This window comes from Aplidium turbinatum, chromosome 14 (genome assembly GCF_918807975.1).
Source record: "Aplidium turbinatum chromosome 14, kaAplTurb1.1, whole genome shotgun sequence".
Taxonomy (NCBI): Eukaryota; Metazoa; Chordata; class Ascidiacea; order Aplousobranchia; family Polyclinidae; genus Aplidium; species Aplidium turbinatum.
In genome coordinates, this window is record NC_137485.1 from 7,910,194 (window position 1) to 8,033,584 (window position 123,391).

Here is a 123,391-nt window from a genome sequence, read left to right on the forward strand (position 1 = left end):
TTTGGTTTTGAATCATTTATCCTCGCACTTTTATCCTCGGGACATAGAATACGCCATCCAATAAACTCAGATATAATGAAACTCTACTATAACGGTATCAAAACTGATCAAAGGCAAACAAAATCAAGGAAGACCAGCAGAAACATTCATGCGAAGGGTTTGATCTCTTACAAAACACAGCCAGGAAGAACTGCGACAGTTAGCTATATTAAATTTCTTATTGTTTTAGATTTAGCTCAATGTTCTGGTGGAGTTGTGGTTGGAAGAATTTGCTACATGTTGCCTTTCAGAGTTGGCTCCAGATTTGACTTTGCACAAGCAGGAGCATTATGTTCTTTCCAGGGAGGTTTATTGGCCGAAATTCCAACACGAAAAGTGTACGATGCTGTTTTTAACTACGTCAAAACAACGTGGAGTCTCGAATTTGAAGCGCCGACAGCCCTTCATATTGGAATATGGTTGGGAATGCGATATCAGGTTAGCATTACGTTGATTTAATTGAAGGATTGTAGACACTTTTATTTTCGAACTGAGAAAGCTTTGCAAGCTTCCTGGTAGTTTTGCATACTTGTAAAGGCTTTGAACCACTGACGCATGTCCGGTCATCGAGATTGACAGAGTGAAGCTTCTGCTTGTTGTTGAGCAAAAATTCCCGCTTGTTGTCTTTGAATTAGTCCATCCACTAGATGCCGCTAAATGGAGACCTAAACCAACTGAACTACATGGCGCCTTGACAGCTTAGATATATAACAAAGTTTGGACTTACTGTAACTTTGTAAACGAAGAAACGGCAAGATCAAGCAAAAATAATCTAAACCCTTGGAGCTTTCTTCGTCTGATCATAACGATTCTTCGGATCAACCAATACCAAACAAAGTTTTAATTCGGTAGCTAGCCTACCTTCAATCTACTAAATCTCTTACTTATTACAAAAGTTTGGGATCCTCAGTTGCAAAAATTTAACTTGTTTAAAATTTAGGGCGGAAGAGCTATTTTACGGAATGGATCAACAGCTTTTACGTCATGGCATCCTTCTTATCCATTATCAGAGTCACGTTTTACGAAAATGGGAATCCAAGTGCCAATTCGTCCAAATTTTCCAACTAAAGGAATGTGGAATAGCGGTTCTGCCGCGACTGCTATTCCTCTCTGCGAATTTGAGCTTGCATAAATAGTAGCCTACAAACGACCAGGCTAATGCGACAATTGAGCAAATGAGCATTGCCTGTGGTGAATTTTAACTGAAATGAGTTGTTAAAATGAAAAGAACCCAATAAAATAAAATTTTGCCATTGAAACATTTGATTGAATTGACTTGTGGTATAGAACTTGAATATGGCAAAGAGAAAGTTTTTCATTGAACGAAACTGCAGTGGCCTACTTTTAACCTGACTGTTTTAGAGTGGGGCCTACTGCAGTTTGGAGTATGTGACGGACGTTGGGAGGACAGTCGGGCTCCCAAAGATATCTTTCCCCCAGCCAATAAAAATATATTTTAAAACCATTACAACATTTTAGTACTATTATAATTCATGTTGAATGATGTTTGCCTCGCCAAAAGTCGCTTTTGCACCCCTAAAATTTTCTTTGTAGCTAGGCTACGTCACTGGTGTCGGGCATTGAAAAACTTTCTCTCTATCATAAACATTCATTGCAAATCAAAAGAAGATTGTGATTTGAAAACTGAATTTTTGTTTTTGTCGAAATCACTTTATACCAGCAGCTGTGTAACGTAATTAATTGCATCAGCAAAACATGTTGCCTACCATTGTAAATTTTCTGTGCGTGATTGTAAGTGTAATTTAGTTCATTGTGCTTTTGTGTCTGATCATCACAGTGAAATCAATAGTAGGGCTCGAAACAAAAATATTTTGAAATCTTCCGCTTCGAGACAAATTTCTTGCCCTGTTTTTGTTTCAAAATAGGTTTGGTTTGGCTTTGAATCTTTATCCTCTGACTGACAAAGGCTTGATAGGTTATTCCTGATAGTGTCGCATAATTGTAGAGGCTCTTGACGCAAGGCCGGTTACCGAGATTGACAGAGTGAAGTTTTCCGATTGTTGAAGTGTTGTTGCTGGAGAATTATTCCATCCATTAGGTGCTGCTGAATGGAGACCGGTAATTAGAATGCGTTGCTCAAGCGCACGGCCGCACACCCCGAGAGTCGAACCAGCGCCGCTTGATGTTGAAGCTTCTTCGTTCACGAAGTCACGCGCTAACCAACTGAGCTATCGGGGCGATCGAAATAATTTTCTTAGTGAAGAATTTCGATTAGTTCCGTTTCGAATGTCAAGAGGTTTCGTTCTGTTATGCATTCGAAACCAGAGAAATAACAATGTCAGAATGCAGAAATCACCAAAAGTTCAAACATCGAAGTGATCTTGCTTCTTGTTCTTTAACTCCGTTTAGCGCCCAAGAAAAAACTCAAACATTCACAATTTTTCTTCAAAAAGGTGTGGTACGACCAACACAGAATATTTAGCTATACAATTTGTTGCAAATTTGCAACATTGGGCTATAGAGGGTCAATTAAAAGTAGGCTATATTTTGTTTCATTTTCTTCACAAATATTCAATCTACTTTCCAAACTTTTTTGTTTTATGTATGCCACATAGGGCGCTACGGGATTAAAACCATGTCCAGCATCTTAAAATGAGAGTATACAAAATATGCCTATTCGGTGTGCACCAGCAGCGTTGACAGAGGAGTTCAGGGTGTACGTTTGGACCCGGGCCCAGGATGATTTTACGAGCCCGTTATAACCTTTCCAATGGGATCGGGAACTTGAAGCACCACCGTATGTTCTTTGAATAAAATGCGTTTTTCTCAAAAGTGTCTATTAATTTGGGGTTTCATTTGTACTGGGCCCAAATTATCCTCTCAACGGCCCTGGGTATGACGGTCCAGAATTTGTCGCATCCCGAAATAACTGGAGTTGACACAACGTTGACTGGTCAATTTCATGTAGGCTACTTTAAGGGTGCCGAAACGCGCAATGAAAAAGTGAATTTAGTTGACAATTTTGAATAAAAAATATGCAGTCTAGGCCTACCAAAAAAATGTTTTATTGAGTAACCAGATGCAATGCAAACCTTTGTACAAACGCACAAAATAACGTCAGTTTGACACCGCTTAAAAGCATGCAGCTGTGTCTTTAGACACGTTTTATGGCATGCCTGAAGGCAGACACGAAGATTGGCTTCCTTGTCTTCTCGTCCACTTATCATAGCTTCTCAAATAATTAGGCCTACCTAAGATTAAGCTTGTTTACGACAAAAAATTCGAGTAAGCTAGGGTGAAGTGTGATGGTAGCCCACCCAGCCAGCAAGCTGAGGCCAGGTAAAATTCAAGTGGGCACTTGGGCTTATGGGCACACCATGTGAGGTATTTATTGGTTACAAATAGGTTAACACAAGCCCATTTTTTCATGTTTGTTTAATTAATTGCCCCAAACCGAGCCCCATCTCCTTATTTCAACTTTTTTATTATTCTTTTAGTTTGAAAGTAGAAAATATGAGCACTAATGTGGCTTGATTTTGGGCAGTCCAGTTGTGAAATCACGCAAACATGGGTGGCAAGTGGGTTGCCCAATATTTAAAAAAAAATGTTTTTAGAAAACAAAAATATTTTCATTGGCTGTATAAAAACAACTTTGTCAGTGTTGGTTTTGGTTTGGTTAGTTTTGAATCTTTATCCTCGGACTGACAAAGCCTTGATAGGTTATTGCTAGTAGTTTCGCATACTTGTACAGGCTCTTGACGCAGGGCCGGTTACCTAGATTGGCAGAGTGAAGTTTTCGATTGTTGAAGTGTTGTTGCCGGGATAGGCCTATTATTCCATTCACTAGGTGCCGCTGTTGTTGTTATAGCCTACTGCCAATAATATTGCAAGGGTTAATGCGAGATCTCATGTGAGTTCAGTATGGGCAGCCCATTTGCACCAAAAAAATTTAGTTTGAGTTAAATTTCCCACATTAGTTCAGATATGTTTAACATAGATAAATATAGATAACATAAACATAGACATTTTTACACATTTTCTTCTTTCACCTTTCCTTCAACTACGAAGAAAAGCTACTTTCATTACCTCATTATCCGATCCTTGACATTTGTCACATTAAGAACAGGGAAGCAGCTGACTCGATGACTGATATAGTCGTTTGCTGCTTCCTGTCTGTTGTGGTACCTAGATGGCTATGGTGCTATTCTATTCATGTTGTGTATAGGCTAATTGTACCGTGCTGTTGTTGCAACAGACAAAATAAAAGTTTTCTCTCTCTCTCTGAACCCGAACTGTTTTGGCGTGACGTTCTGTGGCGCATGGTATCAGTCTGAGATCGAGATACCAAAGACATCAGTTCAACATCGCTTAGAAGCTTTTTTTTCAAACATTTTCAAACTGGGCTGCCCAATTTGATGGAAACTTGAGTCCGCGGACAAATATAACTTGTAGCCAATCGGACAGCCCAGATGGGACCCAATATATTGCCCCTTGGGTACCCAGAAGGGCCCCAGTTGTCATTGCTGGCTGGGTACGCAGCGGCAGTGATGGGCATTATCGGCGATATATTTTTATCGCTTATCGTTATCGCTTAATTATTTTTTCAGTTATCGTTTATCGTTATCGCCAAAGGCAATATTTGATTATCGTCGATAATTAATCGCCGATAAATTTTAAGTGGAAAGACCATGAAAAGTAATATTTTTACTAGCCACCTATAGTTCATGAAACTAAATTAAAACCAGTTCTTCTTCAGTGCCTGAAGTGTGTGTGCACAGGTCGTTGTCATGGGAGGAGCACGCCCCCTGCAGCGACGGCTCTGACAACACAATAATTTTTAGAGTTGCAAATCGCAATGCAATGAAATGCATGCAACAAGTCTCTTGTTGTTTTGCTGCAATCGGCAATCGCGAGTGAGTTTTACAAGTAAATGTAAGCGCACAGGCGGCACAGATTCCTTTAAAGCGAAGCGAAAGAAATTGGCAAGTGGTTTATGAAAGTGTCGCAATACGAGGCCGCTTTTACATCGGAAACATGGTCTTTCGCGCCACCATCACTGAAACAAGTCATTGCAGAATATGATATTGCTTGAAGCATTTGACATGCAGACCGACATCACACTTTTTGCATCTTGTAGTAGTTTTTGCATAACAATAGGCGCATCGAGTTGCGTGGTAAATTTATGCTAAATACAGTATAACCTTTCTCATTTACCTATGCTGCATAGCCGAGTGGTGAGAGCGCTGGAACGGCAATCGAAAGGGCAAGACACTTAAAGGCATGCCTGAAGGTAGACATAAAGATTGGCTTCCTTGCCTTCCCGTCCACTTAATCTAAATCTTCAACCACCGGGCGTAAGCCTGGATACGACGACGATTTACCTATGCGACATAGCCAACGCTCAATCAAATATTTTTATTCCCACTAATAATACAGTGCTTATATTGTAATTCTTATCTCAACAACTCAACGTTCTGCCATTGCTTTAATGATGGTGTTCACAAAGAAAACAGAAAAATTTATCTGAAATTATCAGTAAATTACGATAATTATGTTATTAAACAAACACGACTAATTTAACAAGCTTGATGGATTTCACAGTATGCACATTTTTACCACCAATAACGCTTAAGATTACTGATAAATTTTCAAGCATTTTGCGTTTTTTGGAATTTTTTCAATTATTGCCGACTTTGCTGTAAACAGCCCTTTAAGCAGAGAGCAAAATACAAAGTTTGGAATTTTTTATGGTATTTTCATTTGATTTAATTATTTTGCCTACTGCACGTAAGCGGCAGTGTAACTCAATTGATAAACGCATCCAACTGGTATCTGTAGGTATAATTATAAGCACGGCGGTTACCTCAGTGGTTTGATTCTGGAACAAGAGGTTGAAGATTCGATACCCACTGCCGCTGTTGCGATTCTATTCATGCATAACTTACAAAAAGTTTTGTCCCTTTACAGTAGGCTATATTATGTTCGATTTTTCGTCATGTTGATAAAAACAGTTCGTGCTGCATGGGATGGGGCAGCGCTAATCAAGAAAAAAAAAATTATTGTTATCGGACATTATCGGCGATAATTTTTCGTTTATTGTTATCGCTTAACTTTTTTTTGAGTTATCGTTTATCGTTATCGCTTTAGGCATTTTTCGTTTATCGATTATCGTTATCGCTTAACTGAAAAATGAGTCATCGCGCCCAACACTGCGCAGCGGTGCTTCATATAACTATTGAGAGGTGCTCTATTGGAAATACGTTGAGAACCTTTAGTCAGGAAGAAAAGGTCACATAAGATGCAACACAACTAAATGTGAGAGCTATTCAAATCCAGAATAAATTATTTATTTATTATTGTAATGATAGGGCTAACAAGATATCGTTTACCGAAATCGATTTAATTATTCATTAAAATCTTGTATTTTTCACTGAGGGTGAATACGATAACTGAAAATTAAAAACATCAAGAAAAAGAAACAAAACCGAAATGATTTTAAAAACTTGACTTCATAACAGAGATAAACAGTCATAAGGTGCGAGGAGTGGTTGAATAGCGAATCGAGAGATAAATCTTTTGAAGCACCATAATTTTGACAAATCAAAAATTCCCAGAGAGAATAAAAAATATAACAATGAGTTTTACATAATGTGAATTATTTGCATATGATAAAGAAAGATTTACTTTCCAGAAAATGGTGACAAAGTTTGACTGCTTTTTACATAATTTATGGTTCAGTAAAACTTTTTGTTGACTCACGTTTTGTGTTTGACAAGTTATCGTAGGCCCAATTACCAAATTCAAGCTGCATTTTTGTAAAAGTTGGGGTTAAACGGTTTTAGACCTAAAAAATTCAGTTTAGTTTAAAACTGTTTTTAAAGATGACAGAAGGGTGCAAGAGTTTTATTTTTAAGGATGTGTTTAGTTTTTTGCCAATAAATAGAATAAACTATATTCACAATTTCATGATTTTGCCTCTCCTCTGCCTTGCCGTTTCATTCTTATGCATTTCTTTTTTCAATTTTTGTATATGCACCGGTACCGTACTGTAGATCAGATCTATTATTTCAATTTATGAAGAACATCAGTCAGTAGGTTACTTGAAAAGGGCTAACATGAGTATGGTGGAAAACGTTCGCAATTTTTAGTTTATTTTCATGTTATTATGTTAAATGCCGTCTGGTTGTTAGGTTATATATTCATAATTTCCACCAGTTTTATTGACGTATGCTACGTAGTGCTGGTTTGAGTTACCGGTAATCACCCTCTACCTATTTTTCCTATTTAGCCTCATTTTCAATTTCAAAGCCATTTAAATTGAATTTTGAATTTCATAAATATGAAGTATCAATTTTATTTTAAAATGTTAACAAGGAACATTGGGACAAAAAGCACCATAATTGTTTATCTAATAAAAATCATCAGTGTCGTGCAGAGTTGGATCAATTACATTAATTTAGTTCAATTACAATTACTCCCTTGAATGTTTCAATTACATTACAATTACTCAGTGCTAAAAATGTCAAATTACAATTACAATTTCAATAAAGGGATGCCTTTCGGCATGGCATAGACTACACATACACACTACAGCCATAGTGCAGGCCCTTAGGGGCAAAAATGAGCATCTTTAGGCTAAACGTGTTACACGTTGTTTTTTTGCATTTTTTTGTAGTTGATGAATCTAACTTCAATTTTAGTGGGTGCCGCAACTTTTTGGGTCACGTAATCACCCCCAAATCGGGGATTTCCCCCAAATCAATTTTGAGCTCTTTTCACGCATTTTTATGCAATTAGATACGTTATTTTTTTACATTTGGACTGACTGCCTCTAAAAAATGCACGAGATAAAAATGACACAAAATTATGTTATTAATGACGTCATTGTGACGTCATGTATTAATTTTTTGCTTGTTTTTTTCTTATTGTAGTCGCTTGTTTGTTGTTGGTGTTACTTTTTTGGTTACAATAGTTACCAATGGTTTTTCAACTGATTTGATTAGTGTTGAGTGTCAGTACTAACATATTCAAAATCTTAAGGAATCCAACTTCCGGAAAGTGGTTATTTTCAAGATAGCTTCCAAGATGGCCGCCAAACCATTGAACAAAACAGTAAATTGACCATAACTCGGTCATCATATGTCCAAAACATGTAGTTTTGGTGTCTATATCTAAGTTTTTATACCCTGTGAAGTCAATGAGACTATTGTCAGAATTGTTGAATTATCTGATAGCCTATAAAATCAATATGGCCATCCAAGATGGCCGCCAAACCATTAAAATAACATAGTAAATTGACCATAACTAGGTCATCATATGACCAAAACATGTAGTTTTGGTGTCTATATCTAGGTTTTTATACCCTGTGAAGTCAATGAGACTATTTTCAGAATTGTTGAATTATCTGATAGCCTATAAATTCAATATGGCAAACCAAGATGGCCGCCAAACCATTAAAATAACAGTAAATTGACCATAACTAGGTTATCATATGACCAAAACGTGTAGTTTTGGTGTCTATACAGTAGAATTCGCCTATAACGGCACCTCTAGGGGATTTGCAAAAACTGACGTTATAGCCGAATTGACGTTATAGACGAACTACCGCAAACTATTCCACAACTGTCTTTTGATTAAAGAAAGAGGTGTATAATCCAATCAGGGTTACTGTGTAGCCTACCGGTACCACCAAACTGACAAAAGGCACGCAGAAAATACAGTAAACAAAGAAATTGTTTAAAAAAATAACCTACAGCGAAAGGTACAGGAAATTTGCGCAATAGGCTACAGCTCGTTACATACAGTAGTAGAGAAGTTCATTGTTTATTAGCGAAAAAGGCATTGATCTTGAGCTGTTTCGGCTTTGACACGGATTTGACACACCTGTAGACTAGAGTGTAGAGCTGCTTTTTACACGTAATAGTTTTTCACGCGGGAAAAAAAAAGTTAATTAGTTTATACAGTACTGCACGTACAACTGTTGCTTTGAGTTGTTTAAAGGTCAGCTGTAGAGCTGCTTTTTACACGTGATAGTTTTTCACGCGGGAAAAAGGTTAATCAGTTAAAGTCCCTGCTGAGAACGACGTAGCAAAATAAATGGAAGACATTTTGCAAGCAGCAGCGCTAATTGGATTAAAAGACTGACCGTTCGTGGTGAAGGTGATGGCTTAAAGCAGGGGCGTGCAACTGTTTATCGCAATGGGCCACAACGTACAATTATAATGATGCTGAGGGCCAGTCTATCGAAAAACACATGAATTTAAACGAACAATTTATTTAATGGAAAAGTACACACAATCAAGTTACACATTGAGTGAGTGATTAATGAGATGTCTGATATCTTCTCTGTCCAGATATCTTGCCAATGTCAGCTTTGACGGAAGAAGTGGCAACTCGAAGTTGACTTGACAAGTGCTCATTTGTCAGCTGATTCCTGCATTTTGTCTTGAACAGCTTTATTTTTGAAAAGAACTGCTCACAGCAGTATGTGCTTCCGAAAAGAGAGATCATTTTTCTCGCGTGATTTTCTAGATTTGTGTAATTTCCGTACACGTAGCTTCTGTAAAAAGTAAGCAAATCATTTTCATTGTAGGCTCGTTTGAGATCGACGTTTGCTTGCAATTCTAGTATTTCTAATTGAAAGCTAGATGGAATATTCTCCACAATCAGGTCAAATGGATGAGCAAAAAGTTGAAAGTCGACATTGTGTTTTCGAAAATTTTCAAAGCGAGTTTCAAATGCCGAAGTTAACTTTTCAACCATTCCAACATATTTTTCACAGTCTTGAATTTGAACGCTTCTACTTTCCAGAAAAGGAAAGTGAGTCAGGGATGCTTTGCTCAACTGAGATCGAAAGAGTTGTAGTTTTGCTTGAAATGAGGAAATATGTTAACAAATAACAACATCCTCCGATCTAACAGTGAAAAGTATTTAAAAATAATGGGCTACTTGATGAAGAATGTGAGGGCCACGTAAATGGATACCGCGGGCCGTGCTCTGGCCCGCGGGCCGTATGTTGCACGCCTCTGGCTTAAAGTGACGTTATAAACGAACAAAAGACGTCTGGGGACTAATAAAGGGCGCTGTTACACGCAAATTGACGTTATAGGCGATGCTGTTGTAGCCGAACTACAATGTATGTAAAAGATAGGAATTCTGCCGGGACCGAGCGAAATGTGACGTTATAGGCGAATTGACGTTATAAACGAAGCCGTTATAGGCGAATTCTACTGTATCTAGGTTTTTATACCTTGTGAAGTCAATGAGACCATTCTTAAAATTGTTAAATTATCTGATAGACTATAAATTCAATATGGCAATCCAAGATGGCTGCCAAAACAATTAAAAATGTACAATAACAATGTATTGTTTATTAAAAAACCCGGTAAATTTCTATCACAGGGATTTCTATATATATTTGGGTCATAGCATCTTTTCACAAATTGGGACTAGGTGGGCAAATTTTCAAAAAAGGGCACTTTTAGTGCGAGAGTTGTGTTAAAAAGGGCATTTTTCGCGCGTAAATGGTGGGAAAAGGGCATTTTTTCCCGAGCGTAAAACATGTAAGCTTAAAAATGTAGATTTTTCAGAAAAGTCGTGGGTAAAAAGGCATATTATACCTAGACTAAACTTTTGAGACCCATAATTGATTCTTTTGAGACCCATAATCAGATATTCATCCCCGTCCACAATATTTTGTAAATAATAACCCAGCAAACATTGTACCTCGGCCCAACATAATGTGATAGTTGATAAATTAGTGCTCCTCTGTTGACCCAACGTATCTTGCACCATTCGTCGCAGTTGGGCCAACTTATTTTAAAATCTTTGGGCCAACGTAAAAAAACTGAGGGGTTACCGTAGTCATCATCATTAAGTTCCTTCCTCTCGTCGAGGGTTGGAGGCAATGAGACGCCAAGTTTCTCTGTTGTAAGATTTTTCTACTGCAGTTTTGTAGTTAAGTCCTGACCAGTCTTCAATATCATTAGTCCAAGTTCTTGGTGGTCTGCCCCTATTTCGTTTGCCTTTCATTTTTCCTTCTAGTAGTTGTCTTTGAATAGAATTATTGCGAATCATGTGGCCAAAATATTTCATTTTCTTGATTTAATTGTTTGTAGAACTTCCATGTTGGTTTGTATTCTGGATAGTACATCTTTGTTTGTGATTTTATCCTTCCATGAAATTTTAAGCATTCTTCTATAAATCCACATTTCAAATGCCTCAAGTCGTTTAACCATCTGTGATGACAGTGTCCATGTTTCTGCATTGTAGAGTAACGTAGTCCATATATAGCATATAGTCCATATTACCGTAGTACGCCCGCAAATAATGACGTTGGCCCAACGTTCTGTACAACTGCACACCAACATTGGCAAGAACGACTTCCTAATTGTAAGTTTTTTTGCGTTTTCCTTGTCCCATTATAACTGTAAAAGGAATACCATGAAGCAAACTTAAACAATTCTTCGAAGGTATCTTCAATTAAAATATTTCAAAAGTTGGCAAAACTACACTACCTTCAGCCAACCCGAACAACCGTCAGCCAACGTTGGGCCAAGGAAATATGTTTACTGGGAATGTAATAAAATTTAACCTAGCAACATTTAGTTCCAGAGGTCTCTTGTACTAAAGTAAACAGAAACAACTATGATAATAGCCAATGAAACACAACTGCTAAAATATTATAATGAGTTGAATCTTTGCAGAATTAGATGATTCTAAAGAGCTGGTATTTTATTTTGATGAAAATCAGGAAACAAACTTCAGTAATTCAGACATTTAGAATCTCATACAAAGTTTGAGGTACTCACAACACAAATTGATAATTAATCTGCTTGAATGGAACATTAAGGATATTATAAGTAAGGTCAAAGGTAGGCTCATAAGTTCTAAATGTATGCTCAAGCTTTCCATTTAGCTCAGTGGTTCCCAACCTGGGGGTAATTAACCCCGGGGGTAATTTGCTTATTTTTGGTGGGTAACAAGACCCGATTTGGAAACAGTGAATCAAGTGAAGGTTGTGAACTTTATAAAAGCGAAAGAATTGAACAGGCGTCTTCAAGGAACTGTACAAGAAGATGGGAGAAAGATACGAAGCATTACTGTACCCAGGACCGGATTTAGCTGATGGGGGGCCCGGGGCAATTTTAGATCGGGGGGCCCCCATGCAAAAAAAATTTTCGCGCCGCCGCCGCAGCACTGCACAGCATTTTGCAGGGACGTCAAAGGCTGAAAGAAAACAAATAACACAAAATCACATTTTTTCCACGTAGGGGGCTCTTTAAAAGTCGGGGGGCCCGGGGCACCTGCACCCTCTGCCCCTCCCCCTAAATCCGGGCCTGACTGTACCACACAGAAGTAGGCTACAATGGCTGTCTCGTTGCAAAGTAATAACCCGCCTGGTCGAACTTCGTAAGGCTGTCCATGTTTTTCTGATAGAAAAGAAGTCCGACTTGGCTGAATATTTCCCTAACCAACAGTGGATTTCCCAGCTGTGCTACCTGGCTGATATTTTTGGTGAATTCAACAAAGGCAATCTTTTAATTCAAGGCAAGAATGTAACAGTGATCGACACCAAAGTAGCCGTAGCTGCATTTATCGCGAAGGTTAAATTGTGGAACAAGCAAGTTGGAAGAGGCACAGTGGTGCAGTTTCAGACGCTTGACATCTACTTCGAAGGCAATGCTGGACTTGAGTTGACAGCGGCGTTGAAGGAGAACATAGCTGACCACTTAGGCCAGCAAGCCAAGAAGATGGACATTGGCCAACTACTTTCCGAATTTGGACACGCCTAGTCTCCAATGTTGCACTGAGTCCTTCACATGTGATAACAGCCAGGTGGATGATGACGACTTTCCTGCCAAAGAAGAATTTAACACTCTTCGAATGAACGAAGCGTTGAAACTTGATTTCAAGGGGAAAGGCTTGGATTGGAACCCTTCTGGTTTGGCAGACTTCAGGACGCACCAACATTAGTGACACTGCATTAAATATCCTGACATCTTTTTCAACAACATATCGCTGTGAACAAAGGTTTTCAACTGTCTTGGAAATGAAGACAAAGAAGCGCAATCGCCTGGATGTCAAAAGCGACACAAGAATCGCCCTCAGTAGCCTACCACAAAGCCAAGGATCACAAAGCTGGCGGCTGAAGTCCAGGTCCAACCTTCGCATTGAATGTTTACCACGCATCGTTATGTTTTATTCAGCATTGTATTGTATTTTGATTGTCATAGTTAGCCCTTTGAAATACATAGCAATAAACACTTTTGTTTTTGAAAATTGATCGTGGAGGTAATTGGCTCACTTCAGGGTGGAGATTAGGGTAACAGCCAAAAAAAGGTTGAGAACCACTGATTTAGCTGTTCATTCTTCAACTTGGATCTAACTTAAACAAAAATTAGGTCTTAAAAATTGCCCATCTAGTTTCAAACTAGGGGGGCAAAGAAAGGGCTAGGGGGGCAAGCAAAGGGACTAGGTGGGCAATTGCCCACCTAGTTTATATGTGAAAAAATGCTATGATTTGGGTTAACTGAGCAGGCATAAAGAGCTCATACGATGTGGTCATGTAGACTCTTGACATAATCAGCGTAAAGAAAGCAAATGGATCAAGTATTACTAATGCTCATCGCTGTCACTCTCGATGTCATCGTCTGTAATTATGTGATTGCTGTATGGACACATGAACCAGTTTGGCATGGTCCACATCCAGCATGGTATGGTAGCACATATCTCCGGCAACTACAGTGAGGTGAACACGATTTGCAATTGCAGTGATTATTTTCAGTAGGTTGTCCGGGGCAGCTTTCATGTCCGTCATGATTGGAACCATCTGATTATTGTCTACTTTTCATCCCCAGTCTAGAGCATCCATACCATCGTCAGTAGCCTACTCATCCTGACCATAATCTGGTAGTAAACTCTGAGGCAGTGGAATTTGGTAAAGGATGATGTAGGTGGCAAACGTTCAGGGTGAACAAAGGATTTGGCTGTTTTAATTTTCTTGACCAATGTATTGTATCGCTGTCACGCTGTGTTTCTAGGTTACTACTGCCATCGTTGCCAAACATAACGGTCATAGCTTTGTTTCCAAGATCCTTAATGATGTGGTCTGTCTGATTTGGGAGAATAAAGAAATTTGCACATTCTTTGATTATTGGTTGACATTTCACTAGTTTCTTGAAAGCGTCTTCTTCCCGATACCAAATATCCTTGACGTTGAATCACAACCGGTGAATGCATGAATGAAGAGGAGCTGTAAGCATAATTATGTCTAGTCCGATGATTGCTTTGAGTTTGTTGATGTCGTGTATCTTGGTTGCGTAAGCCTTTTCGGAGCGGAAGTAGAGGTCTTTAATGTCTGGGTCAGTGTAAGCATAGCGTAGTATCAATATTAAAACGTCCGTGTCTTCACCAATTAAAGTCGTACTATGTCGATGAGGGCTGTCCATCTGCCGTCTTAACGATGTCAACATGTTCATCACCTGGAGCGTTCATCACATTGCAGCTTCTATTCCTCAGTTGAGCAGAAATTAATCCTTCCTTGTTGGAAGCTCGAGGCAAGAACTGCTCCTTCTTTCCAATGAACTTGGTGTCTACAGTAAAGTGAACAACCGGGTGGACGTTCATGCCGCGTCTTTGATGGGTATTGTCTTTGATAGACGGACCACCATATCCATCAAAGACCACCGTTGCTAAGCGATAATGACGAATGGTAAAATCTGCATACGACTGTGCAATAGACCCATAACTGTCTCCAGTTTCAATGGCACTCGATGCAACAAGAACCCTCCATCAAGGACGTAGTGATCGGTTTTCGAGGCAGATTCTTTCACTACTTCATAATCGGCTGATATCACACTGCTGGCATGTTCTGTGATAGCAGTAGCTATTTGAGGCTTATCTTCTGCAAGAAACAGGGTCTGGATGTTACGTGGCTGTCACAAGTAATACTCGTCTTCCTCTCAACTGGTCTGAGTTTTTGGGAAATGATTGCAACAAAACTGCGTTATATCAACTGGTTCAACAAGCTGTGATAACTTCAGTCGATCCAAACTTGTTTACGATTGTTGTAACATCGTTAGATACAGCTGTCAACAATCAAACATTGGACATGTCTGAGGTTTCCCCATGTGATCACGAAGAGGCAGACACCCGTATGTATCTCCATGTGAAATATGGAAAATCCGATGCCATAGTCAAAACAGTAGATACTGATGTAGTAATTATTGCAATTTCGTGTTTTGACAAGTTAGAAATCTGTAAACTATGGGTTGAATTTGGAGTTGGAGAAAAAACTCGCTTCATTCCAATCCATGATATTGTTTCATCTTCACCTCAATCTCCGATGATTTTACCTTTGTTTTATGCTATCACAATCTGTGATACTGTTTCGTCTTTGGAAAAAAAGGCTTGGGATTGTTGGATGCTTAATCTTACCGCAATGTGTGGCTTATTTAACTCTCTGAATTTCTCAAGCTCACCTAGTTCTATAAATGACATACAAAAGTATGTCATAGCTCTTTATGGCAATGGTCCTACTATCACGAATGTAGACGAATGCCGTTATATGATGTTTGCCAATGGTTGCACTATTGAAAAGCTGCCACCAACGTCAGCTGCTCTGATGCAACATACACGCAGAGCGATACATCAAGCTGAAATACGGAAATCAAGCCTCGTAAATGTTCAGCAACTACCTTCTCCTTTAGCTTGGGGTTGGAAACATAATGATGCAAATCAGCTTGTTCCGTTTTGTCAGTGTACTTGTGGCTCTCGATGTTCCTGTAAGAAAAAATCCATAAAATGCACAAGTCTTTGTTCATGCGAGTACGAAACATGCAATTCGACCACAAAATATCCAATCCTCTCTGATGTTTCATCTTCAATCCACGTTGACGTTTCATCTCCAATCCACACTGATCATTCAAGAAATGCTTTTGACTTTCTAAACTCTATCTTGTAACTTGAAAAAACTTGTCGTACACGAATTTTTTTAACATCAAATTACGTATGGTAGAAATTTAACATCGAAAACCGCTAGTTTTTTCATCTTGAATTAACAGTGTTAAGACTCTGACATTGCATCATCTGGGGTCGTGTATTAATTTGATTTGTAGATCATAATTAGGCCTACATATTATTTTAAATTTTAAAGTGGCATGACCAAAAGGGAAATTCACCCCTGGTAGCTCTCCCGTGATTTTGGTAGACCTAATATCCGCCATTTTGTCGAAAATGACTTTTTTGCATTTTTCGACGTTTAAAGACTTCATGCATCTCCTGACAAAAATTTGTGCCCCAATGTAGTATGGTTTTCGAGATAATTGGTGGGTAAAACCTAACATATTCTAATCTGTGCAAGAATAATTTTCTGAAACCTAACATATTCATCTACTCCAATCACGTAACAGGATATCGTCACGTGACAGCCATAATTTCAGAAGCAATTGCAGCAGGCTATTTCACAACATCTTACATCTCTTGAGTTGCATGAAGCGGATTTAAAAGCGTTTGATAAAGTAGATTGGGCGAAAATGTTGTCAAGCACTAAGTAAGCTTAATTATGTAGGCTAGCCTAAAAATGTCCATCCGAACACACTAGCTTTCCTTTTCATTAAATGCCGTATCATTTACGTCTCGCCGATCAGTTTCATTTTTCGTAGCCTACTGGTGTACTGATGGCTTAGTTGACTTTACGGTACGCTAAATAACTTAGCTTGCATATGATTATTAAGATTTTAAAGCAGAGGCCCGGGAGTGCGCTGCTCAGTGTGTTTGGTCATTTTTAATCAACCGTCCCAGATGCTGTGTAGCTAATGAGCCAATGTAGTACGGTAGCCTTAAATCAGGGGTGACAAACCTTTTTGCGGTCGCGGGCCAACTTAGCGCTTATCAAAATTTTATGATGTCATAGATTGGAATCGACCAAAAATACAAGGTAAAGTTGGTAAATAATGTTTTCACAACTTTGCCTATTATAGCTTTCCTATTTTCCAATTTTAAAGTTTGATAGTTAGTGTTTAGGGCAAGAAAATAGCAAAGGAAAGGTGTACCAGTGAATGCATCAAACAGCTTTGAGATGTCTTTTATCTTTAATGAATGAGCGATTGTCAAATCGTTTTCCGAGCCTCATAAAACTCTTTGACGGGCCGCATGCGGCCCGGGGGCGGCAGGTTCGTCACCTCTGCCTTAAATGAAGGCATGGTCATTAAGTAGGCTACCAGCAACTAATTTTGAGTCGGCGATAGCCTTTAACCTAGCAGGCTTCTGTGATACAGTAGAATTCGCCTATAACGGCTTCGTTTATGACGTCAATTCGCCTATTACGTCACATTTCGCTCGGTCCCGGCAGAATTCCTATCTTTTACGTACATTGTAGTTCGGCTACAACAGCATCGCCTATAACGTCAATTCGCATGTAACAGCACTCTTTATTGGTCCCCAGACGTCTTTTGTTCGTTTATAACGTCACTTTAAGCCATCACCTTCACCACGAACGGTCAGTCTTTTAATCCAGTTAGCGCTGCTGCTTTTAAAATGTCTTTCCTTTATTTTGCTACGTCGTTCGCAGCAGGGACTTTAATTAACTGAATTACCTTTTTTCCCGCGTGAAAAACTATCACGAGTCAAAAGCAGCTCTACAGCTGACCTTTAAACAACTCAAAGCAACAGTTGTACGTACAGTACTGTATAAACTAATTAACTTTTTTTTCCCGCGTGAAAAACTATCACGTGGCATAATTTTTCACAATCTTACGCAATAAAGAAAAGATAATGTCTGAGTTTGAAGCAGGATGCAATCCAAAACTAAAAAAAAGCGAAAGCACAACTTTGAAAATGTCGATGATTAATCAAAAGACAGTTTTGGAATAGTTTGCGGTAGTTCGTCTATAACGTCAATTCGGCTATAACGTCAGTTTTTGCAAATCCCCTAGAGGTGCCGTTGTAGGCGAATTCTACTGTATCAGCAAAGTCATCTAGATATTACAGTGACGAAATGATACACAGTTCTGGGAGAAATCCAGAGGCTTACCGGTACTTTAGGTTTGATCTAGGCTTACAAAGCAAACATAATGTGGTCAAAGCCAACATTTATCTTATATGAGGCTTTATCATACAAAAACATAGCACTAAATAAGCCAATAAAGCGGTTAAAATCAACATCGAGAGTATTTATTAGGTTTTATCATACAAACCTAATACTTTTTTTATAATTAGTTATCTGGCAAAACCAAATATACGCCATGTTTTAATAAACAAACAAAAACTTGGCTCAAATTTAATTCTTAAAAATTTTGTTTGGTTGTCCACTCCAGCCTTCCAAAAGTCAACTTCGAGTGTTTTATCTTTGTAATTTTACAGCCATAAACACAAAAAGTTGTTTATCTCGAAAACTTGAAAATGGCGGATATTAGGTTATGACAAATCACGGGAGAGCTGCTCTTCTGGTTATTCCCTTGATGACGTCGTTATTACGTCATACTGTACTGGAATTATTGTTATTGCTTGCAATTGTAAAATTTTAAGCTTTTGCAAAACTTATAATGAGAGTATTTGATCGCTTTTTTCGGAATAAACTTACCTTTGGTTCCTGAATTTGAAGTTGTCTAGTTTTAATAATGTAATGATGACGTCATAAAAGATGCAATCATGACGAAACTACTTTTAGGAATTGTAAAATGGTTTTAGTAACCGGTACTCCAACTAAAACCAACAGCAAACGACCAAAATAGGTTAAAAAAGCAAAAAAAATATGTGATGACGACACAATGACGTCATCAATCAAATTATTTTGTGTTTATTTTGTCTCACTTATTTGTATGTGCTTTTTAAGTTAAAATATACAAAAATCAAATAAATCAAATGTAGTTATTACTATCTGAAGCCTTTACAAATTGTTTCACCTAACGGATCATCAGAAGGTCTTATTCAAATAGAATCTATTTGAATAAGACCTTCTGATGATCCGTTAGGTGAAACAATTTGTAAAGGCTTCAGATAGTAATAACTACATTTGATTTAATTCGCTCTGCTTTGCCTTTTTGCTTGGCATTGAGCACTTTTTGTAGTATTAATAGTTTTCATTGTTTCAAAAATCAAATATGTAATTGCACAAAAATGACGTAAAAAGAGCTGAAACGTGATTTCTAAAGAAATCCCCGATTTGGGGGTGATCACGTGACCCAAAAAGTTGTGGCACCCACTAAAACCAAAGTTGGGTTGATCAACTGCAAAAATATGCAAAAAAACAACGTGTAACACGTTTAGCCTAAAGATTCCCCTAAGGGCCTGCACTACCAAGCCAACATTAATTTCCTTAAACTACAATATTCACAACGAGGTCCTTAGCAACCGGTTTCCACACACGAAAGGCATTGTGGGTAGAAAAATCAATAAATGAAAAAGGGGCGCCTTTCACCAGGCAAAATAATGCACAATAAACTAATTGGCGTTTCTTACAATAGAAGGGGTTTTGGAAAAAAAGGACTGGATAAGGTGGTAGCTGAGGCGGAACACTACTAAATGTAATTGAAAGTGTAATTGAGCCAAAATTTTAGCAAATTACAATTACCCAGAATGAAAATGCCTCAATTACATTACAATTACATGAAAAACTGTAATTAATTACATCAATTACAATTGATCCAACTCTGGACTGTCGTGTGAGAACCGTCTTGCCTCTCCATCCCCGAGATCCTAGAATGTTGCAAGAGGGTGTTCCTCAAATCAGGGTCTGTTCAAAAGTGGGACGTAGAAGCATAAGGTTTTGGGCGTCGTTAACCACCCATGAAAATCATGAATTTATTGAAAAAAAAAGTTAAGTTGTTATAAACTTCAGCTTTTTCTTTCTGCACATAATGAAAGGAAACATTTAAAACTTGGAAAAATTCGGAGCGGAAAGTTTCACCTTTAACGTTTCACCTTTAAAAGTTTCAAAGTTTTAAAGTTTCACCTTTAAAGTTATTAAAATGTGTCTTGTGCATTGAACATCGCGGTGATTTTCGATTGACTTACTTTTCGAACAAAAATCAATAGTTGACATTTACTTTCATAATAAAAGTTCTCACAAAAGACTCTTGCTTGAGAGTTGAAAGTGTGAATAAGATATTGTGAACAATCCCAATTCGCTACCCGAAACTGCTTTCCCAACAAAAAACTCAAAATTCAATTTCCAACAACTTTACAAAGTTTATTGTAGTCAGCGTAGCTTGTAAATTAAATTCAATCTTTTTTTTCGGTTTTTCAGCTAGAAGAAGAAAGTGCTCAGGCTACTTTAAAATTTCTGTTTTTGAAAACAGAAGTTTTGGTCATAGCGGAATCCATTCGTACACCAAAAGAGGTATAGTTGTTTGGGAAATTTTAACCTTTTAACGACGATTTTACTTATTATTGTAAATATAACAAGCAATGGGTTTTACTCCAATAGAAAATATCGTGTTGAAATGTCACATAGCATTGGCGAGTGAGTAACCGACTAACTTTTTGCAAATTACACATTTAGAAATTTAGCATTATATTTTGTGTGACCTGGAGTAAATATAAACTGAACTCAATCAATCACTATTAATTTTCAGAACAACGTCTACGATTGATGCTCTCAGTGTCTGAAGGTCATGCAAAATGCAACACAGACATATGAATCGGAAGCTCACCTTTCAGGAGAATGGATCGCAATTGAGACTGCTTCAGTTTGTTTTTCACTAATTTCACTTTTCTTCTTCATTTCGTCTGTCATTTATGAGGTTAAACGAAACCGCAAGTGTTTTTGTGGACATTCAAACAACATCTCTGGATATTGGACCAAACGGCTGCTTTCGATTTCAATACCCGTAGGACATACGTTTGTTTTTATTGGACTTTTCACGATTCAGCTTCCCATGCTTGCTAATCTTGAAAACATAATGAACGTTTGTAATATTTATGGCATCATTGAGACTTGGTGTCACAATCTTGGTTTGGCTGTCGGATTTTTAATGCTGTGGCTCAGAATAAGACTTTTCTACTCAAGTGATATAATGAAAACTCTGCTTACAAAATGTGACCGAACTGTTTCAGCTGTGATTTTGGCGATCTGCTTAGTGGGAGCACTACAACTTGGAATTGCATTTAGCTTTGGGAACAGAGTTGGGTCTGCAAGAAACGGAATTTGCGTGTATTATCGCATTGGAAAGGCAACTCTCCCAAGCACTATATTGATGGCGACATCAAGTTCTTTTTGTGTGATTACATTAGCCTTTCTTCTTATTTATCCTTTGAAAAGAAATTACCGTCGTTTAAGTTTGCAAACAATAGGACAAATCCAAATAGTGTCGCGACGAATCGTCATTTCTACTGTGCTCTGTGTTGTAATTTATGTGATCACGCCAGTAATTGCAAAGCTGCTGTACACGCAAAACATCATCGTACCAAATTTGGTTTACAACATCATGCTCTTTATGAATGTGCTTCTTGTGACGGTTTCTTTTGTTGATTGGAAAATCCGATTTTTTCCTTTCTTGAAAAAACCTATTAGCAGAAGAATACAAACTTCATCTGCAAGTACAAGACAGACATTAACCCGGTCTTGTGTTTGCACGATATCTGAAGGAACACATAAACGAGAAATGTCACGCGTATAAGTTCAAGTTTTCAATAATTTATCTGTTATTGTGTTTTTTCAATACGTGTCGTAGCCTATAGGCCTATATGTTTTTCATATCACCACAATGACTTTTTGTAAGTAAGCTACGCCATTTTTACGTTATAAAATTTCTAACATGCTACACATTATATGACAGTGGTTTTCAATCGGGGTCCGTGGACCCCAAAGGGTCTGCAAAGCGATTTCAGGGGGTCCATAAAATTAATTTAGTTGGGAATTTAAAAATTGGTTGTGCTTTATTTGTGTATTACCGTGATTCTCAAACTGTACGTAGCAGCGCACTGGTGCGTCGTTTGAAATTTTAAAGAACATCACACAAAGCTTTGGTTTTCTGACTAAAAGTATTAATCAAATACTGTAAATGAGCTAATTTTTTAATAAGGCTATGTTGGCTATGTTAAACTTATTCTTTTGAGACAGTGGATTGTTGATCAATGCTTAACTTAGGCTGATGAATAACGTTTGTATTTCTGCTTCGAGACTTGTGAAACATTTGATTCTATTAGGGGTCAGCGACCGCTTCGAGGCACCAAAAGGGGTCCGCTAAGACAAAAATCTTCAGAATAACTGCTATATGATGTAATGAAATATTTTGTTTGTGCAATGTATTTTTTTTAGTGTTTGATTGTCCAACCTTTGTGGCACTTGGCAAGTCAATATGTTTCACTTATCATCGATGGTCAACAAAAAATAAAAAAAATTTCTTGCATGGGCTTTGAGAACTGATTTAGGGTAATTTTGGGGTGCTGAATCCGAATCTGAGCTCAGATTTCCTCCATCACATCACGCTTGTTTTTTTGCAATCTACAATTCTACATGTTGTATATTAATGAATTACATAAAAGTTGCTCATTCCGGCAATTGCCGAAGTAAATGTCGAAGTAATCAAACAAAGTGTGAATTACATCGGCAAAACAGTGCCGACGTAAATTTTGAACACGTGCGACTGCGGACTACCGAAACCCACTTAGCAAATCAGTCTGTAGACATTGAATCAATGTACAAAAATGACTAATTGCTGTCTGAGTCTTCACTCCATTGATATTTGAAACTTTTTTCTCCACTCGCATTGGTTCGTTTTCTACATCTACTTGGGAACCAGTGCGTTCCTACACACAACTGCAAATATGTTTCAGGGCCTTGTTTGCGTTGTTTTCACCTGAGTCAACGCAAAAACACGATATCAATTAAAGGATTTTTAAAAGCACGAATTCCCCACAGTGATGAAATACCGTACCCATTTTCACCGATCTTCCAGACTCTGATGAGCATGAGTTGACTTCTTTCACGCCTTCATCCAGTTTTTATGGAGAAGAAGAGGATATAGCACATGAGGCATGGGATGCTGATCGAATTTCTCTGCATAGCCATCCAGAATTAAACGATCTTATCCGAGATTTAAACTTGCCAAAGCAATCTGATGAACTGCTGGCTTCCAGGCTACAGGAGAAACATCTTCTCAAAACCGGTAAAAGCGTTTCATTTTATCGGGACAGAGAGGCCAAATTGAAAAAGTACTTCCACTCGGACGGTCAACTTGTTCACTGCACAGGTGTTGAGGGGCTTCTTCTTTCTATGGGTTTACCTGCATATCATTCAAGTTGTAGTATTACTATCTGAGTTATTGAATAGAGCTAAACACTACACAAGTGACTGGAGACTTTTCATTGATAGCTCAAAAAGAAGCCTAAAATGTGTCTTGCTCCATAATGGGAAGAAGTATGGATCCATACCTATAGGACATTCTGTCTCCCTGAAGGAGAACTACGCAAACATCAAGGTTGTGCTAAAAAGATTAAAATACTGCAATCACCAGTGGTTGATCTACGTGGATCTTAAAATGGTGAATTTCTTATTGGGACAACAAGGAGGTCACACAAAGTATCCTTGCTTTTTATGCTATTGGGATAGGAGAGCCAACGAAGAAAATTGGGTAAGAAAAGAATGGCCACCAAGAAATACGATGACACCTGGAGATAAGAATATCATAAACAACCCGCTGGTTGATCGAGAAAAGATCACTCTACCACCATTGTACATCAAACTTGGACTAACGAAGCAGTTTGTCAAAGCACTTGATCGTTCTGGGGACTGTTTTGGCTACATATGCTCAAAGTTTCCAGGCCTTAGCTATGAGAAGAAAAAAGCAGGAATATTTGATGGGCCTCAGATTAGAACGTTGCTCAAGGACCAGCACTTCGTGACTACCATGGCCACCATCGAGGCTCGGTCTTGGAATGCATTTTCTAATGTGGTTCATAACTTCCTTGGGAATAAGAAAGCTGACAATTACAGAGAGATGGTGCAGGTGCTTCTCATCAGCCTGCACGAAGTTGGGAGTACTTGAGCATTAAAGTTCACTACTTGCACAGCCACCTAAGCGAGTTTCCAGAGAACCTTGGCGAAGTAAGTGAGGAGCAGGGCGAGCGTTTCCATCAGGACATCAAAGTGATGGAAGAACGTTACCAAGGTCGATGGAACTGCAACATGATGGCAGATTACTGCTGGGGTTTGATGAGAGATGTCCGTGATGCAGTTCATAAAAGATCAGCTACAAAAAGAAAAGTTTTGATGTCTTAACGTGACTGCGTTTGTTTGTACAAAGATATGCTTTGGATTTTTACAGCAGTATGCAAATGGTTTTTAGGTGACAGCATTATCTGTTCTTGCATATGTTTAGATTAAATCTGCAAATTAAATTATGTGAGAAAGACAAATAACTAAGAAAAAATCAGCTTTTCGGTGGTGCCTTACCTGTGATGAGCACAATGCTTCAAATTGTACGTTTTCAAATATATTTCATTTATTTAGTGTTTGTATACTGCAGTCAATAATGATCAAAAAGGGTGCAATCACAAATTTAGTTTTGGAAAAGCATTCTCAAGGGAACAGCTGCCTACCATTGCAAACATTATTCCATTTCGGCTACGGGTGCTTAAAAGCAACATAAATTTCATAACTTAAATCGGTAAAAATATCAATTTAAAAAAGTTTTCATATCTCAAAAACGTAATGTGATGAGCAAAAACTAACACCAGATTCGAATTCAGCGCCCCCACATTACCCTAAATCCATTGAAAAACTCCATGCAAGAAAAGTTTTGTTGACCAGTGTTTCAAACTAATAGTATTTTTGTCAAGATTATAAAGTCGAGTTGTCAATTGTCAAGAGGGACACATAGCTTCGATTTAGCAAAAGTTCCCCAGAAAAAAAATAAACATTTCAAAAGCTAAGGTCCGAAAGAGAAGCTAAATTTGTCTGGAGACGGTCTAGAAAAGGAGTAGCCTATCCAATTGGTTTCAAGAAGGGCCAGACTTTATAATGCAGAAGTCCCCGAAAGCCAACAATTCTTCATTATTTTATTTTGCACAATAAAAAATGCTTATTTACATTGTGTTATTTAGCTAATGTTGTAATTTTTGTAGAAAAAAAAAAAAAAAAAAAAAAACATTAAGAAAGTTTAAGCAGGGTTAACAATCAAATGAGCCCAGCCTCATGGGCGAAACACGTGTCTATCGATGTCAATTCTTGCTACAAATCGGCTGCCGAGAAACATATTGTTGATTGGATGGTCTGAATGGCTAGCGTGGAAGCTACACCGTTATGGTTGGCGAATCGCAGCTGCTCGCTGTACTAGTGAGTGCTCAGCCTTGTGCTGATAGCCGGGAAGAACGCCCTTTCTTCACAATGTCCTCTGCCCTGGCGCCTGCTGGTTTTGTTGGCTCTTTCTTTGTTTCCACAAAGATAAGAGTTAAACTGACTGGTAAAGCGGTGGTCGAATAAATTTGTGGCAGAATACGGTGCGATACTGATGAGCCCAGCCTCATGGGCGAAACACGTGTCTATCGCTGTCAATTCTTGCTACAAATCGGCTGCCGAGAAACAAATCAAAAAAAATGTTTGTCACAGCGTTGGTAGCAAGCCACCTACAGTAGGCTACTTAGATAAAGGTAGTAGGCCTAGCTAGGTAGCCTAACTTTAAAATTAAACTGGTAGCCTACCCTAATCAGCATATGAAAAAATTGGTAGGCTAGTCCTAAATAGGCACATGCTAACAACTTTCTCTTTTTAACTATTTTGAAAACCTGTTACTTATAATTAGACCTATGCCTACCGTAGCATAACCTACTTTACAAAAAGGATTTTGATATTTTACATGTTGGATTGCCGGTAGGCAGTGTTGGGCGCGATAACTCATTTTTCAGTTAAGCGATAACGATAATCGATAAACGAAAAATGCCTAAAGCGATAACGATAACTCAAAAAAAAGTTAAGCGATAACGATAAATTATCGCCGATAATGTCCGATAACGATAAATTTTTTTTCTTGATTAGCGCTGCCCCATCCCATGCAGCACGAACTTTTTTCATCAACATGACGAAAAATCGAACATAATATACTGTAAAGAGACAAAACTTTTTGTAAGTTATGCATGAATAGAATCGCAACAGCGGCAGTGGGTATCGAATCTTCAACCTCTTGATCCAGAATCAAACCACTGAGGTAACTGCCGTGCTTATAATTATACCTACAGATACCAGTTGGATGCTTTTATCAATTGAGTTACACTGCCGCTTACGTGCAGTAGGCAAAATGATTAAATCAAATGAAAATACCATAAAAAATTCCAAACTTTGTATTTTGCTTTCTACTTAAAGGGCTGTTTACAGCAAAGTCAGCAATAATTGAAAAAAATTCCAAAAAACGTAAAATGCTTGAAAATTTATCAGTAATCTTAAGCGCTATTGGTAGTAAAAATGTGCATACTGTGAAATCCATCAAGCTTGTCAAATTAGTCGTGTTTGTTTTAGAACAATAACATAATTATCGTAATTTAGGCTAGCCTGCTGCATGGCCACCTGGAGATGCGGCCTGATTTGTCACATTTTGCAGATTTTGATTACAGCTACTGTTAGTGCTTGACTGACATTTTTTGAGATGTTTTTACTTTTTGCGGTTTCCTAATGACATAAAACTTTTTTGTTGCCTTGGGGAAGCAGTAGCAAATGAGAAAAAGTAAATTGAAAAACGCAAAATCAGACTGTTATTGAAAATTAACAGTCTGACTAAAATCTTCGAAATCAAATTTTCTTAGTTTTTCAACATGTGAGGATGTTAAAACCTATTGTGTCATCTGGGAAAAAGAATAAAGAAAACGTAAAAATCTAATTTTTAGAAAAATTTATTTAAACGTTCGCCCAAAGTTAGAAAAACCTGGAAATTTCTGCAAAATGTGACAAATCAGGCCGTATCTTTAGGTGGCCATGGCTGCTGATAATTTCAGATAATTTTTTTTGTTTTTGTTGTGAACACTATCATTAAAGCAATGGCAGAACGCTGAGTTGTTGAGATAAGAATTACAATAAAGGCACTGTATTAGTGGGAATAAAAATATTTGATTGAGGTAGGCTATGTCGCATAGGTAAATGAGAAAGGTTATAGGTCTACTGTATTTAGCATAATTTTACCACGCAACTCGATGCGCCTATTGTCATGCAAAAACTACTACAAAATGCAAAAAATGTGATGTCGATCTGCATGTCAAATGCTTCAAGCAATATCACTTTCCGCAATGACTTGTTTCAGTGATGTTGTGTTACTTTGAATTGTTGCATGCATTTCATTGCATTGCAACAATTCAGCCGTGGCCGAGTGGTTAGCGCGTTGGGCTCGCAGTCGAGAGCCTGCATGTTCGACTCCAGCCACCCGCACTTGCTGTTGTTTCTCTGGGCAAGAAACTTTACGATAATTGCCTCTACCTAGTGATCGATTTCGAGTAATGGGTAGTACCAAATTTAAGTCATAAGTAAAGTAGACAACCGGAAACAGACATTGCCGTCGGCTGCAGCGTGGGTCAGGTGTATGTCGGAAGGCGTACACCGATGCATAGCGCTCAAGTCCGCTTTCCCGCAATGCAGGATAAAGATAAACAAACAAACAAACAAACAATTTGCAACTCTATAAATTATTGTCAGGGCCGTCGCTGCAGAGGGGGCGTTCCCCCTCTCCTGACAACGAACTGTGCACACATACTTCAGGCACTGAAGAAGAACTGGTTTCAATTTTAGTTTCATTAACTAGGTGGCTAGTAAAAATATTAGGGGAGAACCTCCATCATTGGGACGATTCTACAATGAAACACTTGGTCTCCCACGCTTGGTTGATCAAGCGAGCACAACGTATTCGCCATGTAGTCTATAGCTTGTACCAACAGTGGGATCCTTTAATTTGCATGCATGGCTGGTTTGTTAAAGAAAGTGTGTTTTAGATACCCAAAGTAAAAAAGATAGGTCACTTGTCTTGAAGATATTTTTGTACATACTTGGCGAAGCAGGTTGAAAAAGCATGGTGGAATAGTTTATATGTCTGGCAGTTCTTAGGACAAAACGTTTTTGTCAGTGAGGTAGTCTTTAAAAAATTAGCTGATTTTTTTTGCATTTGCGGACGGCATTTTACAATGGGACAGCAGGTCTTTCCCATCAATGGGACACTGTAAATCAACTCGACTCATTCGTAAAAAGGGAAACACAGATCCTTCAATTATGAAAACTGCAGTTGAAAATGCAATATAAGCCGGAAAAAATAGACCTGTAACAAGAGAATTTGACATACCAAGACAAACATTGAAAAACTGGGTTGACAAATACAAAAGAGCCCAAGCAAATAATGATCAAGGCAATCTACAATTTCGACCTCATTATGGTGTCAAAAAGATTTTTAATGATGAAGATGAGAAAATAATAGAAAGCTTTAATAATGCACTACAGTAAATATAATCAATAACAAAGTGTAGGCTATATCAAGTTTATAATATGCATTTACACAAATAATAAATTGTGTCCCATTGTTGAAAATTGCCTGTCTCAATGGTGGAGCCAGATTCAACAATGGGACGTTTTCAGTAACCTTAAAAAACTGCGCGTTATTTCTAAAGCACTGAAGATAATGAAATCAAACCAAGTGTTATTTGAAAAAAAATGCATTGGCATAAGTGTTGTAAAAAAACCCGCTGCATTTCTTTACAAAGTTAAAAAAAAATTAGCAAAACGCTAAATTTGTCCCATTGATGGAAGTTTTTTATTCGATAAAACTACCATTCTACGTTTTATAGGCAGAGAAAACTTTTTCTCAAATCGTAGCAAATTTCCTGATCAGATCACCGCTTCATTGCGTGATGGAAATGTACAGTGTTCAGGTTCTCCCCAACTTTTCATGGTTTTCCACTTGTGTGTTGATCCGAAATAAAATTTATCGGCGATTATTGGCGATAATGAAATATTGCCTTTGGCGATAACAATAACTGAAAAAAATAATTGAGCGATAACGTTAAGCGATAAAAATTTATCGCCGATAATTATCGCCGGTAAACTATCGCCGATAATGCCCATCACTGCCGATAGGCTACTTTTGTTTTAGACTACCGTACTTAAAATAAAGCACATCTTGGCAATTAATTGCTGGCTTTGCGCAATTGAAAATGTAGCCTGATGTTGAACACACCATGCCGGTATTGAATTCAACAGCCCGTAGTGACTAGTATTGGTATCTCTCACTCATTCTGCCTCTTCTCCTCAACTTTGTTTAAACTATAGAGGCGGGATTGGGTGACGCGAGACCGCTTCAAAACAAAAACCGACTATTTTGATGTTTAAGCAATCAATGGTTTATTTGTTAGAAACAATAGGGTATAGGCCTACATTTGAAATATGCAAGTTGTAGCCTATAGGCTACACACTGTAAAAGTTGCTCAAGTTTCCACACCGACAGGCAGACAACGAGGCCACCATGCGGTGTAGCCTACTGGTCAATTGCCACCCTATAAAATGAAGATTTTGTCATTAAAACTAAAAAAAAATATAACAGATAAAAAACCGCTTACATCCACTTTTGTGATTTCGAGAAAACCACGAAAAACGTTTATGCGCGTAAGTGGTTTTGGAAGAAAACGCAATTTTTAGCGTCGAATTTGAAGCAGAAAGACAAGGTTTTGGAAAAAAAGGAATGGATAGTAGGTACCTATGGTAATACTCTACCTAATGACACTCTAAACTCAATTTTGTAAAAGTGGTTTTGACTAAGCGGTTTTGGAAACAAGCTCTTCAAATACAACAAGAACTTCTGCTGGATGATGTGGTATCATGGAACATGGTGGCTGATGACATCTATTTTTCTCCCAACAGAATAACTGTGTCTTTCACGAGCTAAATAGGCTAGTTTGACAATAAACTAGCTCCAAGTCCGCCCAATAACTCAATTGATTTAAGCGTTCCATATTGTGTTAAAAAAAAACACGCAAGCAATGCTGGTTCAGCTGGCTATGGGGCGCATTTTAAATAGCCGAATAGACACTGCTCTCCATTTAGCGGCACCAACTAAGTTAGAAATAATTTAGAAATGTAATTATAATAATTTATAATTTCAATAATTTATAATTTGATATAATTTAGGCTGCAGTTCAACAAGTTAATAAGCTTTGAAGTTTAAAACATCTTCAAACATTTAAGAAGGGATGGCGTATGAGCGATCTTTCCAGGCTAGATTGGAGGGCAAGAAATCTTCAGCCACTCAGCAGTCTCGTCATCCAGGACCCTCAGACCATGCGCACCGTGTGGAGGCCGGTGGGTTAGGAAGTGGTGGACAACATGGTCTGCGGTCTGTTCCGTGGCACCACACTCGCATTCTGATGAAGGAGCCAGGCCCCACTTGTGCATGTCCGAACAAAAGTGGCCGACGCCAGTTCGCAGGCGGTTAAGCCTGACCCACGCAAGCCTTGCGAAGGACATCCCTGAAGGATGGGGATCGGCGTCGGGTATGAAGTCACAGAGCGTGGAGATGTGATTTTGCTACTCCGTGTTCCACATGTGGTTCGTCCAGTGTGCCGCACTTAAACCAAGTTCTTCTGCGTTCTTAAGTAGTTGTTGTGCGGCAGGCACAAAGGGGCGTCTTGATTTCAGCCGCTGCTTTATAGGTGGGGGTCGCTTGAATGTTGCATGGAGGAGATGGTCGGGGTCCAAAGCGCGGCGAGCGAGAGAAATCGTAGCTCTTTTACGGCGTAGCTCAGCGGGTTGGATGCCTGCTAGGATGGGTAGGCAGTCCGTTGGAGTGGGACGCAGGCATCCAGTCACAGTAGGCCTACACAGCACGCAGTGCATCGTTGATGGCGGTATCAATCTGGTGGGTGTGAGAACTACGACACCAGACCTGCGCGCAGTACTCAGCGGTGGAATGAACAAGGGCTAGGGTAGCTGTACGAAAAGTTTTAGCACCAGCTCCCCAGCCGGAACCAGCCAATCGCCTCAAAAGTGCGACGCGTGTAGATAGTTTTTTGCGCAGTGACTTCAAGTGCCGGCGGTACGTGAGTGGCCTGTCCAAGGTTATTCCGAGGTATGTAGGTTCGACACAGTAGAGCATGCGTTCCCCAGCAATGTTGATGTTTATCTCACGCTGTGCCTCCCGGTTGTTAAGGTGGAAGGCCGCCGACACTGTCTTTGACTTGCTGAGCTGTAGCTTCCATTTCTGGATGTATGCTGATAGTGTTTGCATGTCTTGGCTGAGGTTCCTCTCCACTGACTGCCAGTTTCCTGCTGAGTGCAAGAGTGCCAGGTCGTCTGCGTAAGCATATTTCCTGGAGATGGTGGGGGGCAAGTCGTAGGTGTATATGTTGGACAGGAGAGGAGCCAAGACTGAGCTCTGTGGGACGCCGTTTTTAAGTCGGCGTAGTCTGCTTCGACGACCGCTACCGGTTGTGAGGGTAAAACTGCGGTTTTGCACAAGTTCCATCATCATATGGACCATGTGTCTGTCAGGGAGCAGACGGAGTAACTCGCAGGTAATTAAGGCCGCTATGCCATACGGTATCATGGGCAGCCGTGAGATCAACAAACACGGCGCCAGCCTTCTTCTTAGCCGAGAAGCTGTCCTCAATGTCTTGGGTCATAAGTGTGACCTGATCTACGGTTGATCGTCCGTGTCGGAAACCAGCTTGTTCACGGGGGAGCTGCGGATCTATTATTGGTTCGACACGGGCGTAGATGATCTTGAAGGGGATGCAGAGCAGTGAGTTTGGGGGGTAGATCTTCGGGTCCTCTGGGGGCTTCTTCGGCTTAGGAACTGTAACCACATGGGCTCTTCTCCAGATTCTGGGAATTCTCAGGTGGCGCAAACAGCAGGAAAGGAAGTCTTTTAACCAGGACTTTAAGGAGGCAGCAGCATGGAGTATCAACTCCGGGCATAGGTGGTCAGGGCCCGGGGCTTTACCTGGCTTTATGTGCTGGAGAGCGGCAGAAAATTCCTCCGGGGTAAACTCACCCGAGATGTTGTCCCCGTCTGGGGTTGTTACCCTCCAGAGGTCCATTTCTTGCAAGACGGATCTATCTGATTCACGGTCTCTCGATTTGTATTTCCCGTTCTCCACAAGTTGTGAGGCGATAGAATTTGCTGAAACGGGACATTGTTGACGAGAGGCACGTAATCTGCCAGTTAGGTTGTTCAGTGTACTCCATGCTATGCGGCTGGAGTGCGTGAATTCGATTGATTCAACGGCTTCTGTCCAGCGCTCCTTCCTCTTTGAGTCCAGCCTTGCCAGCAGAGCTGTGGCTGAGCTGTTGGTGTCATTGCCCTGAGGGGCGTGGAGGAAGTCGGAGTAGAGGCTTTCGCACTCCTTATCCCAGCACGGTATGTAGGTGTTACGGCCAATCTCTATACAAATCAAACGTCATATAAATCCGTTCAGGTCTACTGAATCTTACGTCATGGAATTTTTCCTAAAAATGAGCCAAAATTGCACCATCGTTCGTAAGACTTGAGTCAAACCTGTTTAAACATGAAATATTGCATCATCACCTTTGAACACCTGTTTGAATTGCGTGACAATGTCTTTCACTATTTCGTCACAGTACTGCGTACGTGAGTTTGAGATATTGATATCTATTCTGGTCATTCATTTTAAAATTGTTGCTTGAAGAGGTTGGTCGCATGTTTAACTGGTTTGCTTAGTGCTTGTCAGCTGGACGAAAATTTCCGTCTTTTATCCAAGTAATCTGTTCTGTAGTGACAAGTTTTTAGTGGTGTATTGTGTTGCACTCCATTTTCGACAGCTTTGAGGCTATTTTTACAGAAATACAATTCTCAAACAGACGTTTCCTGAAGAGTGTTTCTTTTCGGTCATTACATACAGACGAACGGATTTGGGAATCTTATGTTACAATTTTCCCACGAAGAGATTATGGTTTACCGCTGTGACCATAAAAAATAAAAGACGTTACTCTGTCTAGTGTTTGGTACTGAAGCAAAATAATAAAGACGTGGCTTGTTAGTTGGTAGGCCAAGAAGCACTTAGAAGCACATAAATAATAAAGGCGTTGTTGTCAGTTGGAACTTAGAAGCACAAAGAATAATAAAGAAGATTGTTGTTGGTTGGTAGTCTACAGAAGAAAAAGATTAAAGCCGTTTTCTTCTCAGTTGGTGCAGAAGAATTAAAGCACAAAAAAATTAAAGACTTTTCTCAGTTGGTACTGAAAAACTTCAACCAAAAAATTAAAGAAAAAACAACATTGACATTCATTGGCAAGATAGAAGATTAAAGACAATCGATCTGTGCTTGAGATTCAAGTGGACGAATCCAAGCAAGTTTTGTGGAACTTTAGGACTTCATATATATAACCCTACAACTACGGTATTGTGCATTTAAATTCTTTTTTGTATTTTTACGGTTTTTGCAGTTAAGTTTTTTATAACTTAATATTTTGTGTGTTTGTGTAACTTAATTTTTTTTAATTGTTAAATTCAGGGGGTTAAATTTAGCCCCAACCTTTAATATGTCTACACTCGGTGGCGACAGGGACTCGGCCGCCGTCGACTCGACTGAGTTTAAGCCTGATGATGTTCTTTGCGGTCGGGCAGGCCATTCTGGGGAGGGACCCAGTAACGATGAGGCTAAGTCAGTTCGAGAGGCCCGGCATCTTAGACGGGATATTTTGACTCAAATTGGGAACTTTCTGTAGCCCTAGGTTCTTTGAATGATAAGCAGGAACTGTTAATTTTTAGATCTAAGTTATCTACTTTGGAAGAGGATTTACGGCATTTCCATGCTCTTTTGACTAAAATTTTTAACTCTGCAATCTTGGCAGAACTTCGTGATAGGGTGGATCCCGAATTTAACTCGTTAAAAAATAACTTCGAAGAAAAAGTAAGAGAGTTCTCAGATATGTTGGACGCTGACATACATCCTGAGGATAGCGCTTCAAATGTAAGCACTAGGATGTCTGAGAGCTCGTCACGGATAGTTGCACAAATTAACTTACAGCTCAGAAGAGAGGAGCTCCAGATCCAAGCTGTGGCCGAAGCAAGAGTAGCTGAGGCCATCGCGAGAGCTGAGGCCATAAGAGTTGAGGCCGCACGAGCAGAGGCTGCCGCGAGAGCTGAGGCCGAAGCGAGAGCTGCTGAGGCCGCCGCGAGAACCGAAGCTAGAGCTGCTGAGTTCGCACTCAAAGACGCTCAGTTGAGGGCTGAACAACGTAAAGACGTAGTTTTAGCTGAATATCGTTCAGAGTTGGGCTCCCGGCGTAGCTCTAAGAAGGGATCTTCTAGGCATTCCAGAAGTGAACATCAATCTCGGTTAAATTTAGATAACCTTTTCCAGACACCTGTTCAATCCGTAAGTGGTCCAGTCCAATCCACACGGTTTCCAGCGTTATCTTGAATTTTTAGGTGATCAGTATGGTGGCACTAATGAGCCTACTTTTCAGAGTTTGTTCGATTTTGTTGTACGAGAGGAAACGCGTAAGTCGACTGATTTTAGCATTATGCTAATGGGCGATTCTGGTGAGTCGCAGCATTTTAAAAAGTCTAGCAAAGAAAAATTGCCTTCTTGTCCGGTTAGGCAGACGTCGGTAAAACCCCATCATAATGTGATTTCAGGGAGTTCGCAGTACTCGACTGCTGTTGGCGCACCGCGCGGTGGTGTGGCCAGACGTAGTGACATACCGGCATGTTTTTATTGTTCGTCACGTGTTCAAGTTGAATATCATTTTTTGTCTAAGTGTAAAGAATTTTTGAGCTTGACACCTAAAGATCGGAGAGATGTCATTGTGAAAGCTGGCAAATGCTTGAATTGTTTGCGCCAGCATATGGTTAGGGATTGCGTTCATGCAAATAACTGTCGTAAGTGTGGCCCTAACAACGATAGGAAACACTATTTTCTTCTGCATGATTTTTATGTGACGTCACGTGATTCTCTGGATTCGATTGGCAAAGATGATGCTGGTGCCAGAGTTCCTGTCCGTAATGTTAAGATTGGAAATGTTAAAGCAGCCTTTAACCGCGTTACTGCTGCTCGTGTTTTGAATCCAATGACTGGCAAATCGAAGTTGGTGTATTGTCAGCACGATCCTGGTTCGCAGTTGACTTTTGTTTCGAGTGATTTGGTGTGCGAACTTGGCGTTAAACCGTATGATAAAGCGTCGTTTAAAATGGATACTCTGGCTGGTCAGAAACCTACTTGTGCTAACCTTGTTAAACTCAACATCCAGTCGTTAGAGACAGATGAACTGTTTTGTGATATAACTTCAGTGGTTAACCCAGCTTGGGCTGACGATGTTAAAACTTTACCGCATAAACAAGATTTAAGTGGTTTCCGTCATTTTCATGACGTGAATATGTTTCATTTGAATGATTGTAGTACTGTAGATGTACTGATTGGCAACGACAACGCTTATTTGATGTGGGCAAAAGAAGAACGTGTTGGTGAAAATCGTAGTGAACCGCATGCTTTACTCACTCTTCTCGGTTGGTTGGCTTGTGGTGGTAAGTCACCCTTAGTTGAAAACGTTGCTAACGTGTGCAGAGTGCAGACGTCTTTAGAGTCGGATGTCATCTCTGGCTTTCAGCATAAAATTGAGTCTCGTGACATGGAAATAGCAGACCTGAATAAAGTCATTCAGGATTTGACCTTGCAAAATGAAACCTGTGAATTGTCTCGCAATGATAATGTGGCTAGAGAACTTGTTGAACCGAATATTGAGTTGAAAGATGGTCGATTTGAGATAGGCTACCTGTACCGTTGAAGGAAGATATTGATTTACCTAACAATTTTGTGTTGGCGTCAGATAGAGCTGTTGCTTTAAGGAAGAAGGCTTTAAAACAACCTGAACCTCGTGATTTCCTTACTGACACCATGAAGGATCTTAAATCTAATGGCTATATTGAGCGTGCTGGTGAAGCAGAAAATGTAAAGGGATTTGAGTGGTATTTACCATACTTTGTGAGGTCACAATTAAAAAAGCGTATTGTTTACGATGGCAAGTCTGAATTTCGAGGAACTTGTGTTAATGATGTAATGTTTTCGGGTCCTGACTTGTTAAACCCTCTGGCAGATGTCTTGGCTAGATTGCGGCTTGGCAGATTTGGTTTCGTGGCCGATATGACCAAATACTTTTTTCACATTTTGGACTCTTCAATACGCAAGCCCAATTTCATTGAACTGCTTACGTACACAGGCAGTGCCGTTCGGATCGTGAACGAACGCCCTTTGGTACCTTTGAGTGACGACCCTAGGGATTTTACTGTCATCACCCCTGCCTCACTTTTGACCCCATACTTAGACCCATACTGTGCTGTTGGGCAACCACATGATCGTGACCAACTAAGAAGGGATTATCGGTTCAATTTGTCACTTTCTCAGCAGTTTTGGAGTAAATGGATCGATTTTTACTTGCCAGGTCTTCAGGGCCGGAAAAAATGGCTAAAAATGGCCGAGAATTTGGAGCCTGGTCAACTTGTAGTGGTGGGTTCTCTCCAAGACATTGGTAAACGTGGGAAGTATCAACTTGGGAGGGTGCATGAGGAGGGTGCATGCATGTGCATGGGAGGGTGCATGAGGTAGTTCCACAAATTAGGAAAGGGAAGCCTGTGGTTCGTAGAGCCAAAGTTGCCGTCTGCAACTATGATGAGAGTACGGGGAAAGTAAAAGTAGACTACGTGTTGAGAGATATTTCGTGCCTCGTCCCCGTAAAGAACACCTAAGTGTTAAGGTTTGAGCCTGGTTTTGTCTGCGGTGGCCGACACTTGTCTGAGCCCAGAACAGTCGGTTATTATTGCAACTATTGCATGTATATAGCGTTATTTTAGCTTGTACCTATGGTACCAATTTCATGTATCGTCGTGTTTATTCTTATTGTTGTTTACTCTTTGCATGCCCTTTGTATTTGCGTATTAACTTAAACGTGAGTGATTCAAACAATTTGTGTATCGTGTGTTTTATTCATTGGCTCACGATTGTCCTTAAATTCCTTTTTAGTTATGCTATGTTAGACTGTCATAACTAGGGACCGCTATGTTACGGCCAATCTCTATACAAATCAAACGTCATATAAAACCGTTCAGGTCTACTGAATCTTACGTCATGGAATTTTTCCTAAAAATGAGCCAAAATTGCACCATCGTTCGTAAGACTTGAGTCAAACCTGTTTAAACATGAAATATTGCATCATCACCTTTGAACACCTGTTTGAATTGCGTGACAATGTCTTTCACTATTACGTCACAGTACTGCGTACGTGAGTTTGAGATATTGATATATATTCTGGTCATTCATTTTAAAATTGTTGCTTGAAGAGGTTGGTCGCATGTTTAACTGGTTTGCTTAGTGCTTGTCAGCTGGACGAAAATTTCCGTCTTTTATCCAAGTAATCTGTTCTGTAGTGACAAGTTTTTAGTGGTGTATCGCGTTGCACTCCATTTTCGACAGCTTTGAGGCTATTTTTACAGAAATACAATTCTCGAATAGACGTTTCCTGAAGAGTGTTTCTTTTCGGTCATTACATACAGACGAACGGATTTGGGAATCTTATGTTACAATTTTCCCACGAAGAGATTATGGTTTACCGCTGTGACCAGTAGGTCTTTCGTCGGCCGCGGGGGATGGATTGTTTTGCCGCTGATGTTATTGCATCACAAAAGTTCTGGTAGGCTTCTTCCACGTTGTTAGTGTGAGGGGAAGGGAGATAGCCTACTGTGTGGCTTCATTGGTGAGAAGGCTATATAGTACTCCCAGTTAGCCATTCTGAAGTTCCATCGCTTAACAGGCTTGCTCAGGACAGGCATTATGAGCATTGGAGCCATGATAATCGAGAGTCGATGTTGGGACCAGAGTTGGATCAATTACATTAATTTAGTTCAATTACAATTAAAATTACTCCCTTGAATGTTTCAATTACATTACAATTACAATTAGGCTACTCAGTGCTAAAAATGTCAAATTACAATTACAGTTACAATTTCAATGAAGGGATGCCTTTCGGCATGGCATAGACAACTCCTTAGCAACCGGTTTCCACACACGAAAGGCATTGTGGGTAGAAAAATCAATAAATGAAAAAGGGGCGCCTTTCACCAGGCAAAATAATGCACAATAAACTAATTGGCGTTTCTTACAATAGAAAGGGTTTTGGAAAAAAAGGACTGGATAAGGTGGTAGCTGAGGCGGAACACTACTAAATGTAATTGAAAGTGTAATTAAGCCAAAATTTTAGCAAATTACAATTAGGCCTACGCAGAATGAAAATGCCTCAATTACATTACAATTACATGAAAAAGTGTAATTAATTACATCAATTACAATTACCAATTACAATTGATCCAACTCTGGGACCTGGGGAACTTCTCCAGCACACGTCTGTTCGGTTGGCAAGTATCGGGGTCATTACTTGCGAAAGCCAGATCGGGGTTTGTACCAGTGTTCCAGCGTCCGGAGAAGAAGCTCGCTGCACCCTTGGGATCGTGCAGTAGGGTGAGGTTATTATTGGCTGACCATGAGGCCAGGCTTTTACCGTCGATGTTAGTGGTGTTGTACAGTGGCGTAGCCAGGAAAAAAATTTGGGGGGGGGCCAAATATTTTATGAATTGAAGAGAACAATAAAGTGTTTGATTTAAGACATCGCCACCTGATGTGCAGTGGCGTACCCTGGTGGGTTGAGCAAGGGAAGCAATAAAAGTGGTGGGGGGTTAGAGCGTGCCGAAGGCACGCGTATTGTAGGGGGGTCCGGGGGCATGCTCCCCCGGAAAATTTTTGCAAAATTACACTCAAATATTGGGTTATAACGCTTTCTGGAAACACTTTTAGGGTAATATTTGTATGAAATTTATTAGCAGATAAACAGCTATTAACTTATTAAAGGTAGCCGTTACACACGAACGGGCAAAAATTAGAGAACACAAAAACTCAGCTACACAAAAACCCAACAGAGTAAGCGATTCTGAAATTGCTTCCACAGATTAGTTTAAAAAAGAAACGTAAATCGCGTGAACTTTGCGCGATTTAGGATATGCAAAATGTATTAGTGTCTTTCTGTGTGTCTAAAACAAGTCCTGGGGAGTGATAATAGCCAGATGTCTTGGAAAAGTCGGCAGCCGTGGCCGTTGTCGGCAGCCGTGGCCGAGTGGTTAGCGCGTTGGGCTCGCAGTCGAGAGCCTGCATGTTCGACTCCAGCCACCCGCACTTGCTGTTGTTTCTCTGGGCAAGAAACTTAACGATAATTGCCTCTACCTAGTGATCGATTTCGAGTAATGGGTAGTACCAAATTTAAGTCATAAGTAAAGTAGACAACCGGAAACAGACATTGCCGTCGGCTGCAGCGTGGGTCAGGTGTATGTCGGAAGGCGTACACCGATGCATAGCGCTCAAGTCCGCTTTCCCGCAATGCAGGATAAAGATAAACAAACAAACAAACAAACAAAACGATGTAAATTTATACAAATTATACCATATTTTCAGCAAAGGGTTCAACTTCAGAATCCAAACTTTGAAAATTTGGGGGGGGCCATGGCCCCTTTCGCCCCCCCTGGCTACGCCTATGGTGTTGTAGCCCAAGTCAACGTAGTAGCAATTAAAATCGCCAGCATAGAGGCTGGGTTGGGGGAACACTGGGATGGCTGTTGGTGTTAAGCGTGAGGGTGGTGGCTTATAGACATTGATGATGTGATGAATGTCTATGTCTATGCATAGACATGTCTATGCATGTCTATGTATGCATGTCTATGTCTATGCATGTGAATGTTTACTCTATGCATAGCCACTCTATCTCCGATTGGGCACTGGACTGGTTTATTGGCGTCCAGCTCAGTTGCTCATGGACAAACGTGGCGAGGCCGTGTTTCCTGCTGATGGTGCGCCTGCGAGTGTGAAGTTGGGTAATATCAACTTATCTACAGATGTGCAGTGGGTCTCCTGGAGGAGAATAACGAGGACCTGATGTTTTGTGGCCAGATACTCGATGATGCTGAGCTTGCTGGCCGTAATGCCCTCGGTGTTCAGTTGCAGTACGGTGGGTCGTCGGTACTTTTCGACAGAGGAGCTGCCGCGCCCTGAGAAGAGCGTTTCCCTATCCACCCTGCGCTGAACCTGGGCCTGGTTTGCTCAAGTGTGACAAGCTTCGCTTCGCATATATTTTTTTCTTGAAGATATGGTACTGACGGGAGGGACCACGAGAAGGTGCTTGTTCTTCCATCCACATTTAAGAAGAGAAGTATAAACGACAAGGAAAGTAAAAACATGGTTTACGAAATCGAGGGAATCAAGAGTGGTTGCTGAATCAAAAATCTGTCCTGGGAAAGAACAAGGTGATGTGAAATCACAATTTTGTGTTTTTAAATTAAATGTAACGTCATTTTCGTTTGCTCAATGATCGATCTAATTAATTTTTTTCCTCCGGCTAAAAGCTCAAACAAGCTTGCAAAGCGGGCCAAAGTTTCTGTTACATTTTTGCGATATCAAACGTAAAAAAATTGTCAAAACACTGCTTGCAGCAAAATTTAAGTAGCAAGGATTTGAATGAGACTTTTGTGACGTTGGCCTATTCTTTATTTATAATGGAGTTATTTCAAACGTAGCCTATAGCTCTACACAATACACATAGCCCTAGGAAAGTAAAACATAATAGGGGCGAACAAAATGTGCCCAAATTTTTCCAATTCCATCTGGCAACACTTGTGACAGGAAAAGATTTGTCATTTTACAAGTGAAACAATCTCTCTTGAAAGTTGAAACCAGGGTTGCCATATTGGCGTTTTTCCTGCCAAATTTCACAAATTTGGCGTTTTTTGAAAGCGTTTGGCAGGAGAAAATTACGTTTGGCAGTTTGGCATTTTTTTGGCATTTTTTATTTTTGTGTCTGGCGTTTTTTTGTAATTATTACGGTACCGGTACAACTCACCACTGCAGTTTTTTAAAAAACTTTTATTAATGAAAGTCCATCAAAAAACTTTAATTTATGGACTGGAAACTCCGAATTCCTAATTTATTGAAATGGAAGCTCCAGACCAGAGGCCACTGGCCAGTCACACCAGTCACCATTCACCAACCAAAGTTGGAGTTGGACTGGGCAGCTGGAGGGATGCGGATTTGACATTTATTTTCTTGCCAATAGTAAGTGTTAACAGGGTATGGTTAATGATGCGCAGTCGCACCGTATGAGTTGAAAGCATAGCTTAGGCCAGAGATCTTGTAGAAATTTGAACCGGAACGTATTTGGCCTACCGGTATGCTGTACTGTGTATGAATGGCTGACTGGGCTGAACATGTTGACATACAGGTAGGCAGTAGGCTATAAACCTATACGGGTGGTCACAGCGGTAAACCATAATCTCTTCTTGGGAAAATTTTAACATAAAGTTCCCTAATCCGTTCGTCTGTATATAATGACCGAAGAAACACACACTTGAACTTCTTTTCAAACAGTGTATTCCTGTAAAATTAGCCCGAGGCTACCGAAAACGAGGGGGTGCAACGCCTACACCACTTAAACTGTCACTACACAACAGATTACTTGGATAAAAGACGGAACTTTTGTCCAGCTAGCAAGCACTAAGCCAACAGTTAAATGTGCGGCCAACTTTCAAACAATCATTTTACGAATGACCAGAATAGATATCAATATCTCAAATTCACGTAGAAAGTAACTGTGACGCAATAAATGAAAGACAATTATGAAGTCATTCCAACAGGTGTTTAAAGCTGATGTAATATTTCCTGTTTAAACAGGCCCAAACAAGTCCAAACAAGTTTGACACAAGTCTATGAACGATGGTGCAATTTTGGCACATTTTCTAGCAACTTCCATGACGTAATATTCAGTAGACTTGAACGGTTTTATATGACGTTTGATTTGTACAGAGATTGGCCGTAACAACGGGAGGCTACTGTCTCAAAGAGCACACGGTCACTGTGCAACCTACCAGGAATTTCGTTGACTTGAGCTGCTGAATTGGTACCGGAAGTTCCTCACCAGTACCGTACATGCAGTCTATTATATATGGCATGTGAAAAAGCAGATGAAAATGAAATGCGTTTTTTCATCAGATTATAATCAAAATCTAAAATTGTAGTCTGCAAGTGCCGCCCCCAGACGTGCCGCCCGGGGTGGTCTGCCCCCCACCCCCCCTAGATACGCCACTGTAGATCACCTTCAGTTAAGCTTATTCAAACAGAATATTTGCAATACAAAAGTTTCAGACAGCTGTTTGATATTATAAATGCATGCGAAAACCCATCGGATGCCAGAATAGCTCCAAATCCACTTGTAAAAACATCCACTACAAGGCCACTTGGTCTTTATCACCTTCCTCTGATTGCGCTTGGTTGATGCTTGATAGCTCCAACTATGTGGCCGCGTACAACCTTTGAAAGTTTGTTTTAATTTAGCTTGATACATGCAGTTTGTGTTTTATTATTCATACTAAGTGGTTTATCAAGTTAAATTGAGACAGTATACCATCAGACAGAGCTATATGTAGCACCAAATAGTATGGTGTATGACCTTTCTGACTAACAGGACAAGTAACTACTAACACTAACAGTTTGGCAGTTTTTTTTGAAACCCTGAAAAATTTGGCAGTTTTTTGGCAGTTTTTATGAAACATTTGGCAGGCAAAGCTATTTTGGATCTGGCAACCCTGGTTGAAACTAGGAGTTTTGCAGTGATTTGAGATTCAGTGATTGGTTTTTCTTAGGCATTCGTGATCCTACTCAGGCATTGCCAATTTGGATTCTATACACTATTGTTTGAAGAAGATATGAAGTACATTTAGCCTAGAGTTTAAAATCAAATTTTTACCAGCCTCCAGTCGCATCACAAGAGGCAGCTAAAAGTAGCAAGGGGACATGTTATCTTATTCTCCAGTCAGCTGCTGTCATTAATTTGGCATGCTATAAAGTGTCTTGGTGACACACAGCCGCATGCACTAGAGCTGTGTTGAGCTGACATCCTTCGATCATGTGCTCTCACCACTTAGTAATGCAATTGATAAAACTTTCTTCAGCAATCATGGTGCTAAAAGTGAAACTTAATCTATTCTATGTGTGTAGGTTTTGCGAAAATATACTGATGCAGCTAGTCTACCCTCTTAATTGGTGTAAACATGAAGAGAAATGAAAATCAACAGGGTCGAGGAAGGGCATGGGGTCCACGTCAACAGGCCCATTCAAAACCTGGTAGAAACCAGTCTATTACAGGTTCCATGTTTGTTGCTTAGTTTTGAATAAACTCATTATTTGATTTTGCAATCAAATGCCACCATTGCGAAATGTCACTATAGTCGAGTTTTTTTGTGATAATATCATCAGCAAATTTTAGAGGATTTAATATTATACATTTGTTATGTTTTATTTATTTTCATTGTTTGTTTTATTTTTTAAATCAACTAATTTAAAGTAGTGTTTTGTTGTAGGTACCAAGCTAAGACTGGAAAAGAATTGTTACCTCTTTTTGTTACAGGTGAGCATCCAAAGAAGTTCAATCATCATTCCAAACCTACTGCAGAAGTGCGTTTCAAAGAAGCTAGTAGCAGACATGAAAAGGTTGATTTTAGGTTGTTTTGACATTTTAGTTATATATGTCGCTATAACTGCAGACAGTGCACACTATTTCGGCCTTGCGGCCTCCTCAGTGCAGTAGGTACACTGGTATGGCCATGGACATATATACCTCCTTGTGACATTTTCCCATTTGTGGAACCATTCTCATATATGTGGTGGGATGGCACAACGGATAATGCGTTGGCGTTCAAATTATGCAAACCTGGTTTGACTCCCGGCTTCACCTTCAGCTGGTTGTTGAAAACGCCGCTCACCTCTACTCAGGGTGTAATAAATTGAGTGAGCGTAGTTGCTGAAGTAAAGCGGCCGAGAGAAAGGAACTGGCCACCCACCCTACTCTCCTTAGTGCCAAAGGCTTAGTACAATGAGAACCTTATCTTCTCATACCCGACACTTGAATCAAGTATGGGATCAAGTCTTTCAGACCTTTACCTTTATATGCCGCTAATACATCAAATACAGCTACTACTTTTTAGAACCTCTACAGCCTGTTTCACCCATACTGAGAGATCATCAGAAGACCAAAGATCAACAACTGAACCGAAAGGGAAGAACTACGTCACCTAATCTTTTAATCAAGTGATTCAACAAATTTTCACAGCAATAACGCCCAATAACACAGAAACTCAACAGACAGCATTCAAGACAACAGCCACAAGCCAAACAAAAAAGCAACATAAAAGAATGACCCACTGACTTCAACACCATTCGTTATAGCGCATGATAGGGAACAGTGTTCCAAATGCTAGTGCAATTTGCTATTACCACAGCGAACTCACAGTATCTGGCTAAAACAGGTTGTTAATATATACATTGTGAAGATCATGAAAAGGTCCTCATTCAAATAGACATAAACAAAATTAATAAACAGATTCTATTTGAATACTTAACACTAGAATTACCGGGTTTTTTACACCCTAGAATTACCACGGTGTCCCATAGGACACCTACAGTAATGCAGTGTTTTTCTGTCTAACTGCTAGTGTTTTAACTATTATTATGCAAATATGCATTCTAAATGAAAGCAGTTTCCCAAGAAACACATTTGCATGCAACTTGTATTGTTGAAAACCTATTTCGAACAAAAAAGCATAAGAAATGAGCACTTTATGGGACACGGTTTAGCAATCTTAGACTAGCCTACAGATGTAAAAGAAACATAAATGAGTACACTTGTGACCAGCCATATATATAATGCATCACAGTATCATTTGCAACACCCGCTGAATTTCACAAAAACAACTTTTGAATCATTTTGCGAACACTTTCCACAGGTAGGATTCTGACACTTGGAACACGTAAATGTCGTTGCATTGTTACAGCTTCTTCTATAGCATTTCCTGCATTTTCTTGACCCAGGTGTCAGGACAATAGTTGCATTGTTTTGTAGTTGGTGGCACAAACATTCAAAGAGCTCGATTATAAAGTCTCTTTGTGATATATGGTTACCAGTCGACTTTATAAAAAGGGCACATGCGTTGATTGCCGCTATATTGAGGATGTTATCACATAGCATACAGCTAATGGCCACCACATGGAAACTGATCTCGTACTGTACAAACGAGCCATTTGATCAAAAACGTCGACGCCGACTTTGTTCTCATTGTAGAAACCAATCACACAATGCTTTTTGGCAGCCATGGTGGTGTCCACATCTGGCATAGAATGCTTGGTGGATAACAGACAGACTGTTTTTTAGCTTTTGGTTGGTACTTTACATAGGTACTAAAGTGTGTGTAATGTAAACGTAAAAACCTTGATGTTGCTGTGTTACAAATCAAAGACTTGCTGTTGCGTCATAATGAGTGAGTTTCGACAGGCAGCTATTGATAGCAAAAGAGAGTTAGATTTAAAATAAGGTAAAATATTAAGCCAATACAGTATAAAATGCTTTCTGGTGTTCTATAGGACACCGTGGTAATTCTAGGGTGTAAAATCAACAATGCAATATAATTTCTTGAACAAATATCCTTGAAATTCGGGCAATACGGTAACATTATGTCAAATAAATTTTGTTAAAAGTCAAGGAATTTCAGTACAAAAACTCTTAATCCGAAGCGGCAATTGCAGATTAAAGAAGACCCGGTGTCCTATAGGACACCTTGGTAATTCTAGTGTTAAGGACCTTCTGGTGATCCCCAGTCTTTCAGGCTGTAGATTAGAGGTGTAGAAAGTATAGCTGTATTTGATGTGATTTGCTCTGCTTAGCATTGACCACTTTTGTAGTATTAATAGCATTTATTGTGCTGCTAATAATTAATTTGCAATATACATAAAATGAAAAATTGTAAGATAAATTTGTGATCTGTTTCGCACCGTGTAATTTACTTGTAATCACTCTTGTATCATTTGTTCAGTTTGTGCTTTTCAGTCCAGAGTGCCATTACAGTTATAGTGCAAAGTTAAATTTATCTTACAATTTTTCATTTTATGTATATTTCAGATTTAATTCCTAATGAGGACACACGTACGTGTCGAAAACGTTTGAGTTATTATGTTATATATTTTGTTTTGTGTGTAATACATTATGTCAAACCATAGGCGCCGACTTTTATTTTTGCACGGGGTGGCGGATAGCACAATATGGCAACCTAAAAACTTTCAAACTGCATGTTTTTGTTTGATTTTTACTAAGCGTGTTTCGTAGATGCAATTGTCTTTTCACACCTGATTTGTAGCTCGATAATTTACAAAGCAACTTTAAAACAAAGCACAGGAGGTATGTCGTGAATTTTATTGTTGCGTTGCTGCTCTGACAATTAACATTTGGCAAAAGTATTTTTGCGAACAGCAGCTCTGTTAATCTAACTGTTAATCAACTGGTCAAGTTGTCATGGTAGATCGCAAGTAGGTTTTTATGCGCCTTCTTCTTCTTCTTGCGTTTGAGGCCGCCACAGATCACGTTGTTACATCCAGGCGCAGCAGCCAATGGATTGTGTATTCATCGAGCGTTGTTAGGTCCACATGTCTATCTTGTGGTCGGTATACAGGACATTGATAGATAATGTGGTGTGCAGTTTGAAAATCTGAGCCACACGCACAAGATGGTGAATCGGCGAGGCCCCACTGGAACATGTTGCTGCTAAAACGGCCCACTCCAGTCCGCAGGCGATTGAGCTTCACCCATTCCTTCCGGGGTAGTTCTGCTCCAGGTGGGGTGTTGGTATTGGGAAGGACTGTGAATTGGGTTGGTCTCGCAACTTCTCTCCATTCACGGTTCCACGGACTTTATGCGCCTGAGTGCACTAAACGATCGCTCCGCCTTGCAGGTGGTGGAAGGCAACGATAAGTATATTTTCACAATGCAGACCACGTTTGGAAGCATTAATGAAATTGTTTCATTGCTTGCAAATAGATCAAGCAGTTGCAAATCGGACAGAATGCTCTACCTTTGCATCTATCGTAATGTAGCCACGGGAATTCGCTCCCCACGATTTTTGATAGCTTCTCCCTTCAACAGCGATTATCCTGCTCGTGCTAACGCCTTTTGGCAGTGGCACACTTTCGTTTCGTTCAGGCGTTTGATCACTTTCATGCTGGCTGAAATCCTGACTAGACGCAACAAAAAATGACTCAATGGAGGGCTGCAATTTTGAACGCTTTTTCGGTGGCATCTTTAAGCAGAATAAAACTGGAATGTCGGCGAAAACTTTTACTGGACGACTTTTCGTAATTTTTTTTATGATGTAACAAGCAACTCCTATGTCAGACCAATAAATTCCCGCCTCAGACTTTTACAGGACGACTTTTCGTAATTTTTTCTATGATGTAACAAGCAACTCCTATGTCAGACCAATAAATTCCCGCCTCACAGTTTGTCACGCATTGACACGTAATATTACTGCATGAAGTAGATAACAAAGTAGAAATTAAAGCATGAAGTAGATGACAGTACACTCCAATTTGAAATCGGAAAATAATTCAAAATGCAAAATCTTGAGCAATTGAAAAAGGTTGCTTTTATTATTGGGAATTGGCAGGGGGTGTAACTTTCCTCGAATAGAATCATGTAAACGTGTAAATTTGCAGAACGTTAAAACTACTACTTTACTAAGTGCACTTTTTAAATAAAACTTAAAAAGTTTCGAAAATTGCACTTTTTTAATGAAATTTGAAGATAGATGTTAATTTAGGGGGTGAAGCTATCAATCATCGAGATAATTTTATTTCCAAGTATTTTATAGCTGGCATAATTTATAGCGATATTATGAGCAGTTTAAAAATTTTCAAAAAATATTTTTGAAGGACGCAATGGAAAGATCGTATTTTATTGATTAATAAATCCCATTGTAAACCTAACAAATGTAACAATGACTTATGACAAGTAACAAATAAAACGATCGCAACAACAAGGAAAAAACTCGTAGCCACGTGTTGCGTAATCTTCACGTAGCTTGCTTGATGTTACGCGAGTATCATGCTTGTGACAAAAACAATCATTTTCTTCGCACTACTATATTGGTTCACCTCTTGCTTTACGTTGACTTGAAGCGAAAACCAATGATCAAAAAAAGATTTAAACGTCCGTTTAAATTACATTTATTTGCAGCAAGTAATGTAACCTAAACGGGGTGGCTGCCACTCCGCCACAGGGGTTACGGGGTGGCGTGGCCACCCCGTAACCCCGTAAGTCGGCGCCAGTGTGTCAAACCCATTAAGGTTACTTTGTTTTGCTTGTCTATGGTTCAAAAAACAAACTCTCTACCAAAGCTTTATTATTTATATTAATTTAATACCTGATATATTATATATATGTTATATATGTTAACTGCTCCTTATGATGATATTTTTGAAACCATTTATTGTGCGTATATATTCAAAGCCTTACTTAATTGATATCCAGGAAGCGAAAGAAGTTCTTCAAAGCTTTGAAGACTACTTTGAATCATCATCAGAGGAAGAAGAATTGAATGATGTTGGAATTTTGAATAAATTAACTAAATCATATAAAGGTAACGGTCATTGGATAGTCAGTATGCAATAAATTACACGTAAAAATCCCCCAGGTATAGTTTTGACACATTTTGTGACATATATATTCAGTCGCTATCTTCGCTTGAAGCAGATTCCGCATCAAAATAGGTTATCTGTTTTCATGAGTCACGGTTTTGAACTAGCTAGCCCAGTGTCACCAAATTGAGTTCAGTTCATGCCTGGCCCTAGATGTTGTCATGCCATCATCTTGGTGATCTACCTCGTTTTCTTTTTCTGTTAACATAGTATATAATGTTGAAATGCATATCAACCAGTTGTGGCAACCAAGTTATGCCAAGTGCCATTTCAAAAGAGCTCATTTGAAATTTCGAACCTTGTCTTTTACAGTGTGAATTTTTATGGGATATATTTAGATGAAGGCATTTGCAGCAGGCCTCTAAGCTCCTTAATTTTTTCGGCGACCAAGCATGGCCTACCAGAGTTTCTTCCTGACATTCAAATTTTCACGCCTGGCAGCTAAAATAAAAAGCTGTGTTTTTAAAAATCTGTTACCGGTAATTAAAATCGTGTTTTTGCGTTCACTTAAGTAAGAACAAGGTCCTGAAATGTATTTGCAGTTTTATTAAAATGCACTGCTTTCCAAGTGGATGTAGAGCTAATTTTTGAGGTTTCACAGGTTGATGCTCAGACTTTTTGCGAAACTTTTATCAGTAATATTTCTCGTCGGCATGTGAGAGACTTTGCCTTGTTAGTGAAAAAAGGTTGCGAATGCAAGTGATGAAGAAAAGTTCCCCCTCCAAACGCAAGTAGAGAAAAAAATGTTCCAATTACCAACCTAGACAATTAAATCCGTCGTTTTTACATTGATTCAACTTCTGCAGACGTCTGTATCAGATGTCATTGATTCAACGATAACATCTGCAAATGTTGAATCAACGTAAAAATAGCAGATTTGTTGTCTGGGAATGGAGTAGAAAAATGATGGCTTGTGGAAGCCGGCGACCAAACATGGCCTACCCGTGCAGTAGTTTCGGAGGCCATGTAACACCTTCTCACCGGCCGTGGCCGCTGGGAGCTTAGAGGCCAGTTGCGGGATTGCATAGGGAAATATTTTACTCAATCTATTCTTCAAAGTTGCAATTTATACATGAGATGCTAATGTCAAGTTATCAAGAACTGCCTTGTGTCAGTTATTCTTGACTGAGAAGTTGTGATTTTATTGACTAGCGCACATCAGTGACTGATAAGTTCTCAGTGTAATACCCAATATGAAAGCCATATGCTTCTCATTTAGGTTCACACACTTCAAGTGGAGACAACGCTAATTCTGTTTCCAAAAAAGATGCCCTCGGAAGCACAACTCAGTACTTGATGGACTGTTGCCAGTCCGGTGCAATCACATGCCTCGTGTGCATTTCAAGTGTCAAGAGACAAAATGCGGTTTGTATTTGAATGATTGTCTATAACTGCAGACAGTGGCATACTGTAGGTACACTGGGAGTGGGTATGACCACGGAGCTATAAACCCAGAGTGGCGAGTTTCTAATTTGTGGTCCTATGTGCACTATTGCACTAGTTAAGCTTAGTTGTAGATAACTTTTAATTCTTTGCTTAATTGTCATACTATGATTATTTGCTTCACGAAGTAATATTCTCGTTGCCAAATCAGTCATATTACTTAGCTGTTGCGTGGTTAAATTGTGCATGACTTTTATGGATTTGTTTATATTTAATGTGCGATTTTGGTATTACACCTTCGTGTCCTAATGCTTCTTTTGTCACTTTCAGATCTGGAGTTGTAAAAAATGTTTTGCAATGTTTCACTTGAAATGCGTCCAGCAATGGGTATTGGAAGGTGTAGCGCAATCAACATTATTGTCAGACAAGCATTTTCCAAATCGAGATCAGCCATGGTTTTGTCCAAAGTGCAGGTGTTATATTTTAGTCTAAACTTGACTTTTATGAAGTTTACACAATGTTTGCCATCTTGTACACTTTCCATTTTCTTCTACTATGTCATTCAGTGTTACTGCTATTTGAAGAAATGTGGTTTGTAGCCTGGTTTAAGTTAGTATGTTGGTGAATGTGGTACCTTGCTTGTCAAAAAGCATGTTCTATTACTATGATGACATAACTTATTAATGTGTGAAAATAATGAAATAGAGACTCGTTTTATCACGAAACCGATGTCCACTTTGAGCAGACATGAATATTCACGAAGTCAGTGCCCGGAGAAATACTTTTGCTTCTGTGGGAAGATACAAGATCCTCTATTGGATCCTTGGCTGCTGCCTCACTCGTGTGGGGATAAATGCAATAAAAAGCTGCAAAATCCCTCGTGTGGACACCAGTGCATGCTGCTATGCCATCCAGGTACATCTGCGTTGTTGCTCTATGCAGTAGAAACTCAGTTGCAATTTGAATGAAAACATGGGTATTGGTTAGGCTTAAGTTTTTAGGGACTTAAGCTTTGTGAAAACGATGATTATTTTGTATTTTCTTTCTAAATTTTGTCCAAATATTTAGGTCCTTGCCCACCTTGTCCTCAAACAGTTTCACTATCCTGCTATTGTGGGAAGCGACCCCCCATATCTCGAAGGTGTGGAAGTGGGAAGTGGTCTTGTGAAAAAGCGTGCCATAAGCTATTGTCGTGCAATCGCCACAGATGTCAGGTGCACATAATAAGTTATTGTTTAATAGAAGTGCTTTATTTTGAATGTGATTTAGGTTTTGATCCCAAAATCCATGTGCTTTTCCAATCTGCATAACACAATAGAAGAATTTTGATAACCCCTTTTACGAGCAGTCGAGCAGGCTACCTTCTATATAAAATTTGAAATGCCGCTTTAGCTGCAACAGTACTGTATATCAAGCTACTGTATTTTAAATCGTATTATTTCTCCCAGGATATTTGCCACGATGGTGAATGCACGCCGTGTACGCAGCGCAGTATGCAGGCATGCGTTTGTGGTGCAGCAAAGCGTATACAACCCTGTACAGATCCAGTGTGGTCATGCAAACAACCTTGCAACAAGCTGCTGGATTGTGGATCTCATCGATGTGACAAGGTGAGGATGCAAAATTCCTGTCTCCAGGCATCCTAGTCTGCAAAGTTCACCTTTCTACATCGTTTCAACGTCATCAGGCGTTGGAGCGATGGAAAAAACACTTTGGTTGACTGGAGTAAGGCTCCTAAAAAAACAAACATGGTTTTTACAACCCTGCTTTATATATACTAGATATTAATGCGTCGAGACTACCTCGTACTTGTACCATTGAAGCGTTTACTTGTCAGGTATGTCACCGACCAGGAGAGTGTGGGGAGTGCCCAAGGTCTGGTGTGCGTACATGTCCTTGTGGAAAGACAAAATATGCAGACCTTGCTTGCACAGATGACGTCACGACTTGTGAAGATACTTGTGACAAGAATCTTGGTTGTTACGGCGATCATAAATGCTCAAGAAGGTGCCACTTTGGAGACTGTGGTTCGGTAAATATATTGTTGATTCAACTGTGGTAGGTTATAGAAATATAGTTTTTGATACCAGAGGCACACTTTTTACTGCTCTTTTCATGATGATTGGTCTTGTGCCAAACTTTAGAGTCTTGATGTGTTTTATGATTGTGTCTACAAACGACACGGTCTTAGAAATGACAACTTTGCATAATTTGCAGTGTCCATTGCTGACTACAAAGCCATGCAGGTGTGGAAGACGCAAAAAGGAAGTTCTGTGCCACAAAGAATTCATTTGTGACAGTAAATGTGGCAAAACACGAGCTTGCGGGAAACATCAGTGCAAACAAAAAGTAGGTTTTGTGTAAGTTTTGTAGATAATGACTCTTTTTGTCCAGAAACGGTTTTACATAATACGCTATTCTTTTTACTGTGACGACATAAAATGGTAGCTACTTCAATTGGTAGCTAGAGTAGAAAGTGCACTCGGAAATCTCTGTCATGGCAATTGTAGTAGTTGCAGTATTTTTTTTCCACTATTAGTTTACACTCTTCATATAGTACAAAGAAACGTCTTCAAAGGAACAGTTTACTCACTGACTCTTTAATATTCTTCTTGTATTGTGACAGTGTTGCATTGGAGACTGTCCGCCTTGCGAGCATTTGTGCTCGCGTCCCTTGCAATGCAAAAACCACAAATGCAAGATGCTCTGCCACCAAGGTTAGTTGCATCTTTATAAAACAACGTGTTTTTTCACAAAATAAAGCAGCGAGTTGCGCCAATAAATGACTTAAGCTGTTGCGAGTAGGGATCATGCAAGTAGATTTATGATAGATGATTTTACGTTTAGATACTGTTGATGCGCTTCTATTTACTTTGAAATAATTGTTTTTTTTGCAATATTTATGTTACGTTTTGGCTAATTTTTCCCAGGTCCGTGCTATCCCTGTCCATTAACATCTCAAATAACTTGCAACTGTGAAAGAACTTCAATCACCGTCGTTTGTGGAAAGGAAAAAACAACCAAACCACCAAAGTGAGACAGGATTGCACTCCTGATTGCCAGTTAAACAGTTGAACACCCATAACGTTAACACTTTTTAAGCATTAATAATCGCTTTAGTAGTTGCTCTAAAACACCAGCCGGGCGGGCAAGTCGCTTAGTTTCTAAACATACGAACTTGGATCGATTCTAGGTTAATTTTGGAAGTTGAAAAACATTGCTCACTTCCAGGCAGCGTGAAGTGAATTGGGTGTGCAACTGTGCATAGTTGCTGGAGAAAAATGGCCGATAACCTCCCTCCTCTTATATAATAACCGCTGGTACCACTTTATCGTAAGAATTGCAAATTAATGAAACGCTGGTTGTCAGGCAGCGAAATGCGTATGCAGACGCTGAATCAATGTAAAAATGACTGATTTTGCTGTCTGGGTTATACATGAATCTGATATTAGTGATATATTGCCATTGAATATGTGATGTGTTTTTGTGACGATGATTGAAGCGAGGTTTCATAATAGCACTGGTTGTACCTGGTGGTGGTGGTTGACATCTTTTAATGCTACGCTCTAAAACCAGGTGCCGGTTGCAATGCAAGGCCAAGACCAACTGTCACCATCCTAGCAGGCTCCCACATAACTGTCACTTTGGGGACTGCCCTCCGTGCAAGCAAGTAAGCCACTCTCAGTCAGCCCGATTGTGTATGTTGAATAGCAGATTAACACTATGCAGAGTATAGTCTTAAGTTTCAACTACGTATCATACTGTTGATAAAGTTGTACTGAAGAGGGTTCAATACCCAAAATCGCGATCTGCAACACAAGAATTTCAATTTGGACTTTATCATACATTGATTTATTTTGAACATTGTATTTGTCAAAGTTTGTAAGTTGTTAGAAATTTACCTACTGGCGTGGACAAACCCGTAGTCTTCATGATTGTACTTTCTGCTTTTGTTCAGATTTGTAATGAGATGCTGAAGTGCGGGCACCATTGTCCAGAGAAATGCCATGACAACGTAGTGATTAAGAATGAGGTAATCTAATGACGCTTGACGGTGCACTGTTTTACTGTGATTATGTTTACCGTTCATTCATAGCTTGTCATGCCAGTGTCGGAACCAGATAAGAGCGTTGTTTATAATGTTTCTGAACTCGTTGACTTCATGATTATCATTGATACACTATGACTTAACAATCCGGTATTTTGAAATGCAAGGGTGACACAACAAAATTTAAATCGGTTTTTGATGTGAATGTGGTGGTTAACTTTCAAATAGCATTGTGCTAATGTACTGTATTTGCATCAATCAAAATAGTAAACTACTGTTATTTTTTGTGGAAAAATTCGTTCTTCACTAACTTCATGTTATTACCCAGGCAGCAAATGAGTCGTTTTTTACATTAAAAACCATGTAAAAATGACTGATTTGCTGTCTGCGTAGTTCAAAGCTACAGCGCCTTGGGAGAAGCCACAGCAACTGGTTGAGGTGAAGAAGCTGCCTTGCCCTCCCTGTGTAGTGCCTGTCTCCATCGTTTGCCGAGGGAAACACGAAGCCGGAGAGTTCAAATGCTGCGATGTTCGAGATTATAGTTGCGGCAAGGAGTGTGGCAGACAACTGAAGTGCACCAATCATCTATGCGCGCTCACGTGTCATGTTGTAAAGGATGCGGAGGATAATTTCAAAGTAAGCACCGTAGTGTAGTCGCATGGTTGTCAGTTTATACAAGTATCTATTGCCAAAAATTAAACTTTGTTCCCAAGGCAAACATCGCATTGTATGGCTCATGTAACTAAGGAATATGAGCTCGATTTTCGGCAATGGGCGCTTGTATAAATCGGTATAAAGAATAAACTTACATATACCTAGATGGATCATATAGGCCAGGATCGATTAAAACTTAAGAATTTAGGGTCGTGTGTTTTCAGGCCAATTCCATGGCCCACGTATACTATGAGCATTGACGAACTTTCTTAACAGTAATCGAACCCATCACTGTAACTTGCTTTATTTTTTCAAGTTAAACAAAGCAGTGATATGTTTAGGCGGGTAGCAATTGTGCCCAATGCGAGAAGCCATGCACGAAACCACGACTGCCTGGTTGCACACACGAATGCATTTCCACCTGCCATCCTGACGAGTGCCCGCCATGCCGCAAGCGAGTCAAAATGAAATGCCACTGTGGAATGGTGGCTTTGAAGCGGCTTTGCTGGTAAGTGTGGCGTTGTTGTATTACCTGCAGAAGCAAATCTTACTGGATCACCAGCTTTCGTACTGTAAGATGACTTCATGTATACAACGACCAACCGTTTTCGTACGGGCGTCGGGCCTTTCGCTCAACCATGCACTAATGAAGAATGGCCTCTTGTGAGTGTGGTGCTGAGGAACAGACCACAGACCACATCATCAATGATTGGACCACGTTCAATACACCGAATGGAACGAAAAGTCTGCGTGTCTTTAGCGATCAAACGAAAGGCTGGCTGCTCTCAAGTGGTCTTCCAGTGTAGTCCGAAAACATTGTAAACTTGGAGTGAGTAAACCAGAAGCTCAAACAAAGAACTTCCTACACTTCCGGTACCGCGTACTTCAAAGTACTTCTCAAAACCAAAGGAAAGGTTTTCATAGATAAAACACGACTATTGGAAATACAGGGTGAATAGAAAGTCCTTGGACCAACTTATAAACGATTTATTAATAGAAAATCAATAAAATTTTATCAAAAAGGTATCACAATGAGAGCTTACAATACTAGAAATTTATTTATTTTCAATGTTGCCGCCCTTCACATGGATATTGGATAACTCTCTCACTGCTTTGTCGGAAGTTTTCGACCAAAGCACGTAACTCATCCTGGAGTATTTGGCCCATTCCCGCAGGAGTGCTTTAGAGCATCCGTACTTGGGTGAGCAACGGAAAAGAACTTTGCCTATAATAACCACCACACACACAAAAGTCCATAGGATTGAAATCAGGCGATGAGGGAGGCCACATTTCTTGCTCCAGAATCTTGGAAGTTGACGTGAGCACCAGTCCTGAGTCTTTTTTGAAGTGTGGGATTGTGCATCATCTTGTTGAAGTGTGAACGACTGATCTTTGTAGTGTTTCTTCATCTCCTCAACGGTTGGAACCAAAATATCATTGATGTAGCGATCTGAACTGATTTTAACTCCTTGTTCCACGAAAATCAGAGGAGACTTGGAGATGGCGGCTCACACCATGACAGAAGACGGTTTTGAGGGCGGTAAACTGTCCTCACATAATCTTTAATATCTGCTAAAGACCAAGCATAAATATTACTGAACACTGAACAGCTTCAATGAAGCAGCTTCATTGTGAAAAATTTGCGTCTGAAAAAAATAATGATCACATGCTCTGCCTGCCTTCAGTTCTCTGAGAAGAATCTGTGCTCTTTCGAATCCCTTTTGCTTTTGGAGAGGTGTGAGGAACTGTCGTTTTCTCATCTTGTAAGAAACCAACTGAAGATTCTTTTCCACAATGATTCTCATCAAAGTGTTGCTCACATTTATGTTCTTGGCCATTTGACGGATGGAGTGTTTGGGTTTTTCCTCACCCTTTCTCGGACAGCCTTAACCACTTTCTTTGTTCGAGCAGTGCGAGGCTTTCCACTCCTAGGACGATCTTCAGATGTACCAAGTTCTTGAAATCTATTCACAACATGGTAAACGATGGATTTGGCAACTTTTAAGAGCTTAATGATCTCAGAGTTGGTTTTCCCCGCGCGATGGAGTTGAATGATGGCTTCTCTTTGGCTCATTTTAGACCTTACATAATGCTTACATATAGACCTAAATTTTAGAGAGTTTGGCAAGATATTTAGCTTATTAAAAGGCATATAAGTGACATTCAAAGGGATTCAGATAGTAATAACTATATTTAATTTAAGTGACATTCAATATGTTTAATCGTAAACTATAAAAAAGTTCAAGCACTTTCTGTTCACCCTGTATTGTATAAGCACTTTTTTGAATACTCTACATCGCTTTTTTGTAATTACGGTAAGCTAAGTTTCTTCCCATCACATCATTCTGTTTTATTCAGTGAATGGATTGGAAAATCACAAGCGGAATGCAATCGAGCGACATCCTGTGGAAACCATTGTCCGAAAATGTTGACCACGTGTGGACATATGTGCTCTTTCATTTGCCATCTCGGGCCATGCTCGTCACCGGAAGAATGCGAGAAGAAAGTGACGTTGAAATGCCCATGCAAAAGAAAAAGCAAGGTGCAACATAATCCAGATATGTCACTTCAATGTCACTATGCGTTGAATCAGTCAAAAAAAAAGTACTTTAGCTTAAGTCTTCAACTTCATCGCCAGCTGCAGTATTGTTGCCATCTTGTGCGAATTTTTTAATATTTTTTCATCGGGAGCTCAGTTTCAGTGCTTTAACTCGTCAACTGCGTGACTATGTCACTGCAGCCAGCAAATCAGTCCTTGGTTACATTGATTCAACGTTTGCAGACGTGGACATGTTAATAAAAAGATTGATTGACTGACTGGTTTGAAAAGAAGTTGGTTCTGCTCTCATCGAGAGCGCGATACTGTGACACTTAAAGGCGTGTTTGAACCCAGACAGCAAAATCCGGCATTGTCTTCCTTGCCTTACACTATTTGAAACTAAAATTCAACCACCGGTCGTAAGCCTGGTTGCGACAAAAACGTCTGACCACAAAATTATTTTTTTCCCTGTTGCCTCAAATGCCAATATTGTTGGAAAGTTTAACTCAAAATTACTTTAATGTTTGTTTTTGTTCAGAGCTATGTCTGCTCAGCAGTTTTCACTCAAAAGATTCGATTAGAATGTGACGAAAAGTGCAAAGAGATAAAATCTGCTAAAGAAATGGTAAGTCTGTACAATACATCCAGAAGTGAGGCTATCGTCATTATTTAACCAGCGCACTTCACCACAAGTCAAAAATTAAACCACTAACACAAGCTTTACAGCCACGACTCTTTTGTTAGCTGTTTGCAGTCTGAGCAAGGGTTTGTGATCTACTACTGTTTCAACGACAGTCAAAGCAAATGTAGGTTACAACTTGTTGCTATATCGGTGTGCTTGTTTGAAAAAATTATACTTTTGTGAAGGAAAAACTTGCAGACAAGAAACGTAAGCAAGAAGAAGAGGAGAGAAAACAACAAGAGGAAATCGAGAGGTTTGAAAGAAGAATGCAAGGAAAAGGTCGTCACAGGAAACGTAACCTATCCAAGCACGAAGATCAAAGTGTTACCCTCTGGAAGCGTTTCACTGATTCATCTCTCTATGCTTATATGCCTTATGTAATCATGGCCGCGGGAGCCACAATGGCGATGGCGTACGCAATTTTCGCAGCCATTACGGACGGACGCTCACAATGAATTTACTGAATGATGCATTCTGTTCTACATTGGCGCAGTTAAATTATGATGTGACGGCTTTGAAAGCTGGTTTACCAAAATTATCATGTTAGAGCTGAAGAAAATAGTATTTGTACAAACATTGGCCTAGCTAAATTAGCAGAGAATTCTGTGGCTTGCTGTATAACACGTACTTGTGGAGTGAACGCTGAGCTACATGGTGAATTTAATATCTGAACCGAACCCACTGTATAGTCCGCTTGATCGCTAACATTCCTTCTGTCAATCTACGTCTCAAAAACAGTGTGACGCAATTGTCCATAAATTGCCTGATTTCAACCTTGTATGTGCTCCACACTCTTAAAGCCCAGCTGCTTATAAAATCTTAATTTGTTTTGGACCAGAATTATTCCATTTGTTAATGTTAACTCGCTTTATAGATCCAAATTTCGCTTAATAAGCCTACTTTGTGTAGAGATTTACTCGAAATTATGTGAAAAAGGCTACCACAAGACAATTGGTGTTCTAATATTAGGTCAGTTTGAAATTTTTAACTGGCAAAAGGACATGACACCGCTTGGTCTAAAAAATATACTCCTGATGTTTCTTCATTGTTTGAAATATGTAAATTGCTCGTTATCTGAAATTTATTTGTGCAATGTTTATGGATTGAGCTACTTTTGACCATAGTGATTTATGCTCACGAAAACAGTGAAAAGTTGTCCAATGTCCATGGTTTTATAGCTTACTTGATATATCCAAAATTGTTCGGTCTTGTGGTTGACTTAATAAGCGGAGATCACTGAGTAGTTATTTAATCAGTAGGTGACGAAAAAACAAGACTATTTAAAGCGCTTTAATGGTTATAGAAGCCTCAACTAATACATAGGGCTTTTTTATGACTTTTTTCTCATGTTTGAGCACATGCATGTTGTGAACAAATTTATAATATTTGTTGATCTTCTTGAAATCGCTTGTCGTTCAACATGAGGTGAAGTGCCTTCTGTCCTTGATTCGTGCGAGTGGTTTGAACGTCAGATCCATTTACAACTCCGCTTGTTCACAAAAGAAATGCATCCATCTGCTTCAAGGGATTGGGCATACTTGCATGATCAGAGCTGTATTCAATCCTTCCAAAAGTTTTCGTTTTCCTATTGCCACAACGTCGCCAGACGTAGAAACCATGCAAAAATCGCAACTTTTACTGGTTAGGATACAGTGAGTTTTCCGTGCCAAACCATAACTTTGCATTTTTGCGTCTTGCCTGTAGCCAAGTGCGAGACAGTGGAATACTTGGGATATTTGGTGACTAACGTAACATTGACGTAATTATTAGAAACTCTCATGTTATGTTTTCAGCGCAATTGTTGTGTGTTTCTTGATGTTCCCTAAAAAATAATTGTTTTCGTTTCTTTTTACAAAATGGTGCTTAAATTGAAGTGATTGAAAATCAATCCATGAAATGTCGTCCCTCTGTCCAATTCGTACTGTGTTCTAGAACTTGCAATAATATATTCCAAATATGCAGGGTAGAATTCAAAATCAAGAGGCAAGTTTTGCTGGCTAGAATGATTTCAGTACATTGATTTACATTACATCGATGCGTTCATTCGTGCAAACCTCGGTAACATCGATTTAAGTAAGCAAGGACAAGTAGGTGATGTTGATGCTTAGGCAAGATTCACACCGAACATACAAAACTGTCTTCAGCATACAAAAATGGCGCATGTTTGTTTTCTTTTACCATTCACATCAGGAATACAATTTCTGGTGTGAATGGTAAAAGGAAACAAACATGCGCCATTTTTGTATGCTGAAGACAGTTTTGCATGTTCGGTGTAAATCTCGTCTTACCAGCCCACTTGGAACTGTTTGTTATAACATGTTTAATATGTTGTTGTTTCGTTACTGGCCGCGTTTGTTGGTTGATGCAATTAAAGTTGCACATTATGGTGAATCTCTTGTTACTTAACCAGTTGTCACTAACTTATACTGATCGACCGTTTAACACGGTGAAGAGATTTTAGAAAGACCGCCTAAGTTTTGAGTTGCATATTCTATGGATGTAGCCTACTACCAAAGAGTCTCCTACAAGCCAGCAGTTGTGAACTGAGCAAGTGACAACTGAGCTAGCAACATTTCAGCAAGTGGCTGAAGTTGGTAAATGATGAAACAAAGCAAGTAATAACTGAGCAAGCCATAACTTGGAATGTCACTAGTCAGCGAAATGAGTTTGACAAGCGATGACCAAGCAAATCCGACGTGAGCACGTAAATCTTATTTGCTGACTTAGTGACTTGTCAGGCGCCTCTGAATCGGTGGGCATGGGTTCGATACCTTGTCGGGTCATACCAAAGACTTTTTAAAAATGGTACTGAATCTAATTCCTGCTTGGCACTGAGCAATGGAGTGGATTCGGGTAATAATGTACTCAGTGGCGCCTCCATACGGCTGCATTGACACTGTCTGCTTTGTAAAGCGCTGAGGAGCAACGCATTCTGCGATGGATACAGCGCTATATAAAAACTAACATTATTATTATATTCCTATTTGGCACTCAGCAAAGAAACGGATTCATGTAGGGGTGTAGTAATTGACAATGATTGTTACGCATTTTTACTTAAGCTAAAGACCCATGTTAACAAGAAAAAATTCTGCCACTGCATCTGAAACCTCAAAGTCTAACCAATCATAAGCTTAGTTTTCTGTGACGTAAAAAAAAAGGGCGAAAAGATGATACAAAGCAAATCAAGTGATGGATTCTTTATACGCTGGTTGGCTTAGGGCTAGAAAAAGTCATTTCATGACGGGTTCGATTACCACCCTACCATTAGGCTACACTTTTGTCTTCTGTAAGCTCCAATAAAGCTCAAAACAAGGATTAACTCTCTGGCTTAGTGCAAGAAGCGTCACAATTGGACGGTAGCCTCTAATAACATGTTCTGATTAGTTCGAGGTTTCAGATGCATCGGCAGAATTTGTTCTTGTTAAAGTGGCTACCAAGACCCATACCTCCTCCAAAACTAATTCTTTGTTGACTGTATATATTCACTCTTTCAAACTTGCTACGATCAAAATGGTGTGTATTCATGTCGATACGCTGACGTATACAATTTCACACCATTGTACCACATGCACGTGGGAAATATGAAAGCTACCACACAAAGAATTGAATTCACTGCAACCGCAATTGATACTGTTCAACAAGCACTCGACAAAAACTTACTATTTCTAAGCCATCCGAAAGGAAAAGCAGGTCATGCTCAATTGCACACTCATGCGCAATTCTCAAAGTTACCTGACGACTAAATTGCTCAATAAAATATCGGATAAGTTGTTACAAAGTGTAAATATAACTTTTTTTTCAACTCTGATTGACTTAATTCATCGTCATGATCCAAATTCGGTCATCCGAGTCATTCTTTGCAGTGATTATCTTCAAAAGTGTAAATGCCCGGAAAACATCAATTACGAAACTTCGTCTTTTTTTTGGACAGCGAACTTTCTCCCTTTTCTAACTGGTAAGTCAAATGCACGATTCAACACAACACATAGAAAAACGGTTTAATTCATCCTAACAAAAGACTCCAAATATACGAAACATTTGAAGCTACGCAACGCACATTTGCTACTTTCTCTCCACATCGCTGATGACCAAATTCAGCCCGCATGCAGGATTTAAAAAAAAGACACAAAGAAACAGTTCAGAAGCTACTGCGAATTTTGTACCAGCACCCCTGAGGCTTGGTTGGGCTTCAAGTCTTGCTCAGCTGTTGACGATGCGCCGCTGTTCTGGCTTTCACCACGCACAGTGATATTATGCTTTTCACGGTAATCATTTAAAGCTTTTCCTTTGCCCTTCAAAGACTCGTGTAAAACGTTCAGGGTTTGGACTATTTGTTCTTTATTTTTGGTCAGTGCAGGAAGAACTTCATTGACAGTCCTTTCCACAAGCACACCACCAATCAAGCGAAAGCATTTTCGTCCACCATCCACCTGGAAGGCAAGTTAGAAAAGAAGTAAGCAACCTAGATTTCAGTTACTACGTCGCAACAAACATACTTTTTAAAGCAATTCAGCACCTAGGACAAGTCCATTAAAACCAAAGCCAACATGCAGAATAAAGTAATGGTTTAACACGCTGAGGCTAATATTGAATCTTTCAGCAACACATGTGGAAGGTGTGAAAGCTTGTGGCAGTGCAAAATGGAATATCTCAAAAGAAAATTAATTCTAATCATACCAAGACAAAAAAATGTTACGTCGACAGAAAAGTATCATGATTTTGGAACAAAAATCTTGAAAATACTATATTTTCAAAAGTTCTTTCAACTTATTCAAAAGTCACTTGGTTAGTTTACGGTTTTCCGTCCTTTGTTCCCCGCATTGCGTGGGTTGGAAGTCAACAAATTTCGATCCGGCTTGATGGCGGCTTTCCACGCACTCCTATTTTGAAATACTGTGTTTTTGTTTCGAGCTTCCCTAACCACAACATATTTCATACTTACGTCACTCAAAGCGTCCAACACCAGACTGTGTTCGCTCTTTTCGGCTTCCAACTCAGCTATTTTACTTGCAATCGCTCTTTGTTCCTGTCGGAGCTTGTTGAAACCTTCGATAATTTCTTCTTTTGATATTTTTTTATCAGCCATTTTAAAGATAGTAGTTGTGATGTCTGAAAAGAGTAACAGCCATTTACAATGTTAATCTAACGCAGACACATATTAACTGTTCTTTTTTATTTCCATTGTCAAAGTTAAACATAAAATTTGGTCGTCAGACCACTGGGCAAGTGCTTCAACTCAGCAAGTACATATCAGCTACTGCCCAAGTCAGCAAATGAGATTGATCTGCTCATGTCGGACTTGCTTGGTCATCGCGTGGTAAAGTGAATTAGCTGACTTGTGACAAGCCAAGATATGGCTTGCTCAGTTTCATCATTTACTAACTTCAATCACTTGCTGAAATGTTACTAGCCCAGGTGTCACCTGCTCAGTTGTCGCGTGCTCAGTTCACAACTGCTGACTTGTAGAAGACTCATAAAATTCACACAACTGAATAACACATTTGCAGATTGAAAACCTCTGTTGAAGTTCAATTCAGACAAATAACTAACCGATAGGCCTAAATCACAGCACTTCATCAAAATTGATCAACAATTTTACACAAGCGAACTAAGTGGACTACGTGGTCGTGTGGTGAGAGCGCCTGCACGATGCTGAAAGAACATTGATTCGAAACCGCTCTACAGCAAGCAAACAACATAAAACCTTCCATATGATTTTTCACATCTTTAAGGCCCAGCGAGAGCGATGATGAAGCCGCCAATGAGTTCAAACTCCAGCATTTAAACTTAGTAAGTGAGGTTATGTTACATTAAGTAGCCTCATGTGAAGTTTTCACAAACCTAAACAGAAACCAACCATTAAAACATGTTATAGATTTGCATAAAATTAAACATAAAATATACTCAATAAGGAAAAACAAACAAACGTAACAACTGGGTAGAAACGATGTATGTAAATAAACTTTCTTAGTACGCTGTACAGTTCGTGTCTTGCAACCAATATTCTTTTTAGGGCTCTGCGGTGTCGTTATTCTGTTCGCAAAAAGTCAAAAACAAAAAAGACAGTGAACACGCAAACTACAAATGCCAACACAATTTTGTGGAAAAGTTTCTTGAGAATGACGTAACAATAACAGCCAAAAAGTAATATGACGGCTACTTCTTTTGAAAACTATATTTTCAAAAGTTCTTTCAACATATTCAAAAGTCAGTTGGTTAGTTTACGGTTTTCTGTCCTTTGTTCCCCGCATTGCAGAGGGTTGGACGTCAGCAAATTTCGACCCCTCTTGATGGCGGCTTTCCACGAAGTCCTATTTTGAAATATATTGTCAAATATCGTAAAATATTATGTCGATGTTCTGCAGTAAAATAACATTGCAGGCTTGGCTGCCCAAAAGACTTTCACAATCACTAGGCAATACAATAAATTGGAGCAGCTATAATATGTTTCCTTATTAGTATCATAAAGCTGACAACGCAATACAATGCAGGCGTGATTCAAATCATACTACGTCAGACCTACGAAAGCCTTGAGTGTCATTACAATGACATATGGTTGATATTGTATAACAGTTACAAGACAGCAGGGCTAACTGCACAGAGGCAGCAATCACAAAAATATTCGTAACGTTTCAAATAGAAGGCTGTTATGAAAAACTTTGGCCGACTGTCAACAATACAATTTCGGAGCAAATTTACAAAGGGTCGTAAGTTAATTGCAGACAAACTAGCACGATTAAAACGGACCAAATTTTTATGATCAATTAAAATTTCCGTTGCAGCAGGATTTCGGTTTATCTCTACTTTGCATGTTTTTCATGCTACCAAATGGTGTAGTAGCGTGAGAATATTAGTAACCAACAGCGGAAAGAATGATATTGTTGGTGAGATGATTACTCAGCCTTCTGTAGATACTAACAATAGCAAATCAACCGCTTTTCGCATTGATTCAACGTATGCAGACATTGAATCGACGTGAAAAGCGGTTGATTTGCTGTCTGGAAAGTGTCATACAAGTACAGTATATTACAGTAGTACGTCCACGTCACGTTGTACAGCACCAATTTACAAGCAACATTACGTTTTAAAAGCAATCAAAAGTATAAAATATCCACAGGTACTGCCGCCTTTTTCATTGTCGATAAATAACATAACAGCAAAAACAAGTGTCCACACTCTACCTTTGTGGCTGTAACTTGCAATAACGCAAGCATGGGTGTCAATGATTTATGGACCAAAAACTTTGAATAAAATTGGCAGCTAGTTATACTATATGGCAGCATGATCATATTGCTTGTCTGTTGTAAGTTACATCCACTGAAGAAATGTCAATATTTCCACAATTCCAACCACAACAACAAGCTTGAAGTGGTTATTAACAAAAAAATGTGCAGCCCTGACCTTTAACCTAACGTTCTGTATTATTTATTCAGTCACATGAGAATCATGGATGGTCTATTGACAAACATAGCAGGCTAAACTCAATTCAAATGATTTTTATAACAAAATGCGATTGGTATTATCATGCAAACTCGGGTCACAATCATTTGCACATTCATTAAAAATATGGCAAACATGTTAAGCCCACAATATGTTTGCATTGGGAAAAACGGCTGTTGAAAAACGTCATACACATAACTACTAAAATCAAAACAAATCCCTCAAGTTTCATAAAACTAGAGTAGTTTTTCTCAAGACACTTCTGTTCTTGTATTGTCCCTGATACTTTGCGACATTACAAATAAAGGGTTTAAAATAATACAAGTGTTTTGTGGGCCTAACTATTGATAATTTTAATAACTCAAATTAGAAATCTTTAATAACAGAGTTAACACTGCAATGCCACAAAATATACGACATTTTACTGGCAATGCAAGCATAAACCAAACACACAGCCCTACTACATAATAACGTTTAATGACAAAAATTGATCTACCCTTCCATTGTTGTGTGACAATCTTTAAATCATTTAGATCAAGATACCGAGAAAATTCTGGAAAATGGTGCATAAGATTAAGAAAAGACATTTACACATCATAAACAGATAGTTGTTTATTACCTTACTACATTCAAATAACTTGTTTTAACCCATTACTGCTCACATATCCTGACAGAGATGTTAAAAACATTGGTGTTATTTTTTTTAATAATTGTCTTTTTATAGTGCTGATATTTAGTTTTTTTCTTCTAGAATGTTTGAAACTTTTTCTTCTAGAATGTTTGAGCATTACTGTTTTTCAGTCAGTGCAGATATATATACGACATACATGTTTTATAACAAGAAGAAAAAACCATGGTAACATAAGTTTTCGTTTTTCAATTACAGTATGTGTCAAAATGGTGGTTAGGCCCTGGGTTTTTTTTTTGCTGAGACTTTTCGGTCATTTGTCTGATGTGACTTGAAAAAATTCGGTCATTTTTTATTTATTTTGGTCATTTTTGGTCAGATATAGTCAATTGACTATATATTTTTTCGGACATTTTGATCAAATTGACTATATTTTTTTCGATCATTTTGCTAAAAAATTGGTCAATGACCGATAAATGACCAAAAAAAAACCCAGGTAAGGCCTAACCCCCTCTTACCTGCCTTCAAGCCATGCACTTAACAACTTTGAAACTACTTTGATAAACAAAAAGATGCAACAATAAAAAGCTATACAGCTTTTGTTTCAGTTGTGGTTGATTTTAAAGTAGCAGTATTTTTTGTTTATTGATATCGTTACTTTCATGTTTGCAGATTCAAACAATCAAAACAATATTTTTTTTTAAATACACCTTATATTTCTTGTTTCCCAGTCAAGTGTTACTTGTTTTATTATTTTTTGCAACTTTCCTTTCTAAAAAAATCAGGTTTTTCCAATTTCTGCATATGTAAGTGTCCCTAGAGGCATGTATCATTTTCTGTCTTTTCAGTCAAGACAATACAAAACATTTTTTGTATATCCATTTTCAATCTACAAGAACTTTATACAGTAGTCCCAATTTATTAATCCCATGGCTAGTAGGCCCACCCATTGCCCAATTCGGTCCAGAATAACTTCTATTCATTTTTGTAATAAAAACCCCTCTTTATAAGCCCAACATCCCGCTTAATAAACCAAATTTTCCATTACATTTGCTTTAATTTGTGCGAAAAGGCCTCACAATTTACTATTTCTTGTCTTGCTTTTGACGTTTTTGCGCTTTAATGCTTATGCATTTCTTAATTAAACTGTTTTGTCACAAACCGTTTAGCTTGGATCTCACTTCACTGGGTTGTACAACACAGGGCTCATTGCTGACACAACTAGCAAAAAAATGTAATTTTTGGACATAACCGATCGTTGTGTACAGTTGTTAACAAATTTAGCAACTTTTAGCCATTGTGCAGTCGGCCATAGTCAATTATGCATATATAGAAGAGGAAAAAATTCGTCCCCTGCTTAATAGACCCACCTGCTTAATAAGTCCAAAATTGTCCAGTCCTGAGGTGGGCTTAATAAGCGGGGACTACTGTATAACAAAATTTGTTAAAATATTTCAACTAGATTGATGACTCAGCGCTAATGGGTTGAAACAGAGTTAACACATAAATGAAATTGCGTAGGCTAACATATCATACTGTATGGTCATTCCCCTAAACACGAATTTTTTTCTGAAACACGAAATATTTTTCATCACCCACTCTTTAATTCTGAAGATATATTTTTTTGGTGGTAATCCACTTCTAGCTACTTGCGTCTACCTTACAAAACAATTTATTTCAGGCGAAAATTCCATCAACTTCGGAAATACGGAAGAAGATCGTGATATAGGAGAAGGATTTTCGTGGAAGGGGAAAAATCCCTAATGCGTAAATGCGCAGTTGGGGAAATTCGTGGATACAACAAATCTTTCAATTGCACGTTTATTTTGGAATAAATTTGCTTCCATTTGACATGGTTAGCTCCTGCATACCTACTGATTATTTTCACATAGTTTCATCCGAAAAAAAAAAAAACCTTGGCGTAATGGATCCCGAAAACGATGTTGGTCTGTAGGAAAATATGTATAAATTACCACGTATCAGCAATTTTCCTGATTCTTACTTATTTAGTGAAAAAATATCAATCCAAACATTTTAAAGACTTGAGAACACAATAGCAGTGATGACATTACCCATCAATTGATTGATTGAATCTTTATCCTCGGACTGAGAAAGCTTCTAGCAGAGCTTAATCCTGGCAGTTTCGCATACTTGTAGGTAGAAGCTTTGAATCACTGACGCAGGCCCGGTCGCCGAGATTGACAGAGTGAAGTTTCCGATTGTTGAAGTCTTGTTGCCAGGGAATTATTCCATCCGTTAGATGCCGCTGAATGGAGAGCATTCCTTAACGTGCGTTGCTCAAGCGCACACCCCGAGATTCGAACCAGCGCCGATTGATCTTGAAGCTTCTTTAATGCATTCTCTAATGCATATATCTGAATTATATCTGCATCCTAGGCAAAGGCTAACTCTTCATTACACTTCCATACCTTTTCCATGACCAGATCAAAACGGATATAATTAATGCATGACGCTCTTGCGCAATGGTAAAATTGCTCGAATGCGCGATAATTACTATCGCCATCTAGCGGTTGCTGTTTTGAACTTTTATTTGTCACATGGCGCTAGAGTATTATTTTCCGATTTCATTGATGTTTCAATGGCAATTCTAGGTTCACCAGAAAAGATTTAACAGCAAAGTTAGTGCAGATGCTCAGAAAGTTTTCAATTTTATTAGGGGAAGGGTTTTGGTACTAGGTCAAACATTTGCTGATTGCTGAAATCTGAAAAGTGGTTTTGGTCTAATTTTTAGTGCAGAAATAGGGATAGCAATCTTCTTGCCTGTGCCATTTCAGTTTTTGAGTTTGAACAAATATTAGCCTGTTTATTTTGAAATTCATGTTTGGGGTAATTTTACCAAAAATTCGTGTTTGGGGGAATCACTTTAATTGATGTTCGCTCACTGAAATTGTAGAAATTTCAGGAACAAAAAAAGATACATATATTTTATATGTGTGTAATCTGGTGAAAGGTTTTTTTACTAACAGCTCTGAGATCCAGGCTTGTCATCTATCAGCTTGAAGATGTCATCACATGAAGAAGACTGCATTGGTACAAACAAATGCACTGCATGGAAGAAGTCGTGCAGCCGAAGAAACTCAAGTCCTTTGACAAGTTGGGGAAATTCTCGAGGATGTCCTCAAAAGCGTGAGCTCGACAACAACTGAGAAGATCTGCAGTTGGAAGATCTTGTTTCGTTCTACCGTCAGGACTGCGTGGCATTGAGAAATGTCATCAGATAGAGTATTCAGCATTTCCAAGATTTACAAAAAGAAGATAGACCCAAAATAAAGGAGCTCCCAACCCTCGCAAAATGGAAAACAAGAGATGTTAAATTGTAATTGTATAAATAAATAGAGGATACAGATAAATGCATATCATCCAGTCAAACTGAAAAAAATCTTGACAAATTGCACAATGCACTTATTTGTCTGCATTTTCAAAAAGCATGAACTAAAAGGGCATAATTATATGTCATGACTGTATAAACACCATTTCAACTTGGACATAAATTTTGGTCACATGCAGAAGACATTTTATTTACAATTCATCAGGCAAAAATATGTTCCGCCTGTTTTCTGACGATTGCTTTAATTCAGCTTCAAAATACTTAATTGTTTTTTTTAGTCCAACATCTAACGACACAACAGGCTTCCAATTAAGTAGAGACATAGCTTTAGTGATGTCAGGTTTACGTTTTTTGGGATCATCAGTGGCAGGACCTTGGTAGACTATTTCAGAAGTGCTGTTTACATGACTCCTTATCAATTGAGCAAACTCTGCAATGGTGTGTTCTTCAGGATTTCCAAGATTGACTGGAGATGTTACATCACTTTTCATCAATGCCATCAGACCATTTACTAAATCTGTGACATATTGAAATGATCTTGTCTGATCTCCTTTGCCATAAATCGTTATTGGGTTTCCTTGAAGTGCTTGCAGTATGAAATTTGAAACCACTCTTCCATCAGCCATATGCATTCTTGGACCAAAGGTGTTAAATATTCTGGCTACCCGAATTTTGACATTCTCTTGAGATTTGTATGCATAGCACATCGTCTCAGCAACACGCTTTCCTTCATCATAGCATGCTCTTGGTCCAATAGGGTTCACATGGCCCCAATAACTTTCAACTTGAGGATGCTCTTCTGGGTCACCATAAACCTCTGACGTTGATGCCAACAGCATAGTGGCTCCAACCCTTTTTGCAAGACCTAACATATTTAATGTTCCAATGCTAGATGTCTTTATAGTTTTGATAGGATTATACATATAATGAGGTGGTGAGGCAGGACATGCCAAGTGGTAGATCTCGTCCACTTCTATAAAGAGTGGTTTCACGACATCATGGTGAATTAATTCAAAGTTATCATGTCCAATCCAATGTTCCACATTCCGTTTTCGACCAGTAAAAAAGTTATCCACAACAGTCACCTCATGCCCTTGCAGCATCAGTTTATCTACAAGATGACTGCCAACAAATCCAGCTCCTCCTGTGACGAGAATTCGTTTTCTATCTTTTTCTGCCAAAAATTTTACAGGTAAGTACGTTTTTGCATTAGATCCAATCTCATCTAATTTTTCTTTTATTTGGCTATTTTCCCATTGGAGTTTCTGTAATTTATACATGACATCATGTAGAACAGAACTGCTAGCAGTGGAATCAATGCTCAGTTCATGTCGTGCAACAACAGTTATAATTATTATGACAACCACAAATAAGCAAGCATACTTCATATACCTAGGACTCATAATTATGATACTTTAGTAACCAAGATCTAAAAACAGTTTTTTGATAAAAAATGAATTGAAATAGTGCTTATAAAATATATTCACAGCATCATCCTAGAAGATGAGGGATACGGTAGCTATCATTATAAAACGAAAAATATTTTTGAATAAAAGAACCATTAAAAAACCATTTTGACCACACCTTTCAAATCAGACTTAGCTCAGTAACACTAACCAAGTATCTTATCACCTCTTGATGATAAGACACTTTGGACTTTTGAGTACGGTACCGGTACTCACATCATTAGTGCTTCAGAGCCTCCAATGATTTTAAGAACTTTTCACTAACATACCGGTACATAGGCTACTCCTAGACCTGTTACAGTATTTGTTTGAACAACTTGAAACATCAAGTATGTCTCGCTGCCTGCTTTTTATTTAGTAGGAATTGTTGGTTAATGATTCCTTCATGGCGAGTATTTTTGCTGTATCTATTGGATGGAAAACTAGAGCTATATTTTTTTGAAGAATAATATGGTACCGATATTTGGCAATTTAGCTTTTACAGCAATGTTGAAATATGAAATTGATAGTCTTAATATTTGAGAAATTTAATTTCTGAAACACATCAACTTTGATTCTCCTTTTACAATCATTCAGGTTTAGTTTTCCATCTAATAATAGACAGAAGTCTCAAGGCGAGCATGAAAGCTACAACGGCTGGTTGATTTGGTTCTGAAACAATACTGATTGTAACCCCATTGTTCACTTTTTTATGGACTTCTAAAACCAATAAAACACTCTTCTTTCTGCAGAAAAATCTGTAATGTAATCAAGGCCTGATTAAGGCTCATGGGGGCCCGAGGCACAGCTAAGTTTAGGGGCCCCTGTTGGCAATCGCTTTCAATGCAATACCATGTATAGTCTCTTAGAATGATGAAATATGGGCTAACAAATAGTTCAAGCAAAACTATAACTTCATAAATATTAATTTAGCCAATTCACCTACAACTTTCTAACGGTATGAACACTCTTATACTTGTTACAAACATTATTGGATGAAAAATCTCTCTAACAGATTGGAAATTGAGCTCATTTCAATTTCATACTGGAAAAACTAGCAAAATATAGGCTACATTTAAATTTGAACTAGCAGAGTTTATTAATGGATCCTTGAAACCAGTGCTGTGTTAAACCTTTTGTGGGCCCCGTGGCCAGAATAATTTTGGGCCCTCTATCGTCAAGCAGACCTACAATATTGTGTATATTTTCACTGCACCGACATGGAAATGTGGTTCATTTCAATATACTTTCTCACCGGTTTAGAAAACAACACAAGTGTAAGTAACCGCAAACACAGGTCTATCATTTCTTAGCTACACCTTTGCTCGGAATGAAAGCCAAAAGTGTTAACAATTTCTAATAAAAAAAATACTGGCAATGAAACATATCAAACATAGGCTATCGGTCACGACTCACGACGCGTAATACCATCGTACAAAATTTTGACTGTTTGAACTTTGTCGCCCGGTACCGCGCAGATAAAATCTGAGGATAAAACCAAAACTGTAGAAATTATTAATTTCCATTCAGATTTGGTCATCTGGTAACATTATTGTTTTTCCCCATTTTTATTTTTTATCTGGCAACATTACTTGTTCTGTCAACCAAGGTAAAAACATTGTACAGTAATTGTAAATAATCATTCAATCAATCATTTTATTTTTCGTCGTTAACGCGTCCGGGACGAAAAAGATACTAACTACAAAAATCGATATAGACCTACCAGCACGTTAACGAACGGGAAAAGGTGGCAAAACCTTGAAAGGTTTAAAACGTGCCTGAATGAAAAATTATGTAGTAGGCTAATAGGCTAGGCTATATCACTAGTTAGCACGGCCACAAAAACCAAAAAAACAAATAGAAAAAAATAAAACAAAAACAGAGAGAAGCACACATGTAGTAATGAATGACAGCCTAATGAAAAGTGTTGTGGATTGAATTGAATTTGCCCGTTCCAATATTGATGTGGATGAGCAGTCATAATAATAGGATGGAGAAAGAAAACCGGACATAAAAGAAACCCATTCTCAGTGTGGATTGAATTGAATTTGCCAGTTCCAATATTGAAGTGGATGAGCACTTGAGCAGTCATAACAATAGGATGGAGAAAGAAAACCGGACATAAAAGAAACCCATCCTCAGGCAAAAGCCCGTTTCGATGTGGCCCAGGAGAGCAGGTGTTGAGCTTTTTCTATGGTTAGAGTTTAGACTGCACATCACGCAGTAGCTTACACAGTAACAAAAGCAGTGTAAAGCGTTTTGAGGATCAGGTGTTCAATTATTTTTATTTAACATTATTTCATTCCAAGGCAAAACTTTCATAATTTTATGCAGGCATTCAAGTGTAATTAAAGTTTTTAGGGTATGGTAGCCTAGGTTAGTGGCAAGAATAAACAGGTCCCTGGTGTTAAGAATGATTTTTGTTTTGTACCGTACAACATGTGATATGCCAGGCCTATAAGGTATTTGAAGATAAGAGCAATTTCATTTGCATATATTCAGAAAAAGTAAATACAGAAGAACGTTTCTGCTAAAAGTACAGGACAGGTTTTTCCTGCTCGCAACATCACTAGTCAAGGATATTTGTAATTATGGTACGGTGGCCTATAGTAGCCAAGTGCTGTAGCCTATTATAGCACACAATCACTAATTATTGGTGGTTGGTCAATTCTTGGTCGTTGGTTTGAATCTTCATCCTCGGCTTACTCAGTCTGAGAATGCAGATTCAAACCAACAGTAGTTGTTTTTCAATCTCAGTGGCGAACCCTTTTTATTCAATGAAGTAGTGTGCCTGCCTCTGCACACTAGTGTGTATGAATGTGTAGTTAGATTTACTGTGATGGGGTGGTGGCTGACTAGATGACTGCTTATGGTCTTTCGCTACCATCCTGATTGCACCATAATCTAACCAACAGTTGTACAATGCATTGTTTTGACAATTACATTTTACTCTGATTATTTGTTAATATATGGCGCTGTTAAAACAAAATAAATTGACTTGACTTGACTATTGTAAATGTTAAAAATGAAATGATAATAAAACTATCTGAAATGCTATTTTGTTTACACCTAACAATTTTTTAAAACAAAACACTTTTATTGGTGAAAATAAATTGAATATGTGAATTCACAAAGGGCCTAACCCCATTTTTTTCATTTTACTTTTTGTGCTTTCCGATTTCTTTCAATGAAAAGAAATTGAATACGTGAATTCAAAAAGGGCCCTCCAGTTTTTTTATTTCACTATTTGTGCTTTCCGATTTCTTTCAATGTCTTCTAAACTAAATGATACTTAAAAAAAACAGCCAAATTTTTCAAACATATCGGTAAACACATAAAAAATACCCTATCAATTTTTACATTGATTTTGAAATGGGCCCAACTACAGCAATTGCACTTCAACTTCTTTATAGTTTCTCCACAGAATCCTCACTGAGTGAACTTTTTAGGTATGATGCTTCTTACCAGTATGTTTAAGCATATAGGCTAATCATTATCGAAGTTTCACCACAAATGTAAATGACCAAAATAATCAAAACAGTTGTGCCAAAAACACTTTGTGGCAATTGGGCCCTTTTTGAATTCATATATTCAATTGCATCAAACCTGTTATATATGTTAAATGCATTTCTGCAGATCATGTTACTAACGTTATCGCATTTTAACTTTGTTTTTAGAGATGTTTTATTGTAGTTAGGGCCCAAATTTGTATAATAGGGCCCAAATTTGAGATGTTTTAGTATAATAAGGGCCTAAATCATCTTCTTAATGGAAAAGTACATGCAGTGAACTTTAGCAACTCAAAAAACACTTTACTGAAACACAAAAATCTATTATTTGTGGGCCCCTGAGATGGTGGGCCCAAGGTCCGGGCCCCTTTACACGGCACTGCTTGAAACCTATAAAAGTATTGACGCCTACGGTACTAAGGTAAAAAAAATTGGGGGCCCCCAAAGCCAGGGGGCCTGAGGCCTGTGCCTCGTGTGCCTCATGGTTAATCGGGCCCTGAATGTAATGCAAAAGCAAAACACAGACTTCGGACGGGCAGTCGCCAGTGTGGCAGAATGGTAGCAGTGCGCTTTTCTCAAATTGCCTATGTGGTTGCTCAATGCTCGTAACTCGTATTGGCGATTTGGCGTTGGCGTCCGTTGCAGTGCTTCCACTTCTGACAATTATTGATAAACCCTCTTCAGTTACCTCAATCGGAAATGCTTCAAATTCCCTTCATAGGCGAGGTTATTTTTAACGTTATTTAGGTTAAAATAAAAGGTGCCAATACAAACACAACAATACAACTGACAAGCAGTTTTTTTGGCTGGATAGTGAACGAAGGAAGTAAACCATGTTATTGTAAAATACCGGTTATTGCTGCTTTTGTGCAGCCTACTGTTCTAATAAAACAACGTTGCTTCGACATATAGTCTACCGGTGCTACTGAAAAACATCGAGTTATATTATATCTGACCATCGACCCTTATCGGTTAATTTCAACTGTAAGTCGCTTCCAAAATTGGATTTCATTGATCCCAAATATACCAATTCAAATACTTTCTCTTGGAAAGCAGCATCTCAGCTGCAATTAGAACGCTATGCTCAAGAAACCAAACACAGGTTAGCTCATATTTCTTTGCAAGCTGATTCTGTCATATGTCAAAACTCTCTCTGCTGTGATAAATCTCATTTAAAGGAGATTGACAAGTTTTATGACAGTATCGTGGAGGTCCTCCTAGATGCCTCAAGAAAAGTTCTTTTAGTTAAAAACAAGAAAATATCTACTTATTCAACTCCTGGTTGGAACAATACTGTCAAGTCACTCCACAAGCAAGCCAGAGCTAAGTACCTGGACTGGGTTGAAGGTGGCAAACCTAAAACTGGCAGCATACACAAGGCCATGTCTGCTACTCGTAAAATATTCAAATCTTCTCTACGAAAGTGCAAAAGTAACAGAGATCAGCATGAAGCAGATGCCATTGCCAAAGCATTTCATGCAGACTCCTCGTTTAAAACATTTTGGGATAAAATTAGACAGTCTGGATCACAAAGATGTTCATTACCTACCTCTGTCGGAAGTGCTGTTGGAAGTAAAAACATTTCGATCATGTGGATGTGTCACTTTAATAAATTGCTAAACTCGACTGGTAAAAAAGTTGTCAATGAAGAATTTGTTTCATCGCACTTAAATGATATACATGGCTATCACAATACTAAACAATTTCTGACCTCTGCTGACACAGTTTCTTCTTTGCTTCATAAATTGCAATTAAATTGCTCTGTTGGTTGTGATAAAATATCTTCTGAGCACATTGCTTATGCAGATTCCAGTATCAATGTATATCTTTCATCATTTTTTAATATGTGCCTTATTCATGGGTATGTGCCAAATGCTTGTCTTAAAACTGAATTAGTTCCCATTGTTAAAAACAAATCAGGTGACGTTAGAGACATCGCAAACTACAGACCTATTGCTCTTGCTACTGTCATTTCTAAACTATTTGAACATGTTGTACTTTTTTTTATTAATGACTATCTCACAACAAACGATAATCAATTTGGCTTTAAACCTAAGCATAGCACAGATATGTGCATTTTTGTACTTAAGCAAGCTGTGTCTTACTACAGAAAACGTGGATGTCCTGTTTTTTCTGTATTCTTAGATTCTTCGAAAGCATTTGATAGGGTAAACCACAACCTCCTATTCAAGAAACTAATTCAACGAGGAGTGCCAATGTGCCTTGTTCGTCTAGTAGTTTATTGGTATACCCATCAGCGGATGTACATACGCTGGGGTTGTCATTACTCACAGTCTTTTTCTGTCAGCAATGGTGTCAAACAGGGTGGTATTCTCAGTCCTTACTTATTTGCCGTGTATATGGATGATCTATCGACTGTGTTAAGCAAAACCAAGGCAGGCTGTTACATAGGTAATACACTTGTTAATCATCTCATGTTTGCTGATGATATTTGTTGTATTTCTCCAAGTGTTCATGGTCTGCAGAGTATCTTGAATGTGTGTGAAGATTATGCGCTTTCTAACGATGTCATTTTTAACTGCAAAAAGTCATTTGCTATGTACTTCCAAACAAAACACTTAAAGTTAAATATGAATCCAATTGTACGGCTCAATGGAAGTGAGATCAAATTCGTAGACAGTGTCAAATATTTGGGTGTTTTTCTTGACACGGCAATGTGTGACGACAAGGATATAAATCGACAAGTGCGATCAATCTACTGTTCTGCCAACAAATTAAAATCCAAATTTTACAAGTGCTCCAGTGATATTAAAAATGTTCTATTCCGTTCTTATTGTACTCCAATGTATGCATGTCATCTGTGGGAAAATTATCATCAACGTGACATTAATCGTCTGCGTGTTGCCTTCAATAATGCGTTTAGAATTATACATAATTTGCCTAAACACTATAGCGTACGTGAACATCAAGTCTTGTGTAACATCATAACATTTGATGCATTACTTCGTAAATATGTTTTTTCTTTTGTTGGAAGATGCGGAGTATCGTCTAACTCTATTGTTGCTTCCCTGATGAGGTCTGATTGCCATCGTATATCAAATTACCGTCTTCATTATAATAATTCTATGTATGCTATTAACTAGTTTTGATGGCTGCCATGTCATCTGATTGTTTTTATCGTTCTCAATACTTTCAGTTCTTCTAACTTGTAACGCTACCGTACCATTGTCTGTAAACTTGTAACAGTAGATAGCCTATTTATTGAGATTTTGTGCATTTGCAGTTTGTGTATTATTTTGTTATTTTTTGATGTTATTTCGTTGTTGTTGTTCGTTATTTGTGCATTTGCAGTTTGTGTATTATTTTGTTGTTTTGTTTTGGATATGGACAGCTTTGTCTGATGCAAATAAATTATTATTATTAAAATAACTTTAATTGAGATTATAATAACTTTAAAGTTGTATTGGCACCTTTTTTTTAACTTAAACAACGTCCAAAATAACCTCGCCTATGAAGGAAATTTTGAAGCATTTCCGATTAAGAAAAAAAATTTTTTCAGGACAGAAAAGGAAACTGAAGAGGATTTATCAATTGTCAGAAGTGGAAACACTGCAACGGACGCCAACGCCAAATCGCCAATACGGTACGAGTCTGGTTTAAAACAGGGGGTACGAGATTGACTTCATCAATCCCATGGGGCAATGTGAAAAACGAATTGGGAAGTGCTGTCTTACAGTAATGGTACCGGCAGCCCAAGTCCCGAGCCCACCTATATTGACCATTATTCCGAAATTAATTTAAAGTAATTGTAATTTTTGATCGTCTCAATCAAACTCTTAAAAGCATAATCATGTTTGCAAATTCAGTTTACATACATAATTAACCAGAAAATAATTATAGATTTATCAATTAGGATTTCTCACTTGACACCAGTGTTGTACGTTGACGCTGAGGCTAGCGCCGTCAGTTTATTTTTTAGTTGACGGAAGTGATAGCACCGTCAACTATTTTGCCGATTTTAAGCGTCAAGCGCTATGCGTCATTTTTTTGTTTTCATGGAAAATCTCGTTTCACATTCAGAGTTTCACAATGCATTCTTGACAGCGCGACTCATCCGAATTAACCGCTTTCGCGTTGGTTGGAATGGCTACCGTACCTGGAATACAAGCGGAAGAAGATCGCCAAATGGTGATCACTCATATCGTGAGCAGTATCGAGAATGAGGAATCAGAGAGAGAAAGAGGAAAATGAATGAATGTCATCGCGGAAGTTGAAGATACTTTATATCAAGAGCTCTATGCCCTTAAAAACAGCGATGTTCGCCCCGATAGCTCCATTGGTTAGCGCGTCACTTCTGGAACGAAGAAGCTTCAAGATCAAGCGGCGCTGGTTCGACTCTCTGTGTGTGCGCTTGAGCAACGCACGTTAAGGACTGCTCTCCATTCAGCAGCATCTAATGAATGGAATAGTTCCCCGGCAACAAGACTTCAACAATCGGAAACTTCACTCTGTCAATCTCGGTGACCGGGCCTGCGTCAGTGATTCAAAGCCTCTACAAGTATGCGAAACTGCCAGGATTAAGCTCTGCAAGAAGCTTTCCCAGTCCGAGGATAAAGATTCAATCAATCAATCAATCAATCAATGGACCTCGTTAAAAGATTTATATATGCTAAGCCAGGGTTTCCCAATTTTTATCGGCCACGGACCACAATTTGTAAATTTTTTGGGCCACAGACCACTATGTTTTTGTAAAAAACTTTGTAACTGCAACGAATATGCAACAAGTAAGACTGACAATACTGGATAGCAAAAGCTTTCGAAATCATTTAAGTTGTAAAGAACTGCGGCAATTATCTTTGACAGGGTAAGTATACTGTAAGCTACAACGTAGCCTATATGTGTGAATTTTTTAATTTCTTGTCATATCGCCACGGACCACCTGTGCAGTCGTCGCGGACTACAGTTTGGGAAGCCCTGCATGTTTTCACTTGGAAAGGACATTATGCGTCCCAAACGCAGCAGATTGTCAGACATACGTTTTGAAATGCTAATTGTGTTTCTACAAGTGAATAGGGGAAGGTTTGGTTAGTTGAGCCGGGTAACGGTTGATCCATCCGGTTTTATCGCAACATCGTGCATGATTAGTCAACCGTTTCATAACGAAAATATGGAAAAACTTGAAGTCCATCAGCACATGTAGTTTTAGGGATTTTCTACAAGCAGAAAAATTGTGAAGCAGTTAAATGTAAATTTTGACGACCCAGCGGCGAGGGGTCTGGGGGCCTCCCCCAGAAAATTTTGAAAAATTGCTTTGAATTTGGTGCATTCTGAGAGCATTTTCAACAAAAATGTGGGTATGAATATTCCTGCAAAATTGTGCTGTCCGGTGGCATAGCCAAAGAATAAGATCATGTTTTCTTCGGCATTTTTCGGAAATAAAGCTAAGTCTCTATGTTTTCTTGTTGCTAAATCCTGGCTGAGATGTTTGAATGTTTGGTATTGACAAAACTCGCTCTTTTAATGCAGTTTTGCTTAAAATTAGGCAATTTCTTTTTAGACTGAAAGCATCACACGTGCCAAAGGGGGGGGGGGGGTTGTAATCCCCAACCCCCCCCTGGCTACGCCACTGGATGCAATATTTTTAACACACAACTTTGTCAGGAATGACCCTCGTGACTTTGTTTGGTACAGGTCTCCACCAAACCAATTTATCCCCTTTGGGGTGTAATATTCGGCAGTAAACGTCAAAAAACACTAACAGCTATCCAAGCTGATACCAATGTTGATTTATTTGTTTTTAAAAGATATTCATGGACAATATTTCCAAAACCAGCATCTTACTCCATTGTAATTGCTTTTACCTGAGATGCCTTGCCAAAAAAAACTCACCCAAATTTAAAAATCATTATCGTGCAATCTGTCTGGAATAACCCTATAACTATTACCCCACCAGTACATAACAACTACAAAATTACAAGCAAGATAATTGTACAAAGTGACATATGAGAATCAAAAAAAATTAAATATAGAAAGTCTTGGGTCTGGGATTACCGTAGGCTACTCATTTGGAATTGGAAAACCAAATGTAGCTTGCCTGGCAGAGTTTTTACTTTGAGCTTGGGGGGGCATTGCTCCCCCAAGCCCCCCCGGCAATTACGGGCCTGACCTTTAGGCACAGCTTCAGACGCTAGGCAGGTATGCTGCATTCATCTGCTTATGCAACTTGTAACAGCATTTCATTTGAAGAAGTCGAGAAGGAAGCGTTGTATTCTTGGACATGCGGAAACTTGAATGTTGGAGTTTCTACAACTGAGAAGTATTTGCTAGTTGCTACCAACCCTTTATTTATCGAAGAGTAGAGTAATTTATATCCGTCGGTAGCATTGTAGCTGTGGTTTCATGAGGCAGGTTTATGAGGGAGATTTATCAGGGGGTTGGTTTGATTTTTGAATCTTTATCCTCGGACTGACAAAGCCTTGATAGGTTATTCCTGGTAGTTTTGCATACTTGCAGAGGCTCTTGACGCAGGGTCGGTTGCAGAGATTGGCAGAGTGAAGTTTTGCGATTGTTGAAGTGTTTTTGCCGGGGAATTATTCCATTCACTAGGTGCCGCTGAATGGAGAACAGTCCTGAAAGTGCGTTGTTCAAGCGCACACCCCGAGAGTCGAACCAGCGCCGCGTGATCATGAATCGGGCGCGTAACTACTGAGCTAACGATTCATGGGAGTAGCTGATAAAAGAGACTCATGAGTCTTGAGTTGCCAATACAAACGAATAGCAAAAGCTTGTGCTGCAATACAAACAGCCCAATTCAGGGTTGCCAGGTTGGCATTTTTTATGTTGTTTGGCATGAAAAAATCCTGTTTGGCATTTTTTCAAAATTTGGCAGTTTTTTGGCCTTTTTTGTTGTTTTTTTTTTCCCAGAAAATTTTGTTTGGCATTTTTTAATTTGGCCTTTTAAACGTTGTTCACATGACTAACCACTTGTTTGGTTTTAAGCTTTGCAGCTGTTGTTTATGACTGACCAGCAATCAGGCCTGCCGCCTGTTACTGTAATGAATATTTTACTAATACTAACATTGTTTTACCATGTGAGTTACATTACCCTGTCGTGCTCAGATGCTGTGACAGCACAATAGCTAGAACGTGTTATATTCACATTTGTTTGTTGATCTTCCCCTTCAAAATATTACTCAATTGCGAAACTCTTAAATCAGCCAGTTTTATCTCAAACTTTTGTCACAATTTAGAGCTGAAAATACGCTCAGAATGCACTTAATCAAATGTGATTTTTCAAAATTTTCTGGTGGTGGACCCCCACACCCTCCGCTGTTAAATTCGTCTTTGGCAAACACGCAGCACCCCCATTTCTAGAACTCACCAGCCGCCACTGATTCAGGCAATGGCTTTATTAGCCCAATTAAAAACATTGATGGTGTATTTGTATTAATATAGTTGAACTAAAAACTATGTAATTGATCCAGCTCTGGTTCAGACCAAAAAGATTTATGAGATTCGGCAAGAAAATGTGAAAGAAATCTCAGTTCGGTGGTTTTTATTTTTGACCATCAAAGCGAAGACAATACACGTCAATTTGTAACGTCAACGTAGCAAAAATCTAGAAAAAGGTAGAAGTGACAATCTCAAAAACGGGTGTCTGGAAAAAACAAAAACAACACAATGAAATATAGTTTCGGGAGAGAGTTTACTTTCTTGTACCAATTAAAGACAGTCAAGACACAAAAATACAATAGGGTTGAGCATTATAACAATATATTTTACATATTTACAAATAGTTTTGACAATCAAACGTGACAATCATCAGGAATCTGAAAATATTTATAAAAATGCAATAAGTTTCAACTTCTTGAAGGTAACTAGCTAACTGACTACAAGCATCAAAAAACACGTAGCGATTAAAAGCAATAGTGTGGAAAACAGACAGACAGACGGAAAACAATTTACATTAGGAAAAGGAAACTACATAACTACAAAAGAATTTGCATCACAGGATAGGCCTAGGCCCTACGTAATACATTTACTAGATTCTAGTAAATGTTGAGGAGAATGGACGCGCCTCCCGCAAATAATTGTTTGTTTAAATTTTAGTTGTAGCGTTTGATTAACAGCGCTTTGAATTTTTGTGTCAAATTGGGGTTTGCCTTTGCGCAAAGTATTAAATGAGTCAATAGAGAATTTTCAATCTGTGCAAAAAGAACATTCCATTATATGGTCTTTGATGGCACTTTTCGTTAAGTCTCTAAAGTTCAGATGTTCCGGTACTCTCGTGGTCAAATGTCTGGTGGACATAGCCTACCGATATACGTCAATGCCGAATCACACGGATGAATTAAACTGGATTGGACATTTGAGCAGAAAGACGAAGGCGTCTGGGGCTTTAGTTGAAAATACGAACTAATTTGGAATGTTTTGTAAATAGGAAAAACGTCCACATTTAATTTACTTTTCATGAACTGTCCAATTTTACGAGCAAACGTTTTAGATTCTTTTTCCACAAACGTAATGGACAAGCAATGCTTCATGTTTAACTCATTTTCAGCCTATTTTTTTTTCGTTAGAATTCGCCGACGTTTGCTCGTAATATCGGACAGTTTATGATAAGTAAATTTGAATCCCATACCTGGTCAGGTTTGGCTCCTACCTTGAAATAGTCTCCACTCGCGGGCCACACCTTGCATCCCCTTGTTACATCACTTCACGGGCGGTGTGGTACATGTGCCTGCTCTACGTTTAGTCCTCCCTTGCACTCGCCGCCTCCGCAAACGTGATCGCATAAATTATTGTAACCGCGTGGATTCTAAATACCTAGACAATTGTTAATTTGTAAAGTTGTTAGCAAATAATTGATCTCACTTTTACTTGAAATGGCAACTGTTCCTCCTAACGTTGCCATGACAACGGTACAGCAGCTAATCACTCCTCCTGGACTAGATGTGAAACATTGGAGGACCGTGAGAGGATTAGCAGTGAGTTGGTTTTGAGTGAACTTTGTGGTAGAATAACATCACTGCATGAATATGCCTTGCTACTCTTGATCAGATTCCCTCATACATAAGTTATTCGTGTCTACCTACTCTGCTACATATGCTCTGTTCACTCTACTGTCGTTCATTACAGTTGCATCGGATTCATATGTGTGTGTTTCAAAGTGTGTGTTTGTATCCAAGTGTATGTTTCCATGAGTGAGCAGATTGCAGTTTCGAACCGGTTAAGCGTATTCCCAAGGTTGAGACTTGAGAGTTCGAAATCGTGTGAAACCGTCCACGTATGTAGGCTACTGTTAGCGCACAGAGAATGTCGAGATTATTATTGTTTTTTTCATGTTTCAGGAATGTAGTTTTAATAAGGTTGTTTTTACCGTGTGTGTCGTTTAACTTTTATAAATAATCAAAAGTATTGTCAAAATTGTCAGGTAGTTCTTCTTTGTTTGAACCTTCTTTGCCACTCCAGGGCTCGATGGGCTCGCCTCTTCCTTTTACCACCCTTGGGCAGTGGCGTCGACGCGGTCTAGATGTTTGGGCAGGTGTCGAGCAGCCATTGAATTGATTCATCATCCAGTTCACGAAGACCACGCACACCATTTGGCGCATGGTAGATTGCGCAGTCACAAGTGGTGTGGTCTGCGGTTTGTTCCTCCTTGCCACACTCACAGATCGCGGATGGAGCCATCCCATATTTGTGCATGTTGGAGCGGAATAGTTGGTTACAGCGGAAAACCATAATGTCTCCGTGGGAAAGTTGTAACATAAATTTCCCGATTCCTTTCGTCTGTTTGCGATGACACCGAAAAAATACTCTTCTGAAAACGTCTTTCACGAATTGTATTTCAAGAAAAAATAGCCACAGGCTGTCGAAAAAGAGGAAGCAACACCGTTCGCACTTAAACTTGTCACCACAGTACAAATTACTAGGATAAAAGACAGAAATTTCGTCTAGTTGAGTAGCACAAGCAAAACAGTTTTAATATTCGACCAACCTTTCCAGCAACAATTCTAAATGACGAGACTGACTTGGGATATTTCAAAACACATAACTTGCAACTGTGACGTAACAGTGATAAACACTGTGAAGCAATCCCCACAGGTGTTACAAAAGGATGATGATTGATGAAATCTCTGCTCATTTTTTAGCAATATTCCATTACGTAGGATGCCAGGTTAAGTAGACCTTAACGGTTTTATGTGACGTTTGATTTGGGGAACGATTATCTGTAACAATAGTCCGACGCCAGTACGCAGGCAGTTGAGCCACACCCAGGCCTTCGTTGGCAAATGCATTCCGGTTGTGTGGGGGCTGGTGTCGGAGATGAAACTTTGGAGCCTTGAGGGGTTCTTCTTCTACTCCGAGCTGCATTGGTGGTCCGCCAAGGTAGCCGCAATGATGGATTGGTCTTTAGCGGTTTTCATCAGGGGGTTGTGCGGCACGTGCAAATGGGTGTCTCGATTTCAGTCGCCGAGGTTGCTCGCTCACAGACTCGTAGATACTTGAGTGGAGCAAGTGGTTGGGGTTGGTAGCGCGAGGAGAAAGAGACAGGATGGCTTCTTCACGACGAAGCTCAATTGGTTGGATGCCTGCAAGGACAGGGAGATTGTCCGACGGTGTAGGTCGCAGGCAACCTGTCACGATACGCAGGGCGTCGTTTATGGCAGTGTCGATTTGATGGCAGTGGGCACTGCGGCTCCAGACAGGTGCACAGCATTCAGCAGGAGCGTGAACTAGCGCAATGGTTGCAATGCGCAAGGTGTCAACTCCAGCTCCCCAGCCTGAGCCAGCCAGAAGCCTTAGCAAAGCTGTGCCTGTGCGTGTTGAGATCTTTTTGCGTAGTGACCTCAAATGTTGACGGTGAACAGTCACCTTCCTGCGATCCCCCCTGTAAGTAGCATCATACAAATGCGAAACGAAGACTGTCAAAACTGAACCTCAACCCGAAATGCTCAGCACAAGACCCTACGAGAACCGCTCTTTTCAGAGCGTGGCAGTTCCACTGTCGACAATTACCGTCAAGTAGTTGTAATCAATTGTCACTGTGATAAATTCATCAATCATCATTGAATGTTTTTGCATTGTTGTACATTGGTAACCACAGCTCAGCAACTGTTGCATCAGGCCCGATAACGTAAACGCAAACTTTGTTCTCAGATAGCGGAAATAGTTCTGGGGTCTTTGTGCATAATTTGTGGAGTCATTCTAGTGGGAATTTACAAAGAAATAATAGCAGAAGGAATTTGGTGCGGATTGTGGGTGAGTTGTCCATGTGATCTTTTATGGAAACCTAAGGTTGAAATCTTTTACTTTCGCATTGTGTCATGATACCCGTCAGTTAACCTTTGTCCCCTTCCAATGGGATCAATACTGAGAAGTGGCACTAGGAAAATTGCCCGTGTGGGAATATTGCCCGCCAGAAAATTGCCCGTGTGGGAAGATTGCCGTGTGGGAAGATTGCCGTGTGGGAAGATTGCGATTGGCAATCCCTCAAACACTTCCATTTCTGATAACTACACTAATCTAATCAACTAGACCTAAGCAGGTAGGCCCCTGAGGTAGGCCTATGGTAACATTTCTAATCAACTAGACCTAAGCCGGTGGGCATATGATGAAAAGCTGAGCTTGTTAAACTGGACAACTGTTGTACTCGTTTTCTTTGAGCACTACATTTGACTGAATTAGCCAACTGTGTTAAAATCTTTCGCTGAATGTCATTGTCAGATCGCTGAATGTCATTACAACATCTCTGACCTGATCCCTAAAGTGCAAATTAACTCCTAACCCTTTTACATTGACAATCTTCCAAAACTGAAGAAACATTTTTATGAACTTAACCGTTCCTAGAGTCAAGGGGTGTGTGAGTTTGCAATGCAGTGACTGTTTCATCACAAAATACACGTAAGCATGTCTTAACATTTAGTGAATGGAATAATTCCCCGGCAACAACACTTCAACAATCGGAAAACTTCACTCTGCCAAACTCGGTAACCAGCCCTGTGTCAAGAGCCTCTACATTAGTCTACAAGTATGCGAAACTACAAAGAATAACCTATCAAGGCTTTGTCAGTCCGAGGATAAAGATTCAAAAACCAAACCATTTTGACGCTCTGTGTAGGATGCACAGCAACAAAGTCAAGCTTTGACTGCTTTAGCATGGAATATTCTTCTGCCTGAAGTAAATACTTCAAGTCAGACCAACGAGCAATTTGTTGTTGATCATTTTGGAAATACTTTTTAGAGTACAATTGAAAACTGATGGATGTGATGCTGGCCTTAATTTACGGTAGTACCAAACTTTTTCGCAATCTATCGGCCAATGCTTCTCACACACTACAATATCAGTAGTATAGAAAGTATGATCCAACAAGTAAATGTAGTGACGCTAAGTGGTAACGCCACAAGCACATTTGATTTTATATAGTTATGAATATGAATGGTCTTGTAAATGTAATAACCCAAAGTAGTGACGCACATTTGATTTTATGTGAGAAAGGTGAATCGCAAAGTGCAAAGTCCAAATTACGTGAAGCGATATAATTGTGTAACCGGGTTCGCTTTTCTCACGATAGGATACTGATAAAAAGGCATTATGAAATAATGAATTGAAAAATGAATCTTTCCTAGCAAAAACATAAGATGCAATCAACAGACATACGTCATCCAAGCATCAAAAAGTGGTAACGCTAAGTGGTGACGCTATATCAAATGTAGTGACGATAAATGGTGACGGTTAACTCCGCACTAATTTTCTAAATTATAAAACAAAAATGTCTTATCACGAGCCTAAAAGAATGCATAGGCTACATAAGATTCACTTACATACCCTACACCGAATTACATTGCTAAACCTGATTGTAACCATTTTTTTTTGCAAACCTTCATTACATCATTTTTTTTAAACGCTTTACCAGGGAAACAACCTACAGTATGTTTGCGGTTATTTAACGTCACATGATACCTTTGTGTCATCGCTTTTGTTTCATGATGCTGCGCATTGGATGTATTAATTGCGAAATCGTTTTAATTTCGTAGGCTTTCATAATTACCTTGCTTTAATTTCTTTCATTACAATTACACTACATACATTACATAAAGAGCTTGTAAATGATGTGATTTTAACTATTTTTTATCTTCGCTTCGAAGTACTGCCATAATTGTTATTACAATTCAATACCTAAACAGTACACCTAAAGCATATACTTGAAGATCATAAAGGTTTATTAACGTTATTTGTGTAATGTTTCTTGCTCAACCAACATAAAAATATCAATCTCACAAAATAACTAATGTAGTGTTGTTGATTTAAATTGTAGATCTGTTGGTTCTAGGCATATAGAACATCACGATTTGAAATACCAACGCAAAATATATCAAAATCATGAACACAGTTATATTGCCAACATTAACAGACGGAGCAGAAACATAGTCATTCACAAAACAACAAACAAGAAATCTGGCCGCGGCGCAAAGGAACATGGAAAGAATAATATTAAACATAAATAGAAAAGACAAGATTAGAAATGAAGTCATCAGAAACAAAACTTGTATTAAAGATGTTATAGAAACAACAACAAACCTAAAGTGGCAACCACAGAATGGACACGAAGATATGCAAGAAGAACTAGAGGGAGACCAAAAAGAAGATGGCGAGATGCCATAGAAGAAAAGATTGGCATCACCTGGATGAGAACAGCAAAAGACAGAATGATGTGGAAACATATGTGGAGGCCATCTGCCAGCAGTGGCATGACCGGCTGATGTTGATGATATATCAACGCATGTTTGTTCTTCTTCCCGTACAACACGTAGTGCGGGCCGATCGCGTTGAAGTTAGCAAACTGTCTGTATGGACCTAAAAATTATAGATCGGTTAATATGTAGGATTTAATTAAGATGATTTCATAAAAGTTTTGTTAACTTTTTATCGGTTTGGTTGTAGCCATGTTTTTTCGTAAAGCTGTTTGCTTGCAGGAATAGAGTTTTCACTGTTGATTCTGATGGATAGGTCTATTGGTTCGATTCCAGAGCTTTCCAAATGCTGGGTTTTGTTCACGCTGAATGTGTTATTTTGGTAAATCAATGAAGTTTCACTATTTTTTGGCTTGTATGGGTTAGTTAATTTCGTTATACTTTAATTCTTTTATTCAATGGTTTGCTTTTAGTTTAATGTAAAGTAATTAGTCAAAGGGGTGCTTAGTCGCTTATTACTTAGTTATATGTATTATAATAATCTATGACTGGTCCAAAAGCTTAATAAATAATGCATTTTGGCATCTCCATTTCGGTTAATCTTCGTTTCGCTTTATGTTGGTTTCGTTAAACCTTTATTTCTTTAGGTCTACGTTTCGCTAAAACAGTGGTTTCAACTAAACCTTTATATAGTAACGTTTGAAAAATATAACTAACCTGGAAATTAAAGTTGTTGGTATGATGTCACTTAAAGCTTATAAGAATAATAGCTTTTTCAAAACAATGTTACTCTAAATTTGTTATTGTTTTTTTTGTGCAAATAAATTTTTATTTTAGATGATGCTAATTCCAGCTAAACAATCAACATTCCTTTTATGCAATAAGAACACCCAAATGAACAGCTATAGAACAAATTGTTGCAACATATACTTCTGCAATCTGACAACTAGAAAAAAAATCAAAAGCTCTAACAGAATGCGAGCACAAATTTTGCAACATGTAATGACACCTGATGATAAAAACACACAAACAAATCTTCGAACACAAATTTTAACGTTACAAATTATGCAAAAGAAACTTGTGATATTTTGTTGTATTTTCTTAAGCTTGTAAAAATAAAATTGCAATTTGTTGAAAATATTTTTTAAGTTTGTAAAAGAAAATTTAAGTTTGTGGCTTAAAATAATTTTTCAGGTGTATGTTTTCAGAGATAAACTTTCAGATTACAATTTGTTGAAACTATTTTTGTTATTTTCAGTTTGTAAGTTATGGAACTTAAAAGTTTGCAGCTGGTCAGTTAATTTTTGTTTTGATTTGTCAATCATACAACATAAAAAGTTTATAGTTTGTTAAAAAAAAATATTTTTAGTTGTTGGTTTTTACAAAGAAAGCTTTGTGATTTATTAAAATTATTTATTTTCATTTTTGCAAGTAACAGAACTAACTTTTTCAATTTCTTAAAATAATTTTAGAGTAAAAACTTTCAGTTTACAGTTTGTTGAAATAATTCTTTTATTTCTTTCAAGGATATTACATCTGCTTATTTATTTATTTGTTTAATTTTTATATGTTACACAATTCAGTTTGTAACGTTTTAGCATAGAAAACCAAGATGAGGTATTTCCAGCAACTTAAAGCACGCTTATGATTTTATATATTTATGAATATGAATGGACTTGTAAATGTATTAATCCTAAGTGGTGAAGCACATTTGATTTTATGTGAGAAAGGTAAATCGCAAAGTACAAAGTCCGAATTAAGTGAAGCGACATAATTGTGTAACCGGGTTCGCTTCATAATTCTCAGGATAGGATATTGATGAAAAGGCACCTTATTATGAAATAATTAAAAAATGCTCATAACATATATAAAGTATAAAAAGGGTGGAATGAATGTTTTTTTTATGTGATAGTTTGGAAAACATGGAGAAACAAATCTCACCAATCTATGCGCCACAACCGTATGAATATAAACCATTGTATGAGGCTGAACAAGGCTTAGCTAACGAAGCAAAACTTAAACGTGCTTCAGCAAAAGTTGTTGACATCGCCAGTACTTTCAATGTGAAGCATGAAATTGAATTTAATCCTCACTTAAGACGAGCTTCATTATCTGTTTGCGTCGGAAGAAAAGCGTTTCATCCTGAACAACTTTGCAAAGTCGCGAAAAAGCTAATTGTGAAACAACCGTTTTTTGCTTTTCCCTCCACGAAAAATATCTTACCAATTTTATACTGGAGCAAAGAAGAAGATTTAAATTATTGTTCTCATAGTCAGCATATCCAGCGTGTGAAAGAGGAGCTCCTACCTCAACAAATTGATTTGAATTTTACCAATGGGAAAGTTTACGCGCCAGCTGCCTATCTCTCGTATATTATCGATGGGAAAGTGAATGTGAAGGTTTATCATGAAGCGTGTCCCTTGCCAACTCCAGAAGATCAACACCAATTACAAGAAATCCTCAAATATTTAAAAGTCCTAAAGGATCAAACACCCAGCGCTTTTCGACCTCAAAAACGTATTAAATTAGATTCGATTCTGTGATTGTTTTGCACCATTTGTCAATAAAATATGATTGAAACTGTGCTGTCTTGTTTCTTTTGTCAGTCAGCACATAAGTTTTATTAAACAACAAGATTTCCAATAAAAAACACAGCAAAAATAAGTCGTAAAGCACATAGACACATACACAAATTATATTGATAATGGCAAAGTAGCGACATCATCAGAACAGACGATACGTTTCGCATAAAAATACGCCAATCCTTTTTTAGTTTGATGATATGTGTAAATTTTGTTTCTACATTCTGATAATTAGAAAAAAAAATCAACAAACCTAACGCAAACTAGGCTACATCACTAATTGTTGCCTAAACTTAAGACAAGCATGAAAAAATACAAATTCTAGCAGAATGCGAGCACAAATTTTGCAACACGTAATGACACCTGATGATAAAAACACACAAACAAATCTCCAAACACAGAGAAATTATGCAACAGAAACTTGCGATATTTTGTTGTAGTTTCTTAAGCTTGTAAAAATAAAATTGTAATTTGCTGAAAATATTTTTAGTTTGTAAAAGAAAATTTAAGTTTGTGACTTGAAATAATTTTTCATGTGCATGTTTTCAGAGCTAAACTTTCAGATTAAAATTTGTTGAAACTATTTTTTTTTCAGTTTGTAAGTTATGGAACTTATCAGTTTGTAGTTTGTTAAATATTTTAGTTGTTGGTTTTTGCAATGAAAACTTTGTGATTTGTTAAAATTATTGTTCAGTATGTAAACGAAAATTTAAGTTGTGATTTAAAATAATTTTTCGTGTGTATGCTATTAGAATATTTTTTTAGTTTACAATTTGTCAAAACTACTTTTTTAGTTTGTACTGTAAAACAAAACTTAACTATTCTTTTTATTTAAAATAATTTTTCGTGTGTATTTTCTTTGAGCAAAACTTTCATCATGTTTCCTTATTTCACATTTATTAACTTTACAAAATTAAATGTGAATAATTATATATAATGTAAACTTGATATTTGATTTAACTTATGAATTAATTAAGATAATAATAACTCAAATTGATAGTTTTCTTGTACATAGTTTTGTTTGAAGCGAAAAAAAATTATGATAATGTTTAGTTTACAATAACTTATTACTACTTATTGCGAATTAATGTGAGTTACTCTTAGATTGATATTTTGTTTTCTTATTTCTAAAAAATAATACATCGGCTTATCTATTTTTTATATGATACACAATTCAGTTTGTAAGGTTTTTAGAGTAAAAAAAAAATCAAGTTAAAGTATTCCAGCAAACATATCGGGGTGCTTAAACGCATAAGATGTGGCTACTCAAAGCGCACTTATAATTTGCAAACTCTTCAAACACTTTCGATGTGTCACATTAAACTTTTAAATGGCAACACCATGTACTTAAGGTTTCACCTCCATTCTGTTCTGAAGTTTTTATTATTGAGCTGTTGGTTCTCTGATCGATCCCATGCTTCCATTTGTAAGAAGTATTAGTTGTCTTGTTAATACTGGGGTCACATTTTTTTTTTGACATTTTCAACCCACCTGTTAGTTTTGTTAAAAACAAGCATGGTTTACTTTGTAAATGTTAAAACTTTTATGCTGGTAGTTTTATCAAGCATATTAGGATATATTACAATTCATCTGGAAAGATAATGATTACCTAAAACTTTCTGTTTTAAAGTAACAACAAAATATTCTATCTGACTCTTCCTTGTTTCTTCTCCGTCTAAATTTGTTGTCTTATTATAAATCTCATGTACAAAATCGTGCCCAATGGACATCTATCAATGTCATCATACTTCTTCCACTAGATTTGTTCTATTGGCATGTATTATCGTACTTGTGATTGACGTTACACTAACGACAATTTATCAATCACCAAGCCAAGATAGTCAACAAAACAACATGTTTAAAAAAACATATTATAACTAGGTTATCCTACAAAGTTATACCTATTTATGTTATTAACACATATATATAAAATATATTATAAATATTTAAATGGAATATAGTATTATATATTATATCTATTTATATGAACTTTAAGAATATATACCATAAATATTATAGTTTTTGTAAACATGTTGTTTTGTTGACTATCTTGGCTTGGTGATTGATAAATTGTCGTTAGTGTAACGTCAATCACAAGTACGATAATACATGCCAATAGAACAAATCTAGTGGAAGAAGTATGATGACATTGATAGATGTCCATTGGGCACGATTTTGTACATGAGATTTATAATAAGACAACAAATTTAGACGGAGAAGAAACAAGGAAGAGTCAGATAGAATATTTTGTTGTTACTTTAAAACAGAAAGTTTTAGGTAATCATTATCTTTCCAGATGAATTGTAATATATCCTAATATGCTTGATAAAACTACCAGCATAAAAGTTTTAACATTTACAAAGTAAACCATGCTTGTTTTTAACAAAACTAACAGGTGGGTTGAAAATGTCAAAAAAAAAATGTGACCCCAGTATTAACAAGACAACTAATACTTCTTACAAATGGAAGCATGGGATCGATCAGAGAACCAACAGCTCAATAATAAAAACTTCAGAACAGAATGGAGGTGAAACCTTAAGTACATGGTGTTGCCATTTAAAAGTTTAATGTGACACATCGAAAGTGTTTGAAGAGTTTGCAAATTATAAGTGCGCTTTGAGTAGCCACATCTTATGCGTTTAAGCACCCCGATATGTTTGCTGGAATACTTTAACTTGATTTTTTTTTTACTCTAAAAACCTTACAAACTGAATTGTGTATCATATAAAAAATAGATAAGCCGATGTATTATTTTTTAGAAATAAGAAAACAAAATATCAATCTAAGAGTAACTCACATTAATTCGCAATAAGTAGTAATAAGTTATTGTAAACTAAACATTATCATAATTTTTTTTCGCTTCAAACAAAACTATGTACAAGAAAACTATCAATTTGAGTTATTATTATCTTAATTAATTCATAAGTTAAATCAAATATCAAGTTTACATTATATATAATTATTCACATTTAATTTTGTAAAGTTAATAAATGTGAAATAAGGAAACATGATGAAAGTTTTGCTCAAAGAAAATACACACGAAAAATTATTTTAAATAAAAAGAATAGTTAAGTTTTGTTTTACAGTACAAACTAAAAAAGTAGTTTTGACAAATTGTAAACTAAAAAAATATTCTAATAGCATACACACGAAAAATTATTTTAAATCACAACTTAAATTTTCGTTTACATACTGAACAATAATTTTAACAAATCACAAAGTTTTCATTGCAAAAACCAACAACTAAAATATTTAACAAACTACAAACTGATAAGTTCCATAACTTACAAACTGAAAAAAAAATAGTTTCAACAAATTTTAATCTGAAAGTTTAGCTCTGAAAACATGCACATGAAAAATTATTTCAAGTCACAAACTTAAATTTTCTTTTACAAACTAAAAGTATTTTCAGCAAATTACAATTTTATTTTTACAAGCTTAAGAAACTACAACAAAATATCGCAAGTTTCTGTTGCATAATTTCTCTGTGTTTGGAGATTTGTTTGTGTGTTTTTATCATCAGGTGTCATTACGTGTTGCAAAATTTGTGCTCGCATTCTGCTAGAATTTGTATTTTTTCATGCTTGTCTTAAGTTTAGGCAACAATTAGTGATGTAGCCTAGTTTGCGTTAGGTTTGTTGATTTTTTTTTCTAATTATCAGAATGTAGAAACAAAATTTACACATATCATCAAACTAAAAAAGGATTGGCGTATTTTTATGCGAAACGTATCGTCTGTTCTGATGATGTCGCTACTTTGCCATTATCAATATAATTTGTGTATGTGTCTATGTGCTTTACGACTTATTTTTGCTGTGTTTTTTATTGGAAATCTTGTTGTTTAATAAAACTTATGTGCTGACTGACAAAAGAAACAAGACAGCACAGTTTCAATCATATTTTATTGACAAATGGTGCAAAACAATCACAGAATCGAATCTAATTTAATACGTTTTTGAGGTCGAAAAGCGCTGGGTGTTTGATCCTTTAGGACTTTTAAATATTTGAGGATTTCTTGTAATTGGTGTTGATCTTCTGGAGTTGGCAAGGGACACGCTTCATGATAAACCTTCACATTCACTTTCCCATCGATAATATACGAGAGATAGGCAGCTGGCGCGTAAACTTTCCCATTGGTAAAATTCAAATCAATTTGTTGAGGTAGGAGCTCCTCTTTCACACGCTGGATATGCTGACTATGAGAACAATAATTTAAATCTTCTTCTTTGCTCCAGTATAAAATTGGTAAGATATTTTTCGTGGAGGGAAAAGCAAAAAACGGTTGTTTCACAATTAGCTTTTTCGCGACTTTGCAAAGTTGTTCAGGATGAAACGCTTTTCTTCCGACGCAAACAGATAATGAAGCTCGTCTTAAGTGAGGATTAAATTCAATTTCATGCTTCACATTGAAAGTACTGGCGATGTCAACAACTTTTGCTGAAGCACGTTTAAGTTTTGCTTCGTTAGCTAAGCCTTGTTCAGCCTCATACAATGGTTTATATTCATACGGTTGTGGCGCATAGATTGGTGAGATTTGTTTCTCCATGTTTTCCAAACTATCACATAAAAAAAACATTCATTCCACCCTTTTTATACTTTATATATGTTATGAGCATTTTTTAATTATTTCATAATAAGGTGCCTTTTCATCAATATCCTATCCTGAGAATTATGAAGCGAACCCGGTTACACAATTATGTCGCTTCACTTAATTCGGACTTTGTACTTTGCGATTTACCTTTCTCACATAAAATCAAATGTGCTTCACCACTTAGGATTAATACATTTACAAGTCCATTCATATTCATAAATATATAAAATCATAAGCGTGCTTTAAGTTGCTGGAAATACCTCATCTTGGTTTTCTATGCTAAAACGTTACAAACTGAATTGTGTAACATATAAAAATTAAACAAATAAATAAATAAGCAGATGTAATATCCTTGAAAGAAATAAAAGAATTATTTCAACAAACTGTAAACTGAAAGTTTTTACTCTAAAATTATTTTAAGAAATTGAAAAAGTTAGTTCTGTTACTTGCAAAAATGAAAATAAATAATTTTAATAAATCACAAAGCTTTCTTTGTAAAAACCAACAACTAAAAATATTTTTTTTTAACAAACTATAAACTTTTTATGTTGTATGATTGACAAATCAAAACAAAAATTAACTGACCAGCTGCAAACTTTTAAGTTCCATAACTTACAAACTGAAAATAACAAAAATAGTTTCAACAAATTGTAATCTGAAAGTTTATCTCTGAAAACATACACCTGAAAAATTATTTTAAGCCACAAACTTAAATTTTCTTTTACAAACTTAAAAAATATTTTCAACAAATTGCAATTTTATTTTTACAAGCTTAAGAAAATACAACAAAATATCACAAGTTTCTTTTGCATAATTTGTAACGTTAAAATTTGTGTTCGAAGATTTGTTTGTGTGTTTTTATCATCAGGTGTCATTACATGTTGCAAAATTTGTGCTCGCATTCTGTTAGAGCTTTTGATTTTTTTTCTAGTTGTCAGATTGCAGAAGTATATGTTGCAACAATTTGTTCTATAGCTGTTCATTTGGGTGTTCTTATTGCATAAAAGGAATGTTGATTGTTTAGCTGGAATTAGCATCATCTAAAATAAAAATTTATTTGCACAAAAAAAACAATAACAAATTTAGAGTAACATTGTTTTGAAAAAGCTATTATTCTTATAAGCTTTAAGTGACATCATACCAACAACTTTAATTTCCAGGTTAGTTATATTTTTCAAACGTTACTATATAAAGGTTTAGTTGAAACCACTGTTTTAGCGAAACGTAGACCTAAAGAAATAAAGGTTTAACGAAACCAACATAAAGCGAAACGAAGATTAACCGAAATGGAGATGCCAAAATGCATTATTTATTAAGCTTTTGGACCAGTCATAGATTATTATAATACATATAACTAAGTAATAAGCGACTAAGCACCCCTTTGACTAATTACTTTACATTAAACTAAAAGCAAACCATTGAATAAAAGAATTAAAGTATAACGAAATTAACTAACCCATACAAGCCAAAAAATAGTGAAACTTCATTGATTTACCAAAATAACACATTCAGCGTGAACAAAACCCAGCATTTGGAAAGCTCTGGAATCGAACCAATAGACCTATCCATCAGAATCAACAGTGAAAACTCTATTCCTGCAAGCAAACAGCTTTACGAAAAAACATGGCTACAACCAAACCGATAAAAAGTTAACAAAACTTTTATGAAATCATCTTAATTAAATCCTACATATTAACCGATCTATAATTTTTAGGTCCATACAGACAGTTTGCTAACTTCAACGCGATCGGCCCGCACTACGTGTTGTACGGGAAGAAGAACAAACATGCGTTGATATATCATCAACATCAGCCGGTCATGCCACTGCTGGCAGATGGCCTCCACATATGTTTCCACATCATTCTGTCTTTTGCTGTTCTCATCCAGGTGATGCCAATCTTTTCTTCTATGGCATCTCGCCATCTTCTTTTTGGTCTCCCTCTAGTTCTTCTTGCATATCTTCGTGTCCATTCTGTGGTTGCCACTTTAGGTTTGTTGTTGTTTCTATAACATCTTTAATACAAGTTTTGTTTCTGATGACTTCATTTCTAATCTTGTCTTTTCTATTTATGTTTAATATTATTCTTTCCATGTTCCTTTGCGCCGCGGCCAGATTTCTTGTTTGTTGTTTTGTGAATGACTATGTTTCTGCTCCGTCTGTTAATGTTGGCAATATAACTGTGTTCATGATTTTGATATATTTTGCGTTGGTATTTCAAATCGTGATGTTCTATATGCCTAGAACCAACAGATCTACAATTTAAATCAACAACACTACATTAGTTATTTTGTGAGATTGATATTTTTATGTTGGTTGAGCAAGAAACATTACACAAATAACGTTAATAAACCTTTATGATCTTCAAGTATATGCTTTAGGTGTACTGTTTAGGTATTGAATTGTAATAACAATTATGGCAGTACTTCGAAGCGAAGATAAAAAATAGTTAAAATCACATCATTTACAAGCTCTTTATGTAATGTATGTAGTGTAATTGTAATGAAAGAAATTAAAGCAAGGTAATTATGAAAGCCTACGAAATTAAAACGATTTCGCAATTAATACATCCAATGCGCAGCATCATGAAACAAAAGCGATGACACAAAGGTATCATGTGACGTTAAATAACCGCAAACATACTGTAGGTTGTTTCCCTGGTAAAGCGTTTAAAAAAAATGATGTAATGAAGGTTTGCAAAAAAAAATGGTTACAATCAGGTTTAGCAATGTAATTCGGTGTAGGGTATGTAAGTGAATCTTATGTAGCCTATGCATTCTTTTAGGCTCGTGATAAGACATTTTTGTTTTATAATTTAGAAAATTAGTGCGGAGTTAACCGTCACCATTTATCGTCACTACATTTGATATAGCGTCACCACTTAGCGTTACCACTTTTTGATGCTTGGATGACGTATGTCTGTTGATTGCATCTTATGTTTTTGCTAGGAAAGATTCATTTTTCAATTCATTATTTCATAATGCCTTTTTATCAGTATCCTATCGTGAGAAAAGCGAACCCGGTTACACAATTATATCGCTTCACGTAATTTGGACTTTGCACTTTGCGATTCACCTTTCTCACATAAAATCAAATGTGCGTCACTACTTTGGGTTATTACATTTACAAGACCATTCATATTCATAACTATATAAAATCAAATGTGCTTGTGGCGTTACCACTTAGCGTCACTACATTTACTTGTTGGATCATACTTTCTATACTACTTAGTGAATGGAATAATTCCCCGGCAACAACACTTCAACAATCGGAAAACTTCACTCTGCCAAACTCGGTAACCAGCCCTGTGTCAAGAGCCTCTACATTAGTCTACAAGTATGCGAAACTACCAAGAATAACCTATCAAGGCTTTGTCAGTCCGAGGATAAAGATTCAAAAACCAAACCATTTTGACGCTCTGTGTAGGATGCACAGCAACAAAGTCAAGCTTTGACTGCTTTAGCATGGAATATTCTTCTGCCTGAAGTAAATACTTCAAGTCAGACCAACGAGCAATTTGTTGTTGATCATTTTGGAAATACTTTTTAGAGTACAATTGAAAACTGATGGATGTGATGCTGGCCTTAATTTACGGTAGTACCAAACTTTTTCGCAATCTATCGGCCAATGCTTCTCACACACTACAATATCTTTGCTTATTTATTTCAAGGGGTGCAATAAGGAAAAATGTTAAGGGCCATTAGCTTGGATAAAAGAAGTCTATAGGGATATATTATTCTTCAATAAAAAAATATGTGTTTCTTGACTTAGTTGCTTTCTTGACTAATGTTTTTCCCATCTAACGTCCAGATTAAGAACTGTCTGCTTTTTCCACATGACTGTTGCAATAGAAAGCTTGGCAACAATTGTCGAAAGTTTACAGTAATTTCACAAATTGGTGGACTACTTACGCGAATGACAACGTACAAGTACATGCAAGTGGATTAGTTATGTACATGCTAGCAGAGATGTAGACTACGTATACGCGCAAATTCTACGCTGTAAACTTGCGGCGTAGACTTTTTGTTTATCGTACGCTAACGCTTACGGCCACATTTTTTTGGATAGTTGTCGCTTGAGGCTACGCCGTAAAGTTTTTGGCGTTTTTTAGCGTAGGCCTATAGCGTCAACGCATACTTTTTAATGTCTTAGCTGTTGTTCGCATTTTTATTTATTGCTACAATACGCCAATACCTTCCAGCGCTGCAGTTGAAAGAATGTTTTTAATTGGCAAAGACATATTAAAATCAAAACACAGCAAAGAGTCAGATGAACACTTTCAGCTGCTTGTGTTTCCTCGTGGAAATTCAAAATAAAACCTCTTTGTTTCGAGTGTTTTATACCGTGTCAAACAAAATGAGTTTACGCTAGTGTATGCGCTGACGTTGACGCCGCCAACTTTTTTACAAGTTACGTTGACGCATACGGCGTATGGTTTTTCGAACGTTTGCGTTTACGCTGACGGCGTCAATATTTTTTGTATAGCCTACGCGTACATCACTGCATGCTAGTGGATTAATGAATTAGTATTGTTAAGACGTCTATGAAAACAAATTACGTGTTCTGTGCCAGTGAAACGAGAAAAATTAAATTAAACTTTGTTTCTAAAACGAAGTCCATTCCTATCAATAAAAGGTTAAATGTTTACTTTCAAGAACGATACTCATCTATTTGCAGGTAGTTGTTGCCGGAGGACTGGGGGTACCAGCTGGAGGCCCTAACAGCAGTCGATGTCTGGTGAGTATGACACCAAATGGAAAAGCATGTTTTGTAATCTGCTATTTTTTTTGCATTTTTTTCATATCTCAAGTTATTGTCTTAGTTCTCAACGAATATTCTGGATAAAGTATCATTTGCTGTTAGGCCTACCATATTTTCATCGCCTAAAAAGAGGACACGTTTCGCCTGCAAGTAAATTTTACGCTTGAAGAATCTTTTACATGTTTTTAGATCATTCATTACAATATTGCCCTACGCAGCAAAAGTTATCAAAAAAAAAACAAAAAAAAAAACGAGAAAACAGATTGACTGAACGTTTAACTTATTTGTTGTCATTTCTAGTGCTTCCTTAAGACAACAAATGATTTTATATTTTTAAGAGTAGGCAAAAAGTTAAAAAAGACCTAATTTTTAGACAGTTTCAGTCAGACAGCAATGATCGCAAAAATCTGCAAAATGTGACAAATCAGGCCCGACCTCCAGGTCAAGCCTTAACTTATTTAACAAAATTGTTAAATTATTTGCAAGAAATATGACTAAAACAGTAGGCTGCACATTAGCGTTAAAATGCTAAACACGGCGTGAACTAAAAAGCTGTTCCTTTCTTTGCAAAGCTTTAGGCCTATCCATGCCACAATTTCTTTTGCCGTAGGTTAGGTCTTAGCCTATAGCCATAGCCTACACATTGCACTTTTAGACATTCGTTCCGATTTGTTCAAGTACCAAACTGAGTTGGTAATAAGTTGGTAATAAGAGTAGGCAAAAAGTTAAAAAAGACCTAATTTTTAGACAGTTTCAGTCAGACAGCAATGATCGCAAAAATCTGCAAAAAGTGACAAATCAGGCCCGACCTCCAGGTCAAGCCTTAACTTATTTAACGAAATTGTTAAATTATTTGCAAGAAATATGACTAAAACAGTAGGCTGCACATTAGCGTTAAAATGCTAAAAACGGCGTGAACTAAAAAGCTGTTCCTTTCTTTGCAAAGCTTTAGGCCTACCCATGCCACAATTTCTTTTGCCGTAGGTTAAGTCTTAGCTTATAGCCTAGCCTACACATTGCACTTTTAGACATTCGTTCCGATTTGTTCAAGTACCAAACTGAGTTGGTAATCAACAACGTTACGTCTACCAGCGTTGTACGGTATCAATATAAAACGTATGTAGGTAAAAGAATAATTCTTTGTTTAAGTGTGAGCATGGTCTTTGAAATGTCATTTAATATCTTACAGTGAACCAGGCAATGAACATTCAACAACGGTTCCATAAAATGTGTCAACTTCTTGTAGAATGTATAAATCAGCATGTTGCATTGGTAGGCTACAAAATATTTAGAAAACAAATAGCCTACAAGCCGTCGTTGAAACGTCACCAAGCAATGTAATCCCGTTGAAAATATAAGCATGAAAACCCAAATTGTCAAAAAAGAGGACATTTGAGCATTTTTTAGTGTCCTCGGAGGACAATTCATTTTTCTTGAAAAAAGAGGACAAATCCTCTTAAAAGAGGACATATGGTAGCCCTATTTGCTGTACACCCTGTTTGGATTCCATGAAACGATTTAAGTAAGAGGGCCCTACATGCATTGATTTCAGTAAAAGTGTGGGCTACTCCAATCAAATCACTGACCTTCATATACATATTAAAGAGAACATTTTGTGCAATCTCCGCTCAGGATCACTTTGGAAAGTTAGAAATCCGCAGACTAAGTAGTTGTTTAAAGATAGTGCTTGACCATAGAAAGGTTAAAAACCACTGTGCTAATGTATTTCTTTAAATGATAACAAACTTATTTTTCAGGTCAACTGTCACATGGCGTTTAGCATTATCGCCACGGTCTTCACCGGTCCCATGTTTTACTTCGGCATCACTGGAGCCATCTACTTAACTCAATTCGACGTAAGAAACAAATGCAGAAAGATTTAAAACCGGAAAAAAGGTTCAGTTTTAAGCTTGCTTCTTTGTCAATGATCCCAAGTTGGCGATGATTTTAGGTCTACAAATCCAGTCTTGGTATCCAGTGATGTCGCAAAATAAAGCTCCTGACATCTCCGCCCTCTCCGACATCTCCTGACATCTCCGCCAAATGAGATGTCAGACTGCAGTGGCCCGTTTTCTCCAAACAGGCGCCCTTCTTCAAGCGGGCAACAAGAAGATACACACACACAAACAAGCTCAAATAAAATTAAAAAATGAATTATCTACCAAAACACGCTAGTTCTCATGCTTGACCCGCCATCTCCTAGTCTGCCCCAAGATCAGCAAGAGGAAAGTCGAGACAGGCAGATCAGCTTGAGGCAGCCACTAACCAAACATTTACATCCACAGATTACCATCTACCGCGGTGGGTCCCTTCGGTCGTAGTGAGTCCCTCGCCTCCCTGGTAGGTATCTTCCATGTAAGTATGGTGTGCCTGCTGAGTGTTTGGGTGTGTGGACGGCTCCCGGAGCGGACGCACTAGGCTAATGATGAGACAGGAAACAAATCCATTCTATATGGACAATTTGTAAACCTGCAAGATGTAGTGGTATCCATCTTGAACTCTGAGCGTTGCGCGAAAAAAAAAAAAATTGTGGTTTAGCCGCGATTCCAAAGGCGACCAAGAAGGATTCTCGGCTCTCAATCCGCCGCCGCGGGGTGTGGCAGGCCGGTTTCTGAAAGTCTTCGACCTGGCTATGTTTGTTTGTGCTCTCTCGCCGTGTCAATTATTTGTACCAGTGCGCTGTTGATGCGAATAAAACAGTTTAACACCTATTGCTCAGTTTGTTGTTCTGCAGCGAAACGAAATCAAAACTTGGTCAGGAAAGTTGAAATTAAGAATTCTCAGCAAAAAGAAAATTATCAGTTTTAGAAACAGTAAATTTGCTAGCTGCCAGTGAAAAGTACGGTGACCTACTCAGTCTCGAACCATTCGGTAATTTAAAGAAAGGAAATTCGTCAACCTCAAGTCTTTAGTACCCTACCCAATCAACACGGAATACTTTAATACCCAATCTTTACCCTAGCTAACCTTTCCCACCCTTATCAAGCACCGGGATTCGCAATTCCAGCCCGGGCTTGTTACCCCATCTTTACCCCGAAGATCACACTAATTTTTGGTTTAAGAAGAAAGAAGATCAAAAAAGACTTTAAAAACTGTAATTATTTGTGTTTTGTTGTTTTATAGTAATTTTCATAAATAAATTCAATTCCAGTTGCAGCACTTAAAAACCAAAAAATCCTAGCCTAATTTTTGAACATCTTTGCATCAATATTGTCGCTCAGTTTTTATCAATTCGAATAATTTTAGTTATATTGTGTAACCAGCTTGTGTGCTTTCTAAATTTCTGTAAAAATAAGCTAATTGACCCATCTATTTTACCCAAATTTTTACCCATTTTGACCATTTTCTTTATCATAGCCTTTTAGCATTAATTCTTCGAAAATCCTAGTGTTGCCAGTGATCTTTCAATATAAATTTATTTATTTCTTCTTAATCTTAAATTAAACGTTGTTCATATTTTCTTTTTATCCGGAATCTTTCATCCTTGAACTAAACTGATTGTTTTCTACCAATTTTGCGACCTTTTGACTTGTATATTTTATTGTTGTCCTGTATTTTGGCCGTAAAGTATTTCGTATGGTCACTCTGCCAGCTGGCATAAAGTTTAATGGTGACATCACAATCGAAAATTCAAACAATTGCTCTTAAAGCATTAATTATCCTTTTTCAATCTGTAGCTAACTGCTCTTGGCTGATGCTGAGCTTCGTCGGAGTCTGCCTCGCTTTCTGACCTAGTCTTATTCTGAAACGATCCCTGTTCCATATCTAGAAAGCTAAAACCTCAATTGCTAAGGTAACAGGGATCAGTTGTCAGTAGATGTTACAGAAAATATATTTCGCACTTATTCAGTGCATCGTCAGTTCTGATAAAGGGCAGTTAAAACCTACAAGTAATGTTTTAAACAACATTACAGTGACGCAATAATGCCAAAACATGAGCGTAAAAAATTGAAAAAGCAAAAGCGTAAATATTGAAAAAATGCTGAATGAAAACTAAACCAAGTCGGCAGTAAAGTAAATTACGTATCAAAATTTGTTTAGTTTTCATTCAGCATTTTTTCAATATTTACGCTTTTGCTTTTTCAATTTTTTACGCTCATGTTTTGGCATTATTGCGTCACTGTAATGTTGTTTAAAACATTACTTGTAGGTTTTAACTGCCCTTTATCAGAACTGACGATGCACTGAATAAGTGCGAAATATATTTTCTGTAACATCTACTGACAACTGATCCCTGTTACCTTAGCAATTGAGGTTTTAGCTTTTTCAATCTGTCTCACTAATTCGTAATCAAACTTTGTTTTCTTTTCAACTTTAACCGACATTTCCATTTTAGTATTATTCATTAACATAGAATCAACGTAAATTGTTTTTTTTTATTTTATTTGTCAATTCTTTAGCAAATCTCTGATTCAACCCTCAATTCGATTGCAATCTGTCACTTGTTATTTAAATTGTTAGTTAACTCTCCAAAACATAGAAACGTCGCTTTAAACTTTAAACAATTTGTAATAACCAGCTTTTTAGAACTATTTTATTTAAACCATGTCTCGCTTTTCAAGTCGTACAGGTTTGAAGACTTCTAGAGATAACCTGGCCGGTGTTGGTTTCTCCTTCCCACCTTCTCAGTCCACTAGCTTAGGCTGGCCGACGAGGAAGCAGGTTCCTGTGAGTGGTCACTCACTCAACCCAGATGGTGAAGCCTCCCCGGTAGACTCACTACTTTTTGCGAACTCGTCACTTCGTCACGGTGGCGAGTGTCCGATCCGCAATTCCGCACCACATCGTGGCTACTCCACCCATTTTCTCGCCGTCGTTCGAACGGGGGTTCTCCTCGGTCGGACGGCGGGGGTTCGCGCGGGAACGGAGTCCGATATCGTAGGGGCGTGGAGTTGCGAGCCGCCTTCTCGCGGGACGCGAAGGGAACAGTCCGTCGGATCGTTGGAGGAAAAACAGTCACCGTCGTTGCGAAATCCCACCTCAAGAAATTGAGGAGAGATTTCGACGCGACATGACCGCTCCTGAAGCTGGGAGTTGTTCGCAGATGCCCAAGTGGATGAACTCCCATCGTTACGAGCATGATAGTTGTAGTATTCATGATTCCCTTTCATTTATATTCTCATATTGATATTGCATGAACCATTGTGTATTTATGTTACTTCGCACATGCAAACGGATTTTACAATTATTAAAAAGAAACTGTAAGCAAGCAAAGTGTACTAGTGAGTAAAGGCAGAACATTATAACTGGCGACGAGTAGAGTATCAGAAACCACGTAAACACATCAACGTAAGACAGCAAGATGACTGGTCTTTCGCAAGCATTTCCATTTTTTGAAGAGGGTGATCCTTCATCAACTGGACAACGGTGGAACAAGTGGGTTTGTCGCTTAGAAAACTTCTTTGTTGTCAATAAAATTAAAGAAGATAAAATCAAACGAGCATCTCTACTGCACTATGCAGGAGAATGGCTGTTCGACATCTTTATAACTTTACCTAACACTGGTAATGAAAATGATTATGAGGCTGCCAAACAAGCCATCAGCAACTACTTCAAGCCTCAGATAAACATTGACTATGAAGTGCTGCAATTTCGTGAAATGGCACAACTGCCAGATGAAACCATCAATCAGTTTTACGCCAGACTTAGAAAAAAGGCTCAAACTTGTGATTTTGGTGGCGAAATTGACAAAGAAATTAAAAGGCAAATCATCAGCAAAACTTCTGACAAAAAACTGCGTACCAGAGCTCTAGAAGCAAAAATCTGAATCTAACAAATTTGCTTGAAATAGGAAAAACCCTTGAAACTTCACGACAGCAAACAGAACATCTAGAACAACAGGCTCACAGTCAATCACAATCGATCAACAAAATGCACAAACTCTCAACAAATAAACAGCATTCATTCAAGCCAAAACCTACTAGGCCAACACAACTCAGACAGTCAACAAGCATCAGCAAGTGCTATTTTTGCAATGGCAGTTATCCTCATGCTAAGGGAAGGCAGTCATGCCCTGCATTTGGAAAGACTTGCAGAAATTGTGAAAAACCAAATCATTTTGAAAAATGCTGTTTAACTAAACAAAAACAATATCAAAGAAATGTTAGAGCTACATCTGAACAGCAAAGCAGTAGTGACACATCAGATTCTAATGAAGAAATTGCTTATGTATGTAGAATAAATTCAGAAAAGAATCCTACTGCAAATCTAAACATTAATGGAAAAAACATCAAATTTTTGCTTGATTCTGGATCATCAGCTAATCTCATTGATGAAGAAAACTTCAACAAAATACAATGCAAACTTTTCAAAACCAATGTTAAAATTTTTACATATGGTTCTTGCAAGCCAATGAAACTACTTGGCAAATGTCATGCTGACATAAAGACAAAAAATAAATCAATTTATGCCACATTTTATGTAGTGGAAGGAACACATGGCTGTTTGTTGAGCTACAACAGTGCTGTTAATCTAAACCTGTTACACATAATCAATCAAACTGTCACTGGTACAAATTCTAGCATCATTAACAAGTATGCTGACCGTTTTCAAGGCATAGGCAAACTCAAAGACTTCAAAGCCAAACTCCACATTGACAAATCAGTGATACCTACAGCTATCCCACACAGGCGAATACCATTTCACATTCGGAAAAAAGTCAACACAGAACTGAAATACTTGGAAGACCATGATATAATTGAAAAAGTCAATGGTCCAACACCGTGGGTATCTCCCATTGTCACACCACCAAAACCAAACAACCCAGAAGAAGTAAGAATCTGTGTGGACATGAGAATGCCAAACAAGGCTATACATACATCGTGAAAGACACATCTGCCCAACTGTAGATGACCTTATTCATGCACTAAATGGGGCCAAAATGTTTTCAAAGCTAGATCTGAACAAAGGATATCACCAAATTGAGTTGGATGATGACAGCAGATACATAACAACATTCTCAACTCATAATGGGTTATATCGCTACAAACGTTTAAACTTTGGCGTGAGTTCAGCAGCCGAACTTTTTCAAAAAACCATTCAGCAAGCACTCGATGGCTTACCCGGTAGGCTACACTCAAGTCAAGTCAAGTCAATTTATTTTGTTTTAACAGCGCCATATATTAACAAATAATCAGAGTAAAATGTAATTGTCAAAACAATGCATTGTACAACTGTTGGTTAGATTATGGCGCAATCAGGATGGTAGCTATGTATCATATGAGTAATGACAATATTAGCGATGACATCATTGTCTATGGAAAGACTGAAGCAGACCACAACAAGAATCTTGATGCTTTATTGCAACGATTGCGAGAAAAGAATCTCACTCTGAACAAAAGAAAATGTGAATTTAACAAAACAAAATTGGAATTTTATGGATACACATTTTCTGACAAAGGCATTTCTGCACAAGACACCAAAATAAATGCTATAAAGAATGCTGCAACGCCAAAATCAGTCGGTGAAGTGCGAAGTCTACTGGGATTAGCAAACTATTGTGCAAGAACAATCAGAAACTTTTCAACAATCACTCAACCGTTGCGAGAGTTAACACATCAGAACACAGAGTGGAAATGGACTGCTGTGCATGATGACGCAATACAAGCTCTCAAAGACAGCCTGACAGGGAATGAAGTCTTAACATACTTTGACCTGAACAAAGAAACAGAGCTTATTGTAGATGCCAGTCCCGTAGGACTTGGGGCCATTCTCACTCAACGAAACAATGTTAACGAACCGGCACGGATTGTTGCATACGCAAGTAAAGTTCTCACCCCTGTCGAACAAAGATATTCTCAAACTGAAAGAGAAGCACTAGCAATTGTTTGGGGCTGTGAACATTTTCATCTGTATCTATATGGCATGCAAAAACCCTTCAATTTGATTACAGATCACAAGCCATTAGAACTCATATTCAGAAATGCATCATCCAAGCCTCCAGCAAGAATTGAGCGTTGGAATCTAAGATTGCAACCCTACAATTTCGTTGTGACGTATAAACCAGAAAAAGACAACCCTGCTGATTACATGTCTCGACATCCCGTGGGAAGCACACATTGCACTCAATTGTGTGATGCGACTGAACAATATGTGAACTTTATTTCTCAATCAGCAATTCCACTAGCAATGACAATTGATGATGTCACAAATGCTGTCAAAGGTGACGACACAATGCAGAAAATCATCAACATCATCAAAAGCAACGCATGGAAATCTGCTATGCAGAACCCAGATCAAGACATCAAGCCATACATTCCTATCAGGAACGAGCTGACATTAACAAACTCTGATTTCATTCTTAAACAGAACAAAATTGTTATGCCGCGAGTGTTAGAAAAACAAGCCGTAACTCTTGCACACCAAGGACATCGAGGCATCGTGAAAACAAAAGCATTGATTCGAGAAAAAGTTTGGTTTCCTGGCATTGACAAAACTGTTGAAAACGCTGTTAAAAATTGCATTTATTGCCAAGCTGCAACCGTTAAAAACACTGTTGAACCATTAAAAATGTCACCATTGCCTAACGCACCATGGACTGAACTGTGTATTGATTTTTCTGGACCGTATAACACTGGTAAATACTTGCTAGTAATTGTCGATGAGTACTCGCGATTTCCTGTTGTAGAAATTGTCAATTCTACCAAAGCTTCATCTGTGATACCGGTAGTTGACAAAATTTTCTCAATGTTTGGAATTCCACTTGTGCTTAAATCAGATAATGGCCCGCCATTCAATAGTTACGATTTTAAGCAATTTGCCCAACGTTTAGGTTTCAAACATCGAAAGATAACTCCGTTGTGGCCGAAAAGCAACAGCGAAGCTGAACGTTTCATGAAAACACTTAACAAATCTGTTCGCATTTCAAATGTTCAACACAATTCATGGCAATCTGACTTGAATAACTTTTTGAGAAATTATCGAGCTACGCCACACTGCACGACCAGAACGAGTCCCGCAGAACTCTTGTTTGGGAGGAAAGCTAATATTACTATTCCTCAAGCTCTCACTACTGTAAATGACCAATCGTTGAGAGAGAAAGACACTCGTGCAAAATGTAAAATGAAAAAATATGCAGACAAACGTACACATGCTAAAAATTGTGATATTTCAATTGGTGACTTGGTTTTGTTGAAAGTTAAAAGAGAAAGTAAACTATCACTCCCTTATGGATTGCGTCCTTACAAAGTGACCAACATAAATGGTTCGATGATCACTGCAAAAAAAGGATCTCATGTGGTCACAAGAAACTCTTCATTCTTCAAACCAGTCACAAATGACCTTTGTATAGATTGATGACAAGTATGTTTGATTAATTCTTGTTCTGTGTAAAACTGTAATTCGAGTAAGCAACGTTTTGTTATCATCAGACTGAAAATTTGTGACAACTATAATTTATCGTACTCGTTATATAAAAAGCATACCCCTTAATCCAAATCTACAACTTGGGGAGGATTGTAGTATTCATGATTCCCTTTCATTTATATTCTCATATTGATATTGCATGAACCATTGTGTATTTATGTTACTTCGCACATGCAAACGGATTTTACAATTATTAAAAAGAAACTGTAAGCAAGCAAAGTGTAGGCCTACTAGTGAGTAAAGGCAGAACATTATAATAGTGTAAACCTCTTCCTCGTCGATGACGGTGAAGGTCCCATTACGGCCCGGGAGGTGGAGGCGGTCCTCCAGTCGCTTAATGTCGGTTCCGCCCCTGGTTCTGACGGATTGTCCTACGGTTTCTGGAAGACCCTGGACCCAAGAGGGGGACTCTTGGCCAACCTTTTCGAGACCTGCCGGATCAACCGTCGTGTACCGGACCAGTGGAGAACCAGCAGGATCACACTCATATGTAAAGACCCTGAGGGTGACCTGCACGATGTCAGCAACTGGCGGCCCATCTCCATCTGCCGAAACATTTATAAAATCTACGCCGCCGTATTGGCCCGGCGCCTGCAGCGATGGGCGGTGGAGGGGAATGTTATCAGCCGAGAGCAAAAGGGATTCATGCCCACAGAGGGCGTCTATGAGCATTGAGCATGTGTTCATGCTCGACACCATCCTCTCGGATGCACAGTCACGCAAAAGGCCTGTGTCGGTTGCCAGAGATGGGCAAGATCACCAGTATTGGTGATCTTGAAGATCAAGATCACCAAGAATAGGTGATCTTGAAGATCAAGATCAAGATCATCAAACTATGTGATCTTGAAGATCAAGATCGTGATCTTGAAGATCAAGATCACTTTCAAGATCACTTTTTGTGTAGCCTACTTGAAAAAAAAATCAAGTTTTTGATCAATGATGTTGCATAAAATAATTACTATAAGCAACCTGGGTAAAGGTATATAGTTGGTATTGCTAACTTTTAACTACTCGATCGCTGGCCTAAGAATTGTAATAAGTTAGTGACTGTTGCTATTTAGGCCTATCAATTGTTGACGTAGCTTACGTATAATCGCAACGTCACACCCAAGGCCGAGGTTACACACACTAGTACTGAAAAAGTCGCCAAATTAGTGTTATGCTTTTTATTTATAATAAATAAATAAAAATAAACTCTGAACTGCATCATTTTTTACCAAATTTTTGTCTGGTTCATGTGGGAGTTTTATTCGTGTTACTAAGTAGTTTTACCTTTCATTGTATTATGTCAATGTTTATTGCACCATTGACCCATCTGGCAACCTTGATACTGTTGTCTGTAATCAAAAAAGTTCAGAGGTTTTCGGTCAGACAAACCGCTCGATACTCAGACCCTAAACATTGTAAACAAGTCTTGGTCTGGTTGATTTTCTGCAATAAACCACTTTACATGACCAAAGTCGGCTAGAGTCCAAATTTTTTAACACCGCCATTCTAGACTTTTGAAACATCTAAAATTGAGCCAAAGAAAGCAAACATTTCTTTAAAATTTACACATGGAAATTGTGAACAAAGTTAAATCATTTTTATTATAAGTCAACATAAAGTAGGCTACACGGAAGTTGACTTCTTTATTATGACCAACACAGAAAACTTTTTTCTATTTGAAATGGCAACACTGACCAGATTAGATGGACTTTAAATCGTCTTTTGTTGGACACATATCGTATTAACAGTGGCTTAATGTTAGTAGTTGCCACTAATTACTTTGTACAGTACGAACAGAGATGTACGTATGCGCCGCAAATTCTACGCCGCATACTTGCGGCGTATACTTTTTGTTTGCGCTAACGCTTGCGGCCACATTTTTTTGGATAGTTTGCGCTTGAGGATGCGCCGTAAAGTTTTCGCGGTTTTTTAGCGCATAGCGTCAACGCATACTTTTTAATGTCTTAGTTGTTGTTTGCAATTTTTTTTTGCCAAACTGCGAAATGTTGACGTCTTGCAATTGCCCATTGTTCTAGTGTTGTGTCACAGTGTCATCTATTGTTCAGTCAGCTGGAGTTTGTTTGTATATCGCACTACTGCCTTTGACGCTAGAGTCCCACGTGGAGACTGAAGTCTTGCAGAAAAAAAGAAAGAATTAGTTAAAACAACTTAGCCTTACTGCAAAATTACTTAGTAAATTTCGGATCAGAACAGGAATGTAATGTAAGCAAGCAAGTAGGTAGGTTGGTAATGTCGCTCCATGTAAAAAATGTAAACAATGACTTGGCTTCGTAGTGTGAAGTTTTTTTAGTCAAGCAGTGTTGAAGGCGTTTGTAAGCAATTGTGAGCACTTTAATTTATATTAGTTAAGTCTTGCATGTTGGGGCAAATCAGAAACTTCTCAGGCAATGAGCACTCATTGAGCAGTGCAGCCTATGTATCTAAACAAACTCAAATATTTGGTCTCCGACCGTGATTGCTTGCATGATGTTGTACTCTGTATGTTATATGTACTGTAGTACATTACTTTGCCTTTGCCGGTTATTCTTGTTGTAGGCTATGTAGCGTAGTAATGTGTAGGCCTACATACAGTAGGCTATCAAGCTAAGGTAATTTTTACTTGACAATTTATACAGTCTGTTGCGTAAGTATGTAATTATATATGTTTTGTAACTTGATGAGCAGTTTAGCAAAACATGCATCCAGGGGCCAATTGTGAGAGGCTTTTGAGTAGCCTACTGCTAATAACACTAGTAATGCTAACTATCCCTGAATGCTAATAACAAAGAGTTGTGCAGTTCAGAATCTAAACTTGCTTGTGTCTGGCAGTTTTGTCTTCCATTAACCCACTTTTTAAAAATCTTATCAGAAAAAAGAATAGAGCTTACTTAGAGAATTATGGCATTAAAAGCAACATTAGTCTCATTCAAACGGAATCATTTTAAAAATAGTGTTTTTTATAATGTTTGTTTGTTTTTGTTTGTTTTATTATCTTTATCCTGCATTGCGGGAAAGCGGACTTGAGCGCTATGCATCGGTGTACGCCTTCCGACGTACACCTGACCCACGCTGCAGCCGACTGCAAGGTCTGTTTCCGGTTGTCTACTCTACTTATGACTTAAATTTGGTACTACCCATTACTCGAAATCGATCACTGGGTAGAGGCAATTATCGTAAAGTTTCTTGCCCAGAGAAACAACAGCAATTGCAGGTGGCTGGAGTCGAACATGCAGGCTCTCGACTGCGAGCCCAACGCGCTAACCACTCGGCCACTGCTGGATTTTTAGGGAGCGACAGTTAGTATAATACTAGAATTTTCTTGATGGGCATATGCTGCAGTTTCTTACACTTCACTACTGTATTCAAGGAATAGCTTACGGTAATACTCATCTCCAAGTGAAATTATAGAGCATGATAATACAAATCCATGGCCCTACATGAAAAAGTATTTTAAGCTCTCTTCTTCGAAAGGCAAAAACTTATATTTTCAATGCCAGATGTGCCTTCAGGCCAAAAAGATAATTTCTTGTAACGAGAAATCGCGAAATGGCTTGAAAAGTGTGTTGTTTCGAGTGGTTTATACCATGTGAATATTTGGCACCTAGCAAACAAAATGAGTTTGCGCTAGAGTATGCGCTAACGCTGACGCCGCCAACTTTTTTTACAAGTTGCGTTGACGCATGCGGCGTATAGTTTTTCGAACGTTTGCGTTTGCGCTGACGGCGTCAATATTTTTTGTATGCGCGTACATCACTGAGTACGAGTTCTAAAAAAATGCCTCTTTCCAGCAAGTAAACTTCAATTTTAAAGTGATCTTGATCTTATTGTTCTTCAAGATCAAGATCACACAAAAAAAAGTGATCTTAGATCAAGATCAAGATCACCAAAAAAAAAGTGATCTTGAAGATCAAGATCAAGATCACGATCTTGATCTTCAAGATCACTTGTGATCTTCAAGATCAAGATCACGCCCATCTCTGTCGGTTGCGTTACTGGACATTCGAAACGCCTTTGGCAGTGTCCGGCACGAATGCATAGCCGAGGTCCTGCGTCATTTTGACGCCCCCACATACCTTATTGAGTGCATCTCCGACATAAACGTCGACAACACCTGCACCGTCCGCTGCGGCAATGGTGAAACCGACCGTATCCCTGTGGGGCGGGGAGTCCGTCATGGCTGCCCGTTGTCTGGGCTGCTATTCAATTTGGTCATCGAGGTGCTCCTCAGGGGCGTCCGTGACAAAACGGATTGCGGCTACAACCTTCCTGCCAAAGAAGATATTAAAGTACGTTGTATGGCCTATGCGGACGACATCTGTCTCGTTTCTTCCGATCGCCAGCAGATGATCTCTCTCCTATCTGCTACTGAACCCTTCTCTTCCTGTAGGCGGGTCAATATATGAAAAATATGGGGGCAACCCCAAAAAAATTTATACAAAAGGTTTTTTTGTTCCAAGTGTATGATTAGGTTGTACTATACCCCAGAAAAAAAGTCTACAAAAATCTGACCCCGGGAAAGTAGTTAATTAACATAACTATTGGGTCATTCCATGTCAAGTGATCCAGAAAAATGGGATTTCGTAACCCTCCGTTTCAGATTTTAATGAAAATTCACACACTGATAAAACTTTTCTTTCTGATTTCAAAAAACTAATTTTTTTTTAAATTGGTCAACTAAAACAAAAGTTGCGGCCACTTAAAGTTGATTGCTTTTTGTGATCGCTGAAGCGTAAAGTCCATTTCGCTTTCACAAGTTTAACTATAGGAAGATATTTCCCAGCTTGTAAAAAATTGTACTGATTGATATTTTCAGGTATTGTAGGACATTTACTTCTTCAGCCATATCACTCAAAACTAAAGCTCTTGACCATCACCTTTGACCTTTAACCTCATGTTTATTAGTAACCCAATTGTGCTCAATCATGCGGAACATAATTTTTGATCATAAATAACCCATGGTGCTCACTAGTTACAATCACATGCAATGCATCATTTTAAAGGTATTTTCAAGGAGAATTGATATCAGAAATAAAATTAATGGCTTATTGAGTATTTCACCTCACAAAGTGAAAACAAAAGCTTGTGTCTGAAAATCAGTACTATTTTTTTATTGCAAGTGCGCTATGCCAAGTTCCCCTAGTGATGTTTTGTATATTTATAATTTAAAATAGGCTCATTAAATATTATAATTGAAGAAGATTGTGCCAAACAATGCAAAAACACCCTCCACACATCCAAGACACCCATTTGAATGCCCCAAGCTCCCAACTTCCCTGGACACAACCACCCTATGGACAAATCCCACAAAAGCGACCAAGCTTGTGGCTGTGTGGGGGAGGCCATGGCTTGACCACTAAACAACTTGGAATGGCTCCTCCTCAATGACTTTCAGGGAGAGGAGCCAACAACAAGATTGTGCCAAAAATTTATGTTTTTCAACTAATATGGGTCCTGCTACTTAAAAATTTTAAGCCTTAGATCCATCTGAGCAACAATGATAAATTCTAAATTCCAGAACAACATTTTGTCACTTAGGGTACATACTCTTTCTTGACCTATTTTGAAGTTTCACTGGTGATTCACCCAAATTGCCTAAACTTTCATTTAAAATGTTCAATGAGTCACTACTGACACTATCTACCTGCAGTGATTGTATATCGCTTTCACTAGATGAAGAAGCTCTTCCAGAAGTATCTATAAATTGTTGAATTTTCATTCTGCAATTGGAACAAAGTTTTTTTCCAGGTATGAGTTTTAATGAAGGCTGACAAGATTTAACTTTTTCGTGCCATTCCAGACTGATAGTGCGCAAACTTAAATTTCGTACAGGTTTTCTATGGACTATGAAAACGTCACAGCAAGTCTTCTGCTTTGATGAGTAAGCATCAATATACGTACAGTATGTCTGTGGAACATACAGATTGTCTCAAGAATGCATTCTCTTTTATTCTCATCTGCAACTCGAATATGAATAGGAGGAATTCTTGTCACAGGGCTGCAATAAGTAAGGGCTGATCAATATGATAAGCAACAAACTGCGAGAGAAAGGCCCCACAGTTATAAACGCTGAAGGAGATGCCGACTATGATATTGTTCAGGCAGCTATTGCAGCTTCTGAATACCCGGAATGGCCCGTTTCGGTGAGTCCGATTCGGTGAGTCCGATCCCTTAACGGGGGATTTTTTCAATTTTTTTTTTAAATTATCTGGTACCGTGGCCTAATTATCATTGCCGTTTTAGGGTTAGAGGTTAGGAACTCACCGAATCGGACTCACCGTATAGGAGCAGACTCCTGAATACCACACTACAACCGTGGTTGGAGAAGACACAGATCTCTTGATCCTTCTCCTCTATCATATGGACAGTCGGAAGAAGACAATGTATTTTCGTTCGGACAAGAGGTCTAAAGATCAGAGGGTGTACAATATTAATACCCTAAAGGAATGTCTCGGACAACAGCTATGTTCTCAGTTACTCTTCATCCATGCGTTTACAGGATGCGATACTACCTCACGAATCTTCGGAATAGGAAAGAGAACACTCTTTCAGAAAGCCACCAAAGGCGACAAAGTGCTAGAATCCTTGGCACTTGCATTTACAAAACCTGGCCAGAGGGTGGATGCAATTGAAGAGTATGGCAAACAGTCAATGGTTCTACTCTATGCTGGAAAGCAAAGCGATTCGCTGGCATCTTTGCGACATTCTGTGTTGGAAAAGAAAGTAGTTTCAGTGTCATCCTTCGTGGCGCCAGCCCGACTCCCACCAACTGCATCTTCTACAATATTCCATTCCCTGCGTGCTTACTATCAAATAATGATATGGTTAGGACTAGAAAGCAATTTGGACCCTACTGGCTGGGGTTGGAAGATTGAGGACAAACAATTCGCACCAGTAATGACTCTGAAAAACCCTGCACCGGACAATCTGTTAAAGATTATGCATTGTAATTGCACGATCGCTTGCACAACACGGCGATGTACATGTAGGAGGTACGGATTTCCGTGTACCTCTGCTTGTGGACAATGCCAACTTGTGTCCTGTGAAAACCCAAACAATGTCCTTCCATTGGATCAAGACGACACAGACAGTACCGATGATAATTGTGACGACTACTAGTACAGTGTGTAACAATCATAACTTGAAAAATGGTACTTCATCTACTGACGTTTAGTGCATATACTCTTCCATCATAGGCGTCGATTCCCGGGAGGCAGGGGGGCGCGCCCCCCCGTAGAAACTGTTTGAGGGGGCAGCCACCCTGCTTTTTTGTTCTTTTTTGTAGCTTTGACAGTGTAATTTTATGGAACTGTTCAAATTTGGGTACATATTTCACACTTTTTATCATCTTGCCCCCTCAGATTTTTTCTTACATGTTAAAAAATCTACGCCTATGTCTTCCATGACATCATAATGACATCACAGACGGATTCTGATATGTTCATTTGGTGCATAGATACCATGTTTATATGTGTTTAATACATTTATAGTGTGTTAATTGAAGTAAAAAAAAATTTTGTGTACATTGAAAAATTTGGGGGTCACCATTTTCAAATTATTTAATTGACCACTTTCCCGGGGTCAGATTTTTATATACTTTTTTTCTGGGGTATAGTACAACCTAATCATACACTTAGAACAATAAAACCTTTTGTATAAATTTTTTTGGGGTCAAACCTTATATTGACCCGCCTACTGGTCCGGGCTACGGTTCAACCCACGCAAGTGTGGCACCCTGTCCTATGGGAAAGTGTCGGCGTCCCGTCTGCGGGTCGACCCGAAACCTTTCTCCCTTGCCGGGGAGGAAATTCGAGTCATCCCCAAAGGCGAGACGTATAAATACCTCGGCGCTCGAACCGGTTACGCCTCGGACGCATCCCTAACCCAACCCTTCATCTCCACTCTGGAGAAACACATTTCTTCTTTAATGCAATCTTTTCTCACCCCAAGCCAGAAACTTCTGGCACTCACTTCTATAATTCTCCCGTCCGCGTCATACCATCTGCGAGTGCGGCGCTTTAGACAGTATGAGCTTCTGAAGCTTGACCGACTGGTTTTGCGGTGTTTGAAGGTGGCGTGGCGTCTTCCCAGGTGGGCCTGCAGCGCGTTCTTTTACTGTAAGTCTGCACTGGGAGGTTTGGGCATCACGAACCTGTGTCGCGAAAGTGACACGCTTTCGGTAGCTCATGCTTTCAAGATGCTGACGTCACCTGACAGCATTGTCTCTGCCGTCGCTCTCGGGCAGCTTAGGCGTCATGCCTGTCTGAGGTTCGGCACTCCAGATCCCACGACTGACCACTTGGCCAGTTATCTGAATAGTAACCCCCCTCCTGACGGCGCCCGTTCTAGACCGTGCCCTACAGGCGAGAGCCTGTGGGGCCGTGTCCCGGCGGCCACCCGTCGCCTGAACGTACATTGGTCCGCCCGCCCGGATGGCGGCCTTGAGTTGGCCGCGGGGAGCTCCACAATCACCCCTCCTATAAGGAAAAAAGTGGTGCCGACCCTCCATCAACACAATGACTTGTGGTGGAGAGACAGTGGGAATCCAAACCTGACCAAGGCAAGACGGTCAGTGCCCACTGCCTGTCCGGATTTTCAAATTCATGGACCCGGCGCCCGGAGCTCCTGGATCACGCGGACCGAGTATTTGCGTACAAAGCTAGATTGAATCTAATGCCACTTAAATCAAAACCAAGCCATGGCCGCCGTTACCTACCTGCCATGTGTCGTGCGTGTGGGAAAGCGGAAGAGACTCTCCCCCACATATTGAATCACTGCCCTACCGTGATGTCTGTCGTCACGGAACGACACAATTCAGTATTGAGGGAGATCGTGGGGCACGTGCCTGCCGAATGGCAACCCGGGCTTTCCATAGATAGTACGGTTCCACAGCACGTGGAAGCGGGCGGTGCCGATCTGCGTCCTGACATCGCCTTGCAACGCCCTGATGGTGTCACGGTCGTATGTGACGTCACATGTCCGTTCGACAACGGCGCGGATTCTCTTCGAAAAGCCGCCGACAGGAAACACGACAAGTACGGCGAGTTATGTGTCAACATAAAGGAAGACAGGAAGCGCCCTTGCAGGGACGTCCTGTCACTTCCGTTCGTCGTAGGCTCCCTCGGGAGCTATGCCCCGACGAGCTCTGACGGCCTTGGGCGTTCCTGCTCGTGGGGTAGCAGAGGTGGCTAGAAAAGTGGCTTCCCTCTCAATCGAGGGATCCTTCCGCGTCTGGAAAGCTTGGAACGCCGGGCTCACTTGTGGAGGGGCTACGTCATAGAAAAGACGACTTCAGCGATCAGAAACTTATTCCCCAAAAACAGAAACGTTGCAGTAAGTATCCGAGCGCGCAAGACAGCAAACCGTTTAGACGTCATAACCTTATATCAATTGTCTTAAAATTCATCACCTTATATCATCAACTTATTTCTATAAACCAGTGTCATCTTTTTTATAATGCTCCAGTCTCATCAAACCCAAGCATTCAAAAATGAACAAAGGAAAGGAATAAAATGTCTAATGTACATTTTGAATCGAGACTGGTTTAACAGCAATTAAGTAACATCACTATATCTCTATGTATTAATCAATCAATTGTTTCGAATTATCTTACGCTGCCTTCGCCTTGTAACGCTGTTCTTGCCCGCTCGGATCAACCTCGCTCTGCTTTCAACGCATTGATCAACACGATCCCCTGATCAACTCGATGCAGCCTCAAAATTTCCACCCCAATTTTCTACTTTTTCCTGGTAATGTAGCCTATCAGTGCCTCTGGTTTCGATCGATAGCCTCCCCGACCCAGCTGGGCGAACCTGCCTCAACGTCTGGCCAGTGCACATCCTTGCTCGCCGAATCAAAGCTTACTCTTCTCCAGTGAGTACGTATTACATTCCCACCTATATTTTTTGTTTCTATTGATTAATCGAGCCTCTGCTCCACATTTTTATTTAAATTTCGTCTGCCACGAGAGCCAAATTATCCTTAAATAGTTGACTCTCTTCCTCATGGTAGACCCCAATTTTATCCGCTCTGCCTACTGGCAGACCGGGTATAAGAGTTAAGTACCTGCGCCGAGGTCGCGTGAGGGAGACGTGGGCCCCGTCCGGCGGTCAATTACTGCCGGTTCCAGCGTCCACACGCGACGGGTCGCCCGGCCCGTCGCAGGCCATCTTTCTGGGCAATGCAGAAAGAGCCTGTCTCCCTGGCCCGCTCCGCCATTCTAAATTTGTGGACGGGTCATGTAACGTTTTCGATCCACACTCTCCCTCCACAGGTACCTCGACTCCCCAGCCTGGCCCCCGCGACCTAAGCTGGTAGACTTACCCCTCCGGGTGCATCGTCACCCCTAAATCACGCCGCTCCCCGCCGCCGCGGGGTGTGGCAGGCCGGTTTCTGAAAGTCTTCGACCTGGCTATGTTTGTTTGTGCTCTCTCGCCGTGTCAATTATTTGTACCAGTGCGCTGTTGATGCGAATAAAACAGTTTAACACCTACAGTGCGATACTGATGAGCCCAGCCTCATGGGCGAAACACGTGTCTATCGCTGTCAATTCTTGCTACAAATCGGCTGCCGAGAAACACTTTATAGATTTAGTTAACACATTGTATTTTATTCAGATGTAGTTAAGTTGTATGTATATTATTCCTGAAGAGGACATCTTATGATGTCGAAAACGTTCGATACTTAATTTGTTGCGTAGTTTTGTGTTTCTATATGTAATAAACTTGAAGATGTTAAACTTGATCACGTTACTCGGCTTCGTATGCCTATAGTTTAGCTAGATAATTAATAGGAGAAAAAATAATGAGAATAATCTACGTTTTCGCACTTTTACCGGTTGAATTTACTGCAATCGTTTATGGATTTATTTAAATCAATTTCAGTGAGATGGTTGGTGCTACATATTTTTAACTATTAAGTTTGTCAATGCGTACACCTGTTGCTGAAAGAACTATTAAACAAAATAGCCGACAGTAATTTTTTTCTATGCCATTGAAAACGATACTGAGAAATCGATATTTTGCATAGGATTCTACATAATTTTGCTTTTTTAAACGATATAATAACCAGCATATATAAAATGTTTTGGTTTGGTTTGGTTTTGAATCTTTATCCCCGTACTGACAAAGCATTGATAGGTTATTCCTGGTAGTTTCGCATACTTGTAGACAGGCGCGGATTTTTGCCCCCCCTCCCCGAAAGTTGAAATTGTATGTTTCGGCATCAAATGGTTTGATATATGCTTCTAAACAGCTGCTGATATTAGTCCCACGGCGGACTTGGCTCAACACGGGGGGAGGGTAATTTTTTGTTATTATCATGGTTGAAACTATCGATCGATCAGACTCCGTTATTTTCTTTCATACAACTTCAAATACATTTTAGTAGCAACATTTGTTGGAGCTGACTCAGCTGAAACCAACGCTGAACCAAATGACGTCAGTTGAAACAATCTGAAACCTTGAATGGCTGTTTTATAATTTTTAGTCTTCATTATAATTTCCTCATTACACAAGATGAAAGATGCACCAATGATATAAAAAGAAGAATCGGTCAAGCAAAAGCGTCATTTTGGAAATGCAAGGAATTTTTAAGAGGAGAAATAAATTTACAATTAAAACTGAGACTTCTATCTTGTTACATCAAACCAGTCATGCCATATGGAAGTGAAAGTTGGACCTACAGCAAAGAAATTCACAAAAAAATTAATGCTTTTCAACTCTGGTGCTACAGAAGAATATTAAGAATATCATATAAAAAAACACATTACAAACGAAGCAATTAGGAAAAGAATTGGAGTGCAAGATAGATGGGCAAACGACTTGGCAAAACAAAACATGAAATTTGCGGGACATATTTTGAGAGGATCGGCAGGACAGCTACGTCAATTGGTTATTGAAGGTATGATGGAAGGAAAGAGGTGCAGGGGAAGAAGACGAACATGGGGAGATGACGTGATACAATGGGCTGATTTGTCAAGCATTAGAGAAACAAAAAGAGTAGCGGAAGAACGTGACTTGTGGAAGAAAGTGACAGCCAACCTCCGGATCGGAGACGGCACGTGATGATGATGATGATGATTATAATTTCAATTACCGTATATGCCTGCAAAACATACAAATATCCAATTGGTCATGGACACCGCATAGAGGGTTTTAAACCAGATTTCAAGTTTACTTTGCATGCTTATAGCAATTTTTATTCAAGCAAAATTTATTTTTTGAACATTCACAATTGATGAAAAAGGCTGTTTTAATGTCTATTTTATAGCATATCGTATATGTCCTAGTATCATTGTTCATATCTGTTGATCCTTCTTTCTTTTTAATTAATTTTCAAATTTTCTGCCCCCCTCCCCGAAAAAACTCCTAGATCCGCGCCTGCTTGTAGAGGCTCTTGACGCAGGGCCGGTTACGGAGATTGGCAGAGTGAAGTTTGTCGATTGTTGAAGTATTGTTCCATTCATTGGGTGCCGCTGAATGGAGAGCAGTCCTGAAATGCGTTGCTCAAGCGCACACCTCGAGAGTCGAACCAGCGCCGCGTGATCTTGAGCCGGGCGCGTAACCACTGAGCTAACGGGGCGGACAAGTTCAAGTAGAGGAATGAACGATTGCGAAAAAAACAGTTTTTATCTTTTCTGGCAAAAACGAATTGAAAACAATACACTAGTTCAAGCGGCTCGCGACCCTCAGGTTGAAAAGCCCTGCTTTAAACTCAATTTCGGTAAAAGTGGCGCCTACGTGGTAGCCTACTGGATCTGTATCACTATCAGCTTTACAAAACTTGAGGGCCGAATTTTTCCAGGGCCTAAGGCTATAGCCTTATTAGCCTAATGGTTAATCCGGCCCTGATCGTACCTTAGTGATCATGGTATTGCATGCAGTAGGACGTCTGTCTATAATGCTCCTGGAAACGGACAATGTGAAAGGTACAATGGAATAATTTGGTCAGCAGTGAAATCAGCATTAAATGATTAAAGTCTCGTAAACTTGACATGTCGCGTTGGGAAAGCGTGCTATCCGATGCTTTGCATTCTATCCGCTCTTTGCTTTGCACCGCTACAAATGAAGCGCCTCACGAAAGGTTATTTGTGTATAAACGTCGATCGTCATTTGGAGTCTCTATGCCGACATGGTTATCAACACCAAATAAAGTGTTTCTACGGCGTCATGTTCGTTTATCAAAGTATGATCCTGTTGTTGACGAAGTAGAGCTCATGCATGCCACCCCTAACTATGCTCGTGTTCGTTTTCCTTCTGGCAGAGAAACAACGGTCTCTCTCAAAGATATTGCACCATTGGGGCAATCGGATGAACTTGTTTTACGGGTTGACCAGGATGTTCCAGTCGAAGCAAACTTAACACGTTTGCCCCCTCCGGTGGCGAATGGTGAGGCTGTTGCTCTACCCAATGGAGTTGTAAATAATGACGTGACTTATACACCACCGGATGTAAATTTAAGTGTTTGCAGTGGCGATGGTGACATTAGTAGTAGGCATCCTTCCATCTTTTCAAATGATGGTAGCACTCTGGGTACGGCAGCTTCTCATGTGGCTCTGAAGTCCAATCCTGACGTGGCAGTCTCGTCCACAGTTTGGACATATGAAATCAGAGGAGTTCTGAGGCTGCTGTCTCTCTTTTCTTCTTTGTCTTCTTTGCTCTAGTTGCTTCCTCCGCCTCGACTGACCCTTTGCTAGACCCGCACTGACTTCGTAGCGCCATCTGTTGCGGTTTGCTGCGATCAGTTCCCAGCTGGCAGGGTCTATGTCAGTTAGCTTCAGGTCTCGTTTGCAAACGTCTCTGTAACGCAGTGCAGGTCGTCCTACTGGGCGTTTCCCTGTGGCAAGTTCACTGTACAGAATGTCCTTTGGAATGCGCCCATCCTTCATTCTGGATACATGCCCCAACCAGCGTAGACGTCGCTGGCAGAGGAGAAGATGCATGTTCAGGGAGCAAGAACGTTCCAGAACAGTGGTGTTGGGTATTCTGTCCTTCCAGGAAATACCAAGAATGCGCCTCAAGCAACGAAGGTGAAAGCTTTCAAGGCGGTTTTCTTGTCTGGCATAAGTGGTCCAGGACTCACTACCGTATAGCAGAGTACTAAGAACACACGCACGGTACACTTTGAGTTTTGTGTTAAGTGTCAAAAGATTATTGTCCCACACTCTCGCCCCGAGTTGAGTCATTACTCCTGCAGCCCTGGCTATCCGTCTGTCGATTTCCTTATCTAAGAACAAGTTGCTGGTGACCGTTGAAC

The 123,391-nt window shown here is 38.7% G+C and overlaps 4 protein-coding genes and 1 pseudogene across 4 annotated transcripts in view; 3 read left to right on the forward strand and 2 right to left on the reverse strand.

The window, feature by feature from the left end:
* LOC145782859 (uncharacterized) overlaps window positions 1-1,225 on the forward strand; it is a 1,938-nt gene extending 713 nt beyond the window's left edge. The window contains exons 3-4 of the mRNA XM_082594625.1: window positions 230-477; window positions 980-1,225. Coding sequence (XP_082450751.1) covers window positions 230-477; window positions 980-1,171 — 440 coding nt within the window. The 3' untranslated portion in view covers window positions 1,172-1,225. The remainder of the gene's footprint in view (window positions 1-229; window positions 478-979) is intronic.
* Window positions 1,226-43,015: 41,790 nt separating this feature from the next.
* Window positions 43,016-60,213, forward strand: LOC145783056 (NF-X1-type zinc finger protein NFXL1-like). The gene is made up of 19 exons (XM_082594825.1): window positions 43,016-43,149; window positions 43,412-43,494; window positions 48,356-48,464; window positions 49,742-49,887; window positions 50,236-50,378; window positions 50,651-50,820; window positions 50,974-51,119; window positions 51,354-51,515; window positions 51,743-51,937; window positions 52,123-52,254; window positions 52,532-52,622; window positions 52,836-52,938; window positions 53,482-53,575; window positions 53,864-53,938; window positions 54,347-54,589; window positions 54,949-55,115; window positions 56,966-57,149; window positions 57,685-57,771; window positions 58,014-60,213. Exons 1-19 carry the CDS (start codon window positions 43,056-43,058, stop codon window positions 58,281-58,283), a joined length of 2,694 nt encoding a protein of 897 aa, XP_082450951.1. The 5' UTR covers window positions 43,016-43,055; the 3' UTR covers window positions 58,284-60,213.
* Window positions 60,214-61,809: 1,596 nt separating this feature from the next.
* Window positions 61,810-66,878, reverse strand: LOC145783186 (prefoldin subunit 2-like). Its single transcript, XM_082594983.1, has 3 exons — window positions 63,533-66,878; window positions 62,771-62,937; window positions 61,810-62,258 (listed from the first exon to the last, which is right to left on the reverse strand). Exons 1-3 carry the CDS (start codon window positions 63,537-63,539, stop codon window positions 61,974-61,976), a joined length of 459 nt encoding a protein of 152 aa, XP_082451109.1. The 5' UTR covers window positions 63,540-66,878; the 3' UTR covers window positions 61,810-61,973.
* Window positions 66,879-69,436: 2,558 nt separating this feature from the next.
* On the reverse strand, window positions 69,437-70,648 carry LOC145783349 (UDP-glucuronic acid decarboxylase 1 pseudogene; annotated as a pseudogene).
* A 12,397-nt stretch (window positions 70,649-83,045) lies between these two features.
* On the forward strand, window positions 83,046-101,670 carry LOC145782860 (uncharacterized). Its single transcript, XM_082594626.1, has 4 exons — window positions 83,046-83,147; window positions 85,321-85,422; window positions 99,704-99,763; window positions 101,545-101,670. Exons 1-4 carry the CDS (start codon window positions 83,046-83,048, stop codon window positions 101,668-101,670), a joined length of 390 nt encoding a protein of 129 aa, XP_082450752.1.
* The last annotated feature ends 21,721 nt before the right edge of the window (window positions 101,671-123,391 follow it).

What these genes read in the sequence shown, in the direction of transcription:
- LOC145783186 (XM_082594983.1), bottom strand. An exon ending in TGTTGGACGCTTTGAGTGAC is followed by an intron (nt 62,259 to 62,770) that starts GTAAGTATGAAA and finishes CTTGCCTTCCAG; the next exon opens with GTGGATGGTGGACGAAAATG.
- LOC145782860 (XM_082594626.1), top strand. Translation starts at nt 83,046, where the DNA reads ATGGCAACTGTTCCTCCTAACGTTGCCATGACAACGGTACAGCAGCTA. An exon ending in GAATTTGGTGCGGATTGTGG is followed by an intron (nt 85,423 to 99,703) that starts GTGAGTTGTCCA and finishes ATCTATTTGCAG; the next exon opens with GTAGTTGTTGCCGGAGGACT. An exon ending in CTAACAGCAGTCGATGTCTG is followed by an intron (nt 99,764 to 101,544) that starts GTGAGTATGACA and finishes CTTATTTTTCAG; the next exon opens with GTCAACTGTCACATGGCGTT.
- LOC145783056 (XM_082594825.1), top strand. Translation starts at nt 43,056, where the DNA reads ATGAAGAGAAATGAAAATCAACAGGGTCGAGGAAGGGCATGGGGTCCA. An exon ending in GCAATCGCCACAGATGTCAG is followed by an intron (nt 51,120 to 51,353) that starts GTGCACATAATA and finishes TATTTCTCCCAG; the next exon opens with GATATTTGCCACGATGGTGA. An exon ending in GCTTTGAAGCGGCTTTGCTG is followed by an intron (nt 55,116 to 56,965) that starts GTAAGTGTGGCG and finishes TGTTTTATTCAG; the next exon opens with TGAATGGATTGGAAAATCAC.